The sequence below is a fragment of the Daucus carota genome, chromosome 5, assembly GCF_001625215.2.
Source record: "Daucus carota subsp. sativus chromosome 5, DH1 v3.0, whole genome shotgun sequence".
Lineage (NCBI taxonomy): Eukaryota > Viridiplantae > Streptophyta > Magnoliopsida > Apiales > Apiaceae > Daucus > Daucus carota.
The window spans coordinates 10884559-11028737 of record NC_030385.2 but is presented as its reverse complement, the minus strand read 5'-3'; the positions used below and the strand labels follow the sequence as shown (position 1 = coordinate 11028737).

General features: G+C 34.1%; 10 protein-coding genes and 1 non-coding gene across 18 annotated transcripts in view; 8 read left to right on the top strand and 3 right to left on the bottom strand.

The window, feature by feature from the left end:
- Positions 1-1069, bottom strand: part of LOC108222699 (heat shock protein 90-3-like) — a 3534-nt gene extending 2465 nt beyond the window's left edge. Inside the window, exon 1 of the mRNA XM_064078821.1 lies at positions 737-1069. Within this exon, the coding sequence (XP_063934891.1) occupies positions 737-859 (123 nt within the window). The 5' untranslated portion in view covers positions 860-1069. The remainder of the gene's footprint in view (positions 1-736) is intronic.
- Positions 1070-25928: 24859 nt separating this feature from the next.
- On the top strand, positions 25929-29704 carry LOC108222930 (leucine-rich repeat receptor-like serine/threonine-protein kinase RGI4). The gene is made up of 2 exons (XM_017396917.2): positions 25929-28918; positions 29008-29704. The coding sequence occupies exons 1-2, from the start codon at positions 26083-26085 to the stop codon at positions 29451-29453; spliced, it is 3282 nt and encodes a 1093-aa protein (XP_017252406.1). The 5' UTR covers positions 25929-26082; the 3' UTR covers positions 29454-29704.
- Positions 29705-29817: 113 nt separating this feature from the next.
- Positions 29818-39737, top strand: LOC108222931 (probable LRR receptor-like serine/threonine-protein kinase At1g53440). Of its 4 annotated transcripts, none has more exons than XM_017396918.2 (24): positions 29818-29996; positions 30693-30867; positions 30969-31040; positions 32302-32370; positions 32495-32566; positions 32667-32738; positions 33401-33472; positions 33545-33616; positions 33710-33781; positions 33882-33953; positions 34057-34128; positions 34390-34464; positions 34663-34728; positions 34851-34913; positions 34988-35026; positions 35120-35169; positions 35276-35634; positions 35778-35973; positions 36062-36199; positions 36979-37100; positions 37539-37749; positions 37859-38096; positions 38513-38663; positions 39102-39737. In XM_017396918.2, exons 1-24 carry the CDS (start codon positions 29879-29881, stop codon positions 39510-39512), a joined length of 3057 nt encoding a protein of 1018 aa, XP_017252407.1. In that variant the 5' UTR covers positions 29818-29878; the 3' UTR covers positions 39513-39737. The 4 variants fall into 4 exon arrangements, with proteins under 4 accessions (XP_017252407.1, XP_063950433.1, XP_063950434.1 ...); XM_064094363.1 differs by having other exon boundaries at positions 34054-34128; XM_064094364.1 differs by lacking the exon at positions 33401-33472 and having other exon boundaries at positions 34054-34128.
- A 1650-nt stretch (positions 39738-41387) lies between these two features.
- Positions 41388-46937, top strand: LOC108222932 (amidase 1). The gene is made up of 9 exons (XM_017396919.2): positions 41388-41616; positions 42720-42872; positions 43848-43972; positions 44059-44184; positions 44537-44719; positions 44866-45013; positions 45110-45278; positions 46095-46229; positions 46313-46937. The coding sequence occupies exons 1-9, from the start codon at positions 41426-41428 to the stop codon at positions 46463-46465; spliced, it is 1383 nt and encodes a 460-aa protein (XP_017252408.1). The 5' UTR covers positions 41388-41425; the 3' UTR covers positions 46466-46937.
- Positions 46938-47842: 905 nt separating this feature from the next.
- On the top strand, positions 47843-51214 carry LOC108223495 (magnesium transporter MRS2-3). The gene is made up of 6 exons (XM_017397793.2): positions 47843-48276; positions 48654-48860; positions 49036-49164; positions 49721-49881; positions 49961-50180; positions 50717-51214. The coding sequence occupies exons 1-6, from the start codon at positions 47959-47961 to the stop codon at positions 50993-50995; spliced, it is 1314 nt and encodes a 437-aa protein (XP_017253282.1). The 5' UTR covers positions 47843-47958; the 3' UTR covers positions 50996-51214.
- Positions 51215-53881: 2667 nt separating this feature from the next.
- Positions 53882-61345, top strand: LOC108223496 (magnesium transporter MRS2-I). Its single transcript, XM_017397794.2, has 11 exons — positions 53882-54151; positions 54225-54254; positions 54822-54969; positions 55145-55272; positions 57696-57770; positions 58609-58833; positions 58913-58957; positions 60610-60654; positions 60741-60770; positions 60860-60979; positions 61060-61345. The coding sequence occupies exons 1-11, from the start codon at positions 53969-53971 to the stop codon at positions 61192-61194; spliced, it is 1164 nt and encodes a 387-aa protein (XP_017253283.1). The 5' UTR covers positions 53882-53968; the 3' UTR covers positions 61195-61345.
- Positions 61346-62167: 822 nt separating this feature from the next.
- LOC108223497 (protein CONSERVED ONLY IN THE GREEN LINEAGE 160, chloroplastic) lies at positions 62168-66144 on the top strand. 2 transcript variants are annotated; one of them, XM_064094145.1, is made up of 10 exons: positions 62168-62614; positions 63421-63470; positions 63570-63645; positions 63735-63830; positions 64235-64315; positions 64425-64516; positions 64624-64716; positions 64980-65048; positions 65183-65372; positions 65881-66144. In XM_064094145.1, exons 1-9 carry the CDS (start codon positions 62288-62290, stop codon positions 65319-65321), a joined length of 1023 nt encoding a protein of 340 aa, XP_063950215.1. In that variant the 5' UTR covers positions 62168-62287; the 3' UTR covers positions 65322-65372; positions 65881-66144. The 2 variants fall into 2 exon arrangements, with proteins under 2 accessions (XP_063950215.1, XP_017253285.2); XM_017397796.2 differs by having other exon boundaries at positions 62169-62614; positions 65877-66144.
- Positions 66145-76975: 10831 nt separating this feature from the next.
- LOC108221314 (uncharacterized) lies at positions 76976-79037 on the top strand. Its single transcript, XR_010292266.1, has 2 exons — positions 76976-77791; positions 78700-79037. It is a non-coding gene; the product is annotated as an uncharacterized LOC108221314 (transcript).
- Positions 79038-79222: 185 nt separating this feature from the next.
- Positions 79223-81725, bottom strand: LOC108220022 (trihelix transcription factor ASIL2). The gene is made up of 2 exons (XM_017393656.2): positions 80742-81725; positions 79223-79519 (listed from the first exon to the last, which is right to left on the bottom strand). Exons 1-2 carry the CDS (start codon positions 81625-81627, stop codon positions 79506-79508), a joined length of 900 nt encoding a protein of 299 aa, XP_017249145.1. The 5' UTR covers positions 81628-81725; the 3' UTR covers positions 79223-79505.
- A 22904-nt stretch (positions 81726-104629) lies between these two features.
- LOC108223135 (serine/threonine-protein kinase EDR1) lies at positions 104630-134443 on the bottom strand. Of its 4 annotated transcripts, none has more exons than XM_064092785.1 (17): positions 134247-134443; positions 129242-129632; positions 127881-128084; positions 120536-120727; positions 119980-120239; positions 119725-119841; positions 119464-119553; positions 115791-115886; positions 114064-114156; positions 111789-111927; positions 109620-109905; positions 107794-107917; positions 107653-107672; positions 107225-107381; positions 105265-105553; positions 105099-105171; positions 104630-105012 (listed from the first exon to the last, which is right to left on the bottom strand). In XM_064092785.1, exons 2-17 carry the CDS (start codon positions 129494-129496, stop codon positions 104930-104932), a joined length of 2478 nt encoding a protein of 825 aa, XP_063948855.1. In that variant the 5' UTR covers positions 129497-129632; positions 134247-134443; the 3' UTR covers positions 104630-104929. The 4 variants fall into 4 exon arrangements, with proteins under 4 accessions (XP_063948855.1, XP_063948856.1, XP_063948858.1 ...); XM_064092786.1 differs by having other exon boundaries at positions 114064-114150; XM_064092787.1 differs by lacking the exons at positions 104630-105012; positions 105099-105171 and adding an exon at positions 107006-107132 and having other exon boundaries at positions 105367-105553.
- Positions 134444-137433: 2990 nt separating this feature from the next.
- LOC108220438 (uncharacterized) lies at positions 137434-142847 on the top strand. The gene is made up of 9 exons (XM_017394211.2): positions 137434-137659; positions 138396-138461; positions 138553-138658; positions 139430-139472; positions 140322-140394; positions 141381-141468; positions 142286-142342; positions 142456-142534; positions 142621-142847. The coding sequence occupies exons 1-9, from the start codon at positions 137589-137591 to the stop codon at positions 142632-142634; spliced, it is 597 nt and encodes a 198-aa protein (XP_017249700.1). The 5' UTR covers positions 137434-137588; the 3' UTR covers positions 142635-142847.
- The last annotated feature ends 1332 nt before the right edge of the window (positions 142848-144179 follow it).

Genomic DNA, 144179 nt, shown 5'->3' with positions numbered 1-144179 from the left:
CGAGTGAATGCTAAAACAATGTCTTAGTGGTGCCTCAAAACATTAGGACATTGTATCTTGTTTTGAAGGCAATACTATGCATGTCCTAAGCCATTATTATCAATAAAAAATTAGATTCCCTCAATTTTAAGACATCTCACTCCTCTCATCTATTCACTTCCCTCCAATGGTAATTCAAATATATTTTTATTTTTATAATAGGGCACAATTATAAGAGTTGTTGAAGTTCGTACATCAAAATGGTATCTTAAATCACAAGGCCACTATATTTTATAAATAAATTTACAAGACACTTAGTAGAATATTGTTGGACATGCTCTAAGGAGGTCAATTGGCAGACCAGGTATTAAGCAATCACTAAAGTGATTATTTTTTATGAACAAGTTGACTTACAGCCTCCGAATTTATCATCTGTTCTCAAGTAATTCACAAGGGTGAGCAAAAGTTGAACCCCTTGCCACATAATAACCAGCTTAAAATTCAAATTTTAACACATCAATAGCCAGCTTATTATTTAAACTTTAACATATCTAAGAAAAATGTTGAATTACATTAAACATTAACATTCCAAAGAGTACTAGAACACATGAAGTCTTAACTCTAATTAAATGCAAAACAACCTAATTACATAATATTAAGAATCAATTTAAATTACAAAAAAAAAAAAAACCAATCTAATACAACAAGAAACAAAGAAGACAAGAAGTATAAAAAAAAAGAAATATGTAAGACTTACATCAGAAGCGTTACTGATGAGCTCACGAAGAAAGATCTCCTTGTTGCTGTAAAAAGTGTTGATAATCAAGCTCAGAAGCTGATTAATCTCGGCTTGAAAAGCAAATGTCTCAGTGTCCGCCATTAGAGAGAGAGAGAGAGAGAGATACAAGTTGATTGAAGATCTAGGGTTTGAGATTACAACAAGAAAGAAAGTGACTTGGTTGAATCAGGAGGCGGAGAGGAGAAGCGGAGACTATATAACAGGATTAGGGTTTCTAGATCCTTCTATTGCTATATCCTTTTTCTCCTGTCAAACCTTGCAGACTAATTTGTTAAAGTTATTGTCACCGGCCCTTTAGACGAGAAGTATGGATGATTATATAATTTAAAATTTGTGATCTCTAATTTATTTTTTAATATTACTAGCCTTTAACCCGTGCAAAGCACGGGCGCTTATATAACTCGTAATTTATTAATTATAATTTAAATCTTAACACCATTTTATTAGTATTTTAGTATTAATAATTTGGATTTTAGTTAAATTATATTAACCAATTGATTATATCTTCTAACGGAAATTTAGCTTTCACAATTTATTATCAATCTATAATTATTTTTCTGATATTAATATGTGATAGTTTATTATTCAATTAATTTTAAATCAAAATTTTCATATTTCATATATCTTCATATGTTACGTAATGGTTCGTGTTTGTAATGAAATAGAACACGTTAGAGTTAAATTTCGAGTAGAATATGTTATAATTAAAAAATAGCGTCTCTAATTATTTACATGTATTTTAGACAAAAGATATTCAAAATTGTATATTTATAATTAGTTATACATTTATCTATAATTTTTTTTTAATATTAATATATGTTATAAACAGTAGTTTCATCTTTTTCAACTAATTATAAATTATATTTAAAAAGATATTAATATACATAAGGAGTATTTTTAGTATATGAAATTGTTTAATAGCTATCTACATGTTGTAGACTTTTAGTTTTAGAGGAGAGTACCAAACCAAAATTTTGTACGACTACAAATTATACCTATGTTGGCTTTTTATAGTATAGTATAGATTTTATTATTTATTTGATATTCTTGATGTTTTAAATTTTCTATGATAATGAATTACAGCATAACTAAATCATATTAATTGTTAGCCTCCTCTCCTTCTTTTTTTCCCGGTCACGTCGGAAATTTCATCGATTTTTACCGATGAAAAGCTCCGAATTAGTTTATTTCTTTTGATTTGTTCTTGTTTTCTCAATAAGACCTCCCACCGGCTCTGTTCCAAGATTTCAAGATCTCAGGTCTACTCGATTTTTAAAATTTTGATTTGGGGATAAATCAATTGAGATCAGTCAATGATGAGCCAAGCGACTTTGATTAAATTTTAACCATAGCTGATGATTACATATATTTATTTTCGATAAGTTAAGGATGTGTGAATTGACCCCACGATAATGGTATGAGTTCAAAATCTTTTGTTTTAGTGCATTTTAATATATTTGTCTTATATATGATTCGTTTATAACTAGATTTATAAGGCTTGTTTTATCTTTAGTTTTAATTTGTGCCCCTATCGAGGGAGTGCCATAGTTGATGGCTTTTTGATCGTATTATATTTGTCATTTATTAACGATTGTGTCATTTTAGATGTCTTTGTTTCAGTGCCTAGTATAATCTTTCATGCTTGATTCTTCCTTTCTTTCTTCCTTTTTTCGCCCTCTATAATTTTTTATATTTGAGGACTTTTGTTTTCATCGGGGTTTTCATTTCAGTCATTGAAGTTTTATTGGCTAAATTTCCGGGGTCATCTCTGCATGACCTTTGGTTAGTCGGTAGACTTTTTTGAATGAAAGTTTTCCTTTCCTCTGTTCCGCGGATTTCGCTTTTCTTTCGAGTGTTTTTTTTCGGACATCAAAATATTTATCTAATTTTGGTGGGGCTTTTCAACATTTCCTTTGATTAGATGAAAGTTTCATGTATGAAAGATGCTCTCCGATCCTTTCGGTATTGTATTTCGGTACAATTCACTGAAGTGAAAGTCTTATGAAAAAAAAATCATATTAATTGTTGATGAAAACACGAAAATTTGTACAATAATAATAGTTACTTATACCAATCATAACTAATTCAAATTAAAATACGTGTATTGGAAATAGGATCACAGTCAATCTGAGAAAGGAGACATTTCTGCCGTAAACAATGGAAAGTAGAATAAAAAGTTCGATAATTTTTTTTTATGATTTTTGACTAAACAATTGTGAATGTCTTGATAATTTCAAGTCGAGTCAACTAATCCGATATATTTTTCATGATCATGAGAGTGCGTATGTGAATATGATATTTTTTGAGGATTTTCTTACAAATGTAGCTTTTACAATATTGTTTTATATTGTAAATCGGTAGTATAAATAATAGATATTTTTTAGTATCAAACTATAAATTTTTTGATATTAATTTCAATTTTATATCATATTTTTCATATTTTATATTTCTTAATTTGTAAGGGGGGAAATATTTGAAGACAGTGTATCTAAAGTGCCAAGGTTTGCAGTCGTAGAATTGACTTGTGACAGTATTTCCTTGCAAATGTTATTGTCGGACCATCTAAACCTTGCTTTCAGAATAGAATGAACTTGTTGTTAGGGATGGGCATTAATCCCGACCCGATCCCCGCACCGAATGGTGTGGGGATTCGGGGATTTTTTCGGGTACGGGTCGGGGATCGGGCCGGGTACGGCTTTTCACATTCCCCCGGCCCGATCCCCGACCCGATTTTCCCCGATTGTCAGCCCGATCCCCGACCCGATTTTCCCCGATTGTCAGCCCGATCCCCGACCCGATTATTATATTATAAGTATATATATTATAATTATTTATTAATTTATTAATATGATTATATACCTCTTTAGGTTCAACTTTAATCATCACCTGTTTATTTATTATATATATATATATATATATTATAATTATATATTTAATATAATTAAACTTATTGAAATAAATTTTAATATTTAATTCTATTAATATAAGTCTTAAAATTAAAAAGGTCGTAATTAAATCGTTGAAGATAAATAAAATAATGAGGTATCAATAAGACATATTAAAAACTAATCATAATTATGAATTTAGATATTTAATTAGAAATTTTGGTTTAAATTAAAAATCCCCAAATCACCGCGGGTATCCCCGAATCCAGATCGGGCCGGGGATGGGGATCGAAAAATAATCCCCGATGGGGATCGGGCCGGGGATGGGGATTGGGTTAGGATTCGGGGATCGGGGCCGGTTATAGCGATCCCCGACCCGAAGTGACCCGATGCCCATCCCTACTTGTTGTCTTCACAGCTTCCGTTAATGTTGTTGTCAGATAAAACAATCTGTCGTGACTGCAACTAACTGTCTTCTGTAGTCTTACTATCAAAGATTAACGGTAACTCTCCATTTATATTTGTTGTCATACTCTTGTACATCTTAAGACTTGACCAAATGAATGAACTTCTTCCAAGTATACACTTATTACGTGACAGTTATTTATGAAACTACAAAGACATACTCTAGCTGTGAAAATATATTCTACCAGTTATTTGTATCATAACAATAACATATATAATTTATTGTCTAAAGATAGTCTGCTTTAAAAAGCCTATCTGTTACAGTTGTTTATATGTTGGAAGTGTTATCCCTTTTATTATTTTAAATTTTATGTGAATAAGATATATTATTTTAATTTGATCGTAAAGGCGAAATTTCTTATTTTTAGAGGTTACATAAAGTACTCGACCTCATGGGTTGCACTACTTTTTTATACAACGGTGACACTCAGTGAGAATCGACAATATTTTACATATATTTATAATTGAGAAAAAGGAATATCAGATTAACCTCATATAAGAATAATAGTTGTATCAGGTTAAACTACATCATTTTATTCTTAATGTAAAAATAAATACACACAAATCAGTTCAAGATACAAATTAATTTTAGTCCTTCACTTGCATCTCTCTCTATCCTTATACATCATAATTACATGTCATTAATTTCTTCAAATCGAGATTACAGATATGGTTTTGTAAAAATTTTTTGTGTTTTCTTTGTTCTGCATAAAATGAATCCTTTTTAAAACAAAAGACATTTTCTTTGTTCAGCATCATGGGTGAGTTAAAAGTTAGTTAAGGGAGTAACTTCAATTCTGGATGATAGTTTCTCCGATCTGGTAATCACAAGTCTATCACTGTGTATATCTATAAATTGTCCGGCAATTTTGTTATTTGCCGTGGTGGTTCTTGTAACTTCCGATATATTTCTCGCCTATTATCTTGCTTACATCTTCTGGGTGTTCTGCAAATGATTAATCAAGAAGAACAATTAGGTCAATATGCAGAACAAAGGAACAAGTCATCATTAATGTTATTGCAAGATACTAAACTCATCGTCCACTGAAGAATCATAGTAGAAAATCATGAATTTAAAAAATTCAAAATTTGAAAAATAACATTGGACAACATAGCAACTATCTTTTTTAACTAAAACACATTATCTTTTTCAGATTTCTAACTAAAAAACAGAATACTATTAAAGCCGAGACATTTAAAGTTTGGTCGGTCGGTACTTGGGCCGAATTATGAGCCTTTTTATATAATCAATTATCCTTTTTAACTAAAACAATTATCTTTTTTATATTTTCTAACTAAAAAAACTCAAAATTCTAAAAATAATATTATACAACATAGCAACGACCCTTTTTAACTAAAACACGTTATCTTTTTCAGATATTTAACTGAAAAACCGATTTTCTAAAAATAACACATGCAACATACATGTAAAAAAAATATTATTATTATCTATACTATACTATTTAAGTCGGAAATTAGAAGTTTGATCGGTCGGTATTGGGCCTAAATACGTGCCTATCTAAATAACTAATTATTCTTTTTAACTAAAATATATTATCTCTTTTATGTTTTATACTAAAAAACTCAATCTTCTGAAATAAAATCAAGCAACATAGTAATTACCTTTATAACTAAAACACATTATATCTTTTAGATTTTCAAACTAAAGAAACCGATCTTCTACAATTAACACGGGTGACCAGTGTTGTAAAAAGCGGAAATCAGATTTAATCAGTAAACACACTGAACATGGATTAATCGAGAATCAATTCTATTGATCGGGGATTAATAGAATGATTAATAGAATAATCAGATATTCAATCAGTTCGGCGAGTTACGGAATAAGGATTAATCGATGATTAATCGTTATTAATCACCGAGTTTTTGAACAGGGCGGGGGACATATTTATAAAAATATAATATTTTTATATAAAAATAATAATAAACCGGTGATACTTTTCCACTAAAATTCATTAGCGTTAAATTTAAATACTCTAATGGTCTCAGTTTAAAAGTAATATTATAAATCTATACTATACTGTATATTCGACCCACAGACCTCCTTAATTTATAACATGTTATGATATAATTTTCATTATCTATTTAACCAAACCATTAAAAATTAGGTGAGTATGATGTGTCGGTATTTGGGTTTACGTGTCTCTTTAACTTATAATATGTTCAGTATTAAATTATTAATTTTTAACATTTTCATTAATATATAAATGTTCGAACTAATTTTTAATTAGTCATTTAACGGGCCTAACTATTTAAAATTCATTCTGTCAAAAAAAAAACTATTAAGAATTCATTCAGCTGTTAAATTAAAAAATTATTTAACCACATTATTCTATCATAATTTTATTAAATAAAATTAATTAAATTTAAAATATATACAGTAAAATACCAAATATTATATCCGCCCGTGCTTTGCACGGGTTATAAGCTAGTACACACACACATATCAAGTTTTTGAGATTTCTGTCATTTATGATTAAAATGGGTTAATCATCAGTTAAGCCACTTGCTTCATTTCAATGTATCAAGTGGGTCACCGATAGATATTTGGTCTCATTTGCACCACTCATTTCAAATTAAAATATATCTTAATAAAATTTTACGAATTTAGCTCATAATATACGTTTTTCATTAAATTATATGACCTGAATGTGATTGAGATTTGATGTGAACTTATAAACACGTCAATGCGATGGTAAATAATAAAAAAGTAAAAATTAGATTAAAGAAATTTACACAAATAGAGGTTACATTCAATTGAAAAAGGAAAAAGAGTACATGTTGGGTTACAAAAAAATTGAAGTATTAAGAAAGACGTGATATACTTATTCAGAAAAATTTCAATAGTCAACTTCTTACATTTATAAATAATTTAAAATTTATAAAATGTAACTTTATTTTAAATTACTGATGTAAACGAGACCAAAAATTTGTCAATGGTCCACTTGATATATTCGAGCGAAGCAAGTGCCCTAATTGATAATTCACCCTATTAAAAACTATAACCAACATTAATTAAAAGGTAGAGACTTAAAAAAATTCTGCAATAATTTTTTAACTTTATGATAAAAGTTTAGACAATAGAATTTAGAGAGGAGAATAGCACAAATGCACATGGAATACCAACGCCACCGCGTATTTGTGAAATCTTAGCATCGATTTCTAAGAGCATCCACAATTGGAACTCAGTCCTTATCCCTATATTATTATTATAATTAATACCCCAAAATTATCCTTAAATTATTTATCATAAAAAAATGCCTACATTCCCCTCCCCCTCCCCATCATTATCTTGTTTTTAATTGTTTGTTCAACTTGCTTTCAACCACATTTGTAACAGTCATTCTCAGTAGCATTTTAGAGTTGCTAGTTCTGTAACGGTCATATTCTTCATATACACGTAGTTCTTTCTTCAAGATACAAAACTTCCTTCATCTTACTTTTAAATGATAAATGATTCGCTCATTATTTCGTAATATACTAGCATATACTCTCCATCTGAAGATGTCAATGATGATGAAAATGAGAAGACCTCCGAATAGTCATCAAATTACAATGAAAATAGGCCACGCCGTAAGTTTATTCTACGCCATCATAATTTGGGAAATGAACGTCTATTTCGTGATCATCTCGTAGAGAATCCGGTGTATCCCTCTAATCTACTTGGAAGGAGATTTGAAATGAGTCGTACATTATTTCTAGGATTTTATAGGAGGTTGAGTTATATGAACCATATTTTGTCTAGAGAAGAGATAATGTTGGACTGCTTGGTTTATCTTCAATACAAAAAGTCACTGCAGCACTTAGAATGCTTGATTCTGGGGTTACCGAAGTTTTTCCAATCCGCACAGGTCCACACCCCGAGTCGATCGGCAGACCGGCTTTACACCGTTCCACATCCGACCGGGGCGCATCGCTGATCCCCATCCGCTTCCCTCCCGACAATTTCAAGCACTCTTTGACTCTCTTTCAAAGTCATTTTCATCTTTCCTTCGCGATATTTGTTTGCTATCGGTCTCTAATATTAGCAGGAAAAGCAAATTTGGGAGCATTGTGCGAAACTCTTACTCCATCAACAAGGTTCCCAAAGGGACTATTAGCTTCATGTAACTTACTCAGTGAAGACCACAATGTCGTGAAAAACACAAAAAATTACACATCAATACATAAAAAATCATAAAACAATTCATCATAAAATAAAATTTACCTGAAAAAACTTTTTCTCATTGTAAGAGTAGTGCCTCTAGCCAAAAATTGACCAATTGTTTCCCCAGGTACCTTATCAGTTATAAGACATGGAAAATGTTCACCAGGATCTACATAATCATGACATCATGTAGTATATCGAATCTGAAGAACATGCTTCTTTCCAATGATATTAGGCAGCTGCTCCATCCTAATTATGAGTGAACTAACATCTTCAACCGAAGACATCATTACAATGGAGACCGTCCTAATAGGAAAACTGGATAGAGTGGCATTGTAGACATTACATACACCACTTGGAACGACGTCCGAAAAACCATTCAACAAAGGTACACGCAGATATCAGCCACAATCAGCCCAAAAAACTACTGAAGATCGATATCATCCATACCTACACAATGACAAAAAAATCTTACTGAGACCACTTAACTAACTTTGAACCCTTTTTCTTCTTTTTTCTTTTTTACCATCCACTGGATGAACATATTCTACATATTTCTTTAAAATTTAACATTCCCAAGACACCTCTTAATAGAACCCAATATATTATCTGCAATATTCTAACATCACCACTTTAACCTCAACATTGTTCTTACTGAGTTCCCACTTTGTATACTAATTATCTCCTGAAACTAATACATTCCTTAAACGGGATTTAAGACAATCATATATAATCATATATCACCAAAAGTACAAATTACTTTATATTGCATTCAACACCAAATTCTCAGTACTAGATAACAATCTTGAATTGGTTGCTTTTTTTTACCGATGCAACAGAAACAACAACAAAAATGTAACAAGAAGAAAAGTATTTGCTTGGAGAGAAAGGAAAACAGAAAGAGAAAAGCTAATAAGATAAAAACATGATTCTTTTCATAACTTGGAAATGTTGGCTGGCCATACTACATATAGACCACCATATACTGGTGGCTTCTGACACGTGTCAATCATCAGAAAACTACAAGATAACGGTTCTAACAAACCCACAAAAGACAGCTACAAAACCATGCTATAGAAACGACTACGTTTTAGTAATAAGCCACATGCAAAATAACTCAGATGTGACAAAAAAGCCCTAAAACTAACAGTTATTTTCAACAAGAGTAAAACAGAACTTGAAATAAAACATAAATTAAGCAATCACATTAAAGCAAGAAGATATACTCTCCATGGGGGGTGAAGATATGGAAATGGATTCGGATCCATTTAGAAGAGTGTAAAACAATGATAGACTCAAACTTCAAAGTGGCTATAAGTTTCCTGACTTGAATCTTTCAAGACACCTATTTTTTTAAAACTTAACATTCCTAAGACACCTCTTAAAAGAACCCAATATATCATCCGCAACATTCGAACATCACCACTTTAATCTCAACATTGTTCTTACTGAGTTCCCACTTTGTATACTAATTATCTCCTTAAACTGATACATTCCTTAAACAAGATTTAAGACAATCATATATAATAATATATCACCAAAAGTACAAATTACTCTATATTGCATTCAACACCAAATTCTCAGTCCTAGATTACAATCTTGAATTGGTTGCCTTTTTTTACCGATCTAACAGAAACAACAAAAAAAGCCCTAAAACTAACAGTTATTTTCAACAAAACTAAAACAAGAACTTGAAATAAAACATAAATTAAGCAATCACATTAAAGCAAGAAGATATACCTTCCGGGGGGGGGGGGGGGTGAAGACATGTAAATGGATTTGGATCCACTTAGAAGAGTGTAAAACAATGGTAGATTCAAACTTTAAAGTGGCGTGTAAGTTTTTTGACTTGAATCTTGTATCTATTCTCAAATTAGATGGGTAGATATATAACTAACTAGACTTTACATGGATTTGGACTTGGATACATTTAAAGCCCTTTTATGAGGCCCAAAAACAAAACTAACCCAACTAGTAATATCTGTTGGGTTTCGGGGCAACAAACGCAGCGGATAATCGACGTAAAATAAAAAAAAAATCCGAAACCCTAACCCGAGGATCCATCTATAAAGAACGGCTGATCATGGAGATACGAAATAATACCTTGTTGAAACTTTACGTTAGCGAAAGATGGAGGTCCGGAACAAGCAATCACCACGCAGCCCTCGTCTAAGGATCGCGTCTCTAAGCAGTCCACACGAACGTCTGATCGCCAAAGATCACCGGAGCCGGTACTAGCCGAATGCAGCCTCTCTCTCTCTCTCTAGCCTCTCTTGATGTAGAGCTGCTAGGGTTTTATAATAAAACGAATTTTATGTTCCTTAACCCTAAAACAATACATCATTATGTATTTATAGGGAAGAGAGATAGATGGGCCAAACCCTAATCGGATTTGGGCTTCTCCAAACCTAATCCGATTTTGGTTTTAATATTAAATTCGAAATTCTAATTACTTAATTAAGACTGGCTCAATTAAATAATTTATTTCGAACTTAATCATTTAATTTAAATTCAGAATTTAAATTAAAACTCCTTTAAACGTTCAAAGTGTGTGACCCTTTAGGTTATTATTACGCTGGCAATAATTTTAATATCCAATAATAAAATTATAAACAATGAGCGGCATCTAGTAATACATCATTGCTACCCAAGTAATAATAATAATTGGTGATTCAATTAAACCTTTTGTGAATAATGTACAATGTAATATAATCCCTTTAACCTTATATTATAGATCAGACTCAAGGCATGTATTGTGTCATCCTCTTCATCGTCTAATCCGAATTTCCTTGATCAATGAGTAGACTATTAAACAAATCAATATTTGAGCACGGCCATGCATTTTATAGTCTCACTCAATCAAGAGGCCAATAATATCACTCCTAAAATAGGAGGGTTAAATCCTTTTTAGATCATTCATATTTCTCATATGATTCATAATATACCCAATGTACATTTCATCATTACCCGGTCAAAGGTAACTTTTAGTGCAACCAAAGTATATTAATTCTCATATAGAAATATAATGATATCAAGTCAGAGGATCATTACATCATTATCACAGTGAGAATTTCTAATGACACTTATTAACATGTAAAATCTCACGGTGGGTCATTCCAGTGCCATGTGTCGATACATGCACTTATGTTCTTGACTTTAGCATCACTATACCTATGATCAATGAGATGTGATCATCAGTCAACAAACATACTAGTCTTAATGCATCATTATTGTCCCTTAACAATGATACTCGACTAGGGACATTTAGGAATATTGATATTATTCTCATAATCTCATTTCCAAGTCACGTACTTAGAGATATAGAATTACATATAATATTCCAAGGACATTTATTATGCTTTCAATTTATTACGCAGTAAATAAAGACACATTAAATATTTATTCCATAATCAATATAACATAATCCATAAATATCTATGATAGAATACAATAGTATTGTCTCTAGGACACCAATACTAACAATATCTTCATCGTTTAAGTTGCTCAGCGGTTTAAATTTGTTTGATATATGATTTTAATTGTTAACTTTGACCCCTCGTAGACATGTTCGTAGTTATCTTTTTTGTTATCTTTAATTCTACACTTATAAATATATATATATATATATATATATATATATATATATATACATATACATACATATAGGGCTGAACATTCGGTCGGTTCGGTACCGAACCGAAAGAACCGAGAACCGAAATGACATTTTTTCCCGGACCGAACCGAACCGAATTGAATATATGGACCGAACCGGAACCGAACCAAAATACTTCGGTTCGGTTCGGTTCTTTCAAGCAGAACCGAAATTTTTCAGCCAAAAAAAGAAAAACTAATACTGCATTAATGCTGAAGCTCTTGAATGTCTCTCAAACAAATGTCTGTTACATTACATAACTTAAAATCATCACAGTGAGTGGTAGTTTAATTAGCTAGTTCAGAAACAAAAAACTAAAATGAAACTGAAGTCCAAACTCCTGATGGCTATTGTCCCGTTGATGTGCAACTTTGCAAGCAATGCGTACTTCCACTTTGCTCCAATATGCTACGGCCTACAAGAACAAAACAAATCCAAGCAAACCCATTAAAATTCCAACAGTAGAGCCATGCACCAGCAAGCAATATATAATCATAAAAAAGATCAGCTGCAATACAAGGCCTAAATGTCTCTGTCTAGGCCTAAATGTCTATGTCCCTCATCTGCACAAACAATATAATGGAAATAAGGTGCTTTGATGATCTGAGAAACAGAGAGGACACAAATAGTATTTTTTTTTTCTTCTATGAGCTCATGACTCGATAAACTGCCCCTAATGTATAGGTCCACTTTATTCTATTTACTCTAAACATGTATCTACACTGATCACCATATCAGTCCCATACTCCCATCCTTCTGGGTCTTCCCATGGCAAACTAAATACATTAAAATTCCAACAGCAGAGCCATGGACATGCAAGCAATATATAATCATAAAAAAGATCAGCTGCAATACAAGGCCTAAATGTCTATGTTAACATGTTCAAGCACACCAATAGATATATACCAATAGATAATTTCAGTAACATCAATTAAAATTAATTACTTATATCCAAAACAGCTCTTTATAGCATCATAAAAAATTCATGTTAGCATTTTATCGAATCAAATTGTTAATATTTGACTAGACTGGGATCAAATCTCCTGTCCATCTGATCAAAGCAAAGCAAGAAGTGCACTAGCATTATCTAGTTCAGCTTTGAGTTGTATGAGTTTCATTGCAGAAGGGACTAAAGTAGTACAATGAATGCAGCCTGTAATCGTGCAACAAACAAGAAGTTTTAACAAAATATCAAAAGACAGCGCAATAATCTCAACAGTGTGTTGCAATAGGCTTAATATATACTGCAGTTGCCACATAATATATACTGTTGCTGTCAATTTTAAAAACCAAAAATGCACTCATTATAGAATAAGAACAGGGGTGGAGATTAACACACCTAATTGTCGATATCCAGGTCTATAGGTGCACTTTCCCCATCCTTATTTAAGCTGAGACTGAGAGCACAGAAGGCTGCACAAAAAAAGAGCACAAAAACTCGATCAAAATACACATGCAAATTAACGACAACTTAAATTTAAAATTTCAGAATTAAAATACCTTCTTCAAATTTTTCTACATCATCAAAATCTTCTTCAATTGTCTTTGGGCGTTTATATGATCTCAACCAATCTTGAGCACAAAGTAAGCCTTCCACTACTTTGGGTGACAAAGAACTTCTATAAGGATCAAGTACTCTTCCACCCGCACTAAAAGCGGACTCCGATGCTACGTTTGAGATAGGGATTGCAAGCACATCACGCGCAAGTTGTAAGAGTATTGGGAACCTACTTGAATTAACTTTCCACCATTTCAAAATATCAAACTCATCATTTTAAGTAACATATACACTCTCTTTAAAATAAACATCCAACTCACACTTGGATTCAACTTCTCCACTCTCCATTTTTTGTCTCATAAATCTCTCACCTAATGCCGATTGTTTTCTTGAAGATACACTTGAAGATTTATTTGAAGATTGACCTTGATCCACTTGAGTTTGAGAAATTTTAGGTTGACAAGTCTTTTTATACTCTGCAAACAACTCTTTCACCACTACTTTTGTGTCATTGGCCAACTTCCAACCGATTTCATTTCCATATTCTTCAACAAGTGCGAACTCAAGAAACTCTAACTTGTATCTAGGATCAACAACAACCGCCACATAGATGAGTTTGTTCATTTTATTCACATCACCCCAATACTTGTCATATTTCTCTTTCATTTTTTGACCGATAAATCTCACATCAACATCATCACTATTCATCCATTCTTTCAATATTAAATTAACCGTGTTAATCTCATGATTGAATATATTGGATGTAACATATAAAGAGCCCGATATTCTCAAAGTTAGTTCATAAAAATGAACCAACATGTCAACCAACCTCTTAACATCACCCCAATCCCAAGATGTAGGCACCCCCCTTGATCATTAAGCTCATGTACAAAATAAGGATCCATCCTTTCAAATAGTTCAAAAGCTTTTTGAAGTTTTTGGGCAACATTTAGCATCAAGTAAGTGGAGTTCCATCTTGCAATATTTTGTAAGTCAACACACTCCTTAAACTTGGCTAGTCTAGCCGGAGATTGATTCACAAATCTAACCGCCTTTCTCACTCTTTTGATTGATGCTTTCATATCAAGAAGTCCACCATTCACAATCAAATTAATAATATGCGCTATACATCTCATGTGCATGTATTTCCCATTCAAAAAATCAGCCCCCCTTGTAGACAACCTATCTTTCAATAATTCAATGCAAGTATAATTTGAACTTGCATTATCAACCGTAATTGCAAAAACTTTTGAAATACCCCATTCCTTCAAATACATATCAAGATCCCTAGCTAAAAGCTCACCTTTATGACCCTCTATTTGACAAAAGTTAATTATTTTCTTGTGCAAAATCCAATTTTGATCAATGTAGTGAGCCGTGATGCACATATAATTAATCTTTTGAATTGAAGTCCAAGTATCCGTGGTAATACAAACCCTTTGACCCGACAACTTAAAATATGTGGTCAACTTTTTCTTTTCATCCAAATAGATTTGATAACAATCTCGTGCAATTGTAAAACGAGATGGCATCTTAAAAAGGGGTTGAGTGGTGTTCATAAAGTCCTTAAACCCCTCACCCTCAACAAATCTAAATGGAAGTTCATCTATTATGATCATGGCGGCTAACTTATGTCTAGATGCTTTTTGATCAAAATGCCACTTTTTAAGAATGCCCTCATTTCCTCCTACCGAATGCATAGACAATTGGGTTTGTTTCGATTCACCACTAAGAGGGAGTTTCTTACAAGATTTAAGATGCTTTGAAAGTGCACTAGTGCCATTAGTACTAGGATCGGAGTAATATACCTTCTCACAATAGTTGCACCTAGCTCTCAAACACCCTTCCGCATCCGTAAATTTGGTGAAATGGTCCCATACTTCTAACCTCTCTTTCATGCTCTTTCTTTTTTTCTTTGAGCTTGCTTGAGTTTGAGTTTGAGCATCATTAGAATCCCCCATACCAATGTCTTTGTCTTGTGAGTCTCGTTGTGCCATTGTTCAAATTTACAACTGAAAAGAGTAGAAAGCAATCGTTAAGCAATAAACTACTACAATCAGCTGCTGTAATCAGCTTCTCCGGCTAATTAGCTAATGTAATCAGCTTCTGCTCCGGCTAATTAGCTACTGTAATTAGCCTGTAGTCTACTGGCTATATCAATTTACAAGCTCTAGTCCTGGATAAGAAAATCAAGAAACTAAAACAAAAATCTAGCTATAAATCACAAGTTCACAATTCACAGCAGACCTAGCTTAATTAAGAAAAATAATAAAAGCATAAGATAACCTAGCAAATAGCAATCTAGCGCGCAACAACAAGTTAAGATTGAGAGGAGAAGATATAAACGAACCTTGGATTCCTTAAACTCGAATCTCCGATTCTGAAAGAGTGAAAGCAGAGAATAGAAAGTGAATATCTGATTCTTGAAGTGAATCTCCGATTTGCGATGCTTGATTTGTGATTAGAGAATAGAGATTGTGAATCTGCGATACTAGGGTTTATGTGTGAGTACTGGGTATTGCGGCTGATGTTTGAAGTGAACAACGGAAGTCAGAATAGAATACACACGCAAATATTAACATATATTATATATATTTAATATATTAAATTATTAATTAAAAAAGTTCGGTCTATTCGGTCCAGAACCGAATTTTTTCTGAACGGACCGGACCGAACCGAAATTTAATTCGGCCCGGACCGAAGAACCGAACGGACCGAAGTTTCGAAAAAATTGGAACCGAACCGGACCGAATATTTACGGTTCGGTTCGATTTTTTGGTTCCGGTTCGGTTCTGCTCACCCCTACATACATATACATATATATATATATAGGCAAGTGATCAAATAGAAACTAATGTTATTCTAGAAACCAGAAACCACTATCATGATCACTGTGTATAACTACTAATATCACTCGTTTATACGCTATTTATCACTATTTTATGCAGTTAAATTAGCAATTTTTATTATTGATAATGGAGAAGATTTACTTATGTTTGCTAGTGGTTATCGATTATTGATGATCAATTATAGTTGTAGGAGGTCTATGATGGTAAAAAAAATGATGAGATGAGGTGTGTGTGTTAGGAATCAATAATTTTTGATGATAACATAAACATTTTGTAACATGTCTTACTTAGAATCTTTATCAAATTTCAGTTGTAATTGTTATATTTCTTATCTTTGGGAATTATCAACGGATGGGTAGAATAGGATGGCTAATTGTAAATATCCAATGCCATGTAATTTTATCTAAGTGAAGGATATTCAACTGATGAGATGTAACTATTCAACTGATGAAGACTGGATGATGTTTCAACTGATGAAAATCAAGCATTCAACTGAAGACAAAGTATTCAACTGATGATGCTGAGGAATTCAACTGATGAGACTGGAACAGCATTCAACTGATGAAGTTTGTAATTCATTCAACTGATGAGCCCAGCATTCAACTGATGAAGTCAAGAGCAGTTGAAAGTAATCAGAACTTTCAACTGATGAAGCAAAGAGCGGTTGAAAGTGACTAGAGCTTAAGTCTGACAAATCACATGGATCGAATTACACTAAAATAGACATGAAAGCCTAATTAGGAAAATAAAGAAGAAGCAGAAACATACTTATCTCATGCAGTGCAATCTGGATCAAATCAAGATGATGGTCAAAGATGAAGACATCTCAGAAAGCATGCATAAGACAAAGTTGTGCAGCATTGTTTTTAGATTAGAGTGCATTTTGTAATCTAGCTAAAAAGCTTTGTAAAACTTGGAGTATATAACCAAGTTAGAAGCATCAGTTGAACTTGTTCAAATTACTTGAGAGAAAAATCTGAGAGTTAGAACTTGTTTGAGTGATGAACCAGCAGCTGTGCGAATTGTAATCAATCCACAGATTCTTCTATATAAAATCTCACGGGTGGATCATTCAATCCACCCGTATTTTTAAATACTTGGTGTTTCCTGTTTTACTGTGATTAAGTGTGTTGTTTCTTGAATCTTTTAATTTGCAAAAGATTGTATTCAACCCCCCCTTCTACAATCTTTCTTATAGTTGGTGTAAAATAACAGTGTGGTAGTGGTAAATAATCACTAATAATGACAAGTTATAGTGACAAGCGGTAGTATGTCAATCGTGGATATAGGTGACCGCGTAGCAGTGGAATGGGTTGATAATGATGCCCGGAGGTTCATCAATGTGGTATGAGTGAAGATGATGATGATATATGTTGTATATATGTATATTTATATATCTATATTTCTGAGATTTCTTATATAGGAAATAGTGATTTGTGATGTACAAACGAGTGATATTTGCAGTTAAAAATAGTGATAAAAAATTGGTCAGATACTAGTTTATAGTTTCTAGGCTAATTTAGTTTCCAGTGGAGTAAGCCCCTATATATATATATATATATATATATATATATAATAATTCGATTCCAAAATCGAGTTTGAGCTGAGAGCTGAGTCAACTACGCGCGAGTTGGCTCCAGGTCAAGCTCATAACTAATTCTATTATATACTATGTTACCCCGGCTCTTCAATTTTGCCCTCATACCCGTGTCGGTTAGATATGACATGGATGTGGGTATATGATCCAAGTCGGATCCTTCATATGGACACTTTGAATTCAAAAGAATCTAGTACAAAATGATTTACAAGGCCTCACAAAATCTTAATTCTTGATAGGATTGCCAATAGATTGCTATTTACATGTTATCCTTTGGATGTATGCTATAAATATTTACATAAACAATTATGTAAATGTTTTCATTATTTGGCCGAGAACACTAATTTACAAATGTGGGGTATAAAAAGTAGGTATAAAATCACTTATGTGAAGGTTATATGCCAAATCCCCGCACCCAGATCCATATATTCGAATCCTAATGTTTAAAAAACTAAGAGTTTGACACTTGGATCGGATCGGATGCCCGACACCCGAGCAACTTAGATTATATATACTAACACTCACCAAAAAACATACCTCCTATAATAACTTTGACGGTTAATTATGAAGAGTTTCGATTTGGGCACCCGTACCGGGGTAACTTAGATTATATATACTACGCTCACCAGAAAACATACCTCCTATAATAATTTTAACAGTTAATTATGAAGAGTTTCAATTACAAAAACGAGACATACATGTTAAACAAAATATGTAGGTGTTCAAACTTGAGAGCAACAATTGCTTCTTCTAATGGCGTTGTTAGAAGTCGAAATGGAGCAGTGTATATAGTGTATATTATTATAGGAGATATAGTATGAATAATATATATATAGAATTAAGACCATAATTAAATCAAGTTGTTGAAGACTGTTTTGAAAAATGCATCAAGTTGGTCTAACCTAAGCCCATGTGAGTAGTAGTATCCAAAGGACCGGATGTGATCAAAGATAAGGGACAGACTTATAAATAAAATAACACATGCATACCACTTAAATTTTAAAAAATGAGTACTTGCACCATGCAAACCAATTCAAATTAAGAACTTCGCAAATATAAAGTTATATAATGAAAATCATGCTCATATAATTCACCAACTCATACAAGTATTCACCGCCTAACCACGGATATATGTAAAAAATATAACACACAACACTTACTCGAATTCAATTTATTGCTTAAGAGCACACATCCATAAAATTTATAAAATGAACAAATTGAAAACCTTTGAGGATGACTGAAGAAGTGCACAAAGACAAGAAAACCATGAACCTTCTGTTCAATGGTTTGGATCAAGAAATGATTGATAGTGTTATCAGCTGCACAAGTGCCAAAGAAGTTTGGGACACCATCAGGACCATCTGTGAAGGGAATGAGCAAGTGAGAGAGAACAAAATGCAGCTTCTAATTCAACAATATGAGTCATTCCATTTCAAGGCTGGTGAAAGTTTGAGTGATACATTTAACAGATTTCAACAACTGTTAAATGGTCTAAAACTCTTTGGAAGAGTATATCAAGTTAAGGATTCAAACTTGAAATTCTTAAGAGCTCTTCCCAAAGAATGGAAACCCATGACAGTCTCTCTCAGAAATACACAAGAATTTAAAGATTATACTCTAGAGAGACTGTATGGAACCTTAAAAACTTATGAGCTTGAAATGGAGCAAGATGAAGAGATTGAGAAAAGCCAAAAGAAAGGGCATTCATCTGTGGCTCTAGTTGCATCTCTAGAGGATACTGTTAAGGACAAAGGAAAGTCTCAAGTTGAAGAAACTGAGAAGTTGGTCAAAGAGGAGAGCTCAGAGTCAAGCAAAGGAAGAAGAAAAGAGAAAGATGTAGCTGATTCTGGTGAAGAAAGTGATGGAATTGATGAGCATCTAGCCATCCTGTCAAGAAGATTCTCCAAACTGAAATTCAAAAAGAATTTTAATTCTGCAAAATCATTTAAGGGCAATCCCAAGTCTGATAGAAGCATGGTAGACAAATCAAAATTCAAGTGCTTCAACTGTGGGAATGCAGGTCACTTTGCAAATGAGTGCAGAAAGCCTAAAGTTGAGAAGAAGTCAAGTGAAAACATTGACTACCATTTTCGTGAGGATAATTGATAGCATGAGTTGTATATTGTGTATAAGCAATGTTTATTAGAATGAAAACTCAAAATAAAGGTATGGTTATAATTTACATATTTGGAGCTTCTTGGTGATGGAGTTTTTCTAGAAAACCAAATACTTGCAAATTAGGATAGTGGCTTGATTTCAAAAAAATAGGAGAAAAGATATTACTTTTTTTAGTGGTACGATAAAAGAAAGAATTACAAAACCAAATTCTAAGATTCAAGTTCAACAACACAACCCCCTGACCTTTCGCCAATAATACTAGTTTAGAAACCGCGCGTTGCGGCGGCCTATAAAAATTATATTAATGATTCAAAATTAATATTTGTAAAATAAAATAAATTTTGTATCAGAAACATCTCGATGCAATACCAATATTAATATATAAATTTGTAAAAGCGGACTATAATTCATGAGTATAAAAATAAAAATAAATTTCTACATATAATTAACGATTTAAAGCAACTTTTCAAAAACTTACTAATCTGTACCGATTCTTAGATCTCTATTTTTCCACCCGCCATTGACAATGTTGATGGCACCCACGTATGTCAAGCAACCAACATCTATACAATAATATAAATAGAGATAATTATATATAAATCACTGAGTGAGATAGCGGTCTATAACTACCATTACTTGCAACAACCTAACCTTTATTTTTTTTATACTGTATAAGCAGCTTTCACTTAAAAGATGCTTGAACCGAGCAAACAAATATTGTGGAAGTGTTGCATGAATAATATTTTCCTGTACACAAATTAAACCATATAAAAATTAACGAACAACAAACATGTAAGATTAACAAAACAAATACTCCCTCCGTCCCACAATACATGTCTCTTTTGAAAAAATTACGCATATTAAGAAAGCATTGATTAGATAAAATTTTCTCACCTCTACCCCTAATAAATGCATGAATGTAGACTCTTATTCAACCTACATTAATTGTTATACAACTTTCAAGAAGGGTAATTTTGAAATATTTGCAATATATTTGCATTGGAAACTAAAAGTAGACATGTATTGTGGGACAAAATTTTTTTCCAAAAGAGACATGTATTGTGGGACGGAGGGAGTATTATAAAAGAATAACGAACAAACATATATCACTAACAGTTAATTTATTGACCTTTTCATCCATCAATATCATGTCAAGACTATATTGTTCTCCTGTGTTTGGATTTGTCGACTCCGACATCTGACAGACTCTTAATCTTATTAGTCAATCATCTCTATCGTTATTCAAAGCCTAGCATAGTGTAACTTATTATTGTATTAGATGGAGAAGACAAATTAACTAAAAAAAATTGTGTGTGTTAAATTTTATGATGTTTGACCTCAATTTAAAGGAGTTGATTTGAGAAAAAACCGTTTTATCAAAAATACTTTCTGTTTTTAATATACACCTATTCCAAAAATACGATGATAGTTTCAAATTCTGATTTGATTTTGATATTTGGAAAACGAATTTTCTATGGTGTGCCCATGGGCACACAATAGTCACTAACTTTCATGAAAATACTAGCTCCTGATAGGTGGATAGGTAATAAATGTTTGTGGCCCCCCTGCATTCACACCAATTCCACCGATCAAAATAGCCCATTTTCATAAAAGTTTGTGATTATTGTGTGCCCTTGTAGTTTTTATTTTTGATATTTTTTCAACCAAAAATTCCAAAAAATTAGAAAAATTGAACAGAGCTCTGTGAGAGGCGCCACCTACACGCCCCACGCTTCTCCTTCATATATTGATGATTGATTAAGAATCGATCAGAATGATAGACCAAAATCACGACAAACTAATCTAGTAATATTTTATTTATATTTATTTTTACGTCTGCTGAATCTTGATTTTTGATTTCAGAACTCATAGAGTGGATACAAAATTTTGTTTGCTTGCCTGATATTTCCAGTTTCCAACCCGGAAAACGACCCTAATCATAATGCCCAGATATTACCTCATTCTAATAATTAAAAATCTATACTATCTATACTATACTATACTATAATAAGCCAACATGGGTATAATTTGTAGTCCTATGTTTTAATTATATTTTTTGGTTTGGTACTCTCCTTTTGGTACTACAAGTCTACAAATGTGGAGTCTATTAGTCTTACATTGTTAAACAGTTTCAAATATTAAAAACACTCCAAACAATACCTTATCATATAATATTTCACTAAAAAATTATAATGATGTTATAAATAAAGTTATGAATAATAATTTTGAATATCTTTTTTAACAAAAAGTTTTATATAACTCTTTTTAACTTTACCGTGTTCTATATCAATATAAACACCACACATTACATAACTCTTTTTAATTCTAATCTTAAAAGTTTCTGTTGTCAAAAAAATCAAGATTACAGAATTATGTTGAAATTCGATTGATTAGATTACTGAATTTTTCAAATGTATTACAAGATTGTCTATGTTTGGAAAAGATATGAATTTTCTGATTTTTTTAATTTTTAAATCTACATGTACTAAATTCGAATTAAATGTATTATATATATATATATATATATATATATATTTGTTAGGGTTTGTCAATTTTCAAGTAATTGAGAGAAAATATAGTCAGTTGAATAATATAATTTAATTAAATTTAATCTATTAATATTAAAATGACGTTAAAATTTAAATTATAAATAATAAATTAGGAACTACGTATCCGCCCGTGCTTCGCACGGGTTAAAGGCTATACTATTAAAGCCGAAACATTAAAAGTTTGGTCGGTCGGTACTTGGGCCAAAATACGGGCCTATCTATATGACCAATTATTCTCGGCCTATTTATATAAATAATTATTCTTTTTAATTTGGGCCAAAGTACGGGCCTATCTATATAACCGATTAATAATCCTTTTAAAGCCGAAACATTAAAAGTTTGGTAGGTCAGTACTTGGGTCAAAATACGGGCCTATCTATATAACCAATTATTCTGGGTCTATCTATACAACCAATTATTCATTTTAATTTGGGCCATGGTACGGGCCTATCTATATAACCAGATAATCCTTTTAATTGAAATACATTACTTTTTTATATTTTTGACTAAAAAACTCAATCTTCTAAAATAACATTGAGAAACATGGTAATTACTTTTTTAACTAAAATATATTATCTTTTTATAAATTTTCCAACTAAAAAATTAATCTTTTACAATTAATACGGACATGAGCGACATATTTATACGTAAATATGTGTGCCAAAAGTCTAAAAGTCAAATAATAAAAAATAGAGGGAGTATTATTATATTGGTCGGGCGGTCGGTACTTGGGCCGAAGTACGGGTCTATCTATATATATAACCAATTATTCTTTTTAACTAAAATAAATTATCTTTTATATATTTTTTAGATAAAAAAACTCAATCTTCTAAAATAATATCGAGCAACATAGTAATTGTCTTTTTAATCAAAACGCTTTATCTTTTTTAGATTTTCTAACTAAAAAAACCGAGTTTTTACAATTAACACGGGCGCCATATATATAAAAATATAATATCATTAAATATAATTATTAATAAATAACATGTGATATTATTCAATCAAAATACATTAATAAAATTATTTTTAAATACTCTAATGATCTCATATTAAAAGAAATATTACAAATCTATCATATACTATATATTATTACACTATTAAAGCCGAAAATAAAAATTCACTTGGTTGGTCAGTTAGTTGAGTTTGGTGAATCCTTTGGTATTCGACCCACGGAGCTTTTGAATTTATAACATGTTATAGTATATTTTTTATTATCAATTAAACTAAAACATTAAATTTAGGTTAGTATGATGGGGAGGTAATTGGTTTCATGCGTATGTTTTATACCATATTATTAATTATTAATAACGAAACATCAAAGGTTGATTGGTTATTTTATATCTGAGTTTATAGGCCACCTTAAATTATAACATGTAAAAGAAAATATTTTAACATTCTCATTAAAATATATATGTTCGACCTAATTTTCAATTAACCATTTGACGGACTTAACTATGAAGAATTTATCCAACTGTTAAATAAAACATTTATTAAACCACGTTATTCTATCATAATATTATTTTTACAATAAAATTAGGTAACTTTAAAATATATATAATAAAATAACAAATATGTTAACCGACCGTGCATTGCACGGGTTATAAGCTAGTATTAATAATTAATAGATAAGATGATGGCTAATAAAAGCAAAAAGTCTAATAGCAGGTTAGATTGAGGTCGTGTTCAAATAATTAAAATACGGAAGTGCACGAGGCCCGATCTAATCTCGCGATAAACAACACAATTATTAATGCTTTGTTTTGCATAGCCCACATCTTTAATCTCGTTATTTTATTCAAAACGCCCCTATTTTCTTCTACTTGTCCAGTGATTTAAATATACTAATATGGGTTACAAGTTTTTTAATTAATTTGAAATTCTTTACAGCAAGATCGTCCCCGACAGGCGGACCAGATTTTCAGGAATAATGACTTTGTTTCTACGGTTTTTCTATGGTGTGCCCATGGGCACATGCTAAGCGCGGAAAATTTTGTGCTTGAGAGATTTTGATTGGCTCCTCTCCCTTGATAATGGTGGACCCCCCTGCAAATACACCAACCACACCAATCAAAATCTTCCAAATACAAAAATTTCCGCGCTTAGCATGTGCCCATAGGCACACACTAGACAAACCGTTGTTTCTATTATAATCAATAATTATTGTGATCTACTTTGATTTTTGTATGCATTAAACGGGGTTAGTGAACTTAATGGGGGAATCTAACGGAGCGGGAGTAGTAGTGAATGGCACATGGCAATTTTCGAGTGATAAGGAGATTTTAACTGCCATTATGGATGTTCGGTCTTTTTTGCTAATACTTTCATTCTTCTTCTACGAATCATTAGCTTCCATTTTCACCAAATCAACTACATTCCGATATTTTCGGATAATATATATACTCCTATTTTGCGATAAGTCGTTTTGGTTGAGCTTAGATGAGCTAAAACTAAATCAACGATCAAGCGACTAATGATTCCGGATATCACAAATTATATAAATAATATCCAAAATAATAGAGTTGAGAAACTAGTCCTAAATATTAGTTATAAACGTGAGAAAATTTGGAGTCTTTAATTTTAGAAGAAAATGGTAATCGTGTAGCGTTTTGTTGTTTTAATCTCAGCAAAACGCTATATTAGGATGTAGCATTAACAAAATGCTACATTAAATAACGTTTTGTTTTTTTTAACCTAACAGAACGCAATGATTTGGTGTTTTGGATGCTACGTATGCTACACAATGTAGCATTAATAAACGGTATTCAGAATTCAATTTTTCGGATTGTGATATTCTGAATATTAATGATGGATATTATAATAATGGGGCCAACACGTTGACGAAGCCTTGACGAAGCGAAGTCACAATTATTCTCATGAATTTATTTACAGCAATGAAATTTGTGGGAGCATTTGGTTTGAATGAAAAATGAGACTAAAAATAGGTAAAAAGAACACAAAGGAGGGGCAATAAAATGTTAGCCATGACAGACATGCGGTTATTGAGCACTTAAAGATGGACCCCCAGAAAGCTTTGCTAGCTTATTTATAGCAACCATGTTGGCTTTGTTCATTCTTTGATTTATATTCCATGACTTGATTACTAAGACAACAGATGTACTTGATGCAAACTACTCCTATAGTTCAGTAGCCTGTGGTGTAATTGAGAACAGATAACTGTAGCTATAGACTCAAATATGCTCGGATTTCAGTTTTGTGCATGTATCAAGTTTTTATTTTTTAGATGAGCCATGATAAATTTCTTCCACAAACACAAATACTGAAACTGTTGTATGTGATATGTGAATTCAAAAGATTGGTCAATAAGTCTGTTGTGAATAAATAAGACCAAAGAATTCAATCTGCATCTGCAGCATCTTTATAATAAAAAACATACCAAAAGGAAAATCAATAGAAAATTCAAAGTGCTCTTGGATCCAGATCTTCTGTTATTTCTCTATAAACAAAACATGGGCTTCTTCCCAAACAAACAAACACACTCCTGTTTTTCTTCTTCTTACTTGCAACTATGCATGCACCTACTAAAAATCCTCCCTTTCTTTCTCCTTGTAATCATCAAATTTTCTTCTTCTCATTCTTTACCTTAATATTATCTCTTTTCTTATCTTCTTGTTATTCTCTTGATGTACAAAGTCAGGCTCTTTTAGCATGGAAAGCTAGCTTAAACTCCTCTTCAGATGCATTAAGATCATGGAACTCTACAGATTCAAGTCCTTGTCATTGGTTCGGTGTACATTGCGATTCCAATGATCAAGTCACTGAGATAGTCTTGAAATCAGTAGAATTACAAGGACCATTGCCTTCAACTCTTCAACCACTCAAGTCTTTGAGTAAACTCATTCTCTCATCAGCCAATCTCACTGGACCAATCCCAAAAGAGCTCGGAGAGTGTACTGAGCTGAGTGTCATAGACATCAGTAAAAACTCTTTAGTAGGCAAAATTCCGGTTGAGGTTTGCAGATTGAGTAAGCTGAAAACTTTGGCACTCAATACTAATTTTCTTCAAGGTGATATTCCATTAGACATTGGAAATCTTTCAAGCCTTGTCAATCTTTTGCTCTTTGACAATCAACTTAGTGGTGGAATACCAAAGGGTATTGAAAATTTGAAGAATCTTGAAGTTTTACGAGCAGGAGGGAATCAAAATATTAAAGGGGAGCTTCCATGGGAGATTGGGAACTGTAGTAACTTGCTTGTGTTGGGCTTGGCAGAAACAAGTATTTCTGGAAGTCTTCCTTTGTCGATTGGAAAGCTGAGAAGAATACAAACAATAGCTATGTACACATCTCTATTGTCTGGATCAATCCCAGATGAGATTGGAAACTGTAGTGAACTTCAGAATCTCTACTTGTACCAGAATTCCATATCTGGTTCAATTCCAAGGCGAATAGGGGAGCTTAGAAAGCTTCAGAGCCTGCTGCTATGGCAAAACAATATAGTTGGCACAATCCCTTTTGGGCTCGGAAGCTGCACTGAGCTAACAGTTATTGATATCTCTGAAAATCTTTTGACAGGCAGCATTCCTACAAGTTTTAGAGCCTTATCAGGACTTCAAGAACTTCAGCTGAGTGTCAATCAGTTATCAGGTATCATACCAACTGAGATCATAAATTGCACAGCTCTTACTCATGTGGAAATTGATAACAATAATATTTCTGGGGAAATTCCTTCTCTAATAGGCAAACTAAAGAGCATGACTCTTTTCTTTGCCTGGCAGAATAAGCTAACAGGCAATATTCCAGAGTCATTGTCTGAGTGTGAGAATCTTGAAGCTCTTGATCTTTCTTATAACCATCTTTTTGGTTCCATACCAAGACAAATATTTGATCTAAAAAATCTTTCCAAACTGTTGCTCATTTCCAATGATTTATCGGGTTTTTTACCACCTGAGATTGGAAATTGCTCAAACTTGTACAGGTTTCGGGTTAGTGACAATAGATTGGCAGGTACTATTCCACCCGAAATTGGAAGTTTGAAAAGCCTCAATTTTCTTGACATGGGTAAAAATAGAATTGTTGGTGGAATTCCTGCATCAATATCTGGCTGTAAAAATGTTGAGTTTCTTGATCTTCATTCCAATGCACTTACTGGTTCTCTACCTGATAGGCTTCCGAAAAGCTTACAGCTTCTAGACATCTCAGACAACATGCTTACAGGTCCATTAGCTCCAACTCTTGGTTCTTTGACTGAACTAACAAAGCTTAATCTTCGGAAGAATCAACTTTCTGGCAGAGTTCCTGCACAGATCCTATCCTGCAGTAAGCTTCAGTTGTTAGATCTTGGAAGCAACGGCTTTTCAGGGGAAATACCCAAAGAATTGGGTCAGATTCAGTCACTTGAGATTTCTCTCAATCTTAGTTTTAATCAATTCACGGGTGAAATTCCTACAGAGTTTGCTAGTTTAAAAAAGCTAGGAATCATTGACCTGTCCCACAACAAACTAACAGGAAACCTGGAAAATCTGAAAAGCCTCGAAAATCTTGTTTCTCTAAATGTATCATTCAATGACTTCTCAGGCTCATTGCCTGATACGTTATTCTTTCATGAACTTCCAGTGAAGGACCTATCTGGAAATCAAGCTCTGCACATATCTGATGGAACTGCAGAATTAGCTGACAGAAAAGGAGAAGCTGCCCATGTGAAAACAATGATGAAGCTAACAATGTTAATCCTACTCAGTGCTAGTGTAGTGCTTGTACTATTGGCTGTCTATGTGTTAGTCAAGACGCGTATGACAAGCAATAGAATGTTTGAAAATGAAACTTGGGAACTGACATTCTATCAGAAGATGGAACTGTCAGTGGATGATATAATACAGAATCTAACTTCAGCTAATGTGATTGGTACTGGAAGCTCTGGAGTTGTCTACAGGGTGACAACTCCAAATGGAGAATCTCTAGCTGTGAAAAAGATGTGGTCATCAGAAGAATCAGGAGCATTCAGTTCTGAAATTGGAACACTGAGTTCAATCCGACACAGGAATATTGTCCGTCTTTTAGGTTGGGGTTCGAATCAGACACTAAAGCTGCTGTTCTATGATTACCATCCTAATGGAAGCTTGAGTTCTCTCCTTCATGGTGCTGGAAAGGGAGGCGCGGAATGGGAAACTAGATATGATATCATTCTTGGCATTGCACATGCACTTGCCTACTTGCACCATGACTGTGTGCCTGCAATCCTGCACGGGGATGTCAAAGCTATGAATGTTCTACTAGGTACCTGTCTCGAGCCTTATCTTGCTGACTTTGGGCTGGCTAAAGTTGTGAATAACAGCAGTGATGATGATTTTTCAAAGCAGAGTCAGAAACCTTACTTGGCTGGTTCTTACGGATACATGGCTCCTGGTAAATCTTTTATCTTTGATCAGTTCGTTACATTCCAACCGTTAAATATCCATTGTCACAACATTTTAATTTGCTATCAATTTTCAAAGAACACGCTTCAATGCAACGGATTACAGAAAAGAGTGATGTCTACAGCTATGGTGTGGTCCTTCTAGAGGTCTTGACAGGAAGACATCCATTGGACCCGACTCTGCCAAAGGGTGCACACTTGGTACAGTGGATACGTGAGCACTTACAGAGTAAGAGCGACCCAAGTGACATTCTGGATCCAAAGCTCAGGGGAAGGCCTGATCCTCAAATACATGAAATGCTACAAATACTAGCCGTTTCATTTCTATGCATTAGTACACGTGCTAATGACCGTCCACTGATGAAAGATGTTGTGGCAATGCTCAAGGAAATTCGTAGTGTAGATCCTATAAGGTCAGATTCTGATTTGAAACGAGGCGTCCCAACCCCTTCTCCAGCACCTCCAACTCGGAAATTGGTCTTGCAAGGATCGCCTAACTGTTCTTTTGCATTCTCTGATGAATGAGCTTATAATCACGTTCTATGCAAAAGTGTGCATATTTTCATAGGAGTATCCAAATAGAAAATGGCAGAAGACAAGTATTAAGAGTTTTGCTCCCCTTGTTCGTATTAGCTAGAAGAGTGACCTTTACTTTATATTTTTAGTTGATTGACTTGGCTATTTCCCTTAAATAAAGACATGTATGAAAATTACTATTCCGTGAAGCTTGTAAATATGTTATTGTATCCGTAATTAAGCAAAAAGATTATGACTTATTCCAGCGTAGTACTGCAGCATCTACCATATTTGACCCCTCATGTTTGCTCGCTTATATATAGAGTTGACACCCTACTCTTTTCATCGTTCTTGCTCTCTAGCTCACCCTTCTCTGTTAAATAACTTGTCTCATTCTACAAACAATATACTTATGTTTTCATTTTCTGGAATTGATGAATACGTTAATGGGTCACCGTTTCCACAGTGTTAAACATTCATTCTTTCTGCTTGTTTGTTTCTTATGGATCAATCACATGAGACTTGAGGCCAAGCTCTTGCCTCCTGAAGAAGGTTAGTATCTCTGTATGCTACATTTCATTTCGCTCTGCGATTGTTTCGTCATTTTCAGTTAAATACTTAAATCCTTTGATATTTCCTGAATCTGCAAGATTTCGTGCATAATTTTTGGGTCAACTTGATGAGTTGATGGTACCCTGGCATGCACCGCATTCCAATTTCCACTGCACATGCATGTATTTAATTACTTTGAATGCATATACCTTTAAGTAAAGTAGCTAGTGTAACTTTAGTTTGAGGCCAAACAACATATCGAACCTTCGAGCTCAGCTTCCATATTAGATATACAAACAACTAAACTCAATGAATTCCTTGAATATTTTACATATTATTAACAAACCCGGTCAAATACCACCAAAATTTGAATATATTTTATTGTCGTTTTTAGTCTATTTTGAAAGTAGGGTCACTGGGTCAGGTATCAAATATCGAATTCGTTTTATTTGTGTTTTTTGGGTTTTACATGAATTTGTCAATATTTTCTTCTCAACTTCACTAATACGTGGTTCGGCTTATTCTCGCTCCCTTCGCCGGTCTATCATATCACACCTCACTCCTCACTGATGTGGCTCGGCTTGGTCTCTCTCCCTTCACCCGTCTTTATATCACTTGGTCACTCTGTAGCCAAAACTTGATGTTGTCCAAACTACACCTATTGTGTTGAATGCAATTGAAATTTTGTGGTGGCAGTTCAAACTCTTGAAGCAATAGCAATGAAGCTAAAAATTAAACACTGGGACGTTAAAAGGAGTTCCTGCAGTGGCGGTGGAGGTCTGAGTGTGGTGTTTGACATCCCTCAGCCAGTTAGCAATGTGACTTGCGATTGCACGTTCAGCAACAATTCAGTTTGCCATGTCACCCATATGTATGTTCTTTCCTGCAAACTGATTTTTTTGTCATACGAAAAAAGGATTTAAGTATTGCTTGGCAAGTTTTTGTTTGATTAACCGCAATTCACATCTGCAGCCAGCTGAAGCGCCTCAACTTGACAGGAGAACTACCTTCCGAATTTTCAAAACTTGTCTTTCTGCAGGAATTGTAAGAAATCGTATATTCTACCTTTATATTACAGTGACGTTCTGTTTGATTTAATTTCCTGAATTGGTCTACATGTTATTAGAGCATCTCCGATGGGACTCCTGGATAATCCTTTAACAAATAATATAATATATGGCTCCTAGCAAGTTAATACAGCGAATATCGTGACAAATCCAACCCTACTCTTTATTTTTGCTCTCTATATATATTTTATTATTATTTGAAGGAAAAAATGGAGAGATAATTGAATAGAATTGGAAGAATGTGATTATTATATCCAATAATAATTAGTTAGAAGCACCAAGAGAGAGAAGAAACTCTTAAATTTTTAAAGAGCCTTAGGAGTCCATTGGAGCACTATTTTTCACATCTTCTTTAAATTAAAAGTTAAGAGCCTGTTTGAGGAGCCCATTAGAAATGCTCTTAACAGAGAGTGCCAATTATATTGTGTATATTAGGTTCGTACATAGTTGTTAGAATACAATATGATCTTGATAAGAGCATCTCCAATGGTGCTCTTAAGTCACTCTTCAAAATATAATATAATATTTGGCTCCTAGTGAGTTAAGACGTTGAAAAAGATTTCAACTCCAATGCTCTTCTTTATACTTGCTCCTTATTCATATTTTATTCATATAAAAGAGAGAGAAAAGTAAAAAGAGAGAATTGTTGGGAGTAAAGTTGGAGGGAAACCAATATTATATTCATGAAAAAGAAGTTAAGAGCTCTTACATGCTCTTTAAAAGAGAGCAGATATGTTAAGCTCTTAATTTTTTAAAGAGCTTCTAAGAGCCCATTGGAGCTCTAATTCTTGCATTGCTCTTTAAATTTGAAGTTAAGAGCTCATTTAGAGAGCCCCTTGGAGATGCTCTAGCCCTCCTTCCAAAATCTTGAGGTTTTAGGAGAATTGATTCCGAACTGTGTACATTCTATATTGGAGCCTCAAAGGATGTTCTCAATTTCTGATTACATCATAGCATATGTTAGGAGAATTTTCTTGACAGTTAAAAATTTTCTGTAACATGTGTTCTTTTGAGACTTTGCACATTACAGGGATGTGTATCAACTATCATGCATAACTGACTGACACAATTGCTTGGGCATTGCACCTGTTACTACAGTTAATACACTTTCGAGCATAGTACAGTAAAAAATTACTGGGGACAATGAATGGGATTCCTTTTACATGCAATGCAGGATTCACTTCTCAAAACTGTGTTTTCTAATCGTCACTTGTCTACATTTTAATTTTCAATGGCAGGGAGTTGGCTCAAAACTATATACATGGAACTATCCCCATTTCTTTTGGTCACCTTCCTTTGATAACTCTGTAAGTGATTTTAGTTCAGATTATTTAATACCTTAGTGTTAGGGAGATATAGTTTGTTAAATGTCTCAATAACATTGGTTTATAAGGATAACAGATATATGTTAACTTGGAAAATATACTGCAGAAGCCTTGTGGATAACCGTATTAGTGGTTCGATACCAAGGGAAATAGCTAACATATCAACACTTGAAGAGCTGTGAGTAGATAATTCTGTGTATATATGCACACCCTTATATCTGCATATAATTCTACATTTAACTACAACTTTTTGAGCTTGATGTGAGCCTAATATGCAGGATCTTGGAAGATAATCAGCTAGGAGGAACTCTACCGACAGAGCTTGGAAGTTTGAGGAACTTGAGAAGACTGTAAGTTACGAGTCTTTCTGTTATGTAATCTCTGGAATTTCAACTAATTTATTTCATTCTGGTCTGCTGCTAGGCTACATATATAGTTAAGAAATTAAGAAGACATGTGCCACATAGGTGCTCTCTCTTCTGATTTAAGGACTCAATCTGAAAGATCAAGACAAATACGCCGATCAAAAACTTCTGGGATTAAGAAATGAAATCCCTGGAATGGTCCAGTCTACTTCGCATGAGGACTTTTAAGAGTTCATTTGTTCTCCTAGTAAACCTTACCACTAAAAAGTTGATTGATCTTTTATAATAACCATAACATATAAAACTGCTCTCAAATAGAGAATCTGTGTAATGTTCCCAGACATTTAGATATACAAAGTGGATGATACAAAATTATGTAAACAGAAGAAAATTGAGTCTAGTGAAAGAAATGATAGTAGTACTTTCCAAGAGAATGCTGCAAGCTGTTAGCTGTTCAAGTCAAACTCGCAGATGAACACTAATCCTTTTTAGTATCTCAATTTGCTTATTATTTTTTCCTTTTTCTTCTCCTAGATATTTATTATTCGAACTTCATGCGTCTTAGCTCCTGTCTCTTAGATATGCTTTTACAATTCGAGTTACAGCTAAGATTAATACGTATCGTCTTACTTTACATTTTTATGCAGCCTGCTTTCTTCTAATAACTTCACTGGAAACATACCGGAGTCATTTCATACTCTAAAGAATCTATCAGACTTGTAAGCCATAGTTAATATTATTTGTTAGAAATATATATTGAATAGTGTCTTAATAATATATGTTGATTACAGTAGGATAGATGGGAGTAGATTGTCTGGAAAGATACCTGATTTTATCGGGAACTGGACTAAATTAACGATATTGTAAGTACATATAAATTTATATTGATAGTACATATATTTTAAAGCTTTGCCTGCATGCCTACCATTTGAGTAAGCTCCGTTAATTTGTTGCAGGAATCTGCAAGGTACATCTATGACAGGTCCTATTCCTTCAAGTATCTCCTTTTTAAAAAACCTACAGGAGTTGTAAGCACAACCTGATCGGTCTAGTAATTATGAATGATTATGAATGAAGTCATATGCACATCTGAATGGATAAGTCATTTACTGTGATTCCTATATGCAGGAGGATATCTGATTTGAGTGTATCTGTTTCAAGTTTCCCAGATTTGCGGTATATGACCAATATGACATACTTGTGAGTTGATCATGGGAATTTATTAAGTCCAAATGCATTATGTTTTTAATTGGAGGTTCTGCTCTGCTAATGAAATATCTGTTTACAATTTTTTTTTAAGCAGGATACTCCGGAGATGCTTGATTAAGGATTCAATTCCAGAATACATTGCTGTGATGAGAAGTTTAAATACACTGTACGTTGATCTGTAAAACTATTCTTTCATATTAGTATCATTCACTATTTTTACTCTTTTATAACGACTCTCAAAGACATCAGAAATCTTCTGATCTATAGTAATGTAGAAAATGGACAAAACTTTTGAAAGTGATCCACCAATTTTATATTGATGATTGTTGTGGTGAGCTCCTACCTGCAGCATGATGCATGAAGTTTTTATTCATTATATTATTGCATTTTTTTTAATTTGCGTCATATAAGCTTTGTTTCTTTGCAGAGATTTGAGTTTTAACAGGCTATCTGGACACATCCCAGATTCAATTCAGCCGTTGGAGTCCAGTCTAAACTTTTTGTGCGTAGCTAGTACAATTTCTTCATTATAGTCTAAAAGTACCTCTGATGCAAGAAGTAAAAATTAATTTGAAACCATAAAATTCACTGCTGTATTTTCTTTTAGCCGCTACTACTTATTCCTTCTAAAACATATATGTTTCATTGTAATTAACTCTCTATATTATACTCAATTTGTTAAAAGCATATTTTGATATAGGTATCTGAATAACAACTTACTAAATGGGGTGATACCAAGCTGGATATCTGACAGCACAAGAAATTTGTCAGTATGCTTTCTGAGTTTCTGTTAATGTTGCTACCATTGTTTTGTGATCGAGTTTGCACTTTCGTTTCACAAAAGGATGTGGACTGTTTTCTTGATTGTTAATCTTCTATTCATTGCAGTGATGTATCTTACAACAATTTTACTGTGCCAACAAGTGAAGATAGATGCCAGAAATCTAGAGTGTAAGCCTATTGATGTCAGGATGTCTTTATTTGTTCATGATCACATTAGTTTCAACAAATTTTATTTTTTGCAGGAACTTGGTTGCTAGCCAATTATCTTCAACCAGCAATGCGTAATTCTTCCTACTAACATCACATGTTTTAGTTTTGCAATGCTTAAGATTCATCTGCAGTATGCCAACTAATATTTTTTTAATCAATTTCAGAACTTTGTGGTGCTTGAAGGAAGACCTCCCTTGCCCCGGGAATACCAAATGTCAGTAATTTAACATGTATAATTTCTCCACCTATATGGTGCCAGTGCCAGAGTACCCATTAACACGTAGTCAACTACAGCATGAAAATATTTATTCATATTGCAGATTATTCACTGTTTATTAATTGTGGAGGTCCCAAAATAGAGGCCGGGGGCAAGGAGTATAAAGAGGACTTGGTAACGGAAGGAGCATCTTATTTTTATTATCCTACAGATCGATGGGCTTATAGCAGTACAGGTGTTTTCATGTATAATGACAGATCCAACTATGTTGCTAGTAATACCAATGTGACTGGAGAAAAATACTATCAAACAGCTCGCCTATCCCCTTCTTCACTCAAGTACTATGGTCTTTGCTTGCGAAAGGGTGCCTATAAAGTCCGTCTCCACTTTGCCGAAATACAGTTTTCTAATGATGCAACCTTTAACAGTATTGGAAAGCGCATTTTTGATATATCTATCCAAGTGAGTAAGAAATCTTAATATGTTATTATAGATTAATTTACTCCAGATTTTAAAGTTTATCGAATCCAGCTATAATTTCTTTCTTAGGCCTTAAAAGTAGGCTGCTGTAGCTTTCCGCATAAGTTTATGTTGTTTCTCTACAGGGAAATGTTGTTTGGAAAGACTTTAACATTGCAGAGAGATCTGGAGGATTTGGAAAGGGAATCACCTTGGAGCACGATGTCAATGTTTCTGGTAGCACTTTAGAGATTCACTTGTACTGGGCTGGAAAGGGGACTACTGCAGTTCCTGATAGAGGTGTATATGGGCCTCTTATATCAGCAATTTCAGTAACGCCAAGTGAGTTTATCCTGTATTTTTAGAATTTCTACTTATGTTCTTGACTTCTTGGTACCTAATCTGTAACTAAAATTCCTTATCTCAATAGAATTTAATTTCAAAACCAGAGGACTATCAACACAAGCTATTGCTGGCATTGTGGTTATTTCACTTTTGAGCCTTGCCTTGATATTAGTTGTACTCTGGATCAGTGGTTTGCTAGGAAAGACAGACGTTTTAGACAAAGGTGGGTTATCTCATCCCAATATTAAACACGCATGTGAATCTAAGATTATCATTTGTTTTATAAATTCTTGTATTGTATTCTGGAGAATTTTACATGTCTAACTAACATGTATATGCAACTCTCTTGGATAAAGACCGTCACTTCTTTGATCTGTGTGTTACATAGAAACTAGGTTGCTTGTCTTGATGATGTCAAAGACATCAACAAATAAAAGCTTACAGCCACAGTAGAACTATCAAAAACTTTAAAAGAATACCTTTTTTTTATAATTATATTTGGCCCTTGCAAGTTGCAACACTAATTTTCTGGCTCGCCACTCGTCAAGTATTGTTATAACTAATGCATGTAAGGAGGTATATATGTACGATAACTAGGTATGATGTACATAAAATTTTATGGTCATTGAATTTAATTATGTTCGATGTTAACATCTGACTGTTAGAACAGAGCATTAGGTGCTTGATGATGCAACTGCAGAATAGAATCACAGAAATATACCTACTCAGTCTCCTAACGAATATAAAACGATGAAATTTAGCATAATGAATTATTATAAGATGCCTCAGATGAACATTTGCATCTATGATACATGGTTTCCAAAAAGAGAGTTATCTGGATACTGCTGATGAATATTAACAAATTGCAGAATAATATTTTTCATATCTTCGAGACCTATAATTTTTTGGACGAAAAGTTTTTCTCTATATATATTGTGATCCTGTTAAATATAAAAAGAATCTTGAGCAGTCCTGGAAAACCTAATTCTTATATGTTTTCAGAACTGCGTGGAGCAATTGAACAACAGACAGATTATTTTAGTTTGAGACACATCAGAGCTGCAACTAATAACTTTGACCGCGCAAATATGATTGGTGAAGGAGGATTTGGACCAGTTTACAAGGTAATTTGCTTTTAAATCGAGTTTATCTTTGTTTCCTTGACACATAATTTAGAAGGACATCGGTAAACAGTTTGCTTCAAGTACTAAACAAATGAATATGCATGAAAGCAGGTTAAAAAATTTGTAATTATTTCTTGGATAGGCAAGCTGTTCTTGCATTGCACCTGAAGATGTCCATGCTTGAATAATATGACTGCATTCTTCTATTGTAACTAAACATATGTCCCAAAGACGAAATATGCTGCAATATAATTGTCATAGTCCCCAATTCTTATAGGCTAAAGAGACCTTTGTGCGCATATATTCAAGTTGTGCCTGCAGGCTAGCATACTGGCTAAAAAAATATAAACTTACAGACTGAATAACTCTGAAATGAGTTTTTTTTTTTTTTTTTTAATTCTAATTTAACAACTGCTAGATTTATGGCTTTGCGTATAGGGTGTACTACCAGATGGTCTAGAGATTGCTGTTAAACAGCTCTCCTCTACATCTAGGCAGGGAAACCGAGAATTTATCAATGAGATAGGCCTGATATCTGCTTTACAACACCCGAATCTCGTGAAGCTTTATGGATGTTGTATTGAAGGAAATCAGTTGTTGCTAATATATGAGTACTTGGAAAACAATAGTCTTGCTCGAGCCCTTTTTGGTATTTAACGAAGTCTAATCTTTGTGTTTTGTTATTACTATCACCTCGTGTGTTTTTTTGGTTCTCACCTTCTATCTGTCTCTCTCTAACTTCTTCCTTCATCTTTTAGGTCGTGAAGGACACCAATTAAACCTCACCTGGATGACGAGAAAGAAGATCATATTGGGTATAGCAAGAGGCTTGTCTCATCTTCATGAGGAATCAAGGTTAAAAATAGTTCATAGAGACATAAAGGCTACCAATGTATTGCTTGATAAAGATCTTAACGCAAAGATCTCAGACTTTGGTTTGGCCAAGCTTAATGAAGAAGAGAACACTCATATCAGCACAAGAGTTGCAGGAACAGCGTGAGCCTTTCTAATTTTTTGTATTCGTAAATGTGATAATTTTGAATGCTAAACTCCATTAGTGGTTACTTAAGCATGGTGATCAGATATTAAAGAGGTCCTCCCTTTGATTTGTCTGAATATTCGAGGCTTTTGCAAATGTCTTTGTGTATATATCAGAACAAAAGGTCATTAAGGAGATTCTTCTCCAAAAGAAATTCAGTTTTATCAGTTTCCTATCACATTGGCCTTAAAAAATTAGTAGAAGATCCTAAATATGATCTCTTTCAGTTGTTCATGCTTCTTTATTTAGTGATTAATGTAAGCCTGTAAGGCTGTAACTCAAAGTACGCTTCCTCTGTGTTAAGTTGGAACAGGTCTGGGTAGAGATAACATACTAAACTCACCAAATTATTTTTTGCATTTTTTATTACCAGTGGGTATATAGCTCCAGAATATGCAATGCGGGGACATTTGACTGACAAAGCAGATGTGTACAGCTTTGGGATTGTAGCGCTAGAGATTGTTAGTGGGAGAAGCAACACAGGTTACATGCCACAAGAGAATTTTGAACACCTTATTGACTGGGTAACATCGCGCTTCATTGACTTCTGCATTTTTCCCCCTATATTGCTGTGCTTTTGTGTTAAACATGCGCATCACACACACAAATCCAGGCAGCAGCCTCTCATGCAACTTTCTGATAAAATTGTGTCTTTCAAAGCCCTGGAGTATAAAGTATTCTCGCTAAATATAAGATTAGCAGCCAGTGAATGGTTCCAGAGTAGTTACTCATGCATCAAATCAGAGGGAAATTTGCAAAAATACCCATATTTTCAAACTTATTTTCAGAAATACGGTCTGGTTGAAAAAAGTTGATTTCCAGGTAACTGGAGTTGCAAACGAGGTTGCATATATAATTGCACAGTATGTTTGAAAAAATAATTGCAACTTGGGTACACATTAGCACGTGTAAAGCACTGAATGTTGTCTATTTCACCCCTTCTGACTTTAACTGTTTTGAAGGCCTACATCCTTCAAGAACAGGGAAATCTTCTGGAAATTGTAGACCCGATTGTTGGCACAGATTACTCCAAAAAAGAGGCGAAAAGTATGTTAAATATAGCTCTGCTATGCTGTAATTCATCTCCTACCCTTAGGCCATCAATGTCTGCCGTTGTAACTATGTTGGAAGGAAAGAAGAAAGTTAAAACACCCTGCACTACCACGCACACCACAACAAATGACAATGTGAAGCTTAAAGTCTTTACAAAGCCTTCACACCGCGACAGTCGAACACAATCCTCTCCGGAAAGTCTGGGAGCAAGGAGCACAGCATCAACGGACGAGTCATGGCACGTTGATTCATCAATATTAATTCCAAGTAAGGATGGCAGCAAACTCCTTGACGATCTGTATGATTTAAATTTAGAATAATTACCATGTGATCTAAATTGCTGATTGTACAATGTACCTGCTGTTGTTTGCATTGAGACCTTAAGCTCTTCTGAACTCCAGTCTTGTAACTCGTTTATTCTTTGTGCATTTTCTTGTGGTGTAATGAGGATAATTATCCTCGGAAGACCATGAAAACACGATATTACTATACTATTACGGAAATTGTCATGGTTTTTAATATAAAGTTACAGATTTGTCACTAAATAGTAGAATTTCGAGCAATATAGATTATAGAGATTTTATGCATGTACTTATGTCTGACAACTAAACAATAAAAATCAGTCTATCAGCAACATAGCAACATAGAGGTTTATGCATGTTCTTATTTGTGTGACAACTAAACAATAGAAATCACGTTCAATAAACATTTGACATTAAATTTAATGTCACATTGTTAATTTGACGTATGTTTACACCATTTTGTAGTTGGATTGTAGTAGTCTTTGCACCATAATCACATTATTTTGGGATTTTGGTATTTGGTTGGAGATGCTCTCAGAAATAAAGAAGTCATCCACATAAATTTTGAGATTATTTCATTTTTAAAAAAAATAATATAAACATCATAATTTTTACATATTGGTATTATAATATCTCTTTTCCAATTGAAAGTTATATATACCATCACAATACTCTTTATTATAATATATAATATATAATTCGAACCCAATTCACCCAACTTGATGCTGCTGTGTTGTTATAACTTCTTCTTGTTACTTTACAAATTCTTCGATACTTCTTTTTGTTGATGATGAGTGCTTGGGTGTGGTGGTGTTGCTTTAATTGATGACGATTGTTTGGAGCTGGGGGTTGATAAAATTTTGAATGATGGGTAGGGTGGTACTTGCTCATATGGTGGGTGACGAGAATTCGTGGTGGATGGTGTTGGAGGTAGTGATGAAAACTTACGAGGTGGTGGGATGACGGCTGATGAAGTGGTGTTGAGTAGATAGTCCATATATTGAAAATGCTAAATAAAAAAAGGTAAATATCGAAGATTGTTGATAAAGTGCATCAAAAGACTCGACTATTTTGGGATACATTTTGAGAAAGGGATAAAAAATTTTCTCAAAGGATCATCTAATTCAGATAGAATAAGTAGTGTATAGATGAAGATGTGGTGTTGTATTTATAGACATTTTAAGTTGGTTTAACAAGAAAAATTCTCAAAATCACGGGCATCACTAAATTGTACATGATTTTTTAATTTCTATTTACAGATTCGTTTGTATTTGACCGATTCAATTGATAAAAATAAAACTGGAGTCGGTAACGAAAAAGTACAAAAAGAGTATGGAAAAAGAGTACCGAAAGAGTACGAAAGAGTATTAAAATCTAACTCATGTCATTATATACAAAATTTTATATATAATCACGTGTACCAAACATTTTTTCATGAAAATATTAGAGCAAGCCCAATGCAATTCCCTATTTTCAACCCCTAAAATATTATATAATAATGATTACCTAAAATATAGGGGACCAAAAAGTTATTTTGCTCCAATGGTATTCCTTATATTGATCTCCTATATTTCAAATTCACATATGCAACTGAAATAGAGAGAGGTTGCAGTTGTGAACAACAGAAAAACAAGAAGATATATGAGCTGATGATGACATGAAGAACATAGGGTTTGCTTTTTCATCCCTCAAATAAGGGGTTGAACTTTCTCTCACCTAAAATAAATGAGGGATAGGGAGTTGGGTTGAAGTTGTGTTTTTTGTTCTCAATCTTCAAATCTTGTCCATGTAGACTAAAAATAGGTAAGGAGTGGGTGCATTGGAGTTGCTCTTATGAAGCTGCCCGCAAACAGTTGAAATTAGTTGTGGGGTCCATCAACCAATGTTTGGACCGGACCAGTCCCGTCGAGTCCAGATGAATTGCAGACTCCATGTCGTCTTCTTCTTATGATCTTATCTATCAACTACATAATGATAACAAAACCTTATCTGCAACCACAAGAGAGAGAGAGATGGAGAGAGATAAAGATTATGGAGCTTTTATGGAGAGATTTACAGTACAACCCACCCCTTCTTCTCAACAGCGTCTCTTGGATGGCCTCACTTTTGCTGTCAAAGATATGCAAGTCAACCCTTTACTAGTTCCTCATTTCTTTCATATTATGCCATGTACATTCTTTTTATATAGTAATTCTCTGTTTCTATCTCATAATTTCTTCACTTAGCACACACAAACACTACTCACAATATATTATAGACTGATACACACAAATTGTTGTGAAATTCAAGAGTGCAGGATTTGCTTACCCTTTTGCACAATGAAAATTTAATACAAATAACTTTACTAGATTGAAAATGTTGTAGGTATTATCATAATTCATTGCTCAGCACAACTCAGATGAAAAACCACCTATTCTATGGTTTTGAAACCAAAAGTTGCATGCACGAACTAAGATACCCAAAATTTCTCTAATGCCTATCCACAAATTTGATCAAAATTTCTAAAACTTAATTTGTATAGCCCGATTTTTACGAATACTCAATTTGTACATTGGGAAGATGATGATTCAAGGAATTGTCTACAAACTGAATGTGACCATTTAGGACTCTTGGAATAAAATATTGATTACACTGTTGGGGTTTGTTTATTGTATGAAGTTTCAAAGTGTTTTGCTTAAATTGTGGCTATATTCTCTACTTAATATTCTTGAAAGTATATGGTCTAAACTGTTTATCTGTTTTTCCATGTCGGTTAAGACTGATTGAATTTTTCGAAGAGCTCTCTGAGTGTCTGGTTATTTCGTCTTTTACTTTGTTTTGAGTTTAGTGTTATATATGATTGGAATTTGGACTACATCTGTTCTGTTAAAAAAATTCTATTAATTTTATTTAGTTCCCATGTATGTTGGGTAAATTTGTGGGTTTTGCTTCTGTCTTAACAGTCCGAAATATGTCACACAATAATTATTCCCTGCCTCCGTATTACTTAGTCCAAAAAAAGTGCAGGCTGTTAACAATATTTGCCATCTCTTCAATATCAACAGTCTGAATCAGTGAAGATTGTTACACTATAATTGACCCCTTTTCACAGCCACTGTGTTTCATGCTTTGACCGGTGCTTATTGCTATTGTAGAGAGAATTTGAAGCATATAGGCCATAATAAATTAGAATTATTAGGTTCTGCTTTTTACCTCATATTTATATATTTAGAACATTAAAATCAGATTTGATATGGATGGACATGTGACTGGATTCGGAAACCCCGATTGGGCTCAAACTCATTCACCTGCTCTAGCGACAGCACCAGCTGTTTTGGCTGTCTTAAGGGCTGGTGCAACATGTGTGGGTAAAACTGTGATGGATGAAATGGCATACAGGTTTGATAAACTTAAACATCTGCCTTTCACATATAAGTATGTTTATATACATGTTATGTTGATGTACTTCAAATTCAAATAATGTGTGCTACAATATACTACCTAACACAAAAAAACACACTGAATAATGCTTGTGAAACAGTTTGCATTATCATCATTAAATGAAAATTATCTACGTCCTTACTATTTAGTCATATAGGGAGAACTATTTTTCAATGTCGATTGCAATACATGAAACAGCCAGCAATTCCATCTTCCCTAGAACTTAGCTATAGTTTTAAGTCGAATTCAACTTAATTTTTGTAGGTGCTGTTGTCCATTTTGACAGTTTAACACTACATTAGATGGCACTGAACTTATACTCATCACTGACTTTTCTGTGTGCAACACATCTATATGCGCAACTTATATGATGTTGCCTGTGGCCCTGTAATAGCACTGAAATTTAATTATGCACAAAGCTGGTATCAAAGTAAAACACACACTGTGTTTGTGGGCATGTATGCCCTAAGCTTACTTGTTATAATGTAGTGTATGGTCTCGATGTATCTGAAAATTTGCCCTTTGGTTGAACTCTTTGATAAGTAATTATACTACAGGAGCCCAGGCTGTTTACTATGAGGCAGTTAAATGGAAGAATCCAGAACATTTTTGGCATTTGGGGTTCTTAATAATTTATAGATTTGTTTCTTCGTAATGCTGACTTCTATTTTGACTTATGACTGGTGCTTTTGATTTAGAGTCTTAGACACTAATCTCTGTCAACTACTTTTTACCTTTGCAATTCTTAATTTTTATGTTGTGCTATGTATGATTAATGATATGCATTGTTTCTTCTTCTTTTTTTAAAGCTCCACAAAAGCTTTTGATCCATGTTATAATTCTTTACGCCTAAGATATATCTTCTGTACTGTTTCATCTTAAAAATTTGAAGAATGATCTGTATATATAATAACGCATTTAATCTGTGTATAGCATAAATGGAGAAAATGTACATTATGGCACACCCACAAATCCCTGTGCACCAGATAGAGTACCTGGAGGATCTTCTAGTGGATCTGCTGTTGGAGTTGGAGCATCCCTTGTTGATTTTTCCTTGGGTAAAACATTCCTTACTCGAGAGTATTTTAGTTCTGTACTTCTGTAGTAAGCTAATTGACTGAAGCCAAAAGGCCATCCTCTGCAGGAACTGACACTGGAGGAAGCATTAGAGTTCCTGCTTCATATTGTGGAATTTTCGGCTTTCGACCTTCTCATGGAGCTGTTTCAACTGCTGGTCTAGTTCCAATGGCCCAGAGTTTTGACACTGCGGGTGAGAAATTTTATACACAGATATGACCTAAATTTAATTTTTGTTTGCGGCAGTATTTTATAGCCATAGGACCTAAAATCATATATAATTCAAAGATGATGTAATGTCCTGCGGTATTTAGTTTTACAAGCAATTCGTATCAGTTGCTATGTTTGTGTAGTAGACTCTTATTCTGCATACTTTTCTTTCGCTGAGTTGTTACTCTACATACTTAATATTAACAACTTTAAAGTAAAATTTAAGGAAACTGAAATTTGTTTTAGGGAAACTGTACATTTCCTAAATTGATTAGAATGATTAGGTACCATTTTTGAACTTCTTAAAGTCATTTGGGACAACTATTCTTTGACAGGATGGTTTGCAAGGGATCCTGTGATATTGAGTCGAGTTGGAAGTATATTATTGCAACTTCCTGACAATGGTCTTGTGAGACCATCCAAAATTATCATAGCTGAAGATTGTTTCAAGCTTCTTAGCATCCCTAGTGCTCGAATAAAAAATGTTCTTGTGGAAGCAGTGAAACAGATATATGGAGGTAACAATTATTCAACAGTTGTGCCTTCATTTACTTATAAATTGTCAACTCATCATTTTGAAATAATGGTGAATGCAGATAGAAAGATATCTATTTATTTATAGTTCGTATCAAATATGCGATCATTTTACATTGTGTTGCTGCAGATAATACATTAAGTTATGTAAACCTGGGGGACAATGTTGAGCACAATGTTCCAAGTCTTAAGAATTTCATGCGCAAAGATATACAAAGCCAAGAATTTAACATAGAGCCTTTAGTGGCTTTATCAAATGCCATGAGGTTACTTCAAAGGTGCAGATGATTTGTCTTTTATATATATCTTGATACAATTCTCTCTTCTATTATTTTTCTGGTTTCTTCATTGTCGCCTTGCCTTCTGAACCGTAGGTACGAATTCAATAATAATCATGGTGAGTGGGTCAAAACTGTTAAACCTCATTTGGGTCCAGGAATAGCTGAAAGGGTATGGGAAGCCATTAACGCAAGAGGTGATAATATTGATGCATGCCTCTTGGTTAAGACTGAGCTGCAGGCTGCTCTCAGAGGTCTCCTAGGGGTAGTCCTTCCCCCCTCCCAGGCCCTTTCTCTCTCTCACTCACACACACACATGCACAAGTTACATGACACATGCTCCTCAGACCTTAATGGCAGAACAATTTATCTATGTAAACGCCTCGTAATAATATATTATATTGAATATTGTATATTTTTATTTATTAATTCATCCCACAAAATTTCTATACTGAAGGCACGGAATTGCCAGGGGTATTCAAAGTTAAATGAGCATTTAGGTTCCAAGTATTAGTAGAATAATAGTTGTAGAGTGGAGATGGATTCATCATTCATGTAATTGTGTTGTAAATTATTCAGTATTATAACCAAATCTCCATAGTTCATATCTGGCTATACTAAGATATATGTATTTTAGTTATGTACAATGTGTCTTCTGTTAATCGCCCAGTAGTCTCAGTCTAGTTATCTAGTATTTTCTCACCTTGTGAGTTGGTTTAAATCTGTTTTATTTTTTCTCAACAAATCAGAAATAATCTTATTTTACTAGAGGTACATTAGTATTGCAGTGATTTACAGTGCTATCATGCGTTACTGAACTGTTGCACCAATTATCTTTTCTGTTGACGACTTGACTAATTTTCTAGCGCTTCAGATTTTGTCTTTGTGTGTTCATGGCTTTCGTTACGTGAGACTAGGATTATGTCTTCTGTTAAAAGTTAAGCCCACGACACCTCCAAAATCCAAATAATAAATAAAGTGCACGAGCTTTGTGAACCATTCTTGATTAAATGTACACCATACAGCGATCGAGCCTTTTTTTTACGTGTTTGTGGGTTTTTTTTTTTCCATGATTGCACAGGATCTTGATGTACTTGCCATCCCCACAGTTCCTGGACCTCCACCAAAGCTACAAACAGAGGCAGCTTCATTGGAAACATTTCGAGTTAGAGCATTTAGTTTATTATCTGTGGCAGGAGTATCTGGATTTTGCCAGGTTCATGATCTCTCTTCCCGTGTTTTTTGCTCGATACGTAGTCAATACAAGCCCATCTTATATGGTATCTCTTGATTTGACAGGTGAGCATACCACTAGGGATGTATGATAATCTTCCCGTGTCAGTGTCTCTGTTGGCAAGAAGTGGCTCTGATAAATTCTTACTGAATACTGTTGAGACCCTTTATGGAACCTTGAAAGAGCAGGCTGAGATTGCAGAGATACCAAGTTCCTAGATTCAGTTCATGATAATGTCTAGTATATCACCATGCATCTATACTTAACGCTGAAATGTGTTATTTTTTTTAAATTTCGCCCGGTCATCCCCCGGCCCGGATTATAAGGCTCTTCAGGAAGATAATCAAATCGCGATGATTCACTTCCTGATGATAAAACCATACTCTTGGATACAAACTTTTTTGTGTTAAATCTGGTGAGACTTTTGATCAACAGAGACAGGAATTTGCAGAAACAACGGTGGAGCAGTAAAAAACAAGTATTTTGCTCGAAGCTTAAACTGCATTGCCAGGAGCAAAAATCTTTGATAGAGTTTCATCATGCTTACATTTCAAGAATTTAGGTGTTGTAAGAGTTGGTAAAATTATTCTCATTTGGTCTGGTTTAAACTAACATTCTCTCCTCGTCACTTCATGATGAATCATGTACAATCTCAACCTTAACAATAAAGCAAAACAGCAGCTTTTATAATTCAATAACATTATACAAATAGATATATTTTTAGCTCCGTTTCAACATGAGATACAATGAAAATTTTATTCCAACATATTTTATTTTTGAATAATGAAAAAATTATATAATTGTTATATATTATTTCTGTTTGTTACAAAAGGTGTGGCCAAGACTACAATTCGTTACACGACACGAAAAGTTTGGGTTTGGTTTTCAATATTCGGTACACGAACACGAAGTACACGAAAAATACACGTACATTTAGTGTCGGGTTCGGTTTTTAATACAAGTACACGAACGACACGAAAATACACGAACTAAATAAATAAATATAAATTTAAAAATATATTATAGTTATATATAATATATCTTTTAATTAATTTCAATTATGTTATTTCATTTATGGTATCTTATGAATTTATTGTATGTCTAATCTATTGTTTGGCACATAAAAATTGTAAAAATAATAGATTTATTGTGAAATTCGTGTACTTCGGTATACAAATGTGTATTTCGTATACATTTCATCCGGACCGTTCGTGGTACACGAAATTTTTCGTGTACTTAACGTGTACGGTTAGTGTTGACACGAAATAATTCGATTCGTGTATATGTTCCAGAACTGATACACGAAACCGAAATAGTCCGGATTTAGGGTGCAGTACAGGATACCAAAATATACAACACGAACTGTTTGCCAGCCTAGCCAAGACCATTCAACATAAAATTTCTTAATTAAATAAAAACTTCTTTAAATCAAATTGTCATTATGATAACTTTTTAATTATAAATTCCAAGTTCAAAATATCAAATTTTCATATTTTGTGAATAATACAAATTTGTTAATTGTATTTAACGAAAACGACAGAAGCAGGGGCCTTATTGCGTCAGTCTGGGCTTTGCAAGCAGCAGCAGACTCATCATCTTATATACTCATAATTCTATTTTATTAACCTACTACTTGTCATCTGGCAAAAAAAATTAACCCTACTACTTGTTGTCATAATTCTTCGAAAACCCCACCCCCGGCGAAGAAGAAATGGATCCCAGCAGAAACCCCAGCAACTGTAGCATACGCCCCTGGCTAGTGGTGGACTCATCTGGACAAACCCATGTCATGGAAGCCGGAAAACAAGCTATAATGCGCCGCACTTGCTTACCTGCTCGTGATCTTCGTCTTCTTGATCCTCTGCTCTCTTACCCCTCTACCCTTTTGGGACGAGAACGTGCTATCGTCGTCAATTTGGAGCATATCAAGGCTATTATCACTGCCCATCAACTCTTTTTGCTCAATTCTAATGACCCTTCTCTTCGCCTTTTTCTTCAGCAACTTGAGCGTCGTCTGTACCAGGCTCGGGTATTCATATTATGTAATTCTAATAATACATTACAATGTCATGTAACCTAACCTAAGACTACTTGCTATGAATATGCATATTTATACTAATATATATGTTTTTGATGGGATTCAAATCTTAAACCTTTGGAAGGATTTTAGACAGGGAAATATAGAAAATTCAATTTAATGGTATAATTCGCTGTGCCTGACTACAAACCAACGATCAAACTTTTGCATGTTCGGCTTTAATAATATAGTATAGAAATTTAGAAGTTGTTCATTTACAACTCAAAACACCTTCACCAAACATCATTGAAAAATATGTTTTTAGAGAATAATATTTCTCTCTAAGGGGCATTAGTTGTTTTTGAAAGTTATTGTCTTTGGTATTGCAGGAAGGTGGGGTCAATGCTGAGAATACTAACCGGACCAGTTTGCGTGATTTATTAGAAGTCTCAAGACAGAGGCCAGTTGGCGACGAGGAGAGGAAAACAGATGGAAAACAAACTCCTGAAACTCAAGATGGGTTGAAACTTCTACCTTTTGAGTTTATAGCTTTGGAGGCCTGCCTCGAAGCTGCCTGTAGTTGCTTGGATAATGAAGTATACCATATTAAGAATCCTATTTATTAACTCTCGTAAATTTCTTATGGTTAAGAAGTCTACTCAAGATGTCTATATCTTTTGTACATTTTATTCATGATTATGCCTCCCCTAAAATATAATGGATTTGGTCAATTTGTTCCATAATATCTTTCCTTCTCTAATTTTAAATTAGGCTAGCACTTTGGAGCAAGAAGCTCGTCCTGTCTTGGACAAGCTGACTTTAAAAATCAGTACACTTAATCTGGAACGTGTACGTCAAATCAAAAGTCGATTGGTTACAATATCTGGACGTGTTCAGAAGGTAGTGACTTCAGCTTGTAACTTTGTTCATTATTTACTAGTTAGGCTATTGCATTCTGGAATGCAGATAACCCTTATGCATGTATTCACCAGCAGATTTTTCGATGCATCTACTTACTCTGTCTTCAATGTATAGACAAGTGAGCCCGAGGACGTTAGACTATTCGAATAAAATAAAAATTAATAAGTTTCTAAAGATATATCAGTTTCTGAAATAGTCAGTTCATGCATGTACAAATCTGTATGTAAAAGTTATGAAGTTGTGTGTATGTTTGAGTATCCTAAGTAGATTTAATTATTTTAATTGATATGTCAAATGTTTTATTATTGTCTTGTGGATAAAATTTAAGCATTTGCTTATTATTTTGTGCATTTGTGATAATAGAATAGATGAGTCTGCATTACTAGGTGTGATTCTTTTATTTATATTAGATTTGACTGATAAAGGTTAATGTTACAATGATTTATATACATCTTATGGTGCTCATATATCTATCACAAGCAGTGATCGACTTTCTTGCATTAATCTTTTTGTAGTAATGGTATTTGATTATTAGGTAAGGGATGAACTAGAGCAATTGCTAGAGGATGACAAAGATTTGGCTGAGATGTGCCTGACAGACAAATTGGTGCATTGTCTTAAAAATTCAATAGTTTCCTCTATAGATGAGGAAGTCAGCGTGGAAGATGAAGTTGCTGGGTCAGATACTGTTGATAGGTGTGTTGCATGAAGTTTTCTTTGTTATATACAATATTTTTCTCTTCTATTTTGATAAAATCTGACTGTTGCGAATCAGGAATCCTGATGATGTCTATGCTGAAGGTGATCTTCATAATATTGAAAATCAACAGGAGCATCTATTTCGCCCATCTGTTACGCTTGGCAGAGACAACCATGGGAACCGTAACAGCACCCCTCATACTGCTACAAGTAAGCATCTTGGTGTGGAGGAGCTGGAAATGCTTCTCGAAGCATATTTTGTGCAAATTGATGGAACACTGAATAAACTATCCACGGTATGTCAAACAACCTTCTTAGTTATTGATCTTATACTTGAGGCGTCCCACTTCTTGATTACCATTTTGTAAGTTATGCTTCTTCTTTTTTTATCATAGACGGTTCACTTGGTTACATGACAAATTTTCAAAAAATCAACACAGCACTTATTGGTTTGCTGTCCCCTCATATATTCACTTGTTAGTTGTTACAATTACAAAATTTGATGCATGCAAATATATGGGTTTTACATATGCACTGATATTGGCTGTAGTGTACACTTCTACCTTGTCAAACCCAAGGAAGACTTGGCAGATCTTGTAAAGGTCTTTGACTCCCACATTATGTGGAATGACTGCCATGATTGTTTCAGTCTATGAATCTGTTGATTGAACCGGCTATAATATTGAACCATATGAGTGTCGGGGCCAAAGTTTGTTATCCGCTATTGTTGTGTTAGTAATGCTGATGCACCTCCAGCTTTACTTTCGTCGTCTAATTTTTATCAAGCACCAGAATTTACTGACAATTTTTATATTCTGGGGGTTGCCTAAAGCTGAGAGAGTATGTGGATGACACAGAAGACTACATCAACATCATGTTGGATGACAAACAAAATCATCTATTGCAAATGGGGGTCCTGATAAGCACGGCAACTTTGGTGGTGAATGCCTTTATTGTTGTTGCTGGTGTTTTCGGAATGAATATAGCCATTGAACTGTTTGATGGCTTAAAGCAGAAAGTGTTTCTCTTGACGATTTTTGGCAGTACTGCTGGTACCATTTTCTTATATGTGGCTGCAATCAGCTGGTACAAGCACAAAAGGTTACTGTAGTAACTTTAATATCGTGCCTGATGAAGATTTGGAACTGCTCTTGCACTTTGTTGTTGCTATGTACATCAATAAAATCTACTAAATCACGCTAAGCAATTCTCTGCTGGTGTAATTATCTCAATGGTACTTGGATTAGTCTTACCTAAGTTTCGTATTTCAAGCCTATTGGGTCAATTCATTTTCCTTTGAATATTGATATATTAATACAAGATTGGTATCGATGAGTACTTTCAGTTTACAAGTAAGTTGATTTTATTTTTACAGTGTCAATTTTGATATATTAATACAAGCTCGGTCCTGTTATTTGTTACACTTACAAGTTAAGTTGATGCATAAATATATCTGGGCTTTTTTTACCTCTGCCGTATGCTTCTAACTCGAGGAAGGTTAGGCAAATCTTGAAAAGTTCTGTAACTCCCACACTTTAAATAACAGAATGGAAGCAGTTATGTAAAATGACTGCCATGATTGTTACAATCTGTGGCTCTGTAGTTTAGGTAGCTGCATATTGAACCATACAATGTTGTTAATTGAGAGAGTAGTTCTTCTGGTACTCCAGTGATTTTAATATTTGATCAAATACTTAAACGACTCATTCAGTTTGTTGTGGCCATGTACAATAATGAAATCTACCCGGTCTGCTTGTGCAAACTACGATTATCTCAATGGTACTTGGACCCGTTGGGGAGTAATGGAGTACTGGCCTTTAACCCGTGCGAAGCACGGGCAGGTATATAGTTCGTAATTTATTGTTTATAATTTAAATTTTAACATCATTTTATTAGTATATTAGTATTAGTGGATTGAATTTTAATTAAATTATATTATTCAACTGACTATGTATTCTCCCGATTACTTCAAAATGGACAAACCCTAATATATATATATATATATATATGTGTGTGTGTGTGTGTGTGTGTGTCAGGATTTTAGTACATTTAATCCGAATTTAGTACACGTAGATTTAAAAATAAAAAATCAGAAAATTCAACCTTTGAAAGATTCGGTAATCTAATCAATCGAATTTCAACATAATTATGTAATCTTAGTTTTTTTGACAACAATAACTTTTAAGATTAGAGTTAGAAAGGGTTATATAATGGTTCGTGTTTATATTGAAATAAAACACGTTAAAGTTAAAAAGAGTTATACGAAGGTTCTTGTTAAAAGAAAGATATTCAAAATCGTATATTTATAAATTTATTTATAACATCATTATATTTTTTTAATGAAATATTATATGATAATAAATTGTTATGAGTGTTTTTAATATTTGAAACTGTTTAACAATATAATACTTATACTCCACATTTGTAGACTTGTAGAGTATCAAACCAAAAAATAATAGACTCCACATTTGTAGAGTTGTAGTACCAAAAGAAGAGTACCAAACCAAAAAATATAACTAAAACCTTGGACTACAAACCTATGTTGGTTATTATAGTATAGTATAGATGTGCGGGTTTGGGAAGGCGACTTTCGGCTTCATTCTGATAACAAACTAGTTTCTACATTTCTTGATTGGTTGATGTAAAAAAACAAAAAAAATTATAATAAACTACTTTTTTCCCCAAGAGTAAGAAGCACTTATTTACCCAATGGTCCCGGTGTCTCTTCATTTGGATATTGCATTAAATCGATAAAAAACCAATTTCTTAAGAAATTTAAAGGATAAAGATTTGAATTTCAAAAACTACAAATAAAAAGCACTCTCATTTTAGATATTTTTTTTATTTTAGTTCACGGATTGAAGAGGTAATATTTTATTACAAAATATTACAATCTTTTTTCAAAAGACAATGTGCAGTTAAAATTTTTTTTAAATAATATGATACCAATTATATGAAAATTTTAAATTATTTATTGACAATATTGATATGAATGCATGGACATCCATTATTTATGATTATAATCAATTAGATATTATTATGTGACATTTGATTATCGGAGATGTATTGTGAAAATAATTTGATATTATAAGAAACATTTATGTCATATAATTATTATAAATAAAATTAATTTAAACATGTTATTACAATTTTTATTTTTTAATTCATTTTCATTAATTGAATATATGATGTTATAATATCATTCAAATATAACAATTGTATTTTTGTTTTTTTGTTTGTCGCATAAACAAAAGTTAATATGAATTTTGTTTAACCGGAAAATACTTTGTATTTTTAAGTTAGGAGACAAAAAAATATATCAAAACATCAGTGAAAGTTTATTGCCTTGAAAAGAAATTTTGGTGAAAGTTTAATTATTTCTTTCTAAGAAAAGCGATGTTGTATGTAAGTGAATAATGAATTGGACTAGTATATATAAATAGAATCCTGAAATTTTCTTCATTTAAGGAAATCATTAAGAGGAGATTTAGAAAATAAAATTTTAACATGAGGACAAAAATACCGGAAATTCACTAAACAAAAAAGCAGATAAAAACATACTCCCTCTGTCCCATTTAATTGTATACGTTTCTTTTCAACTGTTCGACACGCATTTCAATGCTCTTATGAAATATAGTTCCGTAACTTATTTTTGAGATTTTCTTTTTTGAATAAAAATATAATATCCAAACTTTAATTCAGAAAAAGAAAATTCTAAAAATAAATTACACAACTATACTTTACAGGAGCATTAAAGTCCGTGCCGCGTCCCCGTCCCCCAATGTATACTACTCAGGGCGACGGAGGGAGTAATTAGTTGAAATGTAAAAATGGCAAAAGATTAGTTATGGTAGCAGCGTAAATGCAGAGTCCAAATTGCTTATTTTTTTTTTTTAAAGCAGAAAATATATTCCATAAAATCTCAGAATTTCTTACAAAGAAGCCAAAAGGGGACCGAATACTGATATACAAAAGAGAACCCCACATGAACCCCAGACAGCAAAAGAGAGCACATACTAGAAAGAAAAACTGAGACCCTGAATAACTACTACAACCTGTAAACAAATACAGTAATAGTTTGATCATGGGTGGGGGTTGGATTATGTTGGATTCATGGGGTTCAGAGAAGAGTGTGTTAGATGTTGATAAGCATGCTATTATGCAACGCTTTCATATACATGCTAGGGATCTCCGTGTTCTTGATCCCCTTCTTTCCTATCCTTCTACTATTCTGGCTCGTGATAATGCCATTCTTCTCAATCTTGAGGTACATTATTGTCTAGTCTTTTAAATTAACATTATTATTTTGGTTTCTCATGTTTCGTTTCTTTTGTGCCCAGCATATCAAAGCTATTATTACTGCGCAAGAGGTACGTGCCTGGTTTCTTTTGTGCTTGAACCTGTTTGCCGGGGCTTTAATCCATTTCCGACTTGGAAGATATATGTTTGTGTAATAAGTTAAAAACTTACTTCTAGTTAAAAAATAAGCTAAAAGCTGACTTAAATTCACAAGTTAGTGGGATATACTTTTATGAATAACTTGTTTTATTTTTTATGAATTCTTCTACCAAAAGTCAATTTCATCGCTCAAATAACTAACCCATCAAATTTATTTTTATTGTTATGTTTTTAACAAGTCTTGAGTCATCTATCATTCAATGTCATTCATCAGTATCCATCCTAATCATTATAATGAGTTTATCTGATGCTAGCTTAAGATATATGTCCTGGGCACATACCTCAATGGATAAGAACTGCTTACTGGCCAATCGGCAACTGCAAACATGATTTTTCGTGGTTACCATATAACATCTAATTTATATAATGCTTAGTATGTAATGTTTAGGGTGGACTAGGGACTTTATTTTATTTTTTTGAAATTGGGATTATGTATTATTCTAAAGATGTCAGCGCAATGCATTATTTACTACTGATAGGTTTTACTTCGAGATCCTTTGGACGATAACATCATCCCTGTTGTTGAAGAACTGCGGAGGCGATTGCCTTCACTAAACATTACTCCCCAAGATCATGGAGAAGAAAAAGAGTCAAGTGTGCAAAATGATGGGGAAGCAGGTGGAGATAGTAAGTTCTCTAAAAGATGAATATATTGAAATAAGACTCTATTATTTTTCGTTCTATTCTCCCCAACCAAACACAACATTGATGTTTCCCTTCTATGGCTCTTAAGATCAGCTACCTTAACGTTCTTATTTTAATCTTAATTTCATCTTATGTCCTACATTTTTTGATGATAAAGCAACAGAACCTCCTTTTGAATTCCGAGCCCTTGAAGTTGCTTTGCAAGCCATTTGTAGCTTTCTAGCTGCTAGAACAAATGAACTGGAGATTTCTGCTTATCCAGCCTTGGATGAGCTTACATCTAAGGTAATTCTAAAATGTTACACTCATCTTTACATCTTTTATTACATTGGTAGCTCAAGAAAATACATATTTGAAACATGAAATGTAATAAGGGATAAATATTAACAGATTAGGCCATGGCATTATCATTATCAAGATGCATGTATTGAGCCAAACACGCTATGTTACATTTTCATCGAGATAACACTTGCTATACCATAGTTTCTAATTGGTCCGTTTTTTTCTTTAAATAATAGATAATTTTAAAATAGAGGAACGTACTGAAAAAACGGCCAGCTTACATTAGGAACCACACTGAACCCCTGACAACATAATAGAGGTGAAAAAACATAAATCTTAACTAAACTCTAGCAAACCAACTGCCCATTTGTACTTGCACTGCTGGACTTAAATATCATGATCCGTCCCCGGATCAGCTTCAACATTAGCCTTACAGATAGCCCCATTGTCTTCAACTCCACCCTTCACAGAACCTTCCTCATATTTAGAACTATTCCCCATCAATGTCATTGCTGAATTGTCAACTAACTTCATTTGCAAGACAGGCATAAGCAATTTTCTGTCTAACTTTGTCTAAGTTTATCCTGGACTGGGGGGGGGGGGGCAAAACAGAGTGGTCCTCCCTTTGAGCTATTTTGCTGGCGGGGATATACGTGGATGAGCTTTGTCTACTATAGCAGTAACATCCATAGGAACAGACATGTTGATAGTTCGAGTAATTCGAGTTCGAGGTTAGCCTTGAACCTGAATTTCCTGAATGTCGTCATCGACTTCCATATCATTTCCCAATTCATGAGCTTGTTATAATGTTCTTCCTCTGTCAGAACCAATGAAATACTGACGGTGATCCTCCCAATGTTCTTGTGTGAAACAATATAATGGTATAGTTCGGGTGCGCGTCAGGAAGCAATAAAAGCATATGACCGACAAAAATCTTAATTAAAAGCTGCTACTAGCAAATAATATTGAAGAGATACTATTAAATTCAGTCTTTAATACTTTACTGAGCTATGTACGGCTTAATAAATTGGACTTGACCTCACTTAACTATCAAATTATATAGCCTTCATAACCAGAGTTTTTGCCCCCAGCCTTTGCCATTTTATCTTCTTCTATATTAGACTTGAGAGTTCAAAGCAACATAAGAGATCTTAATATTCTCAAATTTGCTAATATTAAGAGACAACTGATTGGTTCCCACTGCATTATTTATAATCGAAACTCCCCAATATGCCTTAAGGTTTCCTCCAAATCTGTAAAAACACCATTGCCAAGCTTTTTTTTTTTAATCCTTGTTAGTACAAGGAAAAAATCTCTTTAAATAACTTGTTTAGTTTACAGCCACTCCATACCACTGCTAAATAAATAAACATAGGATGTGTTTAGATGCCACACGCTGCACCAACTGCAGCATTATAATAACACTTGCAAAGTGGAAGGCATAGTCTAAAAGACAGTGTCCTCACCGGAAAACTGGACCCCATGACCTTTTTTATTTATAGTATTTGGGTGTAAGTAGATAGAGTCAAGTTCTATGGAGACCGTGTTTCCGTTGGAGACCTAGGTCTGTTACTAGGACCTGGCTACAAGTGTCTAACATAAATACGTGTCCAAGTATCAGACTCGGCAACATTTTGAGAAGTATACATGTTATTTCCCTAAAATAAGTGTCCAAGTTTGAGTGTCCATGTCGGAGTGTCGATTGTTCGACGGGTTCTCAAAGGTAAAATGAAGAGTCCGAGTAACATAGATCATGTATGTTCTGCATTGAAAATATTATAGAATGTATTGTTTCATATATCGCGTGTTCTACAAATATCACTATTTCATTGAAATTCTTAAAAATTATGTATCTTCTGCAAGCAAAAGCTTGAAACTCGTGTAAGTTCTGCCAGTAGAACATTGCAAGACGTATTGTTATACAAAACATGTTTTGCTTGTACATAATTTACAAGATTTTCAATGAAAAGTTTTCGTAAAATTTATTTTACCAAAAATTAAATTTGGCAATATTTTATTTTTAGAATATGTGTAGTCTTCAAGATCTCTGATGAAATAATGGTCTCCATAGAACTTTTCTCCATATATATATATATATATATATATATATATATATGAGTAAAGTTCTATGGAGACTATATATATATATATACATATATTAACAATTTTTAAGTCAGAAAGGGACACTGGAACATATATATACATTTTTCCGATTAGAAGTACAGTTTGATAATGATATTTGGTCATGTGGTTGCTCCCCCATGCAAGAAGGGTAGAAAAGGAATTATAGTAAGAAGAAAAAGGAAATAAGGCATAAAATCCACAATGCATTCAAAAGAATTATATTATTGATGAAATTGTATATTTGATATTCATTTGTTATATGTTTCTTCTTTTCACGCTCTTACAGCTGTTAATGAGTGCAGATTAGTATCCACAATTTGGATAAAGTTCGTAAATTGAAGAGTGGAATGACAAGTTTGACTGCCCGTGTTCAAAAGGTGGTGACGTTTTCTCTCATAGTCTCAAAAATATGATATTTATTAAAGCACTTACTTTCTAAGACTGTTCCACAAAAAAACTTTGTTTATGTAGCTGATTAAATTCCCATCTTTTACCGCTGTGTGCTTATAGCTGAATAGGGAAATATCTAATTAATTCTAATAGCTTTAGAACCCAGTCCTTGTAACAAAATTTACATATGTTGGTGTAGCTGTCTAGGCACATCTTCTAGCTTGTTTGAATAATCTGATGTCGCTGCTAATTTATTCTGCATTTTAGTATGTGATATAAGTATTAAGAACTGTATATTGCACTATATACTTGCAAATTGAACACTTTGTGCGGATGTGTTGTTTTTAAGAACCTTCTATATTTGGAGGAAAGAGCTGGATAGTCTTTTAGTCTGGGCATATCTTCTAGCTTGTTTGAATTATCTGATCTCGCTGCTGATCGGTTCTGCATTCTACTATGTAAATTAAGTATTAAGAAATGTTTATTGCTCTATATACTTGCAAATTGAACACTTTAGACTGATGTGTTGTTTTTAAGAACCTTCTTTATTTGGAGGAAAGAGCTGGACAGTCTCATCAAGGTAGTTTATAACATTTAATACTGAAACGAAAGCTAGGCCACTTAAAAACTAAGCTCAGGGGTCATGTTGTATAGATCAACGGTAATATTGAAATACAAAAATAGTACATGACTATTTTTTGGAGATAGTAAAACGATATCTGAAGTTGTCTTGTAATGAGCAGAATTAATATTTCTCTTTGTTCAAGATCAGAATTTATGCATAATTGCGTACAGTGGTTTTACTTTTGTGCTGACGAATTGCAGGTGAGGGATGAGCTTGAACAGCTGTTGGATGAAGAAAATGATCTAGCTGATCTTTATCTGTCCCGAAAGTTGTCTAGGGCATCACTTTTGAGTGGCTCAGTTGGTGCAAGTTTGTATATTTCTTCCCCTCACATAAGTTCTAAAATATCTAGAGCTAGTAGGGCTAGCATGGAATCTATACAGGGAGATGAAACTAATGTTGAGGAGCTTGAGATGTTACTTGAGGTCAGATGCGAACTTACTTGTTTCTTACTATCTAAAGCCACACGATTTTCTAATCAGTCGGTAATTTTAATTATTTCAGGCTTACTTTATGCAGATTGATGGCACTTTAAACAAACTGACAATGGTAAGAATGTTGCGTATCTTCATGTTTAATAGTAGCTTGTTTAAATTATTTAATGTTTTCTTTGTGCCTGATTTTAAGTAAAAACATAAAAGAAATGAAGTTTCACTATCTATGAGTGTGAAATTTATTTTTTATTTTAAACCTTTTTAAAAGTAATTCATTATATCTATGCGATTTAAAATCTCTCATCATATCTACTCATTGTCAGATATTTATGTCATTTTTATATGAATAGAAAGATGTACTAGGCCTCTTTGATGGTGCTATACTCCGGTAGATAGTTACACATGATTCCTAATTATCGTCATCTTTAGCTTCCTCTCTAGCATAAAATTCTGAAACTTCTGCTCGTGTTACTTTTTTAACCTCTCAACTTGCAATGAAAGACCAATCCATTAAGTATGAACAATCCCTATATAATATTTATTATACCATTCACTTTATAATGCTTAATACCGAAGTTTATTATTTGGAGAGCTGTCACTCATCAGCATCTCAAGTTTTATATTTTATGAAATTGTGTTGTCACCCTCGGCAACAAAATAAAATAAACAGATTGTTAAGCCTCTATTTGACATTCATTCATATTCTTCGTTCACTTGGTAATTGCAAATGTTTATATCATTTGGACTTCAGTTTAGTATACCATATATAGATTTTATAGTGGTGATAGTGAAAGTCGTATGCTTGTGCTGCTTATAAGGTTTTAAATTATACTCCATCCCGAAACATATGGGTTGGAGACGTGATAATATATCCCTATATGATATCTAACATTGTAGAAAAGAGAGCTTAAATTGAAACTAAAAATCCTGAACACAATACACGGGCCGGTCATTCCTATCAGAGTTGTAATGTATTGTGCATTTGTTGTATCTGATTTCTGCATTTTATGTACTCATAATTTAATATCTATTAAAATGTGTACCTCCAGTTATCGACCATTACAAAATACATACTTTTGTTAAATATGACTAAGAGCATCTCCAATACTGATGCCCTAAACTATAATTTTGAGAAATCTGCTACAAAAATCCACTCCAGCCGAGTCCTAGTCATTACGTTTAGCAGTGTGATGAGCGCTGATGATTAAAAAGTGTGACGATCAACACCAACTCCATGACGTCTTTTACACTAATTATTTATAGGATATAAGTAATTCATGACCTTTACTAAAATTATACAACTAATTTTTGTAGACTAAGTCATGTTGCTTTCTCCCTTTTCCCCGTGCCCCAATTAATTTTTCTAGAGTTCTTTGTTATTACACATTTAACTTAATATATATGTGTAAGATAAAACTACAAATTTTAAAATATTTTATATTTAATCCAAACACTTAATATTCTTTCTCATATGCTATCTATACTCAAAGTAATGTAAATCTTTTTTTTATAATTCTAAATATTATATACTTCTAATATGGCCCAAGGTGTTATAATTTGTGTATATTCACAATTTTTATAATCAAAAATACTGAAATACCCATCAAGTAGTTAATTGTGTGACGGAAGTTGAGTACTCAGTCTGCAAGATACCCAAGTTGCATACACAAAGTGCAAAAGTGTGCAACTTTAAATCCACACTGCATTTTACTCGTCTTCCGATCAACTATTATGACATAACAATGTTTTCACGACATAACAATGCAGGTGCGCGAGTATATTGATGATACAGAAGATTATATCAACATTCAGGTAACATATATATGAGTAATGCTAGTTAATTAAATGCTTTTGTCCACAACTTATGCTCTCTAACAACTTTGGCAATATAATTGTAGCTTGACAAGCATCGAAATCAGCTGATTCAGGTGCTTATTATTATACAAAATGTTACTGCATGTGCACTGGTGTTTTTACTCATTAGCTGCTGATACATGTCTTTCACTTGCTATTGCAGCTAGAACTCTTTTTAAGTTTAGGCACCCTCTGTTTCGCCGTATATTCATTGGTGGCCGGAATATTTGGCATGAATATTAAATATACTTGGAATGATGATCATGGTTATATTTTCAAATGGGTAAGTCCTCAAGTTGTAATTTATGCAGAACCTAAGTTCTATGATAAGTTGCTTTCATTAATCTTTGCTCTTTTCCAAAGGTGGTTATTCTATCAGGGATCGGTTCAGCAGTACTTTTTCTACTTGTCATATCTTATGCCCGCTTCAAAGGCGTATTGTCAGATCTTGAACTCTACCAACCAGCAGAGGACATCAAAATGAATAAGATCCAGTAGCGAAGTTCTACCCATGACTTTCAACAGAGGAAAGATATTACTTCAATGTAACTCTAGTTAATTTGGTTGGTATCTTAAGGATTTATTACCTCATGCAGGATCACGATTAAAGTGAAAATTTGTTATGGAAGGAAGATTTTACAATTTTTAAGATTGTTTGGAAACGTAAATGGGCTTTACTTAATTTTAATTAATTTGAAAACAAAATATAAACTCTTATACAAGAGTTGCACACTTTTATACTGCACATAAGAGTTGCAACTTAAAAATTTTGACACAAGTTACATAGCTAAGCATTTCTTTTATTTTACGCTTAAGAGTTATGATGCATATAATTTTACAAGCTACGGCGTTCTTGTTAAACTTTTCCAGAGCTACTGCTCTCGTTTTACGCTCTTGTCTGGTCACCAGCTTCACTGTGATTTAAGTTTCATTTTTCGTCAACATATTATATTTTACTTTAAAATTATTTATAAAATATAAATTACATAATAAGTCCAGTTATTTATAAAAAGTATATTTGAGAGTAATTCGTGTTGTAAGTTGGTCATCCAAGTAAATCAAAAAAAAAATATCATTTATTTAGAAATTTAATTTTTCCGAAAATAATTGTTGAGATTTAACAAAGAAATTTTACTCTTAGGAAAATAATTGTTGAAATTCAATATATATTACTCCCTCTGATTTCTATATACTTTCTTTTTTTGGATGTCTCATTTAATTCTATACATTTCAAAACTTTCCCAAAATAGTAATCTTTTATAATATAAAAATCTCAATCATCCACTTTTACAAATCTATCAATTATATATTGATGGGTTCTACCGAGTATACCCACTTTTCTTTCTCTTTCCGTATACTTTATATTACTCTATACACTTTTTTTAGTCGGGAGTACACATTTATCAATATATATCATAAAAACCTAATGCTTATTTGTGATAAAAAAAAAAAGAAAAAAAAAAGCAAGGTGTAAACCGATCAAGTCCATCCACACACGCACGATATTTTGTGTAGCCAGCTGAGGCTGAGCCGTGTGTATACATAATAATATCTTGTTAAATTTGCAGTCTGCTGTGAAGAATTAACAACAATGGCAGCTTCTGTGTATTGCTGTGTATCCATAAGTAAATCTTTATCTGCTGCTGAAGACTTGGGCAGCACCACCACAAGCCCAATATCCAATACAAGACCCACCAAGATAATCTTGCCCAAAAAGAAGCCTGAGAAATGGTCTACTGGAACTGCTCCTGGTGAATATGGGGGCCCACCATTGACTACCAAGCTGAGGAAGTCCTGGGGTGGCCCTGGTGAAGACCCCATCACTTCTGATGATTATATTTGGAATAGAGATTTCATGCCTCGTATGAAGAATTTGTTTCAGGACCCTTCTCAAAATCCCCTGTTTGATCAGCCTCAGGTGAGCTATTGTCATTTGGGAATCTTTATTTTTTATGCTGTTAATATTGTTTGTTGATCATGATTCGATGAATTATTGTTGATGTGATGATTGTAAGGAGTTTTGGTTGAGGGGTTCGATTAGAAATGAAAATGTCTTGGTGGGTGTTGTAACAAATTCGATCAAGGTTTTTGGGTTCACCACTTGTAGATTAAGTACCTTTTTGTCGTAAATAAGTAACTTAATTTTGGAAATGCTTACATGTAGTCCAGAGGTGTTTATCATTTACTTGTCTTTCAGAAACAAGTACTTTTTATGTCCTTGTACTTATTTCTCAAAAATATGATAAGCCAAATGGGGCATATTAACCTAAAAACCTTAGGTTGTGTTCATTTCGATGGAATGGAATGAAAAATTATAAGGAAGTTTTACGGAGATGGAAGAAAGTATGAGAAAATAATGAGCAAATATGAGTTAGTTTAAATTTTTTGTGATGAAGATTGTAGGGAAATGTGATGGAGAAGTGGAATGAACATTCCTTTCAAAGCATGTGGGTTAGATTTTTAGTTCAAATTGTTTAGAATGGAATGATTGAAGCAATGAAAATTATAGACATTTTCTATGAACTCCCTCGATCAAGAGTATAAATTCCAGTCCATTCCCTTCAAGTGAACGCAGCCTTAGAATATCTATGATTTATATCTTTCTTGAAATTCTACTCAAAAGTATAGCCGAGAATCTTTGTTTGGGTATTTACATGTTGATCATTAAATAATATGAAAACAGTTTAAACTGGATGCTAACATTATATCTGTTTGTTTTGGCAGGAAGAATCTTCAGGTTTTCTTAGCTTAAACAGGGTTATGAGTCTTGACAAGTATGTGCTTATTCACATTTTGTATTTTGACCATTTAAATATCTTTCATTTTCTTTGCTTCTATCTTTTATCTAACATATTCTAATTTTTTAAATACAGCATGGATGCTGACTTTAGCAAAGAGTTAAGAGCACCTTCAAAAATTCTCACAGAAACAAAAGTTGAAAGAGCTCAAGTAATATATTTTTCTTCCAAATATGTAAGCTTTATTAGAAGTTGTAATGTATTGTATTCTTCTCTCTAAATTACTTAATTGTCTTTCAGACTAGTGGAGATTTGAAGCAAAAATGGAGACCAGCACCTACACGACGCGAACAAGATAAGTGGGATAGAGCATACAAGGCTGCAACTGGTGGCAGTGTATTCCCTCCACTTTTCCCTTTCTCTTTCAGTATAACTAAGACTGATTCTACGTAGTCTTAGGCAGTTCAGGGATCTCTTTGTTGGTTTTATTTCTCAACGTAGCTTGGTTTAACCCTACTATCAGTTAGAGCAACCCCAGTGTTAGCTGCAAAATGGCTATAGCCAGTGCTATAATATAGCACCAAAAAGCGATTAGATCTTTGGTTGCGTAGTTGGAACCAAATATGGATGCAAGTTTGCATTGAAGTATGGCATTGTACTGTTGTGGTCATTTTATGCATATAGTTCCACTAGCAATAGAACCATATGTAGCAATTAGCATTGCATTAGAGTTTCTCTTAGATGTATATGCAAATGACAATGCATTTAGATAGGGAGTGCTGATCTTCGTGTAATTGTAGGAAGTTATGTTACGAGAAATTAAGAAGCCTGTCGGTGATCCGGAGGTTTTAGCTGCACAGTCGAGGGAACAGTATTACAAGGTATTCATACATATGATCTCTCCATCTAACATCATAAACTTTTTTAGCTGATAAAACTCTATACGTATTTCAGTTTATAACCTTTTTCGCCATTATAAAATTTTTGCAGTTGAAGAATAAAATGCAGTTGCTTACTCTAGGAATAGGTGGAATTGGTTTAATCTCTGCGTATGTATCTTATACTCCAGAGATTGCGGCAAGGTAAGCCTTGAGATTTTACAATAGATTTGCTAATATTCGATTATAGGTTGAAACTCTACCTTGTCTGCATTAAGTGAAGTTGTTTATTGTTCATTTAATGTGTTCAGTTATGGTGTTGGGTTTCTTGGCTCATTGGCTTACATTCGAATGCTTGGTAATAGTGTGGATTCTATGGCTGATGGAGCCAGAGGGATTGTCAAGTATGTAACTTTCCCTTAAATGCGAAACTATATATTGATGTGTTTGCGTGTGTATGAGCTATCATATTCTTCTTTGGTTGCTTCGAATTTCCACAAATCAATTATATATGGGCCCTCCTTTTCTTGCGGAGGGGACATAAATTTCTAGAATATAAATTTATTTGCAGAGATCTGTTATCTTTGCCATGTTGAGCACGTAGAAGGCTTGGATTCGGGTTAAAATCCCTGTATGAATTTTCCTGATCAAAACTTTTTAATTACAGAGGAGCTATTGGGCAACCAAGACTACTTGTTCCTGTTGTTTTGGTCATGATATTTAATCGTTGGAATGGGTGAGTGGCCGGACATTCTCGTCACATGATTTTTTTATTTGTATAACCATGATTTGATTAGATATCTTAATCTATATTCTTTTTGTGAAGTATATTTGCAATATTTCTCACTAGGAGTTACTGGTTTTGTACAGGATTCTTGTTCCGGAATATGGGATCATGCAACTAGAATTAATACCTATTCTTGTTGGGTTTTTTACATACAAAATTGCAACTTTTACTCAAGCTATTGAGGAAGCGTTGACCATAGTCCAGAAGAAGAGCGAGGTGTAAGGTGATAATAAAGATCAGGTGGTCTCACAGTTCTGGGAAAAGATAACAAAGGTATGCCACTAAGGGAACATGAAAGGTTTGCGTGGTTTTAATTGAGGCACTTGGTGAAAGAAAGGAATAAGCAATTTGAACATAAAAGAACTACGTTTTAATATATTTTTCTGGGTTGCAATATGATATTATCATAGATTCAGCATCTGTCAAAAAAAAAGAAAAAAAGTTTATCATAGATTCAGCAGATAAATTCTCTCTTCCACTTGTTATGGCATTCTGAAGTTAATAATTGCTTGTTTGAATTGTATAATGTTAATGCAAAGTAACCAAAATCGCAACAGGTGTCAAAACATCTTCTCCAAAACTACACTTTCTGTAGATAGTAGCTAATGGCTTAGTATGTATAGATTTGACTTAAATTTCAGAGTCTAGATTTGCTTTTCAAATGTTTTCTTCAGCACTAGCACTTCAAATGTAGGTTTTTACTCGCTCAAACGTCATTGTTTTCCGTCTTGCTTTCTATTTCTTGTACAACTAATTTGCTCTTCCATTTTTTGATAGGAAGACACAGATTGCTCTTAGACAAGAAGATCAAGGAAAGCCTAAAGGAAGCTGCAGCTAGGCTCTTCATGTTATGTATGCTCTTTGCACTCTATAATATAAAAATCAAAAACGATTCTAACACTGCAGAGGGCAATAGGCAGCATACCATGGCGACTCTGTAATTTTTATTTAGAGACAAATGCAGCTCGCTTGAAATCTATATCAGTATTAATAGCAAAATAAAAGGAAATATGTAATCAATATAATATAACAATTTCTTTTTATCTATGCTATAGTCCAATTATTGAAAATATTTACCACATGACAATCAATTTATAACTTTACTCAAAAATAACAACTTAAACGATAAAGACTCATTTATCTTATCTTATTAAGAAAAATATATTATTTTTGAAAAATATGCGTAAATATATATTCTTCTCAGAAAAATATTTGTTTTTAAAGATAAAAATGTTAGATGTCAGAAATAGAATGCAAATATTATAAAAAAATTTAAATAAATTCTAATGTTTGGAAGACAACTATAAGCGGAGAATTGGAAAGAGGAAGAAAAGCGTAATGTATTAAAAGAGCAAGCACAATTGAAAAGATTTTATTTCTGACGAGAACACAAAAATATGTCGATAACTTTACACCGGCCCGCAGTTTTTAAAGGAATAACTTTCGACAATAGTCTCTGGAATGATGATTTATTCGGTTTTCATTTTTTAACTTGTCGGAAATATTAATTACAAATATATAACTGGGATTTTGGGGCCATAGTGTTGTGTTTTTGGCTTCATGCTGCAGTGTTTCTTTTTGAATTGCTCACGTGCGTGCCTTACAATTTGTTCCCCCTCCGATTCATGATCAGTTTGAGTTACAATATTTAGCAAAAGTAAAATATATTGTTGTTAAAATAGTTATCTCATAAGATTAATACAGAAGTTCCTTCGCGATTATGACATATATTTGAATCCTTTTTCCACATGTTTCTTCAGTAATGGACACATATTAAATATTTATTTACGTGAATGATTTTTATGTGATAGAAATTTTTGTAAGATTTTTATACAAACAAAATTATAAAAAATTTCATCACCTAACTATTAAAGATTGTTAATACATGCCTTGTAATATATAAAAAATAATTCACCCATTAGATATATACAAACATCTACAATGATACATATCTTAATCACATTTTTGGACGTTAATTACCTTATGAGTAGTAAGATTTTATGATATTCATGGGTTATGTAGATTTTACGACTTGGAATTATACAAGGGTTTATTTGAGAACCGGTTCAAACTGCTCTGATGTTAAAAAAAAATTGAAGACAAAAAATGTTGTCAAAAAATTAAATAAATGTATAATAATTTTTTAATATACGCATAATTTGAATCATTATATAAAAATTTCTTTCAAGAAAATATAATATAACAATATTTTTACTTAGGTTTGATATTGAAATCATTGATCGTTTATCATGAAAACTGAAAAATAGTTTTTTCCAAAAATATACAAACATGTTTTTCTAAAAAAAAAAATAAAATATTTAAAAAAAACAATTTTTTAACAAAAATTATTATTTCCGTATGTAACGATAATAACAAACTGCGTCCAAATATAACAAGTCGTAATCAAATTTCGAATCTTTGTTTGATGTTGTCCTAGAGGAATATACGTATAATTAGAGCATCAACAGTGCTATCACGTAAATTGGTTAGCTAAAATATCATATAATGATAATTAATTACAACAGAGGTGTTATAAAATAATATATTAAGTGATTGTCAAAAGCTTAGTCAAGAAGACTCGCAAAACTTATCAAGTAAGTCTGGCGAAACTTACTAAGGAAGACTCGCAAAGCTTATCAAGGAAGTCTGGCGAAACTTACTAACGAAGACTCGCATAGCTTATCGAGGAAGACTTACGATACTTACTCGAGAAGAATAGTAATACTTAACCTAGAAGTATTGTAAATCTTAGTTAGGAAGATTCATTAACCAACCTCTATAAATAGCTGGTTCAGTTGAAATGAATTCTATTCTGAAATATTCCGAAATACAATTACTTTCTCTCTCCATCTTCTATTCTCTTTATACTTTCCAGGATAGTTTCTTTTCTATCGTTGTATAGTTTAATAGTATATGTTACAAGATTTACAACACGTTATCAGCACGAGACTCTGCCGAACTGAGATATGCCAAAGAAGGACTCTGCCAAACTGAGATAAGTCAAACAGGTACATCATAAACAGGTACAATCTAACCAACTCTAAATACTGCGACTTTCACAGAAATAAGGTACGATCTATCTCTACTCATTTTACGATTATTACTATCGTTATAGCTTATGACTTTACTATTGCTTGATTTGTTAATGGCGACAATGCCGTTAAAACTTTTTAGTTATATCATACTGTATAGATATTAAATTGTTTTTGTATTAACTTGAAATATTGATAGGTCATGTTTTAAATATTTATTTTACATTCAGAATGACGAACCTTGTAAAATTAGAATTTGTTGCCTTGGATGTTTCTGGGAATAATTATCTATCTTGGTTCCTTGATGTGATATTACACCTTAGTGCTAACAGCCTAGGACACTATTGATTTAGAAAATAATCCCCATTGTTTAACAAAATGTCAAACCAATTATCTTTCTAAGACATCACATCCATGAAGACCTAAAATCTGAATATCTCATTATCAGAAATCCCCTCACCCTTTGGAATAATCTCAAGGATATATTTGATCACCAGAAACCTGTTCACTTACCATCTGCCCGTTCTGACTGGTTGATTTGAGGTTACAAGATTTCAAATCTGTAGTTGAACATAATTCTGATCTTTTCAAGATAAGCTCAAATATTAATTTTGTACGGTGGAAATATTATTGATGCTGAAATAATTGAAAAGACCCTATCGACTTTTCACCCAAATACTATGATTTTGGCACAACGATATAGAGAGCGGAGTTTCCAAAAATATGGTGCGATGGTATATCTCCTTCTTGTGGTTGAAAAGAATAATGAGTTGCTATTGAAAAACCATCAGATTCGTCCCATAGGCTCTGCCCAGGTACCTGAAGTACATAACACGTCATTCCTGAAGAATGAACGTGGGAAAGGGCATAGAGGAGGACGAGGTTATGGACGAAACTGTGGACGTTGAAATTTCCATAGTCGGTTTCGAAATCAATATCATTCTGGCCACCTGAAGGGGCAACGTGATGGTTAAAACTCAGGCCACTAGAAATGACAACGTGAAGTGCCAAAAGAAAGGCATCCAAGAAGGAGAGAACCGAGGCATATGTCATTGGTGCGGATCTGAGGGACATTGGCAATGTACCTATCGCACACCTAAACATCTTGTTGATCTGTATGGGTTATCCAAAAGAATAATGGAAAGAGAGTAGAAACAAACTTTTCTAATTATAATCTAGTTGATGAACCAATCAATAAGGTCTCAAATGAAATAGATACTGGTGCTAACCTTTATTATGGTTGAGAGGACTAGACTTCATACGTATTGTCTTGCTTTACTTATTACCTTTATGTTTTACTTATTTTCTTTATCTGCTTGTTTCATGTTGTTGTTTGGTATACTCGGTGTGTTTTTAAAAGATGTTTTTCATTTATATATGTATAGAGATGGAAGATATATGCATTATTGATTGCACGACCACACACTATTTTAAAAAGTTAGAAATACTTTCACAGTTGACTAATAAAACCAACTTACATGTCTGGACGGTATCGGGTACATCATACATAATAGAGGTTTCTGAGAAGCTAGTTTTATTCTGCCAAATAAGACGCACATAAGATGCTCTATACTCTAGAAAGGCAACTAGAAACCTACTAAGGTTTAAAGATACTCGTTTGTAATGGTTTCACGTTGAAACTACTGATGAGAATGAAAAAGAATATCTTCTCATCACCTCAAACACCGTTGACAATAAAAAGGTCTTTGAAAAATTTCACTCAATTTCTTCAGGATTATATGTTACAAGAATAAGAGCTATTGAATCTCATAGTGTCAACATTCCCAAAGTCACAAACCTAAAACTACTTTTCCCTTGGCATGAAAGGCTTGATCATCTAGGAATATCTATGATGCGTCATATTATTAAAGAATCTAGAGGACATCCTTTTATAACTCAAAAGGTAATGCCCAAGGTGAACTTCCTTGTTCAGTATGTTCCTTAAAAAGTTTTGATTGTCTGATCATTCCTAGTTAAGCTTCAAACTGAATCCCCGAAATTCTTAGAAAGAATTCAAGGTGACATTTGTGGTCCTATTCATCCATCTTCTGGCACATTTAGGTACTTTATTGATGCGTCAACTCGATGGTCCCTTATATGCCTTTACCAAATTACTTGCCTTAAAAAATCAATAGAGTAAAGAGCTATGTGAGCTACAATTATTTAGTATCTTGTCAAATAGTAGTTCACAAATAAAATCGAATCATATGATTGTCATAGACAATCTTTTGGTTAACTGGTCATTAAAAAGATTTTAGAGATACTAGTGGGGGACTTTTGATAATTGAAGAATGTGCCCTTATTGCATTGTCACAAAGAACTACACTGAGGCACAATAGTATATATGCTGGTTTTGATTCTTCGTTTAATATAAGGTATCTAGAGCCATTAACTGGTGATATTTTTTCTGCTCAGTATGCTGATTTTCATTTTGGTGAATCTATATTCCCTAAAACAGGGGGAGAAAATATTTTGCATAAATTATGTGATATCTTCGAATGCATCAGTTTTGAATTATATTGATCTACTAATAATATGGGTCATAACTTCAAAGAGTTATTTATATGCAAAATATTGATAATCAATGCCGAATTCTTTTAGTGATTTTTAGACATATTATCACACATACATGCTATTAATGCTTTGGTAAGGATTGAAATCCTGATTTATAAATCAATTTTTGAAGAATTGGTTAGAGTATAATAAGCACGCCGGAAGCGTGGGAAATCTATTCGTACATAGGATATTGTACTGTGAAATTACAAATTGATTGTACTTGCCCCAGAAGCGGCAAGCTTTTTGATATATACCCTAAAAGCGGTATTACCCCTTGTAGAGGTTATTGTATTATGCAACGGAAATTAATTAGACTTGCCAAGAAGTGGCAACCATTCCATAAAATACCCCAGAAGTGGTATTACCTCCTGAAGAGGTTTGAGCCCCTGAAGTGGCTGAAACAAAATCCTTAGAAATGAGATTATCTCTGAAAGATGATATTGTCCCAGAAGTGACAAATACATACCCCAGAAGTGGTATTGCCTCCTGAAGAGGTTCAAGCCCCTGAAGTGGCTGTAACAAATCCTCATGAAGAGGAAATTGCCCCAGAAGTGGCACATGCCTCAGAAGTGGCAAATGCCCCAGAAGTGGCAAATGCTTCCATAAAAGCAAAGGTACCTGAAAATTATGAGATCTCAATGAGTTATGTACATAGAGGAAAATTAGTGGATCGTGAGAGTACTCAGATTGATGATGTGTATGTTTTTCCGTGATATGTGATATTATTATAAACTCTGATCCTAAACCACAGTGTGGAGAAGTGTCGACAATGAGATGATTGAATCGTGGGAGTATTGAGATTGATGATATGTATGTGATATTATTATGAACTCCGATCCTGAACCACAAAGTGTGGAAGAGTGTCGACAATGATATGATTGGCCAAAATGAAAATTTGCAATCGAGGAAGAATTGCAATCCTTGCGCAAGGGAAATATATATGGACCTATAATTTAAACACCAGCTGGTGGCGTCCCTGTTGGGAATAGATGAGTATTTGTATGAAAATGAAATGAGAGAAATGAAATTGTGAGATATAAAGCTTGGCTGATAGCCCAAGGATCCTCTCAGAGACCTGGATTTGATTATCAGGAAACATACTCTCCTATAAGGGATAGAGTCACTTTTGTTTCTTAATGGGTATAACTTTAATCACCAGGAAATATACTCTCCTGTAATGGATGAAGTTACTTTTCATTTTTTAATGAGTATGGCTTTGGAAACACGTCTGATGGACGTTGTGATAGCATACTTTTATGGATCACTTGATAGTGATATTTTATAAAAATCCCTGAAGGATTAGAGATAGAGGACACTAAGCCTCGACCATTATATTATGTTATATCCCAACGATTATTATATGGTTTGAAACAATTTGCTCGTATGTGGTACAACATGCTTGGTAAATAATTATTGAATGATGGATATGTTAATAATCAGGTATGTCTTTGCATTTTTATTCAACGTTCACCAACCGTTTTTGTTATTATTGTTGATATGTGGATGCTTTGAATATTATTGGTACTTTTTGAAGATATTACTGATGCTATTAACCATTTGAAAAATGAGTTTTGAAATGAAAGATCTCCGAAAGACAAGATTTTGTTTAGGTATACAGGTGGAACACTTATCTTCAGGCATATTTGTTTATCAATCAAACTACACTGAAAAGGTCCTTGATCGGTTCTACGTGGACAAAGCTCATCCACTAACCACGCCAATGGTTTGTCAATCACTCGAGGTTGAAAAGGATCCCTTCCGTCCTAGAGAACAGGATGAATAAGTACTCGGATCTGAAGTTTCCTACCTTCGTGCAATTGGAGCCCTTATATTGCATTTGTTGTGAACCTGTTGGCGAGATTCAATTCTGGCCCAACTAAAAGATGTTGGATACATGTCAAATCTTCACAAAGGCGATCACAAACAAAGTTACTGGAAATTCATGAAGCAAGCAAATGATGTATTTGGTTAAGACAACTCAAGCAAAGACATGTCTAAGGAGATCGAACAAAACACATATTGTCAGAATTCTTCCATACTCATGAGTTTCAAGAAAATGGTGATATTGATGTACAACAAGTTCGTTCATCCGATAACCTGGTGGATAAAACTGCAAAGTCATTACCGACATCAACATTTGAGAAGTTACGAAGTAATATGGGTATATGGAGATTAAAAAGTCTACTGGATCAAGATGTCGAAATGTGAGTAATTTAATTCAGGAGGAGACTGTACTCTTTTTCCTTCGACAAGGTTTTTTTTATCCCATTGGGTTTTTCCTTGCAAGGTTTTAACGAGGCAGTCAATCTCTATGATAACTCGCATTTGACAATCAAGGGGGAGTGTTATAAAATAATATATTAAGTGATTGTCAAAAGCTTAGTCAAGAAGACTCGCAAAACTTATCAAGTAAGTCTGGCGAAACTTACTAAGGAAGACTCGCAAAGCTTATCAAGGAAGTCTGGCGAAACTTACTAACGAAGACTCGCATAGCTTATCGAGGAAGACTTACGATACTTACTCGAGAAGAATAGTAATACTTAACCTAGAAGTATTGTAAATCTTAGTTAGGAAGATTCATTAACCAACCTCTATAAATAGCTGGTTCAGTTGAAATGAATTCTATTCTGAAATATTCCGAAATACAATTACTTTCTCTCTCCATCTTCTATTCTCTTTATACTTTCCAGGATAGTTTCTTTTCTATCGTTGTATAGTTTAATAGTATATGTTACAAGATTTACAACAAGAGGTGATTTTACTCCAAAATATTAGCTTTAATTATTAGTTTTTAGAATCTCAAAAATAATATCGTATTATCAAAATTACTGTAAGAAAGAAAAAATGAGATACAAATCTATAGATAATATGAATGGATTAATAAGCATAGAAGACCAAACAAGATCAGCTAAAAAATTTATTATTATTAAATTATGATTGGAAAAATGATTATATATATACACATAGAGTTAGATTTTTTGGAGATCAGATAATTTGGAATATTTAGAGACCACATCCTATACCATTAGATTAACATAATAAAGAACAATAAATTTTGAAGAACAAATGATATTTTCATTTATTTTATAATTATCTTCTATTGTCTTGTTTGTGCGCAATCAAAATCTTCTGGTAACAGATTGAATTGACAATTACAAGTAATTATCTTGCCAAATTTTCTCTACCAAATCAATCCAATTATCTCCATGATAAATGCGGTAAAGCAAAACTAATGCATAATAATGTTAGCATAAATCGAAGAACTACAACGGCAGATGTAAGTTCAAAGAGTGTAGAACAACGTCTGAAAAAAACCTGAAAATAATAGTTGAGACATAAGTCGGAAGTAACGAGAACCACTACTAGGGGTGAGCAAAACCGAACCGGAACCGAAAAACCGGACCGAACCGTGTAAATTCGGTTCGGTTCGGTCCTAATTTTCTGAAAGTTCGGTCCATTCGGTCCGGACCGAATAGACCGAAATAAAGTTCGGTCCGGTCCGGTCCGTAAAAAATTATTTCGGTCCGGACCGAATAGACCGAATTGTCCAAAATATATATAATTTTAATTCATATTTATATTATATATGTATCTTATATGTTATAATTATAATATCTAGTTTGTAAATTTAATTATATGTATCTTTAACGAATTGGGGGTGATTAATTAATATGAAAATTTTAAAATAAATCATGAATTTTAATTAAAAAATATAATATTTTTTTATTTTTAAAATAATTTCGGTTCCTTCGGTCCGGACCGGACCGAACCGAATTATTTCGGTTCGGTCCGGTTCGGTCCATTATAAAACTTCGGTCCGGTTCGGTCCGAAAAAAATCTAAACTTCGGTTCTCGGTCTATTCGGTTCGGTCCGGTTTTGGACCGAACCGACCGAATGCTCACCCCTAACCACTACTACATGTGGTGAAAAATTAGGAGACATTTTGTAAGTACATTCGAAAAACCCAAATGATGAGTGTATCCATTGTTATCCGGTCAGATCATATATACTCCCTCCGTCCCATTGGATTGTATATAGTTTCCTTTTTGGGACGTCCCATCAATTGTATACATATCAAAAATAGTAAATTTTTATAATATAAAAAACTTAACTACACCCACTACCTTCTTCCACTACATCTACTTTATACATTAAATATTAGTAGGTCCCACCATTTTACTAACACCATACTCATTTTACACCTTAAATATTAATGGGTCCCACCACTTCACCCACTTTTCTTACTTTTCATCACCAAATTACATTTTTTTTCTTAACCTCCGTGCCACTTCCCATACGTATACTAATCAATGGGACGGAGGCAGGGGCGGAGCGAGATTGAGGCTGGTGGGGGCACTGGACCCCACTAGACTTTTCAATTTGATATATTTATATATGATATATATGCATATAAAACCTGGCTAATTGATTCAACAGATTTTGTTGAATGGGTTCTGTTTTGATTAATAAGGATTAACTGGTTCATATCTTTGGTCTAATATTACTCTTGGTTATAAATTATTACCAATAATGCTTCCTATGTCCGAGTATGCATGTCTTTTTAAAAAATCAAATTTGTCCTATCATTTCTTATATTATCAAATTTGTTATATGAGACGGAGGAAATAATATATTATTAAATTTTTTTGCCCCCACTACCATTTAAGGCTAGCTCGGTCACTGGACGGAGGGAGTATTAATAAGATTTAACTAAAATGTCTGTACGAGAAAGAGCCCCTACCTGCCAAGTTCATATAAACGTAAATGTGATATGTGTATGAGAAGGATGCGACCCAAAATTTGGTAGCCAATGAAAAGGACAAGAGAGGTCTAGAACAAACATGAGCAGCCGAGCAGGAAATGTCGAGTGCGCGTACATTCACATCTAACCTACTTGTATTTGAATACCCAGTCTATTAACTCGTTTTACATGCATAACCTCCAAATTATTGTCATCATTAGTTTAGCCACAGTTGTTGATTATTTTAAGATTTTGGCGTACGTTTTCTATTTCTTTATTCCATCCAGTACCTGCGAGGATATATGTACCCATAAGGATGACTCGTGTTTCGATGATTTCATTTTACTCCAAGCTATTTTTCTATAGGTGTAAATCCTTACTGTTATGTCTTCTATTTTTTTACAGTTTTTCGGTGTTTAATCCAATTTTTTATATTTAAAATTCAACAAAAATAAGCAATATTCCAACACTTTCCAACTTTTATAAAAAATGAATGGATTTTACTAATCCATCTACTTTTTTTTTTTCATTTTTACACTAATTCATACATATAGCTTTACCTCGGTGCTCAAATCATATGTAAACAAATGAGTGAAATGGAGGGAATATAGATTTTTATCTTTCGGTGAAAAAAATTAAATTACATAAAAATTTTATTGGAAACAAAATATCATTTTGACTTTTATCTATATATGTTTTTTATATATAAGTGCATTTTCGTTGATACTGTATGAGTTAATAGCTTCGCTATAGCGGTAGATTGGGGTATTTGGCTTGAAAAAGTTGCTTATATTTACAAGAAATTATTAATTGTAAAGTAAGTTTTAATTTAGAGTTTGATAGATAATATAAATTAGTAATATAATAATAAAACAGCACATATTATTTTTTAAAATGGTCATGAGCCCGATATTTTTTTTTCTTAAGGCATTAACTCTAATTTTATACACGAGGTGTGCATTCAACTGCAATTTTAATACATTATTTACGGTATATAAATTTTAATAGATTGAATCTGATTTTGATATTATGCGATTCTTCGTAAAATATCGCAGAGTTTGATAAAAGTTTTTAGGATTTAAACAAGTACTTCAAAAATTTATGAATTTTATTGGGATTTTGAGAAAAAACTTAAAAACAGATCCTAGAAAATCCAGGGAAGTCCAAAAGAGTTTATCAGTATTTGGATACTATCAGATTTTAATGAATTTTATACAATCTCAATGTAATATAATCAGACTTTAAAGCACAATTATAATCCTCATTAAATACTATCAGATTTTGTAACATAATAATGCCCAAAGTTTTGTTATATTTTTTAAAATCTCAATTGAATATACTCGAATTTCATGAATTAAAAAATATTTTAAAATCTAATTGAATCGAGAGATACCGGATATAGGATATTCTCATCCTTAAATTTTATTCTTCACGTTGATAATAAATTACTAAAATTCGAATCGCTGCGGATTTATGCGATTTGTTTTACAAGTGTGACATTGAACAAAAATAAATAAATTGGAATGTGATTGGGTAAACTGAAAATGCCATATCCCCCCACACACAAAGAATAAGTGGTAATTGGTAAATAAAAAGAAATGGTTGAAGAGTAGACTCGTAGAATGGTAACTTGACTTAATGGGCATGGCACTCAATAAAAAAGAAGAGAAATAAGTGTACGAATGAATTGAATAATGAAAACAAAACACCCATTACATATTCCCTGATGTGATTCACTCATTTCATTTCTCCTTCTCCATTTCCTCTCTACTCATTACTAATTTGCCCTACTTATTCATTCCTCAACTCCACTCTTTTCTCTCCTATCAACCCAAAAATGTCCAGAGAAAGAGGCAAAGAAGTGGGCGAGGACTCCACTCCCAGCCGATACGAATCGCAGAAACGCAGAGACTGGAACACCTTCGGGCAGTACCTGGGGAACCAGAAGCCCCCAGTGTCCATCTCCCAGTGCACCAGCAGCCATGTACATGGTTTTCTGGGCTATTTAGATCAGTTTGGGAAGACTAAAGTCCATGTTCAAGGCTGCGTATTCTTCGGCCAGCCTGAGCCTCCAGCCCCCTGTGCCTGTCCGCTCAGACAGGCCTGGGGGAGCCTGGATGCCCTCATAGGCAGGCTTCGGGCTGCCTATGAGGAAAACGGAGGGTCACCTGACACCAATCCGTTTGCAAGCGATTCCATTCGCTTGCATCTTCGACAAGTCAAGGAGGTCCAGGCCAAGGCCCGGGGGATTCCTTACAAGAAGAAAAAGAAGAACAAGACTACTGGTAGCCAGAGCAGCCACAAAGAGGATCAGGATGAGTCCAGTTCTGCCATTTAGTATCCAAGCTGCCAAAAACATATGGTAAATTAGTTTGATTGTTACAAATATCTAATTAAGTTTGATTGTGGATGATGATTTGAGTTGCTAAAAAGGGCCCATGAAGATTCCTGGAACATCACTAATAATAGATGGTACTAGTAAACAGTGTATGTAAAGACACTAGTACTGAAATATTCCCTGAAACTCTTTCAAACTTTCACATTTTCGTGTCGGTTTTTTTGTTTGTTAGGTTAGATTCTGCATTTTTTCTTGCGCCTCCACTATTCTGCATGGTGCTTTCTAGAACCATACACCCTCTCCTTGCTAATGTAACCATATGATAGTTCGAATGACTAGGGTTGTCGAAAATATAATTTCGGATACGGATCTGCTTGTATTCGAACTTATATCCGATTAGTCCAATAATACTTTTGCTTCCATTCTATAGCTCAGACAGAGCTTGATTAAAATCCACAATATTGCATCTCTGCTTCTTCAACAATCTGCCCACAAACTATTTTTATTACTTAGCAGGCTCCTGTTGCGTCCAATTAACCCTCTTTTCACCATCCAAAATGAGTTTGTTTATATGTAGATTAATCTTTATTAAAAAAATACACATATATTTATTTATCGGAAGAAAAATGATAAATCTTCAACGGGGTTCATGCCGGGGATCGGGATCGCAGAGCAAACTAATAAACGAGGACGAGTTTCGATTTATAGCACTCCCCGGCCCAGAATGACCCGATTACCATCCACCATCAGGACATATGCGTCTTAGCAAATTTTGTAGTTTGTATAGTTTGTATAATTAATCATATTCAAGATAAATGCATTTATACAACTGGTAGTAGGAGGCTTAACCACCGAGAAATATATATCTTGATGAAGCATCAATCTATTAGTGTAAAAGCATGCAAAAAGAATAAACTTGTGTTTTGTTTCAGGTTTGCAGGTTAGACGGAAAGTATGAGAGTTGTTGGCAATGTAGGTCAACTGATATTTTGAAAGGCACTTGAAATGGTGATGGACCATTCTACCAAATGCATTTCCTATCAGTTCCATAACTAATATCAACGCCAGACTAAATAAATCTATCTGCCAGAGTTTTCAGATTCCGGCTGTCCGCTTCATCATCAGGCATGGCGGGGAGGGCTATCGCTAGAAAAAAGAAAAAATGAAATCTGTATTTCACCGATTTATGCAAATATCTTCCAGTGAATTTGGTATGTCATGAACAATATTTCTATTGCCTGTTATATATGCAGTTTCTTGATTCGTATTATATCAGCATATATGTGCCGTGGTGTCTTCTGCATCTGGGTACTCAAAGCAAGTGTTCAAACTGAAAACATTACTATTCCATCATCACAGATTCTGATAGTAGAGAAGCACACTCAAAATTTACGTAATGGCGAGTCATGACTAAATCTAGGCAAGCATGTGCATAGCTACCATCAAACAGATCACTGCCCAAAAACAAAGATGTTCATAGAAGAACAATTCATGTTGATGATTTATCGAGAAAGTAATAGCTATCAAAAGAACAACTAGTCATTAGCTACGCCTGATATTCGGGTATACTATCCCTAACAAGTTTCACCCGCCTGTAAGCAGATTTCTATAGCATTTACCTTTCCAAGCAACCAAACTATACCTATATGTATGTGCAGACCAGAGCTGCCATCTAATATATAATCTCCTCCCATAAAATTAGCCTATGATCGGCCAAGATCCACCACCATCACAGCATCTACAGCTTACTCTCTGTTCCAAAATTTAATTAGTTAATATGCAATTCTTTACAAGTATAAAACAGGAATGAATTCAACAAGAGAAGATAATAGATTCTATTACAGTTGTTACTTTTGCATCTTGTGAAATTTAAGGATTTAAGTTAACGGCAAAAAATTGAAATGCGAGGAATGTTAGAGACATGCCAGAAATTCATAATTGCAGTTGGAACGAAGCTAGCACGCTTATCCCATATAGATTAGTACTCTCATGGGCTCACTAACAGAACTTACATATTAATGAAAAAAGAAAAATTATACTTAAAAACAATAATTTTAAGTGTATTTTTTAATTTTTGTTATACACGAAGAATATTGTTCAAGATGGGTACGAGGACAAACAAACAGATGAAACATGTAACGCTCTAAAGCCTACATCGTAGAGTGATGCACCAGTAAAATGAAATGAATGCTGAGAGGATACCTCTCTTCACTCGGTAAATGAGCTCAACCGCAAGGAACTACAAACACTTCTATGCTTAAGCATCAGTTATGCAATCGAATTTCCACTAGAAAAATGTCTCCATAGGAGTCAACTAATCATGAGCCAGATAAGGGGATACTTTAAAAGGTGTAAATACTATCGAAAACTAATACAAGTAACACAAAAATAGCCTTTACAAAAGACACGCAGAGAGGTTCAAAGGTCAAAACCACCTAGCCTTAACTATTAAGCCAGAAGAATTCCACATTTAAAATCAAACACCAGCAAGATAATTTTGGACAAGTTTACATTAAATTTGTAAAAGAAAACATGAAATTTTGACATGAATCAAAGAAAAAAATTGACAGATTGAACTAAATAATCCACAATGTAGATCCTCTAGTGGAAGCATAAATCTCGAGAACCAAAGAACCAATTTTAATATAGTGTGAGTGTGTGACAATTTCTACCATCAAACCACATTCTCATATCATTACAAGTAGGAGAGCTCCCCGAAAAAATATGCATTACATGTATCATTCCCTCCACTGAAAGGTGAATCAAACCTAGTTACCCTTTAAGCATAAAAAAAAACAGAGAGGACTTTAACATGCTTCATTCTCTTTTTCTTGTTACTAAAACCACAAACAAGCACAAAGGCTTCCACAAATATAATTTCCATACTAGCATTGTATTCAAAAAGGACTCATGACATTATATGCAACAAAATTAGAACATTCAAATTGACATAAAAGAAAAAAGAAGTTGCTACCTTTATCATCATCAACAGCTCCAACTTGCTCATTCCCATCAACCTTCATCCTCAGTTCCGAAACATAATTCATAATCTGCACATTCAAATCAATAGCTAACTTCATCTTATGCTTCTCCAACTCAATCATGCGATCCATCTTCTCCCTCTCCACCCTCTCATACCTCTCCCCAAACTTCTCAATGGCCTCCGCTACCTTCCTAATCTCCCCTTCCCCGCCATCCTCCTCTTCCTCCGCCACAATCTTCGATGCCAACTCCGCCATTGCATCAAACTTTCTCTTCCGCGCATCCCCATTACCAGCCCCCATCACAATTTCCGGCGCCAGCCGCTTACTACGGCGACCCACCGGAATTTCAAAAGTCGCCGGAAAACTCATTTTCCTCCCTCGCCGGCAAATGGGTTGCCCATCCTCCGGCGCCGGAGCCGCACTTCCGATCAAAAAATCGAGAAAATCAAAAAACGGCCACTTGGGCACATAATTTCCGGCTGACTCGAGAACCCTGATTTTCTCCTTCTTATACTTCTTCTTCACCGTATCAATCCGATTCTTCACCTGAGCGTCCGTACACGAAAACTCGCCTGCGTGCCGGAGATTGACAGCGTCGGTGACTTGTTGCCAGTGAGTCTGCTTCAAGCTGCCGCGATTAAGCTCCTTGTACTTATCACCCCATGTCTCTATAAGCGTTTTAGTAGCTTCATTGGACCATATAATCTCCCGGGTCGGATCCAACTTCTCCATCCGTGTCGGAGGAGAAATGGGGTTCTCGTCTGTGTCGCCGGCCGTGATCGGAAGCTGGCTATTTCCGGTGAAAGAGCGTCGGGAAGCCGAAAGGGCAGACCATGAAGGAAGAGGACGGTGAAAAGATCGATGGGAAGTTGTCATGTGTGTGTATATGTATATCTATGTGTACGTAAGTGTGTGTAGCCGGCGGTGTAGTACGGCGTGATGATGAAGATGATATGAGGGAGTAGTAGTATAGAGACATACAAGAGTGGTTTACAATATTTTATATTTGTTTCTTCATTATTTTAAATTCTCATGCTTATTTAATTCATTTATTTCATTTTTCTGTATCTTTTATTCATTTTAATTGTTACACATTAGATTAAATATTTAAATACTTACATTATTCAAATTTTATAGAACTATTGAAAACTAAATTATTATCGATCACAGATGCCTAATCTATAATACTATACGATCATTGGTGACTAATCTATAATACTATACGATCATAAACCACGTATTATATTATGATAAGTTCGTACAATTTATAATACTAAAATTTGATTTTATTATATAATTTTTGTCATTTCAAAATTATATCTTTTTATCTTTAAAAAGATATATAAATTATATTTAACTTTTTCAACATATTATACTTGAAAAATAAACACAAATTAGTATATAACTCTCATTAATTCTAACTTTTATTTTAACGTGTGTTTTTTTTCAAAACGAATACAAACAACACATGTCATTATAACAAGATAACATGAGTATAATTTACGTTATTAAAATTTCATTTGGTCACATTTTTTTATCATTCATAGATTACTATTTTGTCTATTATTGTTCTGAAAAATATAAATATAAAACAATATTTCTTCTTGGTTAATATATACTGCTCGAAAACAAACATAAATTATCACTCAATCCTTGTTAACTCTAACTTTTTAAACTTGATGTGTTTTATTCCAACACAAACACGATCTATGTATGTCACTGTAATAAGCGAACATGAATATAATTTGTAATACTGAAATTTGATTTAGTCCTATATTTTTTGCCATTCGTAAATTGCCATTTTTTCAATTAAGACGAAACACTTGACAAGGCAGATATTGAAATCCAGGCGGGACAAACTCCCGAACTGTCAACAACAAACTGATTTTGAAACAAAGAATGAACTAAACAAATAGTCATTTTGTTTTCAGATCGCTTAACACATTGAATATTCATATTCTTTGATCCAAAAAGTATTATACTGATATCTCGAGCAATCCAACCTACATCAGTTATGAAACTAGTAGCATCGCAATTGACCTTCACATAAGCATCATCTGTAGTCCAATGTTCAGAACTATCAGTCAAATCAACTGATCCTGGAGAACCAAACGTCCCCAAAACATGAACAATTTTTTGTTGTAAAAGGCGAGCTCTTGCGGTATCCACCATCGTCCCAAAATCGATGCGAGTTTTACAGATCTCCCAAAATACCGTATAAATTCTTTTCATAATGATAACCGAAAAACATACCAAGACACATAAGAATAACAAAATATAACACACTGACATCTCAAAAAGATGGGCACAAACTAACATCCCAAAAAGATGGGCACGACTAACAACCTTGATAACAAGGTACTCAACAAGAGCGAATGGGTTAATTGGCGAGGGAGATGAAGATCTGGAAGGCGGAGAAGTGACGGCTGAAACCCTAATACGGGAGTCGACTCACAAAACAAGGGAGAGCACGTAATTGCACTTTGTTTTTAACAATATCTCTTCTTAGTTATAACGTATTCGTGAAAAGAAACACGAACATGTATGTCTTTTTAACTCTGACATTATCTATTTCAAGATAAACAAGAGTCCAAAGAAGATACTTCAAATGATATATCTTTTCTTATAAATGAAGAAACATAAAATGTGACTTAAAATTTATCAAAATACACATGATCACATATTAATATTAGAAAAATAATTATAGATAAATAATAAAAAAATTGTTGTTTAAACTACTTCTTTACAATATAAAAAAATTGTGAAAGCTAAATTTGTAAAAGAAAATATAATCAAATGGTTTATATGATTTAATCAAACTTATGGCATCCAACAATACTAAAAAATAATAAAATAATATTACAAATTAAATTATAAATACAACATTTTGAACTGTATATGAAATACTGTTCAAATATTAAATTATTATGATTAAGAACAAAATGATTACTCAAAAAATACGAGAATAAAGTGATTTAATATTGAATAATAATGAAATGGTGACACAAACTTATCTATATTGAATAATATGCAAAGGTCCTAGGCCAAATACGCCTCGTATATGGTGTATCGTTGGCTGTCTGGGCGCAGCCTCTCATGAGCCATAGCATCAGATCGTTGTACAATCGATCAGAGACTTGTAAATTTTGTGGTTTAACTCTCTCAAATTTCTCGGCTCCCCAAGCATATCTATATATTTTCCTCAAATTAATAAGAAATGAGATCAATCGAGGGTGAGCGACATTGTTGGACTTCGTAGGAAACAATATCGCCTCACAAAAAGTAAAAAACGTATCCCCCGGCCGGGTGTAGGAAACAATACTTTTCTCTAAAAGAACTTAACTTTACACCATCATGGTCCAGAGCTGATTCCCTTTGTTCATATGAAAGTTCTGGATCAGGCCATTTAAGTAACCATGTCTTTGTCACCGCAATATAAAAGTCGAGTCTGACCGACTCTACAATAATTGGTAGACCAGTCAATATGTATATATCTTCTTGGATCACTGCCATCTCCCCGAAAGTGAAGTGAATCGTGTTCTTTTCTGACCTCCAACGCTCCACTAAAGATGTGATTAAGCAAACATCATTTTGCATAACCGTTTGCGGATTTTTAAATTCCCGAACCCCCTTTGTTGCAATAGATACACTTAGTAGTCATGTAATCTCCATTGATTGAGATGTGACATACTTTGACAGATTTGGAGTTTATCATATTATTTCTCATTCCAAATTGTCGTGCTTATATGATTCTCTTGCTTATTAAGCACATAATCATCAACTGGTCCACAAGAATCTTTCGCTATATCTACGATTCAAATTAAATTATACCATTATTATCGACGTCAAACAAACAAACAACACAATAAATACGCAATTATCGCTAACAATTCTTTCAAAACTCAAAATCAAACCAACAATTCCCACCAACAATTTTAACTACCAATATAAAAATTCGAACTAGCAACAAAAGTAAAACTAATTCATACTACAATATTTGAATTTACTCATTCAACATTAAACTAAAAATTCTAACTAAAAAAATCGATATATCCAAAAAGAGTCAAACTTTACCAAAATTTACACTATCAAACTCAAACTCAAAAACAAAATTGAACTAAAAATTCAAACCGACAATTTTATCAAAATTATAAATCTAACTACTAATTAAAAAATCAAAACTAAAAAATCGACAAATCTAAAAAAAGTAAACTTTATCAAAATCTACACACACACACACATATTTATTTATATATGTATACATATATTCATAAAAATTCAGAACTTACATACAAAGAAACATACATATACACACACAAATATACATACACATATATACATACATATATATATGTGTGTATGTTTATATATATATATATATATATATATATATATATATATACATATGTCAATTGAAGAAAATACTCACTTAATTTGGTTGGAGTCGGCTTAAATTAGGTTGGATAGCCTCAATATCTCCTCAAAATCACCTAAAAATCACCTCCAAATCGGTTGCTAGGATTTGTAGTTGTGTTTGTTTTTACATCCACAATATGTTGTATAATAGAATTAATCCAGTTTCACTTAAAAAAAACCCGACTCGTTTATTATAGAGCGAAAGTGTAGAAGGGTAAAGTGGGAAAGAAAACCTACTGGACTTACATCGTAGTATATAGTGTAAACGCTGTATAATGCACCGTAAAGCTTTTTTATCCTCGTTGATTGTTTACTGAATGTTAGAGATGGTTGAACATAACTATATATAGAGAGAGAGTCTTACTTCATTAGAAACCTCCTTATTCTAAAAACTAAAAACCAAGCTGGAATATCACTAAATCCTAAAGGAAATACCACTAAATTCTAAAACAACCACATCTCCACCTCCATCTTCACTAACCCCACCTTCATATCCGCCACTGCCATCACCTTCATCGTCGCCTCCTCCATAACCACTACCACCTATATGCCGCCCGCCCCCTCCATAACCACCACCTCCATCTCCACCTCCATTATTTCTCTAACAACACAATCTCCAACTCCATCTTCACCAGCCTCATCTTGGTCGCCGCTTCAACCTCCTTCAGCCCCGTTCATACTTCTTTCTCCACCTCGGCTCAACTTCAAAAGGCCACTATTCCGGCAACGCTCCAACCCCCTACTTCAAGCCGCCCAGACCTCCGCTACAATCAATCCTTCGTCCATCTCCACTTTGACCTCCACCAACTCCACCACCGTCACCACCATCTGAATCGAAAACATGAACAGATCTGGAGATTTTTAGCAGTTTCTGGAACACATCTGAAGATTCTGGGGCAGTTTCTGCAAGTTTTCACTAATTCCTACAACACAGATCACTAAATCCTAAAGAGAATATCACTAAATTGTACAGAGAATATCACTAACTTGTATTTGTTTCTAGTTTTTATTGTAATACGCTCATGATCAAATACAAACCAATCTTAAAATAAAAACGAAAAACCACTATTGAAACTCCTTTAATTACTAAAGGCACTCACCTACACTAATAACCCAGCATAACAACCCCACCCAGATCTGCCCCATATCTCTCCACTCCTTCCACCTCTGTTGTCACACCCAAACCAACACTACCACCCACCTCATCGCCCTGATTTCGCCATCATCTTCACCAACTCTGTCCCTCCCTCTCCCCGTCATCACTATCCTCATCGTCTCTCTGTCATCACCAACTGCTGTACATTTTAGTGATATTCGCTTTAGAAATTAGTGATATTCGCTGTAGAAATTAGTGATATTCATTATAGTCTCTAGAACTTGATGAAAACTTCCAGATCTGTTCTTGTTTGTTGATTCTGGTGGTGGTGCCGATGGTGGAGATGGAGGTGGTAGACATGGAAGGGGCAAGGGCGTGGATGATGCGGGGGTGGGGGTTGAGATGGCGGAGGTGGAGGTCGAGGTGGATGTATGGCAGAGGTAAGGGCTGAGATAACGCGCGGAGGTGAAGGTGGTGTTGGTAGGAGTCGAGGTGGAGGTGGTGGTGGCAGAGGTCGAGATGAAGGTGGTGGAAGAGGTGGAGGTGGGGTGGCTGTTGATATAGTTATAGAAATCAATGATTTATGTTGTGCAAATTAGTGATATTCGCTTTACAAACTAGTGATATTCGCTTTATAAATTAGTGATATTCGTAAACTCCAGAGCAGAAACTCACATTTGTTGTGTTTCAAAACGAAAATCACCTATAAACGAGAATATCAGACTTTAAAACATATAAATTTTGCTCATAACACTAATAAGACGCTGTAATTACATCTTGAAATCGAAGAAGATGAATAATGGAGAGAAAGTGGGTTTGTGTTAATATGTAAGAGTTTATATGTATAATTCGTGTATATGTCAGGTGCTATGTTATAACGATGGGCACCAGTTGTAATAGTAATGGGCTGGGCTGATTATTGTGTGGGTTGGGCTGTAGTTTTTAGTTTGTAGATTAAAATGGTTTGTATTAGAACAAGACTATCTCTCTCTCTCTCTCTCTATATATATATATATATATATATATATATATATATATAGGGTAGCACTCCATAGCATACCCTCTTATATGGAGTTACGTAGCACACCATTATAAAGATATACATAATATATATTTTATTATGTTAGATATAATTGATGATTACTAATGTTCTTAAAGTTTGTGTTAGAACAGGAGTGATCATAGTTTAAGCTGGAAGCTGATCAGAGTTTAATAAAGTCTGACCAGAGTTTGATAAAGTCTGATCAGAGTTTACATAGTCAAGACTCGTCAGAGTTTACACGTGGAAAGAGCTCAGAAGCGGATATACTTCAAGGAAGGATAGAAGCGGAGGAGTGATTTGCTGACTATGGAAACCAAACAGAAAACAGTAGCAATCTTTGATTGATAGAATACATAGCTGATTTATAGGATATCAAATCAGAGATTGATTTTGTAACTGTGTATATATAGACACAGATTAGGGTTACTCTATACGAGTTGAGTTATCGAGTATATTTTACAGAACCCTAGCAGCTCTTAGTGATAATATATAAATCACTGAGAGAGTTTTTGTAACCTACTAAGCTTTGTGAATAAGAGTTTACTGCTTTCAATCTCTTATATTGTTATTCTGTGTGATTGATTGTGTTCACTATATTAATCTATATAGTGAGTTCATAGGACCTAACAAGTGGTATCAGAGCCAGCTCTGTTAAGATAACTACAGTGAGATCTTAATCACAATCATGTCTGAAAAATCACAAGCTTCGTCTTTTAGAGTTCCAGTCCTTAAGGCATCTGAATATCCAGTCTGGAAAGAAAGAATGATTATATTTCTAGACTCTGTCGATCCAGAATACCTTGACAGGATCTATGATAGACCACATATGCCCACCAAGCTCTCTGTTGGGATTACAGATGAGCCTCAGAAGATGATTCCAAAGGAGAAGAAAGATTATACCCCTGAGGACATCTTGTCAATTGGTAAAGACTCAAAGGTGAAACACCTTCTGCACAGTGCCCTTGATAATGCAATGTCTAATAGGGTGATTGGGTGCAAAACTGCTAAACAAATCTGGGATGCTCTGGAAACCAGATGTCAGGGAACTCAAGCCATCAAGAAGAACAGAAGAACCATCCTTACACAGGAGTATGAGCACTTTGACTCAAAATCTGGTGAGTCCTTGACAGATCTGTATGACAGATTTGTCAAACTGTTGAATGACTTATCTCTGGTGAACAAGGAATATGATCTTGAAGACTCAAACCTCAAATTCCTTCTGGCTCTTCCTGAAAAATGGGATTTGAAAGTCACTACAATAAGAGACAATCTTGATCTTGGAGAAATGTCTCTTGATGATGTTTTTGGAAGACTGAAGACTCATGAACTTGAGATGGAGCAGAGGAGCAAACGTCATGGAGGCAAATCAAAGTCTGTTGCTCTAAAAGTTCAAGAGGAAGCTGCTAAGAGCAAAGGAAAAGCTCATGTCACAAAGTCTGACATTGAGTCATCAAACTCTGATGACTCAAACTCTGATGTTCCCTCAGACTCTGAAGACAGTGATGATGAGATGATGCAGTTAGCAGCATTGATGGTGAAAAGCTTCAAGAAGTTGGCTTACAAAAAGTTCAACAAAGGCAAAAGTTTCTCAAGGAAAGACAGAAACTCTGACAGAGTTTATGATAAGAAGAACTTCAGGAAGAATGAGGGCAAGGAAGGAAAAGCTGGAAAAGCTGACAAGTATACCTGTTTCAACTGTGGTGAAAAGGGTCACTTTGCATCTGAATGCAAGAAAGCCAAGAAAGAAAAAGAAAAAGCCTTTATCACCAAGAAAGGAAACTGGACAGATACATCTGATTCAGAGGAAGAAGCCAATTATGCTCTGATGGCAAACACTGACAACAACTCTGAATCTACTGCTAAGGTACCTCATTCTACTCTTGCCTTTGATACTGAGATATAACTGAGTTAAGATTGTTCCTTAAAACTTTGCATATCAGCTTTAGAGATCAGACTTTAGAGAATGAAAGATTAAAATCTGAAACTCTAAGTGTAAAGAAAAGGAATGATTATCTAGAAAAAGAATTAGTTCAGATGTTAGAAGTTCAGAAAGAGAGAGATGATGCTGTCATTGTCAAAGATGAACTATTAAAGAGGTATGCATCTCTTCAATCAGAACTTGCTAAGGAAAGGGATATTATTAAGACATGGACTAATTCAGGCAAAACTACTCAGGATATCTTAGGTAGTGGAAACTGGAAGAAGGGACTAGGTTACACTGATAACACAGAAGCTGAGTCATCAAAAACAGAGTTTGTTAAAACAAAAAAACCTAAGGTTAAACCTGTTAAATTTGTTGCTGAATCCTCTAAGTCTAAACAGAGTAGATCAGAATCAGAGATTAACAACAATTTAAAATCTGATAAGCCCAAACAGGTTAACATAGGACTGATGACTCAGAAACACCTTAAGCATAAGCTTAAAGAGGTAAAGTCTGATAACAAAGACAAGGAGCCTAGGAAAAATAGAAATGGCAAGGTTGGAATAGACAAGAGTAATAACTACATGCCTGTTCCAAATGCACCTAGGAAGACATGCCATAACTGTGGAAATACTAATCATCTTGCTAATTTTTGCAGGAAGAACAAGGACATTAACTCCTTACCTACAAAGTCTGGAGTTAGAAAAAGTAGTATTAGATATAAACCACAAGATCCATGTTTTCATTGTGGTAGTTTATGGCATTCTATTTATACTTGCAAAGAATATCATAGTTTGTATTATGATTATTATCAATTGAAACCTTCTTTGAAAAAGGTTATTAAAAACTCTGCAAGTACAAAATCTGTTTCTAGTACAAACTCTGTTCGAAAGTCTGTTAGCTCAAACTCTGATAATAAGAATTCCGCTGCAAAAGCTAACAAACTTAATAAGGCCAAGGGATCCAAGCAAGTCTGGGTCCTTAAAACTAACAATTAGTGGTCTTTGTGATTGCAGGGCAACAGGAAGAATATCCTAGTCTTGGACAGTGGATGTTCAGGACACATGACTGGAAATAAGGCCCTGCTGTCAGAGTTTGTGGAGAAAGCTGGCCCAAGTGTTTCTTATGGAGATGGCAACATAGGAAGGACTCTGGGATATGGCAACATCAATCTTGGAAATGTCATCATCTCAAATGTAGCTCTTGTTCAAGGGCTAAAACACAATTTACTCTCTGTCAGTCAGATCTGTGACAGAGGATATCATGTTGATTTCTATGAACAACACAGTGAGATAGTAAGCAAATCAACAGGCAAGGTGGCAGTGATTGCTCACAGACATGGAAACATTTATGAAATCAACTTGCCTACAAACTCTGAAGGAAAAGCAATTTGCTTATCAACAAGAATCTCTGCAGAAGAAAGTTGGAAGTGGCAAAAGAAGCTCTCACATCTCAATTTCAACTCCATAAATGAGCTTATAAAGAAAAAGCTTGTGAGAGGACTCCCTGAATCACTACTCACTTCAGATGGTCTATGTGATTCATGTCAAAAGGCCAAGCAGAGAAAGACATCCTTCAAGAGTAAGACTGAATTCTCAATAAAGAAGCAATATCATCTTCTACATGTTGATCTATTTGGACCGGTTAATGTACCATCCATTGCAAGGAAGAAATATGCTCTTGTCATTGTTGATGAGTATACTAGATACACTTGGGTATATTTTCTTCACTCTAAAGATGAAACAGCTTTGCATCTGATGGATCATGTGAAGCAACTGGACCATGGATCTGAAGACAAAGTAAAGATCATTAGAAGTGATAATAGAACTGAGTTGAGAAATTCAACAATGGAAGAGTTCTACAAAGAAAGAGGTGTGGTGCAACAATTTTCTGCACCTGGAACACCACAGCAAAATGGTGTTGTTGAAAGGAAAAACAGGACTCTAATAGAAGCTGCCAGAACTATGCTTGATGAGGCTAAATTACCTACTTATTTCTGGGCAGAAGCTGTTCAAACAGCCTGTTTCACTCAAAATGCAACACTGATTAATAAGCATGGCAAGACCCCATATGAGATGGTAAAGAAAAAGAAGCCAAATCTGAAGTACTTTCATGTATTTGGGTGCAAATGCTTTGTATTGAAGACTCATCCAGAACAGCTTACCAAGTTTGATTTAAAAGCTGATGAAGGCATTTTTGTAGGTTATCCTCTGACAACAAAGGCCTTCAGAGTCTATAATCTAAGAACCAAGGTGATCATGGAATCCATACATGTGTCATTTGATGACAAGAGAATTATGGGTTTAGCAGATATGGATGATCATGAAGAACTGCATTTTGAAAATGAAGAAATATTCTCTGATTCCACAAACTCTGATGAACAGTCAAACTCTGACTGTGAGCAAAATACAGCAAACTCTGGTGAAAATTTACAAGTTCATGATGATGAAGCATATGTTGAGGGGGAGCATCAGAATGTTTCAGACTCTACCCAAGACTCAAACTCATCAGAGAATGCTGACTCAAACTCATCAGAGAATACTGATTCACACTCTGATAGCACAAATTCAGGGGCAGCTACAGAGAAAGATCAACAGAATCAAGAGAGCATGGATCAGGGGGGAGGATCCAATGATGAAAGTAGCCAACTTCCACATGCTAGGAAGTGGACAAAATCTCATACACCTGATTTGATAATTGGAAATCCAGAAGCAGGTGTGCAAACAAGGACAGCTACAGCAAATGAGTGTTTACATCATTGCTTTCTGTCACAAACAGAACCTAAAAAGGTGGAGGAAGCTCTTCAAGATGCTGACTGGATTCAAGCAATGCAAGAAGAGCTAAATGAGTTTGAGAGAAATAAAGTCTGGACCCTAGTACCAAGACCTAAAGATAGATCTATAGTTGGTACAAAATGGGTTTTCAGAAACAAAACTGATAGTGAAGGTGTCATTACAAGGAATAAAGCAAGACTTGTGGCAAAAGGGTATTCACAACAGGAAGGTATTGATTATAATGAGACATTTGCTCCAGTTGCAAGATTAGAGGAAATTAGAATCTTTCTGGCCTATGCTGCACACAAGAAATTCAAGGTATTCCAGATGGATGTCAAGAGTGCTTTTCTTAATGGGAAACTGGATGAAGAGGTATATGTTGAACAACCTCCAGGATTTGTGGATCCAAAGCATCCAGACTATGTCTACAGATTGGACAAAGCTCTCTATGGACTAAAGCAGGCTCCAAGGGCATGGTATGAAACTCTAGCTCAATTTCTTATTGAAAGTGGATTCACTAGAGGTACCATAGACAAAACCTTGTTTTATTTGAATCATGGTAATGATCTGCTTTTAGTTCAAATCTATGTTGATGATATCATTTTTGGTTCCACTAATGCTAAACTCTGTCAAAGATTTGCCAAGCTCATGCAGTCTAGGTACCAAATGAGCATGATGGGGGAACTAAGTTATTTTCTGGGATTACAAGTTAAACAGACTGAAGATGGGATTTTTATCAATCAAGCCAAGTATACCAGAAATCTCTTGAAGATATTTGGTATGCAAGACAGTTCAGCTGCAACTACTCCTATGACAACTGCAACCAAGCTAGACAAAGATACTGGTGCATCAGTGGATATCACAAACTGTAGAGGAATGATTGGATCTTTGCTTTATCTGACTGCAAGTAGACCAGACATAATGTATGCCACATGTCTATGTGCAAGATTTCAGGCAGATCCAAGAGAGCCTCATCTGATTGCAGTAAAGAGGATATTCAGATATCTCAAGGGAACCACATCATTGGGATTATGGTATCCTAGAGAATCAGATTTTAGTCTAATTGGATACTCTGATGCAGACTTTGCAGGTTGCAAAATTGACAGGAAAAGCACAAGTGAGAGTTGTCAATTTCTGGGTGGAAGTCTTGTTTCTTGGTACAGCAAGAAGCAAAAGTCAATATCAACATCAACAGCAGAGTCAGAGTATATAGCTGCAGGCAGCTGCTGTGCTCAAATTCTTTGGATGAAGAATCAATTGTTGGACTATGGGTTATCTTTTTCTAAAATTCCTATTTATTGTGATAACCAAAGTGCTATTGCTATGACAGGAAACCCAGTTCAACATTCTCTGACAAAGCACATCAGTATAAGATATCATTTTATAAGGGAGCATGTGCTGGAAGGAACCATTGAACTTCACTTTGTTCCCACTGAACAGCAGCTAGCAGACATATTCACCAAACCACTATGTGAAGCAACCTTTACTAGGCTGGTGAATGAGCTAGGAATGATATCAGGAACTGAGTAAACATAATGGTCAGATCTTTCAAGTTTAAATTGTCAAATTACCATATGTGTTGCTCACAAATTTGCCATGATATACTCTGATTGTTAAACTCTGATGACATTCTCTGATGATATACTCTGTTTGTCATTCTCTGACGATATTCTCTGATGTTTGTAAACTCTGAATCTTGATAAATGATCTCATTTTATTTCTTTGAGACAAATAACCTGTGAAGATACTATGAAGAATGATCTGAATTAGTAATCATGAATCTCAGTTAAATTCTTCAATCTTGATCTCAATTTTGTGCAACTGTATTACAGAAGAAGTATGTTAATATCATTGAGACTCTTTTACTTCACATATCTTAAGTATAAGTGAGACTGATTAATTTGAATTTTCTCTCATTAAATTAGAGATGCACAGTGGTTATAAACTCTGATGACTTTATATATATAAGCCAATACACCCCAGATGATAAGCATGGTACTCCTTTGAGATCTTAGATGTCTATATGACAGTGACTGGGAAGACCCAAACATTTGCTGGTATTAAGTAATTGCTAAGATTTTATAATCTATGGTGACCAGTCACAATCTCTGATTACTGGAGAAATACTGATGCAATATTATATTTAAAGGTCGTGCCTCATTTGCCCTGAGAAGCGTCCTTACAAAAAAAAATATATAAAAAAAATATATATATATATAGGGGGTATTTAATTGCATAATTCTTCATCAGAGTATGTCACTTCTCTATGTCTTGAGAGTTTGAACAGATTATATTTGTCTTACTTATTCTTAGGAAATCATGAAATTCTTTAGTCTCTGATTTAATATGTTAGATCACACACATTATTTCACAAGCACATTATTGAGCTATGGATTTTATGACAAACTCTGATTTTTTGATGAACTTTCTAATCATTATGTCTTATTCTGAGGTACTTAGAAATTTATTTTCTTTGTTTTACATCTCAGAGTTTAAAATTCGAAGGAGTTTATCTTGATTTTTTTAAATCCTGTACATCTCAGGAGTTTAAATATTCAGAGAATGTGAAGAGAGTGTTCCAAACGGCTGTATTGTTAGTGGGCTAACATGTAAAACATTTTAATAGGAGAACGTGTAATCAGCATTTATAACTGCACAAGTTTTACTGCGCTCATGATTACTCTTTTCTTTTCTCCATGCCACTAACACTCATCTACCAGTTAAAATCTGACAGGTGTACAGCTAAACAAGAGTCCAAGCGTGTACAGCTAAACAAAATCTTAAGAGTTTATCAAATCAGATTTTATTGCTTGTTATTCTCTTATACACTTCATCTTTACACACACTCTCTCAACAAACTCTTAAGCTTTTCTCTCTGCAACTCAAATCTTCTCTTACACACTTTCTCAAACACCTTTCTTCCTTTACAAACTCTGTTCTAATGGCAACTTCAGCGTTTATTCATGCAGGTGTGGAATTTGTTCCCAACAACCACGCTGCCATTCTTAACACAGCAGATGCTCCAAGGGATTATCATCCAATCCAGCAATTCCTGGCACAGAGTGCCCTGGCTACTGCTCTTACCGCTCCTGCCAGACTCTCTGGAAGCCAGATTATCACTTTTTGGAGAACAGGGCAATATGATAATGGTGGTGCAGATGGATCACCATCTATTGTGTTCGAATATGAAGGGGAAGAGTATGCTGTTACTCCAGCCACAGTTCGTCAAGCATTCAACATGCCAGAGAATACAGCTTACATCACAAATGGAGATACAAATCTAAGAGGCATGATGAATGCTCTGGGCTACAGTGAATCGCTTGATAAATTGGGTCAATTAAAGCGTCTAGGACTAAGAAGGGAATGGAGCTTCTTCTTTGACTGTATCACGAGGGCTTTCCAGAAGAAAAGCACCAACTGGGATGCTATACCCATGGATATGCTACAAATTGGGTATTCTCTGATCTACTCTACTAATTTTGATTTTGGTAGATTAGTTCTTAGAAATATTGGTGAAAGAATGCATAAAAATAGACAAATCATATATTTCTCAAGATTTTGTCAATTACTGTTTAATGCCACTGTTGGTGAGGTGGAGTTTGCTGTTGATGATGAGATCAAGCCCTTTAGGCTTCATAAAAGGGTGTTCAAGGACCTCATCTCAAAAGATGAGAAGTATTCAATCCAGAGGCCTCTCCTAATTCCAGCTCCAGTTAAAGCTAGGATGGATTTGCCCCCAGTCCAACAACAACCCCAACAACAACAACCTCAACCTTCCAGACCTCCCACAGCAAGCAGATCTTCTGCATCCAAGTCAAAAAGGGCTACAAAGTCTGATGCAGCCCCTACCACTGTGAAGACCAGAACCTCTGTTGCTACACAAGTTCTGAAGACAAAGTCTGATGTGTCAACAAACTCTGATACAGTTCCTACTGTAAACTCTGACACAGTCTCTAAGACTTTAAACTCTGAAGCTGCTTCTCCACCAAAGCAGAAAAGAAGGAGACTTGTTGCAGCTTATGAATATGATGATCTGGAACCCTCTCATGCAACAAACTCTGAACCTCCTCAGGCCAGCCCTCAGTCAAGAAAGGTCAGATTTAAAGCAAGGGCAAACAAGCCTAAGAAGGCAAAGGTACCCATTACTGAGATCACTGATTTCACTGTTGAGGAAGAGCAAGCACCATCTACTACACTTCCTGATTCTTCTCAAGCTCTGATGGTGCATCCTCTTCAAGCTGTTCCACTCTCTACTGCTACAGCATCTTCTACTTCATCTGAAGTAGATGAGGAAATAATCTGCAAGGAACCAGTTACAACTGAAGCTGGGACAACATTGTCTGATCCTCACACTCCAATCTCTGATCATGGACCCTCCACTCCAATTCCTCAATCTCCATTGAAATTTCCTGAGGGTGCCATAATTCATGATACAGCTCCAGAAAATTACAAGTCAGATGCTGTAATTGAAGACTCTGACAAGATAGTATTGGAAGCATTGCAGTCACTTGCTAAGGCTGATGAAGAGCCCAGCAAATCAAAATCTGCAGATCAAGAGAATGTTGTTCCAGATCCTATTGAAGATGATGTTGATCCTGCATCTGATGATGATGAGGATGATGAAAATGAAGCTGATGAAAATGAGGATGAAGTCCCCATGTCTCTTCAACAACAGAAGTGGGAGTCTACCAGTCAATACAATGCCAGACTGCAGACTCTGAAGACAAACTCTGAGCCTCTTCCCAGGGATCTTCAGGTTGATCCACCTAATGAAGTATGGGATAAACTCTGGCTGAGTCACCAGCATTCTCTGGAGCCAGTAAAGGCTGAAGAATTCCTATCCTTGGCAGAGAATAAAATTACAAACTCTGATGTCATGTCAAGCCTCAAAGCCTGATGTGTAAAATTTATATCTACCGCAAGTGCACGGTGCCTGTTGTAAACAGAGACTAGCAAGTACGGGTCGAATCCACAGGGAGACAAGTTTCAAGAATCTTAATCCGATTATCACAAATTGTTTCACAAGACAAACGAATATTTAAGATTTTATACTAACTAAATAATGCAATATGAAGATAATTTATATCAATTAACTAAAGTCTAGGACAATTCAGGTTCACCATGCTTACACCAAAACTAGCTATTCATATAATAATTCAACAAGTCATGTAATTAGAGCAATTGTTAATCTCTCTCAAGTATGAACACTCTCAGGAATCCATTGATGCTCTCGCACTCAATCTCAGTCCCGCTAATCTTATGTGTGCCTCTAGTAAGTACATCTCTCGATCTTGTACTCCTATTTGCATACAATCAATCTATGATATTGGCCAATTACACAGATCAAACATCAAGACATATAGACTAGAATTACACGTTACCCATTAAACCACTAATGAAAATAAAGCATTATAATGGTGCAAACATGGCTCCCCTTCCGTCCTAGAATGGAATTACTCACACATAGTAGCGAAAGTAAAAGCAACAAGAATAGTGAAGAGAACCATATAAAACATTAACAAATAAACAAGAGATGATCAAGAAATACCTCAAAACTTCTATTAATGGAGAAAATAATGTCTAGAACAACGTATGAAGAGAAGAGAAGAAAAACCTAACCCTCTGTAAAAGTAGCGTATCTAAAAAATGTCTATTCTAATGGTAATCTTTTTATAATAAAATCTGATCCTATTTCTATAATAAAAGCCTTTCTAATATTTTAAATCAATATACAAAATAGAACTCCAAAACCAACTAGGATTCTCTATCAAAATTCGCAGCTTTCTTTTCTGCTCTGTTTTCGGGCTTTTCCAGTTGGACTTTGCTTACTGGACCACTTCTAAATAAAAGGAAATTCCAAGAGCTTCGCGTGGGCTGTAAGATCGTCCAATTCTGACATCCGGAACTCAAGTTATGGCCCAAACAGTGCAGAAATCGGGTAGAACCCAATTAATCCGAATTTTAATAGAAATTAGCTCCAAAATAGCTAATTTATCTCCAAATCCTTCTCAACTTGGAATTCTTTATTTCCTACAATAAAACATAAAAATATATTAAATAAATATCCAAATCAGTGCAAAATATAATTAAATATGGGAATAAAATCATATAGAATATATACAAAAATATATTCTATCAAAGCCACAGTTTTATATCTGAAGACATTTTATACTGCTCATGCTCAGACATCTAAGTCTGTGAATAATCTTAGAACTGAGGTAGCAAACTTGGCTGAAACTCAAAACATGGACAAGAAAAGGAATCTACTACCTCTGAAGGAAGATATGAAAAAACTGGTGTCTGCTCAACAAACTCTGGAGCAAAGGATGACTTCAATTGAGGCCACCCAATCTACAATGACCACACAGCTGGAAGCCATCCAATCCTCACTTTCTTTACTCACATCTGTACTGATTCCTGATGAGGATGATGTCAAAAAGGGGGAGAGAGTAGCAAAAGTCAAATGCAAGTCTACTTCTCAAACTCTGAAAAGAAAGAAAAATGATGATGATGATGATGTGGATGACTTCACAAAGAACAAGAGATTTCAAGCTGCAACTGGTGGAAGAGTTTCAAACTCTGACAGTGCAAAACAGTCTAGGCAAAGCTCAAAGTCTACTCCAGCTCCAACACACAATGTCACATCTGGATCAAAGCAAAGACCAGTGGCTGGATCAGATAAACCAATGATTGATGAAGAATATGCTAGACTGATATTTGAACAAGAAAATCCAGAAGCAAAATTGGATTTGGAGTTGATTGCTGCAGAGGAAGCTGAACTGAAGAAAGAATATGTTGAAGCTATAAACTCAGGACAAATTCAGAAACCTGCAAAATCAACTGCCAGACCAAAGGAAAAAGGAATAGTGATCAAGGAAACTACTATTGCTGATCAGAGTTTACCAATCAAAAAGGTATACTCTGAAGATGAATATACAAGCAAAGGCAAAAGCATAGTAGATGATTGCCTTGAGAAAGGCTGGACTCAAAAGAAGCCTACAACCTCTAACAGAGATCAAGTTGTAAAAGGAAAGAAATCAGAAGCTGCAATCTCTGACAAAGCTCATATTGCAGAATCACAAGAAGGAAAATTAACCTCCGACACAGCTCAAGTTAATGAGGAAGCAAAGAAAGATACAACCTCTGACAAGGCTCAAGTTGTGTTTGAACCAACTATCACTCCTTTATCAGGATTTGTAAAGCCTAGTTTGATGACTGAGATAAAATTTGACAAGGGTTCAATTCAACCAATCTCTCATCAAAAAGCAGGAAGAAATAAAGGAGGGTTAGGATCAAAATATGAAGTATTTGAGCAGAGCATAGCATCAATGCCTAATGATCCCTCATCCCTCTGTGCACCAAAGACTGGATCTCTGCAAGAAAGAATGGACAAGCTTGCTTCGGTTCAACTGGTGAAGAATAACAGAGGTGATAATGTTCTCATATACTTTATGTCTGATGGAACAGTGTTTAGAATTATTGAAGCTGATCTCTATGCTAAACACTGGGAAGAGTTGAGATATGTTCAGTACATATTTCAAGTGAAGAACAAATCATGTCAGCACATCTCAAATCTGATCAAGGATCAAATCAAGAGAAAGATGGGTATAACGAGAAACAAGAATGCTGGACCTTTTATTCCTAAGTACTTCAATGATCAAGGTCAGCTAGTTGAGATGAAGAAGAATTCAGCAAAAATAGAAACAGCAGCTGGAATCAGTGCTCTTACATTCAATGAAGAGTCTGATAAAGCTTACTACATCAGGCTGGATAAAGACATGAGAAGAAACAAGATCTATGATCTCAGAGCTGCAATCTATCAAACTGGAGTTTCAGATCCAGAACTAAGAGAGATCAAGAGACAGATGATCACAGCACTTGCAGAAGCTGAAAGAGAACTCCTCAAGGAATATTTAAAGACAGCTCATGGTGTCTATGAAGCTAAGGAGTAAAGTATCTGTAAGTTTAAAAAGTTTTCTGTTATGATTATATAGCTAAACTCTGTTGCATTTGACTTATTTGTTTTGACATCATCAATTATCTGTTAACTTGCACATAACATATTTATGCACAAGTTGGGGGAGATTGTTAGATATAATTGATGATTACTAATGTTCTTAAAGTTTGTGTTAGAACAGGAGTGATCAGAGTTTAAGCTGGAAGCTGATCAGAGTTTAATAAAGTCTGACCAGAGTTTGATAAAGTCTGATCAGAGTTTACATAGTCAAGACTCGTCAGAGTTTACACGTGGAAAGAGCTCAGAAGCGGATATACTTCAAGGAAGGATAGAAGCGGAGGAGTGATTTGCTGACTATGGAAACCAAACAGAAAACAGTAGCAATCTTTGATTGATAGAATACATAGCTGATTTATAGGATATCAAATCAGAGATTGATTTTGTAACTGTGTATATATAGACACAGATTAGGGTTACTCTATACGAGTTGAGTTATCGAGTATATTTTACAGAACCCTAGCAGCTCTTAGTGATAATATATAAATCACTGAGAGAGTTTTTGTAACCTACTAAGCTTTGTGAATAAGAGTTTACTGCTTTCAATCTCTTATATTGTTATTCTGTGTGATTGATTGTGTTCACTATATTAATCTATATAGTGAGTTCATAGGACCTAACATATTATATTTTTTATGAAATATAATTGCAAATTTTGATTATTAAACCGAAAACGAAGTTATACAATTTTTTTTATTCCAAAGATCATCTAAAATTATGCAATATCTCAACATGATTCTATAACAGAATAATAATCATCCAGAATTATTCTGTTGTAGAATCATTTTCGAAAATATACTTTTTTTAATCAAATTTTAAGTGTTAAATTACTTAAAATAGATTTATTTTACAGTATTTTATATTAGAATCACGTTTTATATGTATTCTATAACAGAATTTATAATAAAATTGATGATTTATAGTGGCGCACTATGTAACTCCATATAAGGAGTCCCTCTCTGGAATGTTGGCCTATATATATATATATATATATATATATATATATATAGGCTCATGATCAAATAGAAACCAATCTTAAAATAAAAACTAGAAACCAATATAAATTAGTGATATTCTCAGTACAATTTAGTGATATTCTCTTTAGGATTTAGTGATCAGTGTCGCAGGAATTAGTGAAAACATAATCTCCAGATATGTTCTAGCTTAAAATCTCCAGATCTGTTCATGTCTTCGATTCGGAGGGTGGTGATAGTGGTGGAGATGGTGGAGGTGAAGGTGGAGATGGAGGAAGGATGATTGTAGCGAAGGTTTGGGTGGCTTGAAGTGGGGGGTTGGAGCGTTGCCGGAATAGTGGCGGCTCCGCGTTTGAAGTTGAGTCGAGGGAGAAAGAAGTATGAACGGGGTTGAAGGAGGTTGAAGCATCGCTTAAGATGGGGTTGGTGAAGATGGAGGTGTGGAGGTTGTGTTGTTAGAGAAATAATGGAGGTGGAGGTGGAGGTGGAGGTGGTGGTTATGGAGGGGGCGAGCGGCATAGAGGTGGTAGTGGTTATGAAGGAGGCGACGACGGAGGTGGTGGTAGTGGAGGTGGGTTTGGTGATGATTGAGGTGGAGATGGGGTTGTTTAAGAATTTAGTGGTATTTGCTTTAAGATTTAGTGATATTTCAGCTTGGTTTTTAGTTTCTAGGATAAGGAGGTTTCTATTGGAGTAAAGCTATATATATATATATATATATATAGGCTCATGATCAAATAGAAACCACTCTTAAAATAAAAACTAGAAACCAGTTTCCCTACCACTATTTATGACTACGGGTATCACTAATTTATACTGCACTAATCACTGTTTTTATACAATATGTAAACAACGATTTTTATTATCAAAATTGAGAAAATCTACTTATCTAAACTATTGATAATCGATTATAGATGATCAATTTCATCCGTAGGAAGGTTCTTGACAATAGGAAGCCGCAAGAGAAGTTGTATGATGATAGTAAGTAGTCGTTAGTTTTGTAAATTATGATGGAAAGTGTATGTGACTATTGGTGATGATAGACAATGGTGGCAAGTCATAGAAACGTATGGTAATGGTGGTAAGAGGTCCATTATTACGATTTAGGTGAAGATGATGGTCATATACGTTGCATATATGTGTATATATATATATTTATATTCGCGAGATATGCTATATATAAATTAGTGATATGTTATGTACAAATTAGTGATTCCCGTAGTTAAAAATAGTGATAAAAAACTGTCCAAAAACTGATTTTTAGTTTTTAGGCTAATTTGGTTTCTATTGGAGTAGGACTATATATATATATATATATATATATATATATATATATATATATTTTTATTTATTTATCTCTGTGTGTGTGTGTGTCTAGCCTAGTGATCAAATACAAACCGACCCTTAAATAAAAACTAAAAAACAGTTTAATTTAGTGATATTCTCAATACAATTTAGTGATATTCTCTTTAGAATTTAGTGATTTGTGTTGCAAAAATTGGTGAAAACCTCCATAATTTGCGAATCTGTTCTTGTCTTCGATTCTGTTGGCGGCGGCCGTGGAGATAGTGGAGGCGGGGGTGGGGATGAAGGTGGTGAACATGGAAGGAGTTAATGGAGCAACAATTTCATCAAATTCAACAGTAGGCTCTGTTTAGTTCAGCAGTTATTGATAAATAGACATAATCGAGCCTTTAAAATTCGCAGTAAAGCAAGGGAGACGGCAAATGTGAGGACAACAGAGGTGACGTGGGTGGAGGTGGTGGAGGTGAAGGTGGAGGGGGGCTGTGGAGGTGGGGTGGATTTTGTTGGTGTAGAGACGGTGAAGGCGGACATGGATGGGCGGCGGACGTGGAGGGAGCGGCAGACTTGATGGGGGTGGCGGGGTAAAGTTGCCGGAAGTGGGGGTGGAGGCAGAAGTTGGTTTGGAGTAGGAGAAGGTGGGGTTGTTGGAGAATTTAGTTATATTTTCTTAAGAATTTAGTGATGATTTTTAGTTTGTAGAATAAAGAGATTTGTATTGGAGTAAGACTCTATATAAATATATATAGTTAGAGTGGATTTCAGGTTGGTATTGTGATCCAAATCTAACCAAAATATCGGGTTATGTGATATCCAATTGGATCGGAACAGATCGGATATCACTAGATTGTTTTATCATCCCCAGTAATAAGTTGTGAGTTATAATATTTCAGCTAATAAATTTAGATTTTGAAAAGTTTATTTAATATTTGTTTAGATTTACAGTTGTTTTCTTTCTTTTGTTTACTACATTTTTTTTTTTGACAGATGTTTACTACATTTTTAGAAACATTTATTTCTGTTTATCATGTTTAATATGGGTATCAAGAGTTCGTATATAAAGTACATGAAATTCATCTTGTTAATTAAAATTATTTTTGTTGTTTATCGTTCAGGTGGAGTGAAGACAGTTGTGTTTGAAGGTGTTCTTGCTCGATTAGAGTTTAGATTTATGATTATTGCTTAATTAAAATTATTTTTATTGTTTATCGTTCAGGTGGAGCGAAGGCGGTTGTTTGAAGGTGTTCTTGCTCGATTTGAGTTGAGATTTATGATTATTGCGTATATTGGATCTGGATGTTATATTTGGAGTATTGGAACAGGAAAGTGAGTACTACCACAGTGCATATGTGTATGTTGACAGAGAGAAACATCGATGGAAAACAGGGGTAAGCCGAGAGAGAGAACGGAGAGAGAAGAGAGAGCGGGAATGAGAGAAAGCTGATGGTATCGCCGCCTTCATGGCAACAAAGCACTGACCTGATCAAATGATCAATGGTAGTTGTATGTCAGGGTGATTAGAGTTTATTCCAGCTTTTGAAAATTGTGGTGTTCTAAAATATTACTCCCTCTGTCCCATTTAATTGTATACGTTTCTTTTTAACTGTTCGACACGCATTTCAATGCTCTTATAAAATATAGTTCCGTAACTTATTTTTGAGATTTTCTTTTTCTGAATAAAAATATAACATCCAAACTTTAATTCAGAAAAAGAAAATTTTAAAAATAAATTACACAACTACACTTTACAGGAGCATTAAAGTCCGTGCCGCGTCCCCGTCCCCCAATGTATACTACTCAGGGGGACGGAGGGAGTATCAGTTTTACGCCACATTTTCACCACATTTCATCTCAAGTTCCAAACGAAGTTTGAAGGATTCATTATTCTATTACTCCAGGAATTTTAGTGCAATTTTATGTGTAGAAAGGATGAAAAATGAGTGCAGTTGACTTTGGAGCTCAAGGAGAAGAAAATAACGGGATTCCGCTACTAAAAACTGACGCACGACAAGCGTTCAAGAATCCTCTGTTGAAGTCTGTTCAGCTGAGAATTGAGACGCACCCCGAGAGTACTGCTGATAAAGCTTTGACAACCAGCTTAACAAAAAAAAAAACTTTTCAGAGTGGAGATATCAGGGATAAATTCATGTAGCAGTACGAGAGATTTTGAGTACAAATATCGGTGCTAAATTCATGCAGCAGCAAATTATGAGGGGTGAGAGCTGGTTCTATGAAATTCTTGTGGCCCAACAGACAATAAATTCATGAGTAAGATTAAAAAAAAAAAATGCTAGTGAAGAAACTGATATCGAAATACTGAGAAACAAACTAAACAAAAGGAAAAACGAAACAATAGCGGTACTTGACCTCGGACAATGCTACCAGTATTCAACTTGCTCAACATTTTAACAATGTGTGTACAGCAAAGAGTGCAAAAGTAATCCATCCGGTAATTAAACATGAGTCAACTTTACATTCAAGGTAATAGGTATGAACTGATTCTGCTCGAAATGGAAACTGGTAGTAATTTTTTTTTATAGGACTGCTAATTTAAACAAAAAGTATTACTAGAATTTGAGCCGGTAATATATAATAACACCTCTACTATGTTGTTTTCTATACAACAGTCTGGACAGCAATTAGCTGAGGGAGTACTCACAGTCCAGCAAACGGGTGAGAATATCCTCACAGCTTGGTCTTTCGTTCGGTTCTGCCCAACAATCTGTGTCAATCAAATAAGAATTAACTTGTAAGAGATAAAACCACAGTATTCATAAAACTCAGACATTAGAATCTGATGCGGGAGACCTGCAATTAGCCCCCCAAGTGGACCTTCAGGGATCTCTAGTCTTGAGCCCTCATGTGTAACAGTATAAACAACCTATTTAGATGAACAAAGTCAAGATGATTCTTTCTGTAAAGGAAGCACAGATTTAAATCACATCAAAATGTACCGAAGATGTATAAAACTTACCTTCTCTGGAGGTGTACCATGCCATGGCCTACTTAGTGTGGACAACTCCCACATTATTACCCCAAGGCTAAAAATATCACACTTCTCATTGAAGGGTTCATTTCGGAAAAGTTCTGGAGCCATCCACTCGGGAGTCCCTGCTGATGAGGAGTCATTTATGTGTTCGTCTATCATCATTCTTGAAAGCCCAAAATCACAGATCTTGACTGTCCAATGTTTATTCACAAGGCAATTTGCACTTTTTATATCACGATGAACTATCTTCATCCGGTGTATACACATCAGCCCCCTTGATTGCAAAAAAAAAATTTAATAATCAGTTCCTTGTTACTATACCTTTCCTAATACAGCACATTATGATGTTTTTCCAACATAATTTTCTAATTCTTGTATATAAAACAATTAATATGATCCGTGGGAGAAAAAGATGTCAGCAGATGATAAAATTTACAGCACCACAGGTAAATGAATCATAATTACTCAATTTTCCCTTTCAGACTACGGCGTGGCTACATAATGTGCTACATGGAATTCCGCAATGCTGTAAAGGACATTGCAGAAAGCTTTGGGACAAAAATGCCAACTAAGAGTAATAGTTGGCTAAAATGATGTAAAATAGTGATCATCTAAAATTTAAGCCAGGGGGAATGGTATATACTCCAATGGTGTTTAGCAAAAAATTAAAAGGATAATTATACCAAAGTGGAATGTTGGTTCAACAAATATAGCCAACAAAATGTGATTGGCTAACTTTTTGCTAAGGGGGATCGTGAGTTGGAGTGCTGCAAACAAAATGTGATTGGCTAACTTTTTGCTAAGGGGGATCGTGAGTTGGAGTGCTGCATTTGTTACACGTTCTCTAAAACATGTGCCACCTAAATATTTTAGGTTTTAGCTATGGGGTCCCTCAGAGAGGAGATGCTTTAAACTAAGCGGTTAGATACAATGGATTTCGACCAACAATGTTGTACCAAATTTCTTAAGAAACGTCAACAATTTTAAAAAGGCAATCTACAAAACCCAATATAAGTTGGTGTTCTAAAAGCAGACACCAGTTCCACTAGCAAAGCTTGGCGCACAACAGTCACCAGGATTAATTAGGAAGTACTCAGAAGGATATATCAGTGCAGAAATTGGATGTATTTAATTATGTATATAATACTAATTATTGATTACAGCAGAACTTTTACTCATACAAATTAATATTTTTAAGTAACAAACAAACATTTAATTTTTTTATTCATCTTCTTCGTGTACTCGGACAGTTTTTCTGATTTTCGCCCAATTTTGTCGAAAACCGATTAGTTGGGCAGTTACACACTAATATAAGATTCTAACCGCAGAAGATATTAAATAAATATTAGTCACTGCTATTGACGGGACTAGAAGTTCCCAAGGGATACAGATAGTTTATTATAACAGATCTAAAAAGAATAATATTTGTACTCGGTCAAAGAAAGAACAACTTTTCAGATATAACAAAGCTGTGTTCAATTTCAGTTTTAATACTTTATACACACAAGGAATTCACCAGACGGTATGAGTTTAAAATTGAAAAAAGTAAAATATTATTATTTCAAGCTTTCAGTTACACCAACATGGCGAGCTTAAGACCTTATCTTAAATTAGTTTCTTTGTGTCCATCACAAAAGCATTTGAAGTTTCTTTAAATTCATCACAATTGTCTTGCTAGGAACTGAGCACGAGATAATGGTATACACTTCTTTTTGGTATTCTATACCATGTCAATTAGGGGGAGGAGAAGGTGAGAATCAAACTCTAACCATCTTCTAGCACTCGGAACACATTTGCCAACAAATGGACCCTCCTTGATTCTCGACAACAACATAGTCTTTTGAAAGACGCAACTGTTATTGTTTTAAAATCAATTCCAAAGTAAAACAGACCAAAAACAAGGAATTAGTTGATCTAATGCTAAATGCATACTATCTGTGCTAACCTGCATATATCACGCAACATCTTAAGCCTTCTCCTCCAGCTGAGCTTCTTCTTCTGACCACTTAAATGTATCAAGTAATATAATGATCCCATTTCCATGTATTCAGTAACCATTGATAAGTGTGGAGGCTTCGTGCATGCTCCGAGAAATAATATAACTAAAATAAATTGTAGCATAGTTAGACAAGAATAACTATTAATATGCTGTACCTAGTAACCAAATTCCAGTTCCAGCATATAATTTCAATTACATATTGGCTCAATCTATGTTGGAATAAGAGGATGGACTGGGCTTACAAAGGTCTATTGAATGGACATCTAAATAAACAAAGGTACAATACAATTTTAATTTTTTATTATTATTACTATTTTTCGGGAGGGGGGGGGGGGGGGGGGGGGGGGGGGGATGGGTGAGAGGAGAATAAGTACCATTAGGATGTCGAAGTCGGCTGGCAAAAGAGAAAAACAATCCACAAGAAAAATAGTGCAATTAGAAACAGATCATGAAAAGCAGGGTTCTCTAATAGTTAGAAGAACCTACTAATGTGACATTGATCCAGGGTAACATACCTCAGGATGGTTATTTCATTACAAAAATCTTCCATGTTTTCAGCAGTGAGATCTTGTTCTAAAAACACTTTAATTGCAACATCTGTTCCATTCCATACACCACGGAATACCTCTCCGAAAAATCCTATTAAATAAACATTAAGAAATTCAGACATACATAAGACTGAAAGAATCTCTAAATGTATTTACCTCAAAAACCACAAATGTAGTTTGCAACACACACGGATGCAGATGAGTTCATATACACTTCATAATCCCGAATCTGCACTCGGCTCTACATTTTTTAACTCAGCTCAACACCAACTAGGCAACTACATAAAAAAACTAGTGTCCCTTACCAATCGACACAGAACTAATATTTGTGTTCCTCTAGTTGTGTACCAAGAAACGGGGGGAAATTCGAGAATGAGAAGACCTCATCACAAGTTGTCGAATTTTAAGGATGAGAAAGACAACACAATAAGTCTACCTTTGGTGGACCACGTAAGGGTAAAATGTACATAAATTTATGTATATTATCCTTGCCATTCATGATGTGGACCAATTCCTTCATCCAACCATTATATTACTTTGCAATCTAATTTGGATTATAAGCTTACTCACAACTCAATAGGGCAGGCTTACAACCATTTATCTGAAGTAGGTCTAATTGGTTACACGATTAATTAGGTTGTGACACTTTGGCCGGAGAGTTGGTAGTTACCAGCTATGTCAGCAGGAGAATGACTAGAGAAATGGGAATGCTGTTTAAAAGTTTTCTTTTTAGAATTTATAGAAGATGACTACGGATATGAACCGTACATGAATCTATTCTTTCTGCTTTGAACCTCCGGCAGGAAGTTGCCCAAGTGTGTCTGAAAGGTACATTAAACCTGAATGGCCCTGCAGCATATTAAACTTGAATGGCCCTTCAGAATATACCCTTGTCCTTCAGTGCCTAGAGCTAGGCTGGCTCACGAATTCCATAATATCTAAATCACTTATTTTCTTCTGTGTTCAGGTTTTCACAAGAATCATACTATCATACTGGGCAAACATATTGATATCTCTCTCTCTCTCTCTCTCTCTCTCTATATATATATATATATATATATATAATATTAATAGTAGTAATAATAATAATAATAATAACAACCCAGTGGTTAGTGAGCATAATTGAGTTTGTGCTAGTACACAAAATGTCCACAAGCTTGCATGAAACAATGTTTGCTAAGAATATTCAAAGGCATGCTTAGATTCCTGTAGTATATGATACATAACAGGTGCCAATGCAAAATGTACAACAAAAGCAGAACCATGGTAATTACAATTGCATACTTCTATAAAAAAAATAATAAAGAACCGAACAAATGCCTTTTTAAAGAAGACAAACTTCAACGACATCTTTAAACAGTGAATGAATAATGATTAAAATCTATCAGGACATCATGTGTGAGTTGTCCCAATTTCCACGAAAAAGCTGAGTTGTCTTAAACATTTCATGTGACATCGGAAAGTCTTTAACTATTCAGTACAAGGAACTCTGTTGGTTAAGTTAACTGAAGATGCAACTTGTACATCTGTTTATGCAGAAAATATAGCAGTAAACTGGTGTCGAGATTTTAGACAGTAAACATGGTCAAACTGAGAAGTACATATACTTCCGAAGTCATTTCACGTGAATATAGAAATACAATATCTGATTTTACTCATCTTTCGTTCATATGGTTGTAAAGCAACATACACACTTAATCGAATATGGACAAGCTAAAACTATAACATGCGGGTAAATTATATATCTAACAAAAACTGGATGTGGGGAAATGGGGTTATATAAGAATACTCACCAATTCCAACCCGTGTTCCAACGGTAATTTCTGAAAAGTCGATATTCCATTCATGAAAAGGTAAGAGAGGCTTATTCTGGAACATAGGTGATTCCAGAATTTTATTCCATGTAGAGATCATTTCCTCGTCGGGCCCAGTTTTTCCCAAAGCCTGGCTTCTATATTCATGAGGAGATGAAGGTAGCGATATCGCCTTCTGTGAACTGAAATGCTCCTTGGGAAAACCATACAGATTCGAAGTCCCGGCAGATGATTCATTGCGACTAGAAAGGTGAAATTCAGATACCTAAAGTAATGCATTGAATATTAATAAGGAACACCAAGAAATCTCCACAAAACAGGGTGCTAAAGTGTCACCATTGGAAAATAGGAGTCAACAAACTATCCTAAATTAATGGCAGACCCAGAAAAATTATCAGTGTATTTGAAAGAACATGGTATCTAAATTTAATTTTTGTTTTTAAAATAGATTAATATGAGAAGCTATTTGAAATACTTGATACATATAAGTTACTAATAAGCAATTGATATGATTAAAAAGAATAATATTTCTATTTAGTTGAATTAACACAAGAATCATATAGTAATTTTACTATATTCCTTGTAATTTATGAGGTATTAAAAAAACTAAGATGGCATATCAAGATAATATGTAGGATCTAGTTCCCTTATCAAATTTCTTAAATGATTTTCTGTGGTTGTAATATTATGATAGGTTATACTTGACCAACTTACTTTCCCTTCTGCAGTTATGAAACCCTTGGGATAGTGGGTGTTATGTGGTTCATTTACCCTAATATTATTATCATTTTGTTATGATATAATTGTCTCTCTGAAACTTGTCCTGCATCACCAGTCCCGTCGGGACACGTAACCACTAGTGTGGGTATCCAGAAGTCTGCCACAGGCCCCAAAAATATCATGTGCCCTTGGTATCTGGCTTAGGCTTAGATAAATATCAACATGTCCTACAATGTTTAGTCAGGAGGGTTTCAAATATTTCCCTTCTTGGGGATGTGTCGCCGTCACAAACTTGTATACGAGAGATATATTAACAGGGGTAAAATAGTGAAAGTACAAACGTAATTTCATAAATTTTTTATCTAAAAAAAGATGAAAAATGCACAAGAATAATTAGAACATACAGTTAGAGCAGGAATTCTTCAAAATCTAATATATTAACTAACCAACTCTCCCAAAACCTTACGGTGTTATGGCCACTATTTTTCTCCAAGTAATATCGAACATCGACTCCTGCTGGTGAGCCTCAGGCAATTGTAAGGCACCCTACTCGTACCACCTACTCTGAATATTACTTCTTAAGTTATACTTAACACCCTCCTCTTTTTACCGTCGTTACTAAAAGAGTAAATTTGAGGTTGGTGGCTAAAGTTTTCAGATTTTCACAAAATGTAGGCTTATATTTCAAAATTAGGAAAAATTTCCCAGTCTTTCCTCAGTGGTGGCCGTCAACTACCATTAACGATAAGCTATTAAGTATTAAAAATGAAAGAGTAAATTCCAGGATGGTGGCTAAAGTTTTCAAAATTTCACAAAATGTTGAATGATAATCAGTTAATATTTTGTTAAAATCAGAAAACTTTAGACAATATTTTTGAGAAAATCAGAAAACTTTTGCCAATATTTTGTGAAAATCAGAAAACTTTGGCCAATATCTTGAAATTTACTCTCTTATTTTTAATACTTAACGGCATATGGTTAACGGGAGTTGACGGGTGCCACTTTTTTAAAAAGCGGAAGAAAAGAATGGCCAATCAGCCACTATTTTGTTAAAAATCTGACCACTTTTAGACAATGCTCTGGAATTTACTCTCAAAAAATTAAATTCAGGAAAGGTATGACAACTTCAACTGCATTCATTGTAAACAAAGAGAAAACACAGAAATACACTTTTTTACTGTTATCACTAAGTTTTTTCTTCAACAGAAATGTACTTTAGGGAAGGTAATACAGCTACAACTGCGTTGTAACCAAAAAGAAGAGAAGCATTATATGGTAGAAGAATCCACACGGGGAAAAAAACATATCTGTCAAAGTAACATATCCACAATGTAAAAAACACAATTTCAATCAGAGCAACAAACAGAATGTAAACTTTATTATTGGACTGTTCATGTATGCTAGAACAAAAGACAAAAATGCACTTACACTCCCTTGAAGATCTTCGCCACTATTTGTGCCATCCAACAAGTCGGGATATGTCCTATTAACCCCTTGTTGTCTATTAACCCCTTGTTGTCTCAAGAGGCGGTCCTGTTTCAGCGTTTCATTCATTGCTCTTACAGCCCTACAAACCCATTTGATTACATATAAGAATCACCCTTTGCATGAGTAATTATGAGAACCAGGCCCGTCCTCCAATACTATGACAGGTAGTATTCATCAATCTAATCACATACGTATGACTTGCAAGAAACATTAATAAATAAGTCTAAAATGTTCATACTATTTTTTCTCAGATATTTTCCCCTAGGGACTAGGGTCTTTTAGATAGATTTCCAATTTGTCGCATAAGATTTTAATGCTTTCACCTTCCAAAAAGTTCAAGCAAATTTCTAGTTTCAGCACAACAGATAATAATCTATTTTAAGTTGTTGCTTTCTATCAAGAACAACCAGTCAACAATAATATGACTAGGACCGAACCGAGTTTCAAGCAGCAATTGGACCTTCACAGTGTAACATGTAAGGTGGATGCTTTGATGTTAATTGCAGAACCAGATGGGAACAATAAAAGACAACAATAATATCATGCATAAATAACAATATATTACACTTTGAATTGGAAATAGACATATAATTAATAGCCTATTCCCAAAAGAGAGGCCAGATTATTGGTCTAAAACAAAAAAAATTACATTCAACGTTAATGTTAAAAAGTTATCTTTAAAAGTCCAGCAAGTATAGAATAGTCATAGGACCATCAATATATATATATGGGGAAATAGATAACTGAAGTGCACTGAAATAAAAATCGCAGAATGGTAAGAAAAGACACCTTACACTGTTCAATGTTTTTTTTTTCTACATTATATATGAAGAGATTGAAAGTAGAGAAACAGAACAAAGTGGAAGAATTCTTATATGCCATATCTTAACAAGGACCGACATTTTCCTTGTAAATGTTACTATGAGTTACATGATGATGCAGTGCAAGCAATTTGCAAGTGATGAACTACAAACAGCATTAATTCAATAAATTCCAAGGAAAAATACTTTTTCAGAAAACAAAGCTACAGAGACTTCTACAGTCACTATTAATCATAGCTAAATATATAATATATACAGTACTTGGAAGTTTATTTTTCATTATTACAACCAGACTATAAGGCCTACAAATTGCAAGTTCAGCCACTTCAAATTTGGAAATGCAGATCTTACTTTACTGGACATTGTTACCAAATACAGTAATCACTTTATGTTCAGCCTACTCAAGGAGAGGTAAAACCATATTTAACTAGTTTTCCTGCATAACTGAATGTAGCATGAAATGACCACAGTGCCAGCAACAATTGTATACTCCCAAGAAATACCACTCCCCCTCACTCAATATACATCAAGGGAAAAGTGTGAATCACCTTCAGACCCACTGATAAAGGTGTACAAATTAGATTGTAAAATTATGGGTGTAGGAGGGTTCTAAATCAAGACTAACTCCATATTTTAAAAAACGAACTCTCTTAACTTTATGGCATTAGGGAAGACGTGTAAATGGATCATTTTTGTTAAACAATGATATAGTGAAATTGCACCTTTATGTTTAAAGAGAATAATAAAGTAATCATTCACGAACCTGGTCCATATGGCATGCCATAATTGTATTTGAAAAAGAGATTATTATTTTTAAGAAAAAGTAAATTTTCTTGCAGTCCATGGTAACCCCCCCCCCCCCCCCCCCCCCCCCCCCCCCCCCCCCTCCCTCAAAAAAAATAAAATTAATTTCCATATCAAATTAATCCGCATATGGTTTTTACTAGCATTGACCTCCAGAATTTATTTTTTTTGCCACGGTAATAACCCTTACATGGTTTCTACATAACGTTTTCATCAAAGAAATATAAAACTTTAGAAGAATATTGGGTGATTCGCCATAATAAGCCACAAAATATAGCAACAAAGTCACAGCTTACTAGTAGATATGAAAGTGTCAATTATTAAGTTTAGTTCATAGCTTTAAAAGCTATTAATTCTTTTATATAATTATATATACAAGAATTACAGAAGTTCAAGTACCATCCAACATAAAAATTAGCAAGGATCAAATATTTGTATACAAGCAGCTTTAATATCTCTTCAACAAAAAAAAGGATCATCTTTCATATGATGAAAGAAAAACTCAGACATAACAAATCATCAAATACAGGATGCTTTTAGAACGTTGCATAAATTTGATAACAATAAGGGAATATATAGAGAAAACCAACCTTACGATGTCATCGCCGATCTCAGGTGTAATACTAATGCTTCTTCTTCTTAGTCTACGGGTTTCTGACGTTGAAGCTCCTTCCGACCTGCAGCTATTTAAAAACTAGTATTTAACATCTTAAATCTTACTGCTTTTAGGGACATACTTAAAAAGTTTTAGAACCTAAGGAAATTATATAACAGTCACAAGCAGCACAAAAATGCCTGAAGAATAACTTGTGATGACAAAAAGAAGAGCAATATATACACACACTTACAACTTTAGAAACATAAAGCTTAATATTAATATATAAAACAAACTCGCAGGGACACTAGCTCCTCCAGCTGAGGATAGTGGAATTTCGAGGACTCTCCCTAGTGCCCAACTATTGATATCAGTTTAAAGTCCCAATCAAATTACTATAAATTGCTAATGATATTGTCCAACCAAAGAGAGAACTGCTGATTCTTAATAAAATGGGCAGAACCAAATCTGAGAAGAAAGAACCAACGAAGTCAGACCCCTTTTAAATATTTAGACATTAAAGTGAAACATAGTGGCTGTTAGGTTGACATGTTAATACACAGGAACTTAACTTACAGGGAAGTACACATCAGTCAGATTGTTTGGTTAACAAAATTCGGGAAAGTATAACTTCCTTGGAAGTGGAAATTCCCGCTCAACCTAGATGCTTCTAGTCATGTTCGAAAACAATACCTGTATTACCTTACTTTTTTTTTTCTTCTTGAAAGATCTGGTATGAACATTCATACGCTTTTGCTTTCATCTATTATGATGGGTTTTTTAGAATTGATGCAATTTAGCAAACAGAGTTTTGTTTTATGTAGGCATTGCTTTCACTTTCAATTAATGCTCTTAATGTCATACACACTTTGATACTATCTCTTCTTTTATACTTTCCGTTTGGTGCTTTTGTAATTTGGTCGACGAAAAAAATCTCATCCATCACTGTGTCCTGTGACAGGAGACAGCTGAAAAGGCAACAAAGGAAACTAGTAAGAAGAATTCAAAGCCTGGTAGTGCTAAGAAAAATAAATAGTTGATTTTAGAATTGCAATGTTAGGCGTACTTATGTCAGGTAAAATTATCTTATCCTGCAGGTTTTCTAATTACTGTTGCTTTGATGTCTATATCTTCAAGTATATATTGACAAATATATTTTAAAAAAATGGTTTAATTATGAATGAATTTTCCAAACCAACAGGCTCCTGTATGACTGTATCTATAGGGACAGCAGAGTTAATAAGAGCTACAAATCAGTTATCAAATCCCTTCATATCAGCCTGAAAATCTGCCTACACTATCCCTTAAAATCAGTCTATCATATCACCTATTATCAGCCTCTAACCAGGCTTATAAAGTTATCTGCTACTTATCAGATATCACAGATTTACAGATATCAAAATTACAATACAGGAACACAATAGGAAACCTAATTTGTTTTGTCGCAGTTGGATCAAGGATAATATTCCTTATTAAATTACAGGAAGAAAGAATGGAATGTTGATGCATATAATCAATACAAACACAACTAAGTAAAAGTTAGAAGCTGCACACATCAATTATCAATACAGCAGAACCGATATTTAAACAGGCCAGAACTATTAAGGCAGTGATAGTGATTAGGACCATTCAAATAACTTCAAATAAATATGGGCTACTCACATACTTGGAATGAAAATTTAGGCAACGGGAAGAAAGAAGGTAAGTTTTTGCAAAAAGCACCTGGATGTAGCAATGTCATCAGAATAGTCTCTAAATGATTTGCGGTCACCACTAAGCATAGAGCGTCCGCGTGCACGAAATAGAGGATGCTCCGGGCTACAAAAGTAAGAGTACAAGTAACATAAGGATATAATTAACAAATTCAACATTGTGTCTCGATTCATCCACAGAACAGAATTTATCTTAATTTTTCATTTAAAATTTATAACACAAACACAAGGTAAAATACAGATATATATATATACACAAGGTTATCACGGCGCCAAGTCGAGCCTCGGCGCCCAGATACCTTGGAATCGACTAGTCGACAAGTCGCCCGACTAGTCGTAAAAAGTCGACAAGTCATTCATATACATAATTTTACTAGATATAATAAATAAAATATAGTTGAACACACATCAATTTATAGTTTGAATCAAAAGTAAAAGATAATAAGCAACAGTGAGATGTACAGGATATAACAGATTGTTAGTTCACATGTAAAGTGAAGCCAGAAAGTAGTGACCGGATGGAAATAATAATGTGAAGTTGAAAACTTGAAATGATACAAAGATTAGGGATATACTGATATGCTGAAAATGATACAAAGATTACGTTGCCGGAGCATGTAATCAGGACCTACACAGCGATGACAAGTCTATTAATGGACTTGATGTAACCGCCCAAAGCCTTTTCTTTCTTTTCGAACAAAATCGCATAAGATTTTGCTTGAAAAACCCTACTTCTGAAGTTTCTGATCAAACCAGGTACCGGGTCGGGTAAAACTCACAAGTCGCCAGACTAAATAAGTCGTTGCTTGACTTTTTCTATAAAACGACTTGTCGACTAGTCGTCGACTTGATAACAATGCATATACATATATACAAGCCCTGTTCAAAAAAATAAGAGACTTAATTGAGTTGCAAACAAGTAAACTGTATAATAGTGTGACAATGTCCTCAAACAGTACCATTGCTCATATGGAGGTGTAATATACACACACAAAAACAAGGTTAGATACATGAATGCACACAGATTTACACACAATAATATGCCTTGTGAAATAAAATAAGAGATGCACAAGTAAAATTGCCAAAAAGCAGACTGCAAAATAGCAATACATGTCCTTGAACTATTGCATCACTCCTCATGGAGGTCTAAAATTACAACTGATAAAATAAAAATTATAGTACTTTTATAAAAATGAAAGCCAGACAAACTAGAACAGGAACCAGATTAAGAATGTTGAGTGGAAAAGCGTTCTGTATGCACATATTCTAGGCTACTCATGAATTGTATGATTATAAGAAAATGCAATTGTCTGAATTGACTTGCATCGTACTAACAAAAAAATATAAATCAATAAACATTCTCATTTTTACATACAATCAAGATTATTGAAATGAAGTTTAGTTTGAATCCTTCATCATTCTTTATCCTCCATGAAGTACAAACAAAATAGATCAACCTTGACACTGAAGAATACAGCAATTTGAAGGTAAACACAACCAATAGATATTTTCCATTCTTTATCACATAAACGAACTTTCAGTAGAGACCAACACTGGGTTGTAAACAAGGCAAATACCAATGAACTTTGTGCTAGTCTTTTTATAATAGTTTCTCTGGAACTTTTCCACTTATCAAAGTAATTTAAGGTGGTAAATGGGCAACTACTGGGCCGGTTTTGAATGGTAGTTTCCAGGTAGCTTTCTAAATACTGGCATCACTGCATCAAGCTGACGAATATTCCACTTGCCATGAGAACCTTGATCAATGCTATAAGCAAGAAGCCAATACCATAACTCCACTATATGACATGATACTTCATACTAGCCAACGAATCATAAACACCACCATGAGATATAATGATAACTTTTTTATAAAAGTGATCAGTGAGGAATATTAAGGGGAATAAGTTTTAATAATGAAACAAGGAGCTTTGTAGCCCGGAAGCGGCTGAAAGTGTCTGACATGGGTACATGTCCAAGTGATGGACTCGTCAAAATTTTTACATATTTTTAGCATAAAATAAATGTCCAAATTTCAAGTAGCCGACACGGGTACTCAAGGCAAAATGAAGAGTCCGGGTACCATAGACGACGAAGCTATTCACAATATTATGCAATTTTAATGAAGTCATGTTTCTTCTTTTAGCTTCCACTAGAAGTTGATAGCAACATTTATGCGAGCATCTGAGCAAATCTAACTTTCTCTTTTCGTTTTAAAAAATTTAAAACACAAGAATTGAAGATTACCAAATTTCCCATCTTCCATCCTGTGTATATATCTCAACTCCACAACACAACACATCAAAGAATATAAAGTCAGCAGCCTCACAATGCTTTGAAAAAACTCCTAATTCCTAAATGAATACTGCCTTGGAGCTATAATATAAACAAAGTTAACTTGACTCCTAAACTCTTTTTTTAGGTGAAGGGTATGAATGAAAAGGTTCAAACACGGAAATAAGATCTAATCAAATCAGACACCACTGAACATCATTGTGTTTAGGTCATCTCATATTTTCTAATTGGACTCATTCACTCATTTTGGCACAACATGAGGAACAAAAGATTTAGAGAAATATACCAAGTATGAGTCAAGCTATTAATTTGCATAGTATAGGATACTCGTCGGATTCAAACAATTAGATAAAATTTTATATACTCTAAGATTATGTAGCTAATAAAATATTAAAAACTGATCATTATGACATTATCTAATCAGTTTTTTTAATATTTATTAAATCTTGATTTTTGATGAGCATTAACCCATCGAAGTATGCAAGGAAGCATGAAATGATGTCAAGATTCTTAACTAGTATGCCTCCAGTACATGGTCTATTTTACTTCTAAAAATGCATATAGTTTGTGATTGACCAAGTCATAACTAATAATAGCCAAGTATCTTGACAGAGTTAGATAACCAGTCTCTGGGTATCTTCCCCTGCAATACGCCTTTCTTACATCTACATCTTGCTAATTATCTCTAACTTATGCCTCTGCCATTGCTGATCTATCTCAATGCTGTCCAAATTATCATTATCTAGCCATCAATATATATGTTCCTAAACATATTCTCACATAAGTTAGAAAGTTCAAAATCAAAAAAAGTCATAGTTCGAATATGTTTTTATCTTCGAGTTCTTCGCTCATAAAAATTGGATCATAATTTTAATGAAGACGAGTTTAATCTCGATTATTATGATGTATCCTTATTTAAATGTTAACACATGCCTTGGTACTATTAACATGAGGAGAGGTGTAGCCTTGCAGATAGTATAAATTCTTACTACTTAAAAGAAAAAATACGAGGCAAAAATACGGCATATGATGGTAAATAAAATCATAACATTTATAAACAATTCTTTGTTCTGTTTTCCAATGCATTCTGCATGTCCTTCGTATTCTTCTCAACCTAATTTGCTTTCCTAGAATCAGAACTGTACCTAACACTTAACATGTCAACATTAAATTCCCAATTGATCACTTTTGAACCTTCAGGTAGTATATGAGCCCAACATAAACCGCATATATCAATAATCTAACACATAATACAAACATTAACATATTTGGTTCAAGATGAATGCTTGCCCAAGATCCATTTCCAAAATTCACACAACAGTATCATTCTTGAGTGCAGTTTAAATGAAAGGAATAACAATCTATGTTGCTTGAGCATTAGGAAAAACCTTGAACTTGCAGTCCTTGTTTCGGCAATGACCTTTTTCCGGCTTCTCCGCCAAAATGTGTTTGCAATATTGGATTCACTATGTGATGAACTGAAAAGTTTAAAGATCATCCGATAAGAGACGTATCATCATAATAATGCTCTAATAAGTTCCGAATCTTTCGAAGAGAGAACTAAAAAATCCAAAATAGTAGGCGGTGTTTGGAATTCCACTCAGTGTCCAGGTGAACAGTAGAAATTGTATATGTGAGCACTACAACACCTCAAGTTTCTGTCAATAGAGGTAGAACGCAACATCATACTCCTCAAAGAAGGCCCTGGAGCATTTAGAGATGCTTCCAGACTCCGTTGGTATTGTGGGCTGTCATCTTTATCAGTACTGCATAATATATGAAAGATGACATAAAGTTAGCAGGAAGTCACAGTTAGGACAACCAGTATATGTTATATCCCAACTCCCAAGAATTGGATAACTTCTGTTTATTGATTTCAGAAGACACTATAAGTTGCTACTAACCTCTCGTGATCAAGTCTGTCCGAACTCCCGTATAATGGACTATTTGGTTCTAGTGGCGAGTCACAGGAATCATTTTCAGCAGAATCACTTTCTCCAGCTGCAGACACATGAGTCATAAAAATTGCCTTGGGAGATCGAGGTATCAATTGGCCAGGAAAACGCATAAGGTCTACCAATAGTTCTACGGAGTTAAGGACAACGATTACAGACATGTGCTTATACGAGTCCACACACTCAGACGCTCCTTCATTAGGAAAGCCCTGTTTAGGAATTTATTAAGACAGAAAAAAAGTCTAGATGTAAATAAAACCTATCACTAATAGCCAATTCATCAGTACATAAAACTGCCTGCAAAACTGTAAGATGTAAATAAAATTATTATATGGTATAAGAACAAACTAAAGGAAACTGTACAATTCCTAAGGCCCACACATACATTGTATAACTGATTATCACTTACACGGTGAGATAGAACCATAAAGAACTGCTAAATATTCTTTGTGGATATATCAGTTTCCCAACAACATAAACAATCTACAGCAAAGATTTTACTTACCACCATTAGCCTACTTTCAAGTCCTACAGCATCCGCAAGAACTTTAAATAAGATTGCCCGAGGACGGCACGAACCATTTTTTATTTGTCCCAACATCTGCACACCTCGATTAGCAGAGACATGAGAGGTTTCCTCAAACGCAGCTTTTGCCACACTTGAGTCAACATTTGGTCTTTTATGAACATCAGATACCTATTAGACATATCATGCTTTCTATTAGAACAGAACCAAAAGAAAAATTCCATACATTTGAATAGATAATTATAACAAAAGTATACGAGAGAGTAGATCATAATGTCAGCGGTAAAACAGTTGCCAATTTTCAAATTGACAGACATAAGGAGATTTATAACTAAGCCACTTGTTTCTCGTTATTCACGAATGCAAGGAAATCAAGCTCAAGCATTCAAGAACCAATTTCATTTTTCAATTTCTTACCTCTCTTCTAATTTAATGCAATGCTATTTCAGCTCATTAATAATACCAAACAAATCTAGAACATAAAACAATTAGACAGTGTTTCAAGTTTAACCATACCGTTGTACCTCATCCGGACACTTTAAACTTATATTGTTTTTAAACTTATATTGTTTTTAGATCAATAAAGAGATATTATAAAAATATAAAACCAAAATTAATACAAATAATACATAAATAACTAATACAGAAGTAGGACTAACACCAGTAAACTTGCTACGACTTTTTTCCTTTCCGTGCTCAATTGCCATCTCTCTACAAATCCTCTTGTGTTTTGTTGTCATCCGCAAAATTACTTATAAGGTTCCTTCTAGTCCGATCCCTAACCATCTTCTCAAGTACATCATTAAAGTCTTCTCTTATCCAGGAGGCACATGAAGGATTATTTTCAACCAAGTCAAAGTACTTCTAGGGATTAGGAAACAAGGCTGCCCCATACAATGGTTTCCCCATTTATGTACTCCAACGATCTTTAATAATTATCAATACTTTGTTCTGAAGTTGCGGTTTTGGACCAACAAATGCCTCTGTAAGTTGGATGCTTGCATAATCCCTAGCAGCTGCAACCTCTGCGAGAACAAGCCTTTCATCATCATCTCTGCAATTCGCAAAACTTGAAGAAATGGTTGTGATGTATTCAACCAATCCTCTAAACCGTTCCAAAACACTATTAAGAATACAATCTCATAAACCCTCTTCCCATTTTTTGTTTTTGCTAGCTTTGACACAAGCCAATGTTCAGAGCCAAACAATTTGCGCAAGGCTGGCCTAAGCTTGTGCAAGCACTACAATATAAGAAAAGCAGTGGCAAATCTTGTAGCTCCAGTTCTCACTAAATTCATCCCATTAGTCTGCTCCCTCATTGCATGAAGGACACACCCATGTCTATTGTCTATAAATAAAGGTAGTACATTTTCTTGCTTGCTTGATTACTTTTTTAATGCTTGGAATCTTGCTGACATCTTCTAACATTAAATCAAGGCAATGAGCAGCACATGGAGTCCAAAACAAAGTAGGGTACCATTCTTCCAAGTGTGCACCAGCTAGCTTTTAATTTGCCCTGTTATCTGTCACCACTTGAACAACATTTGAAATCCCGCCATCAATGATCATTGCTTCAATCAACCTAGCCAACATTTCTGCATCATGTGATTCATCCAAACCATCAAAAGAATGCAAGAAAAATGTCTCTTCCAGACTATTAGCAAGGAAGTTGACAAGATGCCTTTCTCGTCTATTCATCCATCCATCAGTCATAAGTGTGCAACCATATTTTTTCCAAGCTCTCTCATTCTTTCGCTCAATTTTATGTTTCTTCTTTTGCTTTTCTAAGTTGGGGTAGCCTTAAATCATGAAATGTTGAAGGCTTTAAACCCGGTCCATATTGGCCAATGGACTCCACCATTATCTCGTAGCTCCTAGAATTTGCGGGATTTAAAGGACTACCATTCTTGTAGAAGAAATCATCAATATGCTTAAAAACCCTTTATTTCTCTTCTTTTGTTCTTAACTTGCTTTCCAAAGCTGTTTGACTTGGACCATTCATATACCTTTCTTCAATTACTTGTTCCGGTGTCCTCATGATCATTGAAGCTACCGCGGTGCTACTAGCTAGTGGATTTTTGCAGTGAAATGGAGAGGCAGCACCCTTGCCTTTGCTTTTTGCATTTGATTTTAAACTACCAAGTGTATTAGAGGCTGTTGTGGATGGTACTTCTTCAACATCTTTATATCCTCGTCTTGCAGCACAAATTCAGGTTTCTTCTTGCTCTGCACCTAATCATGTATTTCCTTCACAATCTCCTTTGTTGTTTTTGAACATTTAACGATACCCCCACATCCACTCATCAACTTCTGCTTAAATTTGTTAATTCCACCATGATTAGTATTTCCACAAAGCACAGTTAACCATATCTCTATTAGTATCCAGATACGGGAAATCTACAAACTTCCAACCGGGATCATTCGACTTTGCTTTTCTTTTTGGATCCTTAGCCAATTCTCTCCTTATTTGTTCATCTTCATTTTCCATTCAGTTTTCTATATAAAACATGTATAAAGAAATTACAATTATGCGGGAGGAGATTAGAATGATGATGCCTCATGGTGTGGAGTGCAGAGCATAAATCATAAATCAGGATCAAGTGTATAAGATTGCAAGGTTGTCTGAGATACAAAGTAGAAACAGAACATGGTAACTCTACATTAGTTGGAAAAACAAAGCACTGAGGAGGGAAAAGAAAACAGAGAAAACCTACTGTCTCTTATTTTTTTTGTAAAATTTAGATTCATACAGGCTTCAATCCTGTATTTTGCCAACTGAAAAACAAAAGAGCAAGCACCCCCCCCCCCCCAAATCGTTTATAGAAACTGGAAAAAAATGGTTAAAAAATTATTAAAAATGAATAAAATTATTATTAAAACGTTTATAATAAAATAAAACTATATAGAATAAATAGATATCAAAATTTTTATGTAAAATAAAACTAAAATGTAATTTTATTTTTTTTGAAAAGATGGAAAAAGTAAATTATAAATGTGAATAGAAATTAATTCATATTAAATGGAAGAGTATTATCAAAGCGTTTTTAATAATATAAAACTAGATAGAAAAAATAAATAAAAGTGCTTAGGTAAAATAAAACTAAAATGTAAATTTTAAAAATAAAAGATAAAAAAACAGTAATTAATATTGAATAAAAAGAATTATTAAAACATTTTTAATAAAATAAAACTAGAAAAAAATATTAGAACGTTTTAATAAAATAAAACTGGATAAAAATTATTTGTCAAAAGTTTTTATATAAAATTAGTAATTCTTAAAAATAAAAGATTCAAAAAAATTAAAAAAATGTTAAAAACAATTTGTATACCACCAGCAACGTACAGTATATACACACACGATGGTGTCTACATACATACAAGCAGTCGATGCAAATAAAAAGGAAAAACCGAAGAAAGAAGAGAGAGAAAGGAGAGGAGAAGAACAAATATGAAGCTTACTGGAGAAGAGAGTTTGCTGCCCACATCGCCAGATGAATTGAAATGAAGACAATAATTAAATAATTACCATAACACTTGACAGCATGGTATTATCGCAAGAACAACCTCCATGAATATTACGTCAGTCGTAACATCAGTATAACTATAGCTTTATTATTATAGAAGTTTCTTCTCGGTTCTAATTTTCTATATGAATGTTGTCTCATCGTTGTAGTTTGAAGCATAGTAACAAAATATACGGGACAAAGTCCCGTTCTATAATCTAAATCATTCATCCCCGATCCCTATCAAAAAACAAACGTGTCTCAAATTGCTGGGGACAACGTCTAGGTTCATTCATGGTGACGAACCGCGGAACCGACAGATATGAATGATTTTGAAATTAACTTTGATGTAGTATGACTCTAATGACATAGCAAACTGATTGGAGGAAGAAGATGAAAGGAAGAAGAGAAGAGAAGAAGAGGGAGAAGAGATGTATAAATCTATATATCTATATATCACATCTGAACTATATTATGGACAATTGTTCAAAAGTTTCATTCTTTCCCCAATTTCAATCCTTACACCATAAACTAGAGGTCACTCCCCAACTCGGGAAAGAATGCTCCATTCCCTCCGATGCCAATTGCTTCTCAAATCTAATTATAACAATTTTGCACTTGTGCATCTTTTTTCAAAACTTCCCTTCTACCTATAATGTTTTCTTTTATTTTTATTCATTCCATTTCACTCCATTACATTCTCCACAACCAAACACAACATACGTGACGGCTAATAAATTCTGGCTTAGCACAGTCCACTCTAATTTTAGGATCCAATATGTACAAGCGCAAACCTTTAATAGTCCAATACTAGTGTGTTTATACAAGTCCTAATGTTTTAAACACAAAAGTCCAATTAATTGTATCATTTAATTTCCATAACATTAAAAATCACAATTAATCATACTAAACCGGTAATAATACACAATGATTTTTATAACACATATTATGCATTTATAAATTGAAATGTATCATATTTTAAAATATGTATAAAACTAATGAAAAAAATCCATCATACCCAAGCGTCCCATCAAACCCACGTGTTCCATCGTACCAGATACACTATAAGTAATTTTTCGAGTATCCATTTCCTTAGCCCGTCTTGTGTAACTATAGTTTGAAACAAGGTAGTAGCATTTGCAATAATTTTTGAAATTCCACACACAGAATTTTCATTATACGTGGATGGTTCCCACATTTTCTACTTCATCTACCATTAGGAAACTTTGTGGTTCATTAAATTCCTGGCCGTTAGGAAATTGTTCATCAAAATAAAATTTTCCATCACACAAAAAGACCTTTGTTTCTGTTTCTTCTCTCTGAGGAAAGGTCACAGGCCTGGGCTTGGAATTAGTAGCATTATTGCCTGGGATCAAAATTCCACATGAACCTTTAGAGCTCAATTGAGAAGTTGAAATTGTCATGTAGTTAATACCGAAACTGACGGAGCTCTTAAGTGATATGGAGAGAGGATCCTCATAGTACCTGGCTACTTTTAATGCTTGTTCTGGTGAAACAGGCTCCAATAATCTGATCATTCCTTTAATCTCACCCGGCAGGCCACCAAATAAATTTTTCTGAGAAGTGTCACTGGTTAAACTTGGAATCTTTTTTGGTAATCGATGCTTACACTTCGCAAATTCATCGAGATGATGCTCTATTGAACTTTCTTGTCATATTTTTATAAACCTATTAAAGATTAATTCTCTTTCGAACTCTCTACAATTTGGCCAAGAAAGCATCAGAGAATTGCTCCCAGGTAAACCTCTCTTTGCGCACCATAACGACTTACACCATTCCACATGAGAATTGCTGCAATGACAGCCTTCTCATTATTCTTGTTATTTTGGACCTTACATATTCAAAAGTACTCATCACTATCCTTAACCATTCCACACAATCCTCACTCTCTTTGAGAACATGAAAATTCAGTTTTAAGTGCTTCAAATTGCGATTGTCACTACTAAATCTTACTTTACCTATTCCATCATTCAAAATCACCTCCTTATGCTTAACCTTTGCCTTATGTCTGCGGCATAAATAAGATCTCAAGACATTCCTTTCTCTGGAGTACCCTACATATAAAACTCCTTATAATCACCATCTCCTGATGCTTCATTCTCTTTAGGTACAAACCCTATTCATTCCACTCACTGACATCTCAATTTTTATCTTGCATTCTACTAACCTTCATATCAATTCCAACCATGTGACTGTAGATCTTGTTGTATCAACCATAAAGTTCAATGACGATGTTTCCGGAGATCTAAATTGCCGTGATAGTTCATTTTCTCACTATTTACTCCAAGGTATAACAGTCATAAATATCATAATGCTACCCAGGGGCGTAGCCAGAAAATTCATAAACTGAGGTCAAAATATTATACTCCCTCCGTCCCGCCAGATTGTTTACGAACACTTATTGCATGCATTTTGAGCCTCTTGTAAAGCACAACGTATTTTTATTTTTTTTTCTTTTTTTGAATAACCTGATGGGACAAAGGGAATAACACATAAGCGACAGTAACCAACAAGAGTAAATGAGTAAAGTAACGGAGGTGGAGGCTTGGAGCGACTGTGAGTATAAAATAGAAAGAGAGAGTTATATTTTAATAAAATGGGTTAGTGACTTAGTGCTTTAGAGGGGACTAGGGTGAATATTATAAAGTGTTAGGTGAAAGGTAAAGGCTAAGATTTGCAACTGGGTTTTATTACTTTGCTGCTTTTTTTTGTTCCCAGTGAGAACCGGGGTCAAACCAACTTTTAATATGGGTTCAAAATTTATTATAATAATAATTATATATATAAAATTAAAAATTTTATGGGTTCAAGTGACCCCTCAAGGGGTGGCTGTAGCTACGCCCCTGATGCTACCAACTCAGAGTTCTAATTACACTAAGTCTTCAACAATTTACCAATCAATTCAGACTTCACAACAGATTCAACAGAAGAACAAACAACCAACAATTCAACTTGATACAACACATAAACAGATCAGCTCAAATAAACGGAGTTCTATAATACTGAAGACTATGTAAAACAACCATCAATCTAAAATATTTTCTAAGTTTTCTCAGTTATAACCGGAACAAACAAATGAGTGCAAACTAGAAAATTTCAACTAATAACAGATCTAACTAATTGGACTGCAAACTTTGTAAATATGTGAATAAGTACTATTCCAACTAGCAAGTAGTAATGCATAATAAGTGCTGTTCCTGATGTAAGATACCCTATATCAATTATCTTAATAAGGTCTGAGATTTGAAAATTATCATCAAACAGGGTAGTAGACAGAGCAATTATGCTCGTTTGACAATTAAAACCAAGAACTGAGTTCTCAAATCTCATCAATAGTACCATTGTGAAACTTCCTATGTTCTTGAATAGAGAAAATCACCACACTACATTTTGACTACTAGAGCAAGGCTTTGTAAAGATACAGCAATATATTAACCTGACTTCAAGTCCTGATAGCTTTGTAAAGATACAACAATATATTAACCTGACTTCAACTCCTGATAGCTAAAGTAATACTTAAATACCACTTAATGGTATTTAGGGTTTAATTATTTCAAGGAAGAAAACTTTACCTACAATTTCTACACCTATCAACAGATCTGTTTTACTAGCAAAAGCAATATACAAGAAGAGGTGTACAAAGCTGTTGGTCTAGGAATTCCCAAGATATAAGTATCAAACTAGTCATCACAGAAAAAGTTTCGAAATATTGAGAAATTTGTGTAAAAGCAAAACTTCAAACGATCGAAGATGAAGGTAATAGAAAGTTCAGATACAGAAGTTCACAAAAGAATACTCACTATTCCTGCAATCTTTTTTATCATCGCAGCTGGATTTGAGCTTAAACCTTTAGCCAATGTCACAATTAATTGCTTTAGCATAGAAAGCTTCTTATCTTTCTCTGAATCTACAAGAATAATATCAGCTCTTAAGCCGTCCAGCTCTAAAGCAGAGAGCTCATCTAAAGTAGGAACATAATCAAAACGATCTTTGAGCTTCTTCTCCTGTACAAAATAATATGTCATTAATTGAGATTCAAGTATGCAGCACACTAATCACTAAACAACTCAAGATACATATGCAAATAGGGTTTTCTTTCTTCTTTAGGGCAATTCTGTCTTCATGGATTCCATTCTATGCGTGAGTTTTTGCTTTTTGCTTTTGAAGTATGCTTTGTTTTGAAAATTGAAACTTACATAAAATCACTGCTTTGGCGCGTTGCACAAAATGGTCCTACAAAAAACGTTAGCTGTCTGACAAAATCCTTCATACAAAGACTAACAAGTATTTCTGCAATTACATTGGTTTATTATGAGAGGAGTTTACGGATGCAATGAAAGGCTTGGAACTTACCATCATAAGAATAAGAAACAGGTGAATTGGACAAATATGTGTTACAATAAAGACGTAGCTATGCATTAGGTATATCAAGTAAAAGGAAACAGATTGTCTGCAACTCATAATGAAGTAGATTAAAATTTAAGACCAGGAAGTGAAATTTCATGCACGCGATCATTCATCCGCTTTCAAATAATCAAAAATCAGATTACTAAAGCCAGACGCAACCTAAATCTACAATTGTTCAACCTAAGTCTGCATGTGTGCTTTTACCAGGCATAGTAAAATCCAATAGTTATTTTGCAGCTTGTAATCCACAACACCATTTCTCAACATCATATCATCAACCATTTTTTAAATTATATCAGACGCCTGGGTTTAATAAAATATGAAACGTTGGGCAGTGATTCCCTAATGTTCCTGTTAGGATAATAGCAGCCGGGACTATATCAAAGCAACAATGCACAACTAATTTACCTAGAAATCCGCAATCCCAATTTGAAAAATTCATGAAGTTCTAGAATCTATATAATTGATATGCAGATTATAACACAGATGCAACCAGAAAACACCACAATAGCAACAGTATGCAGCCACCACATTATTGATTTCCTCTACATATGAACAACTGACAGAGACCATCAAGATTAGCCTCAAAAGTCAAAATCAATTGTTTCCAACTTCCAATAACATACTTGGGGTCAAAAGTCCAAATCAATTGGTTCCAGTAACAAAATTTGGATCACATACTCACATGTACTGATCAAATTTTATAATTAATATTTAATATATAAATAATAAGCAATATTGTGTCGGTTCTTACATGAATGACAGAGTAAAAACCATCTGGAATAGGTTCTGAAAGCATTCCAGTACTCCAGAGGATCTGTGACGCTGTCTGAGATGTATAATCATCATATGCATTGTTACTCATGAATTCTTTGCCACTTAATGTTTCTTCTTTAGAATGCAAGGAAGCTGAGCCAAATTTTTCGATGAAGTCTGTAGGCCAGCCATTAGTATTAGAAGCCCTTTGCTCCGAGGGCCCAGCTTCATCTCTTATGTCTTTCATTTGCATGTACTGTTTAATGCAAGCATTTTCTCCCCCTCATTTGTAACATATGTAACCTATTTCCATTCCAAAAATTGATCTATAATAGCTTATCAAGTGGCAATACTCCTTATATCCTCCTTCAGCGCTGGAGGCATGTGATCTGAAAAATGAATAAAGATTAAATGTTAAAATCATATTTTCAAATTTTCCATTGGCCTCTATGCACAATAGAGTATAAGTAGTAATAAATAAAAAGTGATCAAGCTAAAAAAACCAGTACTGACAAAATTTTATAAGACAGATTTAGTTGAACTTAGTTTTGATGGAAAATGCAAACAAATATGTTCCCCTTGCTGCAACAAATAAAGTGCTGAAGCTAGTATTCTTATAATATGAAGCAAAAAAAAGACTAAAGAGTCCGGGCTCAGCATGTACTGTAATACTAATATAAAGCAAGATGAGCAAGTTGACATATCAGTGGCAGAGCCAGATATCTCTCCACATCCACATTACAGATGTGTCTTACAAATTACTGAACCCTACTGCATTTCATCATATATTACTTAACCTTGTAAAATAAATATACGTTGTCAACGGAAAATAACAAAATTTGTCCCCTTTAACAACTCTCTTCTTAACCGTGGCATACATCCATTAGTAGCACTAGCCAAAATTCAATATCTGAGTGTGCAGTAAATATCATCCTGGCCTGTCTAGAAGAGTACTCAAGGTTCTTATTTTAATATGATGGATTACTTCAAGATATTAAAGGCAACCTTGCTTAATTTTATTGACATAGTTTCTACCTCTCTTACCTGGACTCTCCATTTTTGTTCTTGTACCATGTCCACCAGACATGACATGGGTGTCGGTATGGGATCTAAGTCGGATACTTGTTTTTAAAACCGCACACTTCACCTTGTAGCATCCCAGTTCAAAATGAAAATTAAGGTCATGTTACAACTTGTTTAAAAGAGCATGGTCCACAAATGACTTGTTTCAACATTATTCTATCGGTTTTTAAGTTATGATTTTACATACTTAATCAAGTGTATGTGATTTGTGTGGCAGAAACTAAATTTCTGAGCATATAATAAATTAGTCTATATAAAATTAACTTGTGTTAAGCTTACATACTGAGTCCCCACACCTGTCTAAATTTAAATCCATATCCAAGAATTCTAATTCCCTTAAAGCTAATAATCCGACTCGTGGAGCCGCGCCCTTTTCGGACACCCATACCCAGGTCCGCGTAACATAGGTTCTACTATCAGGCAGGCACTTATAAATCTGAATAACTAAAGTAGGTGAGCAATTGTACGATGAGAAACAAATTCAAGATGCCTCACGCGAACTTATTTGGTGCTTCATGCATCAAGTTGATAAAAAACCATATTCCTTTGGACCCTTGTACTCTTGAGGAATTGACCACAATATTACAAGCGAGAGCGGTGCTGAAGATGATTTGACTTTGCAAATCAATGTTGTAGAGTTTGTTTCTCCTATAACGAATGTTCATTTTTTTTTCTGTACTTGGTTGACGAGGCACAAGTTGATGATGCAGAGATCATAGAAGTCCCATTGAAGATGTCAATGGACTTCCCTAATAATCCATATTAAATTTGTTATTCCAGAATGTTTCAACAAAGGTCAAATTTAATATTTGCTCACTATATTGCTCGACTCGGATACGAGTGTCGTGCACAACACATATTTGAAAGTTGGACAAGACATTTCAGAAAAAATGAGATACACAGAAACTGCAAAGAATTTAGACACAGTTACCAGGACAAAACATAACTTAAACATCATCAATTATGTTTATGTTAATATTAAATCAAATATTCTTTTTATATAACAGTGCCACTTTTTTTATAATATATATTATAATAGAAATAAATATTCATAATATTGTCATTCATAATTGAAAATTTAATTATATATATTACTTTCAAAATTTTATATAAATATAATATATATAACATCTAACACGCATTTGGTTGTACTTCAGAAATGAGTTTGTTAATTATATTTCAAAGCATGTGACTATGTGAGGTATCTTAACACTGGGCCATCATAAGAATATTCAGTGAACTAAAACATACACATAATTTAATCATTTACATCAATTTATTTAACAAAAATAAGATGCATCTTTTTCTTGAAGTTTGTCCTTCAACTTACTCCCCTAGTCCAGTCACCCCCTAAATTCTCCCCTTAATATCTACTTCATTCATATATCCGGTGACCTACAATTTTTTCCTCATTTTATCTTCCTATCTTTAATTTATCGCCATGACACCAATGAAGGATCTCATTTTAACCCAACAGAGTATAAATGTCGATCCACATGCAGTTTTCCTCCAACCTACAATGTGTAAATAATGCCTATGAAGGATCCAGATTCAAGCCAACGAATGGGTACTATCATGGCTCATATCATGTGACTATCAAAATTAGTTTCCTTTCATATAAAATATTTACTCATTTTCTAAGTTTGCGATATCTATATAAACAATTGTAATCTTGACAACATAACGTAATTGAATTATAAGATCTGTTAAAAAATTGACAAATTTAGGATCAAAGACAAGTTTTATCCCTTTTTCATTTTTTCCAACCATCTTCTTGAACATGAACAACATCCACCAGCTATACAACATCCACGGGTGTACAACATCTGCTGATATTATGATTCATACACTTAAATCTACTCAACTTTCCAACCAGTTTTCTCGCATCACTCATTCTTCAAGGATTTAAAACAGTCTACAATCAACCAAATCAAACAAGACTTCTGCAACATAAATCATCGTTATCTAGTCTCAAACATATCCTCTAAACTCATACTCCCTCTAGTCCATTATATAAGTCGTCTGCACTTTTTACACGTATCTTTATTCTTTAGGAGGTTTGACCACATATCTAAAATTAGGATTTTAAAATTTTCTTTTTCTGAATAAGAATTTTGATGTTATATTTTTATTAAGAAAAAGAAAATTTTTTAAAACTACCAATTTTAGATATGTGGTCAAACCTTCTAAAGATACGTGTAAAAAGTCAAACAACTTCTATATGACCATAGGGAGTAGTACTTAAGGCTCGCCTTTTATCATCTTTATAGACAACAATTCTAAATATTATTAAGTGTGAGACCATTTTTTAAAATGATACGGACATGCAAGTTGACGTGGTAGAGTTCGCTGTTCCCGTATTAATTTTCTCTCTCCCAGCAACACGTTGCAAGGTAAGTTGAACATATAGAGATCATACAACTGGAAGGAAATGATTCAAAACTCTCTCCTCCAAAGATGTCAAAAGGGCTTTTGTTATAGTCCACACTGAATTTGTTATTTTAGTGAGGTCAAAAGAACCAAAGGAAATTACCAAATTAATCTACACATGATAACTGAAGATTATATAATTTTGAAATTTATTAATTTTCTTTGCTTCTTATGATTTCTGATTCTAATCAATTTATGTATATACTATCAGATTCCACTAAGGCCGTGTAATCATACATGTCTTTTCAACAGCGATTATCATTCACCTAAAAAATTTTGGTAGTTTTTTTAGAGGATGATACGCGGTAACAAGTAACAAATTAATTGTTAGATTTATACCTTCTATATAATTTAGTGTATAGTTAGTTAAAGATATGTATTACATAAAAGGCATATTCTAAAATGTAATAGGTGTCCCGTGTCTATTAAAAATGAAGATAACTATAAGAATTGAATTACGTTTACCTAGGATTTTACTTAATCTACAAGTTCACATTATACAAGTTCATATCGTCCATCACTTTGAATATCAAGAACTCGTCAATCTGACAATTTCTGTACAGGAAATCTCTTCAGAGTAAGGTCTTATCCCCAATTCTAACCCTCTGCTTAAGCTTGTCCTACGTCAGCGTCAATATCTGCTTAATTTAATTCTTACTACCAAATGTTGTAAATTTTAACAAAAATAAAGTACTTTGTTTTACTTGATTTGCGATGAGAACTAAATTCTGTATATTCTTAGAAATTTTAGGAGCTTATAGCTAGTTGACATATAGGAGACTTTATTTTAAATTAGACTACAGAATAACAAGCCCTCCTCATTTTTTTTATTGCTTCCTCATTCCCATATAGTCATTATTCTCCACTAAATTAAAATTCAGGGGTTTAACAATGTTCCTGGCAAAGGAAAAAAATGCCCCCGCTCATTGATTGCTGGTTCCAACTGCTGACCGGAGTCTCTTAAATCAAATTTGTTTGCAGGCAAGTGTGTATAAATTTTTTCATTACAAGAATTAAACTGATCTACAGCAATAAATGTGAAGTACCAGAAACATTAGCAATTCTCAATGTGTAAAATTACATCAATGTGTCAATACTGGCATCCAATTAAATGTATACTTATATCTATCATCATTCAGGATCAAACTGCATTAAAGCACTAAGTATTCTAAAATACAAACGAATCAACCTCCGCAACATACATCCAACTCAAAACAAAACCTAGATCCCGTCTATAATGAAATTCACTAAAAGCAGCTTACTACGACACACGACCAAGAGTCTATTACAACTAAAACAAAAGCAAACTCAATACAATCGTACCGCAACACTGAATGACTAAATTCACATCCTCAACATACAAATTCATCGCAATCTCAAGCATTTAATCGAATTCTTACCGAATTAAAAGACAACAGAAACATCACAGTCTCAGAAGAAACTGATCAAAACATATAAAGAATCATAGAGAGCGAGAGAGAGGAGCTTACCACCAGGAGATCCAAAGCAATTCTTGAACTATGAGAGTGAGAAATAATATATAAGTGATAGGATTGAGAGAGAGACGCGGTTGGATTCGATTATTCGATATCTGTGGGTTTATGTTTGTGTGTGTAGCCTGTAGATGAATGTATGTATTGAAATTGATGAGGTGTGTGTTTTGTGAAGGTGAAGTTGTGAGTCACGTGGTTGGGGAGGGGAAGGTTTGGCACTAGGCTCCGACAGCCAGCTGGGTTTTCCAACCACCTCTTTTTCCGCTACTTTTTTTCATCTGCCTAATTAAGGGTTTAAAAATAATTCGTACTAGTGTCCCCAATATTTTTGTAATATATAAATTTATCTAATAATTCATATGATATACCAGTAATTATAAAAAAAATATGTTTATTAATATATATATCGGGAGAGAAAAGTTATATAAATACATTCCCAGAATCCTTATTCTTCAAAATTACATAAATTATAATTAAATGATTCCATTTTTAATTTGTTTTTGATTTATGATATTTCTAACGATTATGTTTTACAACGTAATCGTTAGGCTGATCAATTAATAATGTAATAGATCTATCAACGGATATGTAGTTAGGATGTCAAATTATAAATATTTTAAATCATGTCCAGAAAGCATGAATTTTCACTGGCTCATTCCCTCTCCCGGCACCACTAAGGTGAATATTCATGGAGCTACCCTCCTTGTACCGGCTGCTAACGATAACACGACGGGTCTGGGGGCATTTCTCAGAGTTCAAATGGATCAATGTCCAGTTGCATTAGCGGAACCTTGCTCCAAGTTCCCCTGCTGGTGAATCAACTCGCTGCTATCTATATTGGGATGAGACGTGCATGCGAGGAATCCGCTAAGAAGGTGATTGTTGAGACTGATAACCTGGAAGCCCTCGGAGTTCTAAAATTCTAGCATAACGGGGTTCCCCTCAGGAAACTTGGAGCATTATCCAGCAAATTTTGATCTTGGAGAAAGACCATGCATGGAAGTTTGTTATCAAGTATGTATATCCTCGGAGGAACAAGGCAGCCACCTATCTGGCTCTTCTGGGTGCAGACCTATTTTCCCACCTGTTTCTCTTTTCTAAGCCCATTGGTAGGGCTGCTGAGTTGATGGACTTGGACATCGGTTTGGGTCTCATGACCCTCGTTTTGTGGAGGTCCCGATTGGTGAACTTGAGATGGAGTTGCTTGACCACGCTTTGGATGAAGGTTGGGGCGCGGCCAATGGCCCCGGCTATGCTGCTCAGTTCACTGGAAATGCAGGGTTTCAGTTTGAAATCAACGGCCAGATGTAGGAGGAGTTAGAAATCCATGACTTTATCTTGGAAGAAGAAATCGAATAAGTGGAAAAGGATGATGTTGTGGATCTCTTGGGATGATGGTTTTGGTGCTTGATGGCTTGCTTTCTGATCGTATCTATGGCTTAGTAGTTATAATAGGTAACTATGGTCTTTAGTTCTCCCAGATATTAGGAAGGTGCAGTTACAAGCTGTGGGTCTTGGTCCTTTTTTGTCCCAGGCTCGTTTGGTTTCGTAGTTATTATATGTAGTCGTCTAGGTCTATTTCGCTTCTGTTTGCTGTATCTATCTCCCCCTACTATAAATATGGTGCTTTTGTCCAGCCTATTAGGTAATATAAGTTGCGTTTCAAAAAAAAAAAATTAAATCATGTAAACTGCACAAGTGAAGTGAAGATCAACGGCTAATCAAAGTATCAGGAGATAAAAAATAATTTTTTATCAGCTGCTGTTCAATCCATGAGAATTGACTATCAACTGACCTTTTCAAAAAAACTCATCAGCGGCTATTGGATCAGCACATCAAGTGCTAATCAAGTGCTTATCAACTGATAGCAACAAGTCAAAAATACAAGACCTTAATCATATGGCTTGAATAGAGAAAAGGTATAACTATTTTGGAAGTTAAGATATTAAAGGGTTAATCATATCTTGAAAAACCTAAAACCCACTATTTCGAGTAAAACAACAAAGAAATATACAAACATGATTTTTGTCATAGAGGAGTAGAGGACAAGTATTTTCCTAAAATGTGAAGGTAAGAGAATGGTGTATGAGGGGACTCCCTCCGTCCCACCAGATTCTTTACGCTACTTTTTGGCACGCATTTTGAGACTCATATAAAGTATAGTTCCATAATGTGTTTTTTTCAAAAAAAATTTTAAAAAAAATATGACGTTTAAACTTTTATTCAAAAGAAAAATAAACTAAAAAAATGTTATTGAACTATACTTTATAAGAATCTCAAAATGCGTGCAAACAGTGAACGTAAACATCGTGGTGGGACGGAGGGAGTAGTTATTATGGACTGTAGACCAGAGTATATAATTGCTAGTTTATGAAATATAAATTCAAGAACTGTATTTGTATCTATCTATTATAGTAGAAACAAAAGTGCAACCTGGAACTCCTAGCAAGAAAATTTGTAAAGGTTAGCACTTCATCTTTATAAGCAGCCAAATAATTTTACTTGGAGAGGTCATTCGATATAAAAAAAATCTCATGCGAAAAATAAAAAAATCCAACCTGAAATTTTAAAAACCGCTAGTCTTCTTAATTTCTATTTATGCAAATGATTGTTCTTGTTTTTTCAATATAATTTATGTTCAAAAAATTGAAATTTTTCAAAATTCGAAAGGTATAATTACAACAATATTTATTCATTATTTTAATTTTTAAAAAAATTGTATTATAAAAGTAATTATAATTTTTTAATTTCTCCCTTAAATAATTCATATTAGTTTAAGAACGATGATTATACGATATTTTTGAGATTTTAAGTAGATTTTTCTAGAAAAATATTTGAATTGAGAAAATTTATTTGATTGTTGTAAAAATGGATCAAAAATTTATGCATGTTAATAATTTTAAATATATGAAAATAAAATGTGGTCTGTACACCATATACAATAGTACTAAATATCGATAAATTTTGCGAATTTTCTTGTAAAATATCAAATATCATAAAAGGATGGAAAAATTATATACAACTCATTGAAAAATTCTCTATCACATAATTTGGATTTTTTTTGAGATTTAATCAGAATATAATAGTATTAAAATTAATTAAAAAAAATCTAGTAAACTATGGTGGGGCCAAAAGTGCTAGGTATGCAAAATGTGAGCTGCTTCGGTTGAGACCAGACAGGTTGACCCGGCCCAGATTGGCGTTAGGCCCGATAAGGCGATAACAATTAATTTCATTGCCAAGTCCAGCTTCGTCACAATATCTAGGGTTTATGCAAGCGCAGGGTTGGAAAACCCCCCCAAGACTGAAATAGTTTGTGCATTGGGAGTTGAAATCGAGATGGGTAGAGCTAAGAAAGGCCCCAAGTTTGCTGTGGTGAAGAAGATGATCACTTCTAAAGCTATTAAAACGTAAGTCTGCTTGGTTTTTGGTTTGTTTGTTTTTGCATTCTAAGGAATATGAAATCTAGACAGGAATATTTTGGATTGCTTGTGCTTCCACTTATATATTTTCCACCATTCATCTTTGTGCTTTATTTGCTTGCTTGCTGAATGACAAACTAAAACGTATTTTATGTTATGATTATCAATTTAAAAGTAGACATGTCAACTTACCCCTCTCTTTACGTATAAAAACTTAAAAAATTAAGTAGTTGTTTAACTAAATTTCAGTTTTTAGGATTTATAAAATACATGACTAGCGGGATGGTTTATGACAATATCTACATTGTCCAATTCTTATTGAGTCTCAATGTTGGATTAATAAATTGTGCAAAGGAACAAAGATTGAAGACAGCAGAAATAAGATGTTATGAAGGATTTGTGAGCGCGTTATACATAGTTTTTTGGTTTTTATTTCTGAGAGGGAGAGGGAGATTTGTAATTGAATACTGTTCTTGTTAATTCTGTAACTCCTGAGAATGCTTTGAATTTTCTTGCAGATATATTTTTCTATACATATATTATTTATTTTTGATTGCAAATTTGAGTTAAATTGCAGGAAGCTAGTTCGGAATGGAGAGAATTTTAAATAGCAGAAAATTATAGACCCTTTGTATTTTTTTTTGCACTTTATAAACTGAGAGACATGAGTAGAACTTTGTTATTGCTCCTCATTTGAACTTTCATTTTCCTTTACTACCTTCAGGTATAAAGAAAATGTCTTGAATCCTAACAAAAAGGATTTACAAAGTGAAAAGCTTCCAAGAAATGTGTATGTTCCCTACTTTATTTGTGACTTTAAGTACATTGGAGGTGGTTTTTTGTCACTATAAGTTGAGCTTCTGAAATTCTGTTTGATGCAGACCAAGTACTTCATCTGCACTTTTCTTCAAGTACAATACTGCATTGGGGCCGCCCTACCGGGTGTTGGTTGATACCAATTTCATTAACTTCTCAATCCAGAACAAAGTAAGTGCCAAGTTCTTCATATGATAGTCCGGGAAAAGTGGTATTTATTAGATTTTTAGAAGCATATTTATATGTTCCAGCAACATGTGCACGAACCTTTGTATATTTTTTGTATTTCTTAGCATATATACATCTTGAACTGATTTTTAAAAAAGATATAGGAACTTCCAGCCATGTATTTGAAGTTAAATAAATGTAATTCTCTGTAATGTTTTTCACCTTGATGATATTGTTGTTCCCAAGAAATATCAAGTTATTTGTGCAAGTGGGCCCGTGCCGAGATGCCGACATAGTTGGGACTTGGGAACATACAATTAAAATTTTACATTTTTTTGAAGCCCAATTGGATCGTACATAGTGAACTCTTACTTAGTTTTGACATGAAGTGTATTTTGCTATTATAGAAAATAAGAAATTATGGTGATGACTGATGAAATAACCTAAAAAACCAATTCTTATTACAGAGGCTGTCCCTTTATACTGGTAGCTGCTATCTTTGTCTTTCATGAACTTCCCTAGCTGCTTGTATTGGACAACCAGTCCTCGAATATCTAGATGCGCGTTGCTGCATTAATTTAAAATTCGAACCTCCAAGAAACTATACAGGTCTTATACATCATGACAATGATCTTTACTTTTATGATATAATTAGCAGATTGTAGTGCTTTTAGGTGAATTTTTGGTCTGCAAATTTTAGTTTCCAGTTCCTGAATTTATGATGGTATTTTCCTGATTTTTACTTACAATTTAATTAACTTTACCTTGGTGTAGTTGGACTTGGAGAAAGGGATGATGGACTGTTTATATGCGAAATGTAAGTTTCGATATCTTCTTCATAGATATTTGTTAGTTACCGAATTCTTTTGTCATTTTGCGCTCATTCAATGTCTTCTAACTGTTTATAGCTAGTTTATATATTAATTTTAAAAAAATTAACTTACCATCAAGCTCTTAAAAACATGAATTTGTCAACCTTGACATTGACACTGTACATGGTCCTCACACAAGTAAGCGATGCATTACATACTTTGTAATAATAGATAAAAAGGATTTCCAAACATAAACTAGAGTACCTTACGCTCTTTCCTCCCGTATGATGTAGTTGAACATACCTATCTGCAACCTCATTGTTCTGTATATATATATAAGCTAAGAAGATGGATAGCATTCCTGTATGTTACCGATTTAAACTTTAAGCTAAAAGAATTTGGTCTGTTTGGGTAATGCACTGCCGTACAAAATTGTAAGTGACAAGTAGCCATGATGTAATTAATTTTATTACTCCATATTCTGCATAAACACACACATATATGAACCTAAAGTATATTATGCCGATGCCCTCGATAATATATAAAAAATTTACTTTTAGTTATAGTTAAATGAAATAAGATTTATGTAATTTTTAGAGATGCTTTAAGTCATGTTGCTAATTTTGTTTGAATTACCTAAGGCCCTTCTAGTTGTCCCTTGACTTATTGCATGCATATTAAGTTGTTTAAAAATGGCACTTTCATTATTTGTTTTTGCTAAATAAAAATTTGTTACTTTTATATTCAAAAAAGAAGAAGATTGTAATAATAAGTTTTAGAAGTATCATTTTTATGAACCTTAATGGGGACGAGGGGAGTATTGAGTAATCAGATCTCTAAGCTTGTATATGCAGGTACACCATGTATTACTGATTGTGTGATGGCAGAACTTGAAAAGCTAGGACAGAAATATCGAGTTGCTTTAAGGTAGTATATAATGCTCTCTGTGGTCTTGATGAAGAACTTCAAACTTCCAATTATTTCACCTTGTATTTCTTTACTTGTGTTTGTTTTTGTTTGTAAGAATAAAATAATGGAGCATGTATACACGTATATATAAACCTGTCAATCGTGTCGTTTCGTGTCGTTTTGTGTCGTGTGCTTTCGTGTTTCGTGTACTTGAAGGTGAAACCCAGATCAAACCCGTTTAGGATTTGTGTACCTAATCTCAAACCCATATCCGTTTCGAAACTTGTCGTGTACTTTTCGTGTACAATTAATATAAATATAATATTAAAATTTAATTAAATAATATTATATAAATACATTTTTTATGTTTTATTTTATGAAATATAAATTAAATCTTTATATTTGCATACAATTGTGTACAGATTTGTACATGTATGTATATAATATATATGTAAATATATAGTTATTACATGAAAATATAGTTATTTATTTAAAAATGTATTTATATTGTGTACTTTTGTGTATATAAAATGAAAACCCATATCCGATACTAAATTCATCGTGTACTTTCATTTTTGTGTATTTTCGTTTTCGTGTATTAAAAACCCAAACCCAAAATTTTCAATATATACGGTATGTATGTAGTGATTTGGTTATATTTTGTGCTTTAAATGGTAGAACCTATGCAAATATGGCGAGGAATAATAGAAGCACACTAAATATGGCCAAGAAATCTATAGCAGTGTGCAGACACAGATTTTTACTTTATTTACCCAAGATTATTATGTCTATCATTTTATTAGCAGTGTGTACCTGTGTGTTGAACTGATAAGAAGTGTCTTCACATCAGCATTAACACAAGACAGTTTTTTTTTTCTTTGAGCCTTTCTATTAAGGGTATCCAGTATCCTGTGAAATTGAACAGCATATTTCCTTAGAATATTGTTTGAGTCCTGGAAGTCAGTGGTCTCATCTCCTCACTGACAATTTTAATCATCAACCAGAATTGCAAAAGATCCTCGATTTGAAAGACTGCCTTGCACTCACAAAGGAACTTATGCTGATGACTGTCTTGTGGAGAGGGTTACTCAGGTATTGATATACAACAATTTACTTACGTCATTTCCTTTTCATCAAGCCTATATTAGGTCTATTTTGGCTTTCAAATATTGCTAGATGTACTTGTCCAGTATACAACTATGTCTATGGTTCTATCGATGATTTGTGGCTCAAATTGTGAATCCAGCTGTTAATCACAGATGTGCAGTTCGTAGTGCTTGTTACTTCTTGTCCAAGACTCCTAGTTGCGTGTTCCCTTGCTTTGTTTGGTTGGAAGGAGATGAACAAGGTAGAAATGAAATGTGAGCAAGTAAACATTAGACGGCTGTCAATAGCCAAGAATGAAAGAGTGTAAATTATCCAACACAAAGGTTGTGAAAAAAATAAACCTGGAAGGTGAATGGAGGAGCATTCATTCTCGTATTGAGGGGTTGAGGGATTTGAGATGTACTTTAATTTGGTAGAATGGATGGAGGAAAGAAATAAAATTTTATAAATACTAATGTTTTTAAAGTCACTAGACTCCTGAGGGAAGTTGGGGTGTTAGATTTAATCGGTGAATCGGGGATTAATCGGAAATACTTAATTTTAAATATCATAACTAGACATAATCCAATGGTTATGTCTGGTTTTCACAACTGATACAATCTCTTCCACATAATTAAAAAAATGAACAAAAATTATGTATATTTCTTTAATAGGAGATTGAGTTCGTAAAAGTGATATATACCGGTAGTTTTTGTTTGATACCCTCAGTTAACCAGAGCATCATAGTTTAACAATTGTCTTGTATGTTACACATTATCCCATTCCATTGTCAATTTCATCTGATGTATATATTTGTAAACAGCATAAGTGCTATATGGTAGCAACATGTGATCGAGATTTGAAGAGAAGAATCCGCAAGGTACACAGAAGAATCGTGATTAGCTTTGAGAAATATATGACACTAGAATGTTTTTTTTATTAGCAAACTGTTATGTAAGTGTAATGTGGTTAAAACTGATTTTTATGAATCAGATACCTGGTGTGCCAATTATGTACATTACCAAACACAAGTATTCCATTGAACGTTTGCCTGAAGCAACAATGGGTGGAGGTAGGCTTGATATCCCAAGTTGTCGCTATAATATAAAATATTACAGTCTTTTTATTTGTCTAATTTATGTTTGTATCTTGGTGCAGCTCCAAGATTTTAGAAATGAAAACAAGTATCATTCAGCAGAGAGAGAATTGTTGCAATCAAGCTGGTATCAAGTTCTGACGAGATTTCATGTTCTAGGAGATGTACTCTGTGTAGAGACCAATGTAGCGAATTCTAGTGATATCACATGTGCTGCTGCCCTTTTTGCCTGTAAACCTTAACATATTAGTTTCTTGAATTACATTAATAATATGTCGTGTTTAACTTACTGGTGCCGAGTTTAAATTACTTTCTAATTTCTATGATCCTATACACGTTGGTTTGGTTTACCAAATCAACTGATTAAATAACTGTTTCATTGATACCTTGTACCACTTGGACATTTTTCTGTGTTAAAGAAGAAAAAACAAAAAGAGCATTTGAACATGTATCTAATATATCTAACAATCTTCCCATCTTATGTGTATTTGAACACATATGGACAAGTTTCTTGATGTCAAAAAACAAAAATTTAAATATGAAGTAAAAAGTTATCAGTAAATACATATGTACAATTACCCAGTTTTTATTCAGCAAGAATTTCCAAATATCCAGAAAGACTTTCTGTTAAGAAAATCAAGCAACAACTTTCTTTCAGCAGTAGCTAGAGTCCAGATCATTTGCTTCTTAATTTCCTTCATCTTATGGATTAGTATCACTTGTCCGATATATGGTAGTCCTTAGATTGTAGATTGAATTTTTGCACATATTACCTACAAGTTAAATACTTTCAACTTTCTTCACATCTTCATTGAACAAGTGCCTTTGACCCAGAAAGATTTCCAACCTTGCACTATTCTTGTCCATCTCCTTTTCTTTGTCATCATATGATACATATTTAGGAACATATGTACCATCACATTTTGTATCTAACTTCTTATTCTTGTTAGAGATTGTCTTCCTAAGAATCTCTGTCCATTTTTTTGTAACTTCATTCTTGACTTCCAACGGATAGAAAATGTGCTCCGGTTTTTTTCAAGATTTTCTAAAAATATTAATATCATTGATCTTGTGCACTCTTCTATAGTCAAAAAAGTTCCATTGTGGAAACAAGAAATTCCATTGTGGTTTACACTTCCTTTAATTAAGAAGAGATGGTTTCCTGATTCTTCCGCAACTGAGATTTTCTCTTAGTCAGAGGTCTTAACATCTTCTTGAACAGGGCCGGCTCAAGAAACTTGGGGGCCTTAGGCGAATTACAAAAATGAGGCCTAATTTAAATTTTTTTTAGATATTATATTAACAATATAAATACAAAATTTTACAATATTTAAACATTACAAATTAACATAAAATCATCCTAAACACACTACTACAAAATTTACTTGCTACAAAATAATATTTTTACATCAGGTTTCACTAGTCTTCATGCACACTACTACATATAATTATATATGTTTATTTGTCTAAATAAACATATATAATTATATTGTTTCAAAAAAAAAAAAAAACAACATATATAATTATATAAAAATCGTAGGCAAACAAAATTACATACTATGTAAATTAAAACTAAATTAGTTATATAATATTCATATATATATATATATATATAATTTTA

Coding starts and splice junctions, on each gene's coding strand:
- LOC108220022 (XM_017393656.2), bottom strand. CDS start 81,627: ATGACAACTTCCCATCGATCTTTTCACCGTCCTCTTCCTTCATGGTCT.
- LOC108222931 (XM_064094363.1), top strand. CDS start 29,879: ATGAATACGTTAATGGGTCACCGTTTCCACAGTGTTAAACATTCATTC. Junction 33,617..33,709: donor TGGACTAAATTAACGATATT/GTAAGTACATAT, acceptor AATTTGTTGCAG/GAATCTGCAAGGTACATCTA. Junction 34,729..34,850: donor TCTGACAGCACAAGAAATTT/GTCAGTATGCTT, acceptor TATTCATTGCAG/TGATGTATCTTACAACAATT.
- LOC108222932 (XM_017396919.2), top strand. CDS start 41,426: ATGTCGTCTTCTTCTTATGATCTTATCTATCAACTACATAATGATAAC. Junction 44,185..44,536: donor CCAGAGTTTTGACACTGCGG/GTGAGAAATTTT, acceptor ATTCTTTGACAG/GATGGTTTGCAAGGGATCCT. Junction 46,230..46,312: donor GAGTATCTGGATTTTGCCAG/GTTCATGATCTC, acceptor TTGATTTGACAG/GTGAGCATACCACTAGGGAT.
- LOC108223495 (XM_017397793.2), top strand. CDS start 47,959: ATGGATCCCAGCAGAAACCCCAGCAACTGTAGCATACGCCCCTGGCTA. Junction 49,165..49,720: donor TATCTGGACGTGTTCAGAAG/GTAGTGACTTCA, acceptor TTTGATTATTAG/GTAAGGGATGAACTAGAGCA. Junction 49,882..49,960: donor GGGTCAGATACTGTTGATAG/GTGTGTTGCATG, acceptor GTTGCGAATCAG/GAATCCTGATGATGTCTATG.
- LOC108223496 (XM_017397794.2), top strand. CDS start 53,969: ATGGGTGGGGGTTGGATTATGTTGGATTCATGGGGTTCAGAGAAGAGT. Junction 55,273..57,695: donor TGGATGAGCTTACATCTAAG/GTAATTCTAAAA, acceptor TAATGAGTGCAG/ATTAGTATCCACAATTTGGA. Junction 58,834..58,912: donor AGCTTGAGATGTTACTTGAG/GTCAGATGCGAA, acceptor TAATTATTTCAG/GCTTACTTTATGCAGATTGA.
- LOC108223135 (XM_064092785.1), bottom strand. CDS start 129,496: ATGCAAATGAAAGACATAAGAGATGAAGCTGGGCCCTCGGAGCAAAGG. Junction 114,157..115,790: donor GATGACATTGCTACATCCAG/GTGCTTTTTGCA, acceptor GTTTTTAAATAG/CTGCAGGTCGGAAGGAGCTT. Junction 105,554..107,224: donor ATGTTGCGTGATATATGCAG/GTTAGCACAGAT, acceptor TTTGCAATCAAG/GGGGCTGATGTGTATACACC.
- LOC108220438 (XM_017394211.2), top strand. CDS start 137,589: ATGGGTAGAGCTAAGAAAGGCCCCAAGTTTGCTGTGGTGAAGAAGATG. Junction 141,469..142,285: donor TTGTGGAGAGGGTTACTCAG/GTATTGATATAC, acceptor ATTTGTAAACAG/CATAAGTGCTATATGGTAGC. Junction 142,343..142,455: donor TGAAGAGAAGAATCCGCAAG/GTACACAGAAGA, acceptor TTTATGAATCAG/ATACCTGGTGTGCCAATTAT.
- LOC108223497 (XM_064094145.1), top strand. CDS start 62,288: ATGGCAGCTTCTGTGTATTGCTGTGTATCCATAAGTAAATCTTTATCT. Junction 63,646..63,734: donor CAAAAGTTGAAAGAGCTCAA/GTAATATATTTT, acceptor ATTGTCTTTCAG/ACTAGTGGAGATTTGAAGCA. Junction 64,316..64,424: donor CGAGGGAACAGTATTACAAG/GTATTCATACAT, acceptor AAATTTTTGCAG/TTGAAGAATAAAATGCAGTT.
- LOC108222930 (XM_017396917.2), top strand. CDS start 26,083: ATGCATGCACCTACTAAAAATCCTCCCTTTCTTTCTCCTTGTAATCAT. Junction 28,919..29,007: donor TTACGGATACATGGCTCCTG/GTAAATCTTTTA, acceptor CAATTTTCAAAG/AACACGCTTCAATGCAACGG.